General features: G+C 39.6%; 2 protein-coding genes across 4 annotated transcripts; one reads left to right on the plus strand and one right to left on the minus strand.

The window, feature by feature from the left end:
- The first annotated feature begins 20,382 nt into the window (after positions 1–20,382).
- On the plus strand, positions 20,383–71,652 carry LOC119721247 (cGMP-inhibited 3',5'-cyclic phosphodiesterase A-like). The gene is made up of 13 exons (XM_038191229.1): positions 20,383–20,794; positions 37,574–37,834; positions 41,098–41,173; positions 43,614–44,308; positions 44,696–44,851; positions 49,159–49,270; positions 54,347–54,469; positions 58,290–58,489; positions 61,709–61,912; positions 63,062–63,223; positions 64,469–64,643; positions 65,913–66,023; positions 66,962–71,652. The coding sequence occupies exons 1-13, from the start codon at positions 20,615–20,617 to the stop codon at positions 67,327–67,329; spliced, it is 2,823 nt and encodes a 940-aa protein (XP_038047157.1). The 5' UTR covers positions 20,383–20,614; the 3' UTR covers positions 67,330–71,652.
- A 2,099-nt stretch (positions 71,653–73,751) lies between these two features.
- Positions 73,752–120,966, minus strand: LOC119721248 (solute carrier family 28 member 3-like). Of its 3 annotated transcripts, none has more exons than XM_038191230.1 (11): positions 120,688–120,966; positions 109,366–109,533; positions 105,767–106,050; positions 104,836–104,977; positions 99,116–99,307; positions 97,538–97,699; positions 96,008–96,264; positions 93,330–93,498; positions 91,435–91,608; positions 79,516–79,696; positions 73,752–77,645 (listed from the first exon to the last, which is right to left on the minus strand). In XM_038191230.1, the coding sequence occupies exons 1-11, from the start codon at positions 120,817–120,819 to the stop codon at positions 77,497–77,499; spliced, it is 2,010 nt and encodes a 669-aa protein (XP_038047158.1). In that variant the 5' UTR covers positions 120,820–120,966; the 3' UTR covers positions 73,752–77,496. The 3 variants fall into 3 exon arrangements, with proteins under 3 accessions (XP_038047158.1, XP_038047160.1, XP_038047159.1); XM_038191232.1 differs by lacking the exon at positions 120,688–120,966 and adding an exon at positions 110,515–110,700; XM_038191231.1 differs by lacking the exons at positions 73,752–77,645; positions 79,516–79,696 and adding exons at positions 81,697–85,699; positions 88,938–89,118 and having other exon boundaries at positions 120,688–120,963.
- Positions 120,967–125,209: the final 4,243 nt, after the last annotated feature.

The raw sequence follows: 125,209 nt of genomic DNA on the forward strand, positions 1-125,209 counted from the left end.
CAGTGCTTGTTTCATTGTTTCCTTCTCAATGCGATGGCCTCTCCGTGTACGTAATAGTTTAGCATGGATGATTGGGGGGGGGGGGGGGGGGGGGGGGGGGAGAGAGAGATGCCTTCACCACCGGCTCCCATCAATCTGTCAATTAACTGCAGACAAATGTTACGAGTGGCTTGTAATTTCCATTTTCCTGTTTTTTTCGTCGCTTGCCATCAGTGGATGGGTTGTGTTGTGTTTTTGCCACACATCTGGCAGACCGAGGGGCTGATGCACACTCGGTGTGTCATTGTAGATTGAGGGCGCTATGTTGTACAAACTGAACCTAATCATAACCCTCCACCTCCAAGATAAAGGAAGCAAGAAAACATTACAGGGTAATTTTTCTGGGTTCATGTGATGAATTGTTCTCAGGAAAACATTTTGTGCAACTTTCTACGACTCTTGTAATAAAACTATTGGACTTCCGTTTTTGGTAACTTTTTATCGAAAAGTACACTTCTGTAAACTTTTACAATTTTCCTTGCTTTTCCGGACAACCGAGGGTGCTGTTGCTATGATGTCATTTCAGGAAGACAATCAGTTTGAAAGTTTTCTGTTCAAATTGTGAACCAACAATTTTCTCACTGAAAACATTTGTGAGAAAGGTTTGCTCATTGACTTTATTGCCATGTACTGACAGAACAACATACAGGTATTACCCAAAAAAAACTCATTTAGGACTTCATTTAGCTTTCAAGAGTACTATGTGGCATTTCTCATTTAACTTTGCGTTTCGATACATGTAATGGATTTTCAAAAGTTCACAATGACTGCATCTTACACGTAATTGTTACATTGTGTACATCAAATTGAGTGGCACCTGCACTAGACGAAAAGTAATTACATGTGTTCAGGCATGGATGAAATATGCCACTCAAAATGTGGCATCACAAAATAACATGTAGGTACCGGTACCGGTACATACATTTTCAGACAACTGGGCCCAATTTCATAGCGCTGCTTAATAGTTAGCAGAAAAGTTGTGCTTACTATAGAAGAAAATCATTCTGCCGCCTATAAGCCTCATTGCATGGCGTGGATGTGCTAATGGTTGCGCGCGCATGGAGATTTCTATTGTTACGTCACTGATTTACATGTAAGCAACTGTTTCCTCTGTGGTTAAGCGTGCTTTCACAGTGCTTACTTCTACATGTCTCTATGAAATACTGAGGCTCTGTTGGCACAAAATGGGCTGTTATAAGCAGCGCTGTGACACTGGCCCAGAACACTATTTTCTCCTTATTCGTGGTGCACACGCAAAGATGCCACAGGTTTCTTCTAAACTGAGAAAAAACTTAGCAACGCATACCCACACCGCATGTGCGCCAACCACTAATCTATACTACTGATGTGAATAGGCGGCAATTGCTGCTCGCACATTGATTGGCCCATTAGGTCCAACGCTGCTGAGTGGCCATTTCAGTTCACCCAGCATGGTGTTGTGTACTGCGTAGCATGTCGTTAAGTCGGTTCCGTGCACGTGCAGCCAATGCAGCTGGGTGACCCACTACGACAGATGCCTGGCATCAGTCACTGCGCCGTGACGACATATCCACATCAGTAATAGAGATCAGTGGCACAAACTAGCACTGGTATGAACACACAACGCCATCATCAGCCCTCTCCTTTCCCAACAGTTTCGACCTTCCCCTTCTCAGCAATCCTATGCAGCCCGAATCATCATCGATTTTTTTTTTGGAACATCTTGAAGTCAGTAACTTGATTAGTTGGAGAAATCCAAACAGTTGAGCCATATCCTGATTTGTGAATCAGATTTCCTGACCACTTTTAGACCGATATCATCCCAGAAGGCAAAGCCTGTTATCTGTAGTGCTAATTCTCCAAAAAAAAAATAAAAAATTGAACAAACAAACAAGCAAACCCCCCCCCCCCGAAAAACACAGTAACAAACAAACAACAAAACACATAAATAGCCAAGACATAGAAATCATATCAGAATGTGGCCCAATTCATTTCATGACCCTGCTTATACAACAGAATAAGCACTTTCATGGTGCTCCATCTTGTTCATGGGGCAAAAAGAACACGCATTGCTAAGGTCTACATGAGTGCATATGGGAATGTAGACATGATGACTTGGAAGTGCTTATTGAGTTTTTGATGGACGTGCAGGCTCTTATTCAATTCTTTTTGCCCCATGAATAAGATCAAGCACTTTCATGGTCATATGCGCCATCTTGTTCATGGGGCAAAAAGAACATGCATTGCTAAGACGTGAGCGCATATTGGAATGGAGACATGATGACTTGGAAGCGCAAAAGTTTTCGATGGACGTGCAGGCTCAGCAACGCGTATTCTTTTTGCCCTATTAAAACATTTCAAGATGGCGCAGATTACCATGGAAGTGCTTATTCTTTGCTTTAATGATTACCACCCTGTGCTTGCAGCACTAGCAAAGAAATCATCTGCTAATAACTGCAATTTAGGACAAGTTCACAAAAGCCAAAAAAAAACCCTGCCAGTTTGGTATTTCAACTTTACATTTGCACATCAACATTTGGGCAATTCCATGCAAACAGGGACATGGCCCCAACAATCAAATTCATTAGGCCTACTGAACATCCTTTTCATTATAAAGTTATTGCTAATAGATGTAAAGACCAGGATATAATTTTTTTAGTCAAATCTTTATCGTTTTCTATGAAATACGGTATGTCACGTTTGTTCGTTGTTATGTTTGGCTTAAAAAAAAAATTCTACTGGTACTTTATGTACATTTTCATTTGTTTGCATTTTTTCTTGGAAAAAGCAGTAGTCACAAACTTATTATGCTATTAAGTAGTATGACTTTATACCTAAAAAAATAATAAAATAAAACTCTGCCCATGACTTTTCTTGAAGACGTGTAGGTGCACAGCTGTGGACGCAGAGACATATGAAATGCGAGTGACAAAGAGATCTCTTTTTTTATCATTTTTGTTAACTGGTAGTGATTATATTGTTGACAATTGATAATTTGCTTCTACCACCAATACCAAGTATAAAAGCAACACGGATTAAAACCAAAAACCCAGCACATTATAACAGAAGGCCCCAGCCTTTGAAATTTGAAATGCGAGTGACAAATTAAATGCGACCGACGATACCACTTTCTATTATAAGAATGCAGACAGAGAAGCTCTTAGATAGTATCCATAGAGTTGTGTGCATTATTGGCTATGTTTAACCTAAAAACTGTCAAATCTTGTAATACATAATAATAATAATAAAATTGCATTTATTATGCGCATATACCATAAAATGTTCAAATGCGCAGTACAAAATTTGAACAGGAGCTAAAATATTAAAGGTACGAATTTGAATTACATGTAAACATTAGTCTTAAATGTAAAAAACACTAGATATTTTAGAAAACACTGTCAAAACAATGAAACTTAAAACTACAAAAACAAGACCTACATTTAAAAATAGATAATAGTAAAACCTTATACGAATGCCTTTGTAAAAAGAACAGTCTTAAGCTTCAAGTCTTAAAAACTGTTAGAGACTGAACAGACTGAATTTCAGGCGGTAGCTGCATGGTTAAAGCTGGGAGCGGCTTGTGCAAATGCACGATCCCCATAGTCTTTTGCATTCTCCCAGATGGATAATCTAAAAGCAACCGCCCATTGGATCGCAGGGAATACTTGGAATGGACCTTAACTTTCAACATATCTATAATGTATCTGGGAGCAAGATCATGAAGAGCCTTGAAGGTCAACAGAAGGATTTTAAAGTGTATGCGAGATAGTATAGGCAACCAATGAAACTGATAAAGTAGAGGAGTAACATGGTTCCACGATGGTTTGCCACAAACAAGCCTTGCTGCAGCATTCTGAACTCGTTGAAGCTTAACTAATGTATGTACAGGTATCATTGGAACACCAAACGGCTTATAAACTCCTGCTAATGATATGTAATGTACTTTTACTGTTAGCGCAGAATTTTTTATGGCCATTTGGTTTCTTTACTTCCAGTATGGATAAATACCGGTAGTCAGGGATGTGAAATTGCCTTGGCCATGGTAATTTCATGCATCAGAGGTCTATTAGCAGCATGCAGTTACAGAAAAGATTATTGCTACATTGTACATAAGGGCAAAAATGACGTCCCTGCACTATTACCGGTAGGCCAAAAAAAAAAGTCTCCGGTTTCTGGTATGCGCGCGTCACCGTAGCCATGTGCGTCGGCAAAATTTAAAAAAACAATTTTTTTTCAATGCAAGATGATGTCTCAAAACTGCTAAACTCACTGGTTCGACTAGAATCCTGCTGCTGCACAATTTTAACGTGTTTTTAGATGGGGTTACGATCAAGTATAAGCTTTATGTGGCCTCTCTTGGCTCCCATATATTTTGCACTGAATTTAGTCAGGTACATTTGCAGTCATCAGCCGACATTTGAAGGAAAAAAAAGTAAAAAGAAAAAAAAAGTTGCTCCAAATAACTTTTGATACGACTGTGGTGAAGATGGCACAAATAATAAAAACAGCCAAACCCCAAACTTGAATAACAAAAATAAAGCCATAAAATGTAACCTCTAACATTGCTTGCTGCGTGCGTATGGTCGGTACATGTACATTGTTGTTTGTCCCCCCCCCCCCAACCAAGTACAATGCATGCACGCAAAAATACCAGCAGAAAGTTTCCTTTGTTTAGCTCTTCATTTAATTTTGATAGTGCAACCTGTCAAATTGGCATTCAGACTTTTTAGAGAAACTCCATAACAAATACATGTAGGCCCCTATATAAAAAATGAGAAACAATTGACTTCTCCCTTTGTCAACATTGAGGGCGCTGTGACTCATGCTGCAAAGGCATTAGTGTGATCATGCGAGGGACGCATGCCGTCGCACTGTGACTCATGATCAGTTGGCACCAATTTAATTTGGGGGGACAGGGAGGGTTCGTGTGTTTTGACCATTGAATCTACAATGTACCTGCCTTTACGTTGTACTTGTCAGAATTCATTCTATGTGAACTGAAATGAATTGACTTACATGTAATGATGCTGATTTTAGACTTACGGTACATATAAATGTGTGTATTACATGTACTTCATTGTCTGTTTTGCAAAGATTTTGTTGTTGTTAACTTGTTGACATGTTTGGAATCGTTACTGTTTAAATACTAATACTGAAATGACTTGAATTTATAATTGTGGGCTGATGTTCTGTAATACTGAAATTCACTGTACTTTCAGACAAAAAAAGTGTAAATCATCTTCCAAATTTATAATACAGTACATATGATGTTCAAGCTCGTCTTAATTTTATAATACAGTACTTCACTGTTGATAGTAATTGTTTCACTGAATGTGTATGGTGGAAAAAGCTTATGAGGTTGTTTTTTGATCGGAGTTGTTTACATGTTCGTGGATTATTAGCTTAAAAATACAGCAGTTAGCGCAGGCTGCATTATCTACAGTACAAGAGACTGGTGTATAAAAGATTTAATGAAAAAATAAATGGAGAGTGAATTTTCAATACTTCTTTCCACTGAACGCTGTATGCATACGTGTAGAATTGTATGAACTGAATGCAATATTGTCTTGATCACGTCATCACGATAAGATATCTGAAAGGAAAACCTTGCCCTTTGTTAGTATGATGCATCAAAACGGAATATTATCAGAAACATATGGTTTTAGCATTTATGGGGAAGTCCATGTCTTGTTGGACACCTTGTATTGTGGACTGTTGCATATGGTTTTGAAATTGGGTGGGGAAAGATCATGGGGGGGGGGGGGCCAGGCGGACCAAAGCAAGTTTCCTTGACTGAGGGTTAGGACGTGGAATTCACTCATGCAGTTGGCTGTGGCTGCTGCCAGGAAGAAAGCCGTTTTCACTGAAATGTTGAGAAGGGTGGCCTGGCCAAGAGGTTCAAATGGGGTCTGGAGAGAGTGTGCAAGACCCGCCCAAGATCCCACGATGGTAGGAGGGTCGTGATACAAACATGCCTACGAGGAGGTGTGTGAGGGTGGTGCAATCGGAGACTGAAGAACCGTCTCGAAAACCTGGGCGAATGGCTGTAATCGCGGGTGTGAGGAAGAATGTTGACTGGAACCTCGTAATGAGTTCTTCTTGGGGTGGTAAAACTCTTGCTGCTGTTTCATCCTCGAGTCCTCTGCGCTTGTGGGGGTTGCAGGGCGATCGAGTTGGACAGGTGTGCGTGTCCAACGAAAGAAGGGGGGGGGGACACTCGTGAACTTGTGAACCAAGTGAGATGGTGGCAAGTATACCCACCGGTCGAATGTGAATTTGGTGAAATGGGCCAAACTGTCCTGTGAGTGGGGGGTGGGGGGGGGTGGGACCTGGTGCCTGCATGCATAGTCACTTCGCTAGCTGGGATGCAGGCAAGAGGCGGTGGCAGGGGATGGGCAGTTGCCCCTGGATTCGCGGAGCTTCAAGTGGTGGGGCCAAAACCACGGCTTGATGACTGAAGTGGGGGGTGACTGGGTGGCTGGGAGGCTCAAAAGGGGAGAGCCAGTAGAGGTAGCCAAGGAGCGTCCCAGGGAGCCCTGAAACCGGGCCATGAGGGGTTCTCCGTCAGGGTAGGAAAGGTGGATCGGTGGGGGGGGGGGGGGGGGGGGGGAGCCTTCGCCTTTCTTTATACAGTCAGCTTGAACCTGCATGGGGGTCTAAAACTGGCCAGCACAGAGGTTTTTCCTTTGGAAGGGAAGGGTCTCCAGGCGCTTGCGACCTGCGTCCTAGGGCTGGAAAATGGCATTGAGAATTACTGTCCGTCATGCCTCTATGCTGTGACTTGAGCAAGATTGCTGAGAACTGCCTAAGAATTGTACAGACGTCCGAAAAGCGGGCAGCAGCAAGTAGAACACTATGTGGGTAATACCCAAATAAGCAGCACTGTCGCCCCATTCGTTGTGGTTTCCGGTTGCGGAAAGAGGGACACAGTCCAGACTTGATGACCAGAGTCAGTGGCAAGTTTGTCACGCACATCGTCTGTTGAGACGTCGCGAATACTGGGTGTCTCTGTGCTGGGAACGAGTACAGACTCGGGTGATGAGGAGGAAAACACAGTTTGATTGGTCGAACATCCACTGGATTTGCTGAGAGCAAACATGATCAAAGGGGACCACTGGAGTCGGATCGGGGGGTGGCTAGTGAGTCTAAAGGCATTAGGAGCTTGAACAATCTCGGTTGTATAGTAGGCATTAGGGTCTCGTTTTCAGGGAACACTAGTACGTGGGCCATATCCGGTAGCACCAGGCGATACATTGTGGCCAAGGGGTCTGGCATGGTCGTATCCTCTTGCTCGGTATCATGCGTCTTGTTCCCAGGTTGGAGGTTCAGACGGGGGGTCCTGAGGAGGAACACCGAGAGAACTGGGCGCAAACACCAAGACAACTGGGGAGTCTGGCGGGCTGGAAACTGGGGAGATATGGAAGGGCTCAGAGCTGCCAAGGGCTGAGAGGGAGGCAAGTCCGGCTCAGCCGAGGTGGCCTGTCATATGAGCAGTAGCATAGGGAGTGAGCAGCTTGCAGCCTGTGCGAAGCCTCACTCGTTTGGTACTGCGTGAGCTACTTGCAGCCTGTGCGAAGCCTCACAAGAACGGTCAGATAAAAAGTAGCATAGGGAGTGAGTAACTTGCAGTCTGTGCAAAGCCTCACGGCAGATAGGGCCGTAAGTACCGACAACCGACCAAAATCTCACCAAGTTGTAGAAAACAAACACAAAGAGGTAGAAGTAATAATAAAACGTTGAACTTAGCAAAGGAATGGCTGGTAAAAACACGGCATAGCGCACTAAGAAAAAAAGAGGAAGTGTAATGGCAGGGGTGGGCCGCGAGGTGCTGTGGGAAATAATTTCAGTGAATGGCCAACGCCGTCATGGGAATAATTCATATGTTGTAATGCTTTTTGAGTAAGTCGAGAGCAGTAGAATTCACAATTTGTTCAGCATGTATGTTAAAGTGCCCTACTTTTAAGTGAGCTGTGTGTACATGTATGTTTTTAATAGCTCCAAGCTTGCATCCAAATTATTTACAAATACATGTACAAGGTCATTTGAAAAAAAAAGACGCATCAAGCTGTATGGGCAAATAAGGAATCACAAGGACATTTATACAGATGACCACTTAGGCTGATCAATATTGGATGCAATTAGAGCAAGGTTATCATTGCTATTTTTATTTCATGTTTTATTCATCCTTTGTTAAAGAAAAGACTTGACAAATAGGAAAGTAAAAATATGTAGACAAAGTTTAAAAAGGACAAGTGAAATTTGAACCAAATAAAAAAAAGCACTTTTCTTTTCTGGAAATGAGTGATGATGATTAAAAAACACCTTTTTTCTGTAATACAGGCGAATATTTGATACTTTGGACTGAACTTTTCCAGCAGTTTTCCAAAATTCCCCTCCAATAAATCCAGAAAGTTCAAACAATATTCCTACAATGTATACTTTTTAAACATTTCCCCTATTTTAATTTTGTTCTAAGATGTTAAATGAACATTGCATTTAGCACTACTGAAGTACCCAATACAATTGGTATTCAGTACTTCTCAAGGGCGGATCCAGAACACAATTTTGGGGGGATCCAAAAAAAATTTGGTCCCCCAAAAAGTGAGTCCAAAACATTACGGCATGGGGTTCGGGGCCCGCCAAAGGGCCCCGAAAAATTGTTGGATTCTAGATGCTCTGTGGTGCGATCTGAGGCAATTTCTGACCACTTTAACCAATGTTTTTTGAGGAAAAGATGGTGGTGTACTCATTGCCTGCCTTTATTGCGACGTCACATTAAAAAAAAAAAAAAAATAGTTTCGTTTTTGGGGGGCCATGGCTCCACCCCCCCCCCCCCGGATCCGCCCTTGGTACTTCTTCCATATTTTTTGGTTTTTATATTCTGCTCACTTTCCAAAGCAAATTAATTCCCCTCTCTATGGAATTTTCTCACCAGAAAACACGGGGTCACACTGAAGTCAAATTTTCCGCTGTTTGCAGATTTGAAGATATTAGCGCCTGCTAAATCTGCCTTAATACCTTGAAGTGATTCCCTTGGGCAGACATTTATTCCAGCAGATCATCAGATTAAGAGACAACATTTGTTACCCGAGTCATGTAAATCTCAAGTGAGATGTGATTTTAATAATTCCACACACTTTTCAGTGTCTCTGCAAAAATATCAAGTACCGGGTACATGTTTGCAGCAATCCGATTTTAAAATTACAATCTGTAAAGCTCTGCAAATGTCACTTAAGGTGAGTGCATTGCATGAAATACCAAAAACAAGCTTTGAGGTGTACCAGTATGCCACCCCAGTGATCACAAAAAGTGGGCAACTCGCATCAGTCTGTGGCTTTTCTTTTCTAAAATGAAACTGAATACATCTGTAACTATACCCAAACTGATGTTTAAAGAAAAGGAAAATTTTGCACTGGGATGTAAGCTGAAAACTGAAGTGCATAAGCTATAAAGGGATGCTATAATGTTCTACACTCACATGCTGGTTCATACTCAGCACGAGATTTGTGATGTCACGTCAAATTTTCACAATGCGTCAAAAAGTTGGACACATTTTTAGTCTTTGACACTGGCAAATTTTAATTGCGAATGTTTCACAACATCGAATTGTTTCGCTTGTGTCAGATACACCCATTCCAACTTCATTCAGCATAATTTCCTACTGCTGATGAAATGACTTAACATTTTAGAATTTTGTGCACATTTCGTCTTTCAAACCATGAAAGTACAAGTACTAGTCTTAGTTTTGTACGTTTTAATTTGGCATTACAGGCTGCCTAATGTAAAATGAAATTCACACAGGGGTGTGAAATCTCAGCTTTAAAGCTGATTTCAGCTTTTTTTGTTTTGGATTTCAGCTTTTTCCCCTCACTTGTTGTGTACAAAAGTATGGGAGATTTCCAAAAATCTGCTTTTTTACACCTTTTTCCCAGCTGTTTTCAGCTATTTTTATCAGTGGTCACTCACACCCCTGATCACATTCTTTTACAGTTTACAATAAAAACGTTAGCACTTACATACATGTGTACATACATGTATACATTCCAATTGAAAACCAAACTTGTGCAATGTAAGACACAAGCATCATCTTAAAAATAATGTGTTTCCAGTGTACAAGGCGCTGAAGGTGTTGGGAAAATCAGAGCTAATCATCACATACTGTGTGTGCATTTATGTTTAGTTTCTAGTTTTTAAAAATATGAGTATTTTTTCATTAATGTGTAATTTTGTATATTTGTCAAAGATAAATTACAATTCTCCATTCGTTCTTGTGTATGTGTATATAGTTCCAATAAAACAATTTTAGCACTGTATACACTGAAAACAGATTGTGATGTGCACACGTAATCCCTGGAGGCATTTTAAGTAACCTTTCAGTTTCTCGCCTGAAAGTGAAAGCACACGTTCCTGAGTTTAGTAATTTGTCATTTGCACGTACTTCCTGCACTCTCAAGTCATCTCGTGGACTGCAAGTTGTAAAACTTCATGAAGCGAGATCGATTGTTGGAGACAACACTTATACCGGTAGCTGTGCGCAAATGGTGGAAACATTTAAGTGCTCAGCTCTTAAAGACTTCATTGATTTTCCTCCGGAGAAGCATGCAGATGGGTTTATTGTGCTTTCATGTTGAAGTGAGAGCTTTTTTGTTAACGCAGGGCCTGTTCAAATCAAGCCGTGGAAATCTGTAAAAATGAACTTGTCAGGCTAATGTACACCTTAGCAGATTGTGTCTGTGGTACCCGGTAGGTTACAAATTATACATCATGGTGTGAGGGGAACTAGTACATATTTCAGACTTGTATTCGAGTCACCAAACATGGAGTCCAAGTCCGAGTCATCTTTTCTGAGTCCCGAGTCATGCAGGCGAGTCTGAGTCTGAGTCACGAGTCACAAAGGTCGAGTCCGAGTCACGAGTCACCTTTAATGTGTATTGAAATTAAATTTTGAGGTACTGCTAAAACCTCAGTGTAAATATTTCCTTTTTTCACAGCTTTGCTTCAATTTAATAAACTGGAAATACATGTATAACAAGTCAAAAGAAGCAAGGCACCAGTGTCTGGAAAGGATAATTTGGTACTGAAAACGATCAAGCCTTTCCATAAATGGCATACGATCAAGCTTGCATTTACGCAATGTCACGTGTGGACGCTGGGGTACATGTTTCGATGCATTGATTTTTCAAATCAATAGGCCTATCAGAAACAAGCCAGCGCTGCACCCGCTGTGTAGATATGTGTTGCTTCTGCACGGAACTGACTGTGTCGATTTCTCAGGAGAGGATCATCTTCAAAATATTAAGTAATTATATTGTTCAATAAATTAGTGGTTGTGGTAATTTTGGTCAAGTCCTGAGTCGCGCAGGTCGGGTCTGAGTCCAAGTCCGAGTTCACAGGGTCGAGTCCAAGTCCAAGTCCGAGTCATCATCCTGACCTGAGTCGGAGTCATGGAAAGTGGGACTCGAGTCGGACTTGAGTCCAAGTCATGAGTCATTAAAATCTGGCGGAATTACGAATCATACTGGTAGGCTAGCTTTATGTTGACTGATGCGTTAGAACATCAGCTAATGCAAGACGATGCATCTGGTTATGCACGAGGTGTAATAATTTTGATTATGCCTGTAGTGTTGAGTGTTTTTGTGATCCTGAGTGCAGCTCATTCCTACAGGCTACATGGGAGCCCGATACCCTTTGAACAAAACCAGCCATCATTATACACTTGTACAACAATTATTTTACGTGTTTGAGGCAATCCACTCATTGCAGTATATAGTCAATTTACCTAAGTGACAATCACATTTGGGACTAAAAAAGTCCTGCGATCACCAAAATGGCACATTCTAAGCTGAACTTAAAGTCTGGAAATTGAGACACTTGTGAAGATTTTTGGGGTATGTTTTGTGAGTTTTATCGATTGCACTCGGTACAGATGATCTCCACAAAAAATGTGCACATATGATACTTGAAATTAGACACAGTGTACCGTACATGTACAAGTGCTTAGTGTACATACATTCTCAATTGAGCAGATTATTTTCATGTTTGCTCAATATTTCCAAGTGTGCACAGAATACCAAATCTGCTCGAATCTTCCAAATGAACACAATATAAAGAAGTGAGCACATCTACATGTAAGTGTGCATGATCAAGCGGGGTTCATTTGCGACAACTCTTGGAAATCTGAAAGGTATATTCTGTCCTCAACTATCTCTTGCTTTGCTGGTTTAAGAAGAAGATACAGTGATATCAAATACACAAAAAATTTGGAGAGCATAATGCAGATGCACATTGATTCTACATGCTTTCCTTCCAACTTTCCCGTCCAGACTTTTCAATTTGGCAATAAACAAATATGAAGAGAGAACGAAATTAGACTCTCGGAACGTGCTCAGACCAGGGTGTGAAGGCACCAGGCATCCAGCGGCCTCCGGATTACGTTCCTGTCACTTGCCATCAGCAAGTCAATTTCTCAAGGCGTCTTCTTTGCCAGGGTGGTGTTTGCGCAGCCCGCTCAAGCATGGAGTTGTAATTAGATTGACAAGTTCATTTTTTTCCTGCTGGTCATCCTCATGTTCTGTATCGTAGCTCAGCTATCGTAAGAGGAGATTAAAGGCATTTAATAATTCCTACACTTCATAACGCCTGGTCAAATGCATGTTTTTCCCTTGCCTCTAATAATTTCAGGGAGGGTGGATTAGTTTTTTCTGCTGGAAATGAGATCGATGTTGTGTATGTTGTTTTTCCATCTCAAGGAGAGTCCACAGTGGGAGTGTTGTCGGACTCACATTCTAGCATTTTGTGCTTGATTACTCTATGGACCGCTGGTGTGCAAACTCGCTGACTGGAGCAAGATGGGAGGCGGATATTGACGGCTTAGTGTTATTTGCACTGCCCGGGATAAGTGCTGTTTTCGCAAAGGTTTTGTTCCCGAAGACGTGCTTGGATTTTTCTATTCCATGCTCGGTAATTGGGAGAAGAATCACAAGCATTTGTTGGTTTTGAAATCCCTCCAGAGAGAAAAAAGGAGAGATGGGTGTTCTAGATTTTGTAGTCACAATTGATGACATTTTGCTGAAATAGTAGGTAATCGGCAATATTGATCTCTGCTTTGTTTGACGCATATATGAGGTCAGGGAACCAGACTCTCCCTTGAAGTGCATGTAGGTAATTATGTTTTATCAACCAATTTACTGTGTTGTGATGACAGCATTGTGCTTTTACAAGCACTAAGAATGCACTGTTTATTTGCTTTATTTACGTCATTTGTTAGGCTTAACAATCAGTTTCAAACATAGCTGCCTACATTGTAAGACAAAGAGTTGATATGAACTCAGTTTAATTTTTTTTAAATTAAATCAAGTTCAAACAAATGCCAATAGTTAATGTACATGTAACACATGAATCAAACACATGAATCAAACCACATGAATCAAAACAAAGTTTTGGATTAATTTCCTTGGAAGGGATAAAGAAAGGACTGTCTCAACCATTTTTCATCCTGAATCACCATCCTGGGGTTGTACTTGACCTCATTGTCTTTGACCCATTGGCATTGGGGATGCACCCCCACCTTTACCCATGACCAGCACTGACCCCACCTCCTCTGGGAAGTTGATAGAGACCTTGTGATTTAGCGCCAGGGGTCATTTCTTCCGTGGATGTATCATTTTGATCACAGCTGACCAGAGGTCTTTCCACCCAAGATTGCAGCGCTGTGGTCAAGACTCCAAAGAACGTTTACCCCATGTGTCGGGCCACAGACTGAAAAACTGAACGAAATGTATAGAATTCTCCTTTTGTAACAGAATTTAGCTCCTTTTTTTGAAAAACCATGTAGTGTATGCATCAAATCGATACAAAACATTGGACATTTTTGTGAACAATTCCAATGTTTATTTGAATTTTGTAGAAATTTTTTTCACAATCATTTTTTTTTCAAGTTACATGTATTTTCTGTCAACATCCATTAGACCACACACATAATGAACCAGGAAGCAATTTTCGTGCATAGTTTTACGGTTGGACTGGAATTTGGTGTTTCCCTGAAAAAGGAAATGGACATTTTTAAAAGGGAAAATTATGAAAGTTTTGGGATATCAGACGGATGTGGGGATACATAGTTGACTTCCTTGTTCCAAAATATCTGCCCATCAAAAAAATACTCGGACACAACCAGTGTTTTCATTTTGTTAAGTAAATATTGTACAAACTAGGTGTACAGATTTCAGGGGGCAAATGACTATAAGTATTAATTGTTTTACATGTTAGTATTGGGGAGAAAGGCCTTAAGTTAAAGATGAACATAAAGTTAAAGACTATTTTTCAAATCTTTTGCTGATGGAGAGGGTTGAGCTTTTTCTCCAGGCATGGTAACTTAATCACATAGTGAAGACACGTTAATTTTCCGGTTCTACTGATTAATTGCAAAGTGTCTTGTCTTGAGAGGGAGGCATGGGGGGGGGATTAAGGGGGTGGGGAGGGAGAGAGATATACATCTGCGTCTGTCTGTCCGCCATTGACTGTTCCGAGGTCTACCGTATGCACACAGCCCAGGCATTGAACAAGCAAGGCCTCCATGACAGTCACACGCCGATGACATCATAGACAGCCCTGGCTTTCTCAACTTTGGCTGAGCCCTCCCCCTTTTTCTTGCTAAGTTATCCTGGCCTTAAATGGAGCCAAGGTATAGGATGTACCAATTTGGGGAGGGGTTGGTCCTAAAAAAACTTGTCTCTTAAAGTCTCACTGCGAAAAGTGCATTCATATGGCAGTGAGCCAAAAATCTTTTTTCGTTTTTTTGCTGCTTGCCCATGCATTCTCCTTAATCACTCATAAAATGTGTTCCCACTTCAAGCTGTGTATTAGGCTGGCGCCTAAACATTAAACAAACATACATGATTTACTACTATGGGTATTAAGTTTTGATTGATGCATTATGTGCTGCACTTTGTCGCGCAGATCAGACCTACATGTATAGGCACTGAGAGATTTGACAAGATTGTGCTTGCGGAATTATCATACAGGTGTTTGACGTCTTTGACATAACGTTTGTCCGGGTATTTGACGTCTTTTGAGTAATTATTTGACAGGTGTTTGATGAGGTCTGTTGCATAATTATTGTAAAGTGCGTGTGACATTGTTGCCTGCAATGACGTCCCATATATCTTGGAAAGTGCATTTTATCTCATTAGAAATTTGACAGGATTGTACGTGTGTCTTCCAAGCGTTTTACGTCTTTTGTGCAATTAGTATTGGCTTCCATTGCGTAATTATTTTAAATTGCGTGCGACATTCTTGCCTGCAGTGCCCCGTTATTTATCTTTGAGATTATTTTGATGCATTTTTACAGTATCATGTATTATCTCACTCTGAAATGTTAAATTATATTTTAAAAAAAGAAAGAATGGTCTGTTCTTCCTGTCAGACGATAAACAAATGACCGTCTTAAAGGTGTGCTTTGTTATGTTATTTCACTAACATAACAATGAAATCAGGGGTGAGATTTGTCAAGATGTTTTTCCTGATTTTAGGATTTTTGCAAATCCTGAGATTTTACGGTGAAGGTTTTTCACATCACCGCTAAAGAAGAAAGGGTGCATGTTTATGGTGTAAATCGAGGACACACATGTGAAGCATCATGGAGTAATTGAGGACAGGAGTCAAATCGAGGACGACCTCGGTTACAAAACGTGTACAAAACCAATGGGAGCTGTTGCAAAAAAGTTATAAACAAAAGATGAATGATGAGGAACAACAGAAAATCCTTGATTTACACCATAAACCAACCTGTAAATGTGTCCGTGGTTCTACATGTACATGTACATAACCTCCAAGGACCGACACACAAAGGGAGAACAACAGATCCTTTCAGTCCTCGGAGTTGGGTCTTTTGTTGGAAACGGTCCTCTGTAGTAAGTTTGTGTGCTTAGTCTAAGGGAGAGTGTTATATTACAGGGACAAAGGGAAACACAGTGCATTGTCCTCGAGGGTATAGTAAAACAAGAGTGTATGTATGTATGTGTGTCCACGAGTTGTTCACGCGTTGCTTGACTGCGAAGCGGGCAACAGGCGGCGAAGCCACTTGACCGTGAAGCGGGCGCCTGCCTCTCGACCCTGTATAGCGGTCAACAGGCGGCGAAGCCACCTCTAAGATCTTTATTAAAGTTTAGGACAAAAGAAAAGGGTATGCTTTGAGGCAAATACAAACATACACCGTAGACCCTATGTTGTTCTGTGGTCCACAGCGACCCTACAACCCTCTACAGATTATTTTGTGGATTTTTCATTTTCCCCCATCTCACCCCTACTCACATGTATCTCTGTTGAACAAAAGCACACACCTGAAACTAAGATGGCTGCATTGCACATGATCTATGTAGCATACACACTGTACCTGGACAAATGCAGTCAACTGCATTGTTTGCATTTTGCCATTAATGTGGAAAATTTCAAGCCTGTCCTTTAGTTGGCACGATACAAAAGTACCCATTAATATAGTTCTACTTATTATACCATTTCATTTTCTGTTAGGTTTGGCTGCTATTCATAATAATAATTGTAGTGTGTTTTAATTTCAGTTATTTGATTTTCTGGAAGTGGGGGATAGAGTTTATGTTTTGAGCAACTACATGTACATATACATGTACATGTGGAATAGGTTCTTTATGGGGGACATGGTGATGTTGTGGGAAAAGAATGTTTTGTTTATCACAACATTTCTGACCTTTATGAACAATTTTCAAGAAATAATTTCACCCTGCAGCGAATCCTGTCTAAATGCCATGCATGTACATCTACAGTGGTTTCATATCATCCTCTGTTTTGAAAGTAATGCTTCAGTTTCAGGGGAAAAAAGTAATCAAGAGGCATTAACGGCCGGCAACGCAAGCTGTCACGAGAACCACCAGGAAAGCCACACTGCCCGCAGCCCGGCGTGTAGATTAAGTGCTGCGACGATCGTATCAAATGCACGTAATCTGTAACCCTAGTGAGCTTTTGACACCTCCCCAAATTGCCGTTTTCTGCAACACTGCACAGCTACCGTACATGTATTCTCAAGGCTTTGTGGCACATACACAATTCTTTTGTGCCGGGCAAATTCGTGATTCTCTCCGTGATTATTTTGACCCTCGTGTCGTTATCTTATTTCACTGATTTCGGCCCTGACATTTGCCGGATTTACTTTGGAGCTTGCAGTGGCGCTGAGTCATCCAAGTCTGACGTATTCGTCATAATCTAGCTTAAATTTCTCCAGGGTAATCGTCGGAGTCACCGTCTTTCCCCTTGAAATCAGATTTGGGTGCATTTTTATCACGCAGTGAAATGGTTATGAACTGACCTGCAATATTCAAGCCTATATTGATTTCTTCTAGCTTTCTGATTTCTTCCTGAGCGATTTCCTTTGGGTACCCTCCAGATGTTTTCCTTGCTGAGAAGTATTTTAGCAAGGGGAAGACTGGGAGGTGTTTTCATTGGAAATTGCTCATGATAAACATATCTACTGGGATAAGATTGAAATCTGTAAAATAAGAGCCAATTTCATGAAGTTGCTAAGCACATGCAGATGTTTGCTAAACACGGACAATGTTCGCTTTTTACTTTTAGCAAAGACTTGGCAACAGGCATGACAGGCCTACCAAAAGATCTCCCTGTGTTAGTTTAAACTAAGCTTCATTCCCAAAAATAGATTTTGTATTGCAATTGATCATTTTCTAGCCATACACTTTTCGAATGAGAAATCAAGTGCAAAGATCTGCTTACGTTTTAATAGTTACTGACTAATTAGTTCACATATATTACAAATTATTTGTGGCCTGACAATAATTCAGTGTATGTTTTGTGCATTATTGGTGTAAAAGAAAACCCCCCCCTCCAAAAAAAAAAGAGCATACATGAACATGTATTTTCAGAAGTTTGCAAACTTGTCTAACTCATAAAAAAAACAAATGTGTTTTTGTTTAAATAAAACAAATAAATTGAAAATTTGTTAGGAGAAAAAAATTGAACTTTATATTGAAGAGCACAGGTACAAATGTAGATCAACTTTAAGTGATACTGGTACATGTACATGCGCTCTTCTGAGTAACTTGAGAGGCAATACATGTACTATCAGCTTATCAGCTTCATGCGATCTACAGTTCAGTTCAAAGACTGTTCTCATATAAATTGTGCAAGTGCTCTTCATTGCAAGGCCCAGTGTGGCCCCAACAGTGGCGCACAGAGCGAATTTCTCATTTCATCCCTGATTAATTTCTTTTCAGTTTACCAAAGTAATGATGACCTTAAGCACAAGTTTGCACTATAAAGACAGAAGAAGGTATTCAGAATACAGTGCATCACCAAGATAATTCTTTTGAGGAAGCCACTTTTTAACTGCACAGTCATCTTCCTTAACTTGAACTTCAAAGACAACATTTTCTTCATGACGCATTGTGAGTAAAGCAGGATTTGCTGCTACTAATGACGGCTCTTCTGTTGGTACATGTAATTGTTTGTATTCCATGTACGTTTCCCCTAGTTTCATGCTCCAAACAAATGTGAAAGCGATGCAATTTTCATGTCATCAATAGCTTTGCTGTAAAGTTGTGGATTAAGCGTGCTGTAATGAAGTTGATTCAATCTCAAATTGACGTGAAATGCAAGCCGGACTTCAGTCTAATGGAAACAAATATCAAGGATTTCCTTTCTTTATTTAAGCTTTTTTTGCAGGTAGTTTAAGTTGCCAACATCTTCTGTGTAGTTGAATTGGTCTTTGTGGTTTGTAAATTTGGCCATCTTGAAAGTTCCAGTACAAAGGACACATGATCTGAGTGACGCACAGGGCTCAACGGTATTAAATGTTCGCATATTCTCTTCATGCAACCTAACCCGGGAAACTTGTTGACCTGTGTCCAGTAGCTGTGCTACACAGCTTCATCCATGACTGCCCCGGCGGTGACAGCCCGGTTTGGGCAGACAAACGAGAGACAGTAATGGCTTCCTGGCTCTCCAGTCGTCAGGAGTGTGATTGTTTTAACGACTGAGAAGCCATCGCAGTGTCAGCTCAACAAGCTTCTTCGGTGTCTCGCTGTCACATCGATAGTTTGACTCAATGGCCATTCAGGGAATTCAGTGTCCCCCGTGCAGACTCCTAACGGAAACATCTATCAGTTAGCCTGACTTTTTTTTTCTCTTTTTTTTTTTGCTGACGAAGCTTCAAGATGTTCTTTCTTTCGAGAGAGCGAAAGAGAGAGGAGCAGCTAAAGACAAGCTTGTTGAGTTTTGTAAGGATTTGAAAAACATTTGTTTCTCCTGCTGTGAATTGATACCAATGTCTTGCTTGTTCAGCTGGTCTTTGTAGGTCAAAACATTCTGTCATTATGTATTGAGAGCAGTGGCTGCTCGAAGAATCCTAGCCTCTTTTTCTCAACTCAATTGACACTTTTTCATTTTGTACTTTGAACAATTCTGTTTGACATAAAACGTCACTCATTTGATCAGTCATTTTCAAATGTTACTTGCATTGTGGTCTAGAAGATACATTGCTATCACACCAACAAGTGCCTTGTCTGCCTGCCAGGTATCGTACTACCGCCCAAAACAACCCCAGCAATCTATGCTTTTATGGATTCATCAAGAATGCAGTGTAATACGTTAGTGTTCTAATGGGTTAACACGGTATTGTGTAGGGGCCTCAAAATGTTGATTTGCAATGCATTGTCCTTGAGCATGTTGAGCAGGACACTTTTCTCCTCTGAGGAGCTATGTCGGACTCTATTCCTTTAATCCATATGTCACTGCACCGTCCAAAACCATCCTGCCTATTACTCCCTGTAACGTCCGAAACTGCGCGGAGCACACTGTGGTTTTATGGATTTGTTAGAGACTAAACACATTGTAACACAATGTACAAACAGGCTAATGGGTTAGTGGGCATTAGGGATACATTTATGTATGTCTTCTTAGGATTATAGTCAGCGAACATATGGGGCGGAAACTGTTCGAGTTGATACCACTTGTTCTTTTTAGAGCCGGCTCTCTTGGTCTACCGCCAACTTTGATTTATTTAGATGATATTGGCCTCTAAAATTCTGACCTTTTCTCATCAAAATCACAGGAAGTCAATCTTGTATAATGGCATCTTTAAGGTCTTACGTAAAAGGTCAACCTTGTGACTGTCATTTTGGTCATCAGGTGTTATACTGGGGTTTTTTCTTGTTTTTTTTCCCTTGTTGAATCAGCGTCTCCGTGCTAATGCAAAGTTCCGCTATGACTACATTGTAGACATGCACACATGTAGATTACCCTGTTTTGTTTAAATGATGTCATCCAGCCCTGATTTTGTCCAATAAAAGGCAACCCTCAACCCCGCTTCCCCGGCACTTCACCGCAGCATACCTCGGATGTGTATATTTCCTTTCGGGATGCGTGGAATTAACCCTAGTCCTACTCTGGGGTGATTTGTGAACCCCTTGCTCAGCTACTGCATCTCCTGCCCAGACTGCTGTACGGTCCTAAACATTTCTCTCGTTCACTGGGTACAGAGACGCTTTGTTGTTTTGTTTTTTGGTGCGGGGGATTTGGAGTGGTCAGATTCTGTCGTTCGAGCTGCTCTTCAGCAATGTCGTCAGACTGGTCCCGCAGGGCCTTTCGCCGCCACAGCCGGCACACGTGGTCAAGCAGTCACCACCACAGGCACCGTCACCATCCAGCCAAAGAAGTTGTACAGGAAAACGGCGTGACAAACGGAGTGCATGATGTCGATGAGAACGAAGGGGCAACGTACGTCCCTGTTAGAGAGGTAGATGGCCAGTAGATTGTTTGTGTTGGGTTTAGTTGTCACGTTTTCAAACTGTACACTTTATAATGGGGCTTCCAAAGTTCACTTTCCAAGCCAGTTTGATATTCCAACTGTGTGCATGTGCACATCAAAATTTGAGAATTTCCTTTTCAGGATAACAATTTGTTATTTGCGTGCAAAATAATCAGGTACCAGAAAAATAAAGGAAATTGTCAATTTTTTAAGAAAAGCACATCATTTCTAAAAGTTTGCAAAGCCAAGTATTTTTTAGGTGTTTTGTATATAATGTACCTCACCTTTCGGGCAAGGAATTTTTTTACTGCATGAAAAATTACGGAGTGCAGATTCGGTTACCACATCCCTCATAGACTTGTGTGCATTTACCAGCCGTGTTTATCCCGAAAAAGAAAAAATGGTCAAATTTTGTTATGCACATGCGCAGTTGGAATACCAATTCGATATATTGGGTTTCCGTAGCTTCCATCTTAAAAGATAAACTGTACAGGATGTCCACAACAAAATAAAGATAATTTGAAAAAATGTTGTGTTACAACATGTGTAAGTTGAAGACCAGAATCCTGCAGGTAGGCTCTCTCAGAGACGGCCATCTCTGTAGGAGAACTGCAACTGCATATTTTAAGCAATCAAGTGCGTATTGTGCAGTGTTGAAAATGTTCCAAACAATGCGCGGTTGTTGCTCGAAATGTTTTCGAAATATGACGCAGCCGATGCGCGTTATCTAGTTCACGCTCAAAATGCCGAGGCACGTGGCTGGTCTGTAGGAAATGACGTCATTTGAGAGAGACCTATTGTATCAGGAATGGTTTAACAGCTATCCATAAATACAGTTCGGTACTTGCACTTTTATTAATTTCTAAACAAAAGCTACAAAGCTTGGCTGATGCACTGGTACATCTCCACACAAAGTGTGTATTTGCCTGCAATCGGGGACACCCTATTGTCCCTCTTTTGTTTGTACCTCCCATATGTTTTGTACACTCGGAAATTTGGAACCTCTTGGGAATTGGCTATTGTCCTCTATTGTTCAACGTCTCCTGTTGAATGCAGAAACAAACTCATATGAGCAGTAAATGACCAAAACAAGATATTTGCCATTAATACACAACACTCAGTTAAAATACATACATTTTTGAGGTACATGTACATGTAATTACTGTTTAGGACTAATGTTCAATGTACATGGTAAAAGCCATTGCCCTGCTAATTATTTATGTATAATATACACAACAAATGCACAGTTTGAACAATTTTGTACATACATGTACGTTTGTCCTTGTATACATGTAGATACGGTATTTACGTGTTTGGCAGAGCCTGCACATACAATTCACCTTCAAGAGAGTTTACCACAGTTCCTAGTTTTCCTACATGTGCATGATGTACATGTATTTTTTGCTTGTTCCTCTAGGTTTTCTTAGTTTGTCGTACATTTTGTTTCATTTTCTTCATTATCAGAACCTTGAAGCTTTGACAAAAATGTTAACCATGATATTTCCAGGAGGTTCAACACTGAGCAAGCATCATTTACAAAGTCAAATATCCCTTTTTTTTTCATCCGTATTGACACAGAGGACCCTTCCTGTCACGCCCATCTAATATTCAATCGGTCCCTCTCCAATTAAACGGCATTCAGAGTGTTCCCACGGCGACTGATTGATTTTTCGCTCTTGCCCCGGCCCGTTTTTTTTTTTTTGCCGTCGATTCTGGCCTGTTCTCTGCATTCCCAACTGTCTCTCCCCGCAGAAAATTAATTCAGATATCCTCTCCAGTGATCCCGAGCCTGAGACTGTCAGTCGTTTCTCACCTGTTTTTAGTTCAAATTTACCTCGGCTCCTTTGGCCGAATTAGAGGGCTCTATCTGATTAGGACGGTCGGACAGAGATTATTGAACTGTTATAACCAGTTTACATTGAGAGATGTCTCTCTAATGTTCTGGAGGCGGTGGGATGCTGAGTTGCTGTGCCATCAAATGGTGTCCATTTTACTGTATCGGGGGGAGGGGGCACTTCTTACTGTGTTTGGGTATTTTTTGTAGAGGGTTTAATATCAGTCACAATTACAGAGAAGGTAACGTTAATCAAAATGCACGTTATTGGAATAGAAGTAAAACTTTTAGAAGAATAGAAGTTAAAAAACTGGGAGAATCTGAGAATCGGACATGCATCATTGTGCCCTTTAACATGTTCACATAGTCGACTATTTTGTCAACCTTTTGTTTTGAGGTCAAAATCACGATTAGTAAGATCGAGTCTCACAGAATTAAAGTTCTTAAAATGAATTAAGTTAAGTATTATTATGGTTATTTATATTAAAGAACAACTCGAAAAATTGCAAGACTTCTGCCATTTTGGCTTGAAATATTTATGTAAATTGACCTCTGAATTTTTGTATTATTTTCTTTTTGGACAGCGAAATGAACCTCTAAAAATTCATGGGATACCCCCAGTCAAGAAAGTAGGAACCTGTCAGTTGGTTGGAATGACTTGCCTTCAAGCAAGGAAGCGTGTGCCCTGTCCAATCCTTCACACTGTCTCTCTGAAGCACCATTCCTCAAGGCATTGCTGTCCCTTTTAGAGGCTATTCCAAACACTCCCGCAGTCAAACAGGCGGGGAGGTTTTGTTATCCTTCATTTTGTTGGTGGCCCGGCACTTTTATTTTTTAGCCTGCAGATGTTTTTTTTCCGGGGACAACAAGTGTCTGTGAGGGGATGATGGCTGTTATTTTATTTACAGATGTGTTTGGCTGGAGGGGAGTGGAGGGGAAAGAGGGCTGCGGTTTTGAAGTTGAATGGATTCAAAGATTAATGCGTAAGGTAAATTTTATCTGATGGAGACTGTAGGTTGCCATAATGAAAATGGCTTCCACTGTTGGTGTAGTATCAGAAGAAATAAAGTGATGGTTAACCTTAAACTGAATCGAGACCAGGTTCAAACATTCTAGAATTGAAAGCTCTCATCGAAAGTCATGGAAATGTCATGGCGTTTTGTTATTTTGGAACGTGTCAAGGAAAGTTGATATTCTGTGCATAGAGTCATGGGAAGTCACGGAATCCTGCACAACCCATACGTGACGATGCGTAGTACTTGGCTATGGCAGTGTTTGAGTTTGCACTCTGGGAGTTTACTATATAGGGCTCGTCCAATGACGGCCATCTCTGTAGGAGAACTGCAACTGCATATTTTACGCAATCAAGCACGCATTGCGCAGTGTTGAAAATGTTTCAAACACACGCTTGTTGCTTGAAATGTGTTCGAAATACGATGCAGCCGATGCACATTATGCAAGTTGATGCTCAAAATGACGATGCACGTGGATGTCTGTAGGAAATGACGTCATTTGAACAAGACCTACATGTACATGTATACTTCCTCTTTATGATGTAAAATGTGGTGCTTAGCGGTCTTGTGTCTTACTGGCAGGCTGAGAGGGAGACGAGACCCTTGCCTCAGTGTGATGACAAGCAAGTACATTATAAACACATTTTTTAAAGGCTCCTACGGTGTTAGAACTGCAAGGAATTGGTCATGGAAAGGCCTAATTTTGTCTGGGAAATGCCATGGAAAAGTCGTGGATTTTCATATTAAGATTTCTGTGGGAGCGCTGGAGACAGCTATTCCGTTACACCTTGTTACTAACTAGACACTGCTGGAACCATAAAGAAGACCCCTAGAAAACAAAAACAACAGAATTCTTTTAAATAACTGAAAAGTTGCTTCTCTTTCCATAACCACAACCAGGGCCAAAATAATGGAGCTGTTACACAGAAATTTGCTGACACGAAAAAAATGTGAGCTCAGCAAAAATGGGTTACTGGAAAAAAAACAGCAATGTGCGTCACAGTTGTCAGCAGCATTGAAAAATTGATTGTGTACAATAACAGATGACGTTATCATTTTTTTTTTGGTCAGGATAAATGTACATGAATTCTGTCAGCAACATTTTATTCTAAACCCGTAAGTGATTGAATTGAGAGAAGCTTTGGTTTTTCAGAGTTTTATTTCAAAAAAGATGACTCACAACATTTCGGGGAAGTGCGATACATTCATCATAATTCACTGTGCATCATGTTTTTTTGGGTTTTTTTACCCTCCGGCATTATATATTTACGTGGAAATTTTTTGCTAAAGGTTGGATGTTCATCATGACATTTTCCATGACCCGCTGCATTAACAAAACATTACCTTGGAATTTAAAAAAAAAAATATGTGAACATTTGTGTAAGCTTTATCCCCGGTTTATGCCTAACATGACGGGACAAGGCCCTTGCATTTCGGGAGGGATTATTCAGCTTTAGGCAGACTACCGGCTGAAAGCAGTGAAGTCATCATTTGAAATGCAGCTTCTTTAAAGGTGTGCTTGGCAGCCTTTTGATACATTCATGTAAAGCCCGGTTCATACTCGGCGCGAAAGCGAACACGAATTTGTGACGTCATGGCAAGTATTCGCGCTGCGAATTCGTAAAAGTTGAACATATTTCAACTCCGGCGAATTTCGCAGCGAATGTTTCATGACGTCAAATTCGCATTCGTATTCGCATGAAGTATGAGCCAGGCTTAATACATTGCTTTTTATACATCATACAGTTATCTGCCGTGGTCCATGGAGTTTTGTCCAAAGTGGGCAAATGATACCAAGTACCGGTAGTGTAGCAAAATTGAAGGTTCCATTTGCACCCCCCCCCCCCTTCACATTCATGAGAGTTCAGTTTTGGTGAGAGTATATTATTAATGATAATGGAGACGTCAGTTCCAGCATAGAGAAAGGACATTTCTCTGTGGTTCCAGTGACGATGGGACCTGTTTTTCGGAGAAAGTCCATTTTAAATATCAGATCAGGATTCAGAGGGCAGTACTGTCTCGTGATCCCACAACTGTCTGAAATGAATCTGGGAAAGGCCCTGTAGACTATACAACTGTACATGTACATGTGTTATGCATTGGGAACTCAATCCCATGCTGAAAAAAGATTGGGCATATATCCTGCAGAAATACTGGTAGATATCAACTGAACTGTTCTAGGAACTTCCAATAAGCTTAGACTGTCTTGCCTTATAGACTGTTTGCACTGCTGCCATGTTTGAGGTTTGTGCTTTTGTTCAGCAGGGATATGCATGAGTAGACCTCTTGTGCTTTCATTGTGAATGAATTAACATACAACAAAACACAGCTCATAGATGGTTGCTGAATGCAATCGATATGTTGCAAGCCTACAGCCTATGATCCATATGTTACTTTTGTTTGGCACATAATGCCTGTTAAACAGGAAGTCTTGACAAATATGAAGTTTGTACTTCATATTCTACACTCTGAACGGGTGTAAGCAAGCTAATCTGGTTCCCTGGCCTGACAATTCCCTGAAGTCTATAATTTGCTCCATTTCGTCTGAAGTAGAGTCATGGAACCAGACTACAAGAACAGCATTTTTACTTTGTTTTTTTCCCCCAGCATCCATAAACACAACACTTTTAATAGGTCATCAGTGAAACAATATTTGCTGTAAAATACTAACCCCCAAATCCATTCATTTCTGAAAATTACATGAAAAGCAAACATTGCATTTCCTTTAAGTCAACTTGTCTCTTGTTTCAGTCAAATGGAGTAACTTTTCACTGGAATAAATGTTCACTCATTGGAAATAAGAGGGAATTCATCAAAAAATAATGCATACAATTGCTGACATTTAATCGCAGCCATTTGCATTCGTTATTATAGTAACAGTATGTGGGAAGTGATCAGCATATTATTCATGACACAAACTTACCTGAAGGCATTAGAATTTATGGTTGAAGTCTGTAATAAGATAAGTTTCCATTACCAAAACTTTTTTTCAGTTAAAACCAAACTTTCATCTAAAGATTGAAGCCAGTTAACTTCTCATGCACAGCATGCAAGGGAACTTTAAGTTAGGACTGTCTCTTGAAAAAAAAAAAAACTTCCCTGGTTGTTTGCAATTTTCTTTTCGTACGGAACTGAGAAGTGCTTTTTAACAAGCTGACTACGTGTTTAAAAACAAGCGCGAGTGCACAAATAGCTCTGGCCTGGTTCCGGAATGTCTCACTTCATATGCAAAATAGATGCACGTGCACATCGATCGAGACAATGGGGCGTGTTCCGAAAACTTTTCCCAAGAGTGCATTTACTGATGACGGCATTGCATTTGGTCAGTTTTTGGTCAATTGGTAGTTGTATTTTATGGGAAACTTAGGGGGCTCGTTTTTGGTCAATTTTCCGGGGACAGATCTACAGACCGACCGACCGACCGACTGACCACGAAGTGACATGTAGAAGCTCCTGCCAGAGCTTAAAAATAGTTGATCATGAAAAGTGCTTGTGCGCCAAACTTTTACCTGTAGCTGTTGCATTTTTTATTCTAAAAATCTTTCAAAGACAGCTTTGTCTGAGGAGTTCCTCCTCTGACATTTAAAAGACTAAAGGGATTTATGTGTTGTCTAAGGACAAAAAAATTATGCTATAGTCCCCACTTAAACTTTCCTTTTGAAAGAAGACAGATTGCAATGAGATATAGATTACCTGAACTTGGCTTTATAGTTAAGACCAGTTGAGCCACTAAACCGACGAGGTTAGGACACTCCTTAAAGTTTGATGGAATTGAACCAAGGATCAATCCTTGCTCTTCAAAACACATGTCGGAGAATGTGGTTAAATTAGCTCTTGAACTATTCATTCAAAATAAAAATGAACAGCAAATGACCCTTAAGTTTTTAGAATTTTTGTTTTTAACTACTACATTGTGTTTCGTTTATCATTAAGACTAACATTGTATGAAGATTGAATGGTGAATTTATTTACATCTTTCCCAGTGCTGTGGGGTAATAATTCTGTCTTTCCGTAATACGGAAACTAGTACTACTTATGTTGTAAATGCCCTTGTAAATCTGTTGTCGATTGCGCGTCTTTGATATGCCGCGGCAAAATGAGCTACATGTTCCAGTAGCTTTAACCGTTGAGAGATGCGCGTTTGTGGATTATTCTCCCAATGACATTTGTGCAATAATTGCTTTGGGGCTGGTGATCTATTTGACACCTGCTGCCAGTCGTTCTGCTTTTCTTGTCTGGCATTTCCGTCACGTACGCCAACCGTCAGAAAGAGACTTCTTCATCACCGACGTCCTTAACGTCTGAACGTTGTGCTGCATCCTTTGCAACGGGGTTATCTTCGGTGAATGACTGATTACTTCTTCTACTTTTTTTTAACGCCAGCTCCCTGTCCTGTTCCTCATTGGTTTTCCCCTCTCGTCTTTCTCTCTGCAATCCAAGGAACACTCTGAAGGCAATAAAAAAAAAAGTGGGAATGCTCAAAGACAAGAACAAGAAGCAAGAGCGTGTCAATCAAAGTCCGATTAGGTATGGGACAACTCTGCAGGGGGGGGGGGGGAGGGCATGCATCAGGCTGAGTGGCAGGAGGGTGTGGAAGGAGCTGTTTACAGTGCACTTCACGAGTTTTTAACCTTAACTGAAGGGCGTTATTCAGAATGTGATACTAAGCCAGTTGCTATGTCGCCAATGATAATGAATCTCTTCCCTTTTGCCCCCCCCCCCTTCCCTCATGAGTATGACATGCGATGCTTGACACAAGGCCAATTCTTAAAGATATATGTCCGTAAATGCACAATAAGAAGCAAACAATATGATGTGTCAGGCCAGGGAACTGAATTCTGCAAGATTTTCCACTTCGTAGCCACAGTCTGATCGATGTTGCAGACAGGTCTTTTTCACAACTCACGTGTGTTGACAATTTTAGCATAACTTCGTTTCCAGAGGCTCATGTTTTGACCACTGTATAGTGATCCCCACTATCTGTTGTTTTAAGTATTTGGAAAAGGACTACAATACATCACTGACTTCAGTTACTAAACTTAATAACTAGGACATTAACAAATGTACAAAAAACATTAACAGATGTAGGCCTGCAAAATAAAAATAAAAAATTTTGGGTCACTTTCACTACACATAGGAATGACAGTCCTATGCATCCACCTGCATTTTTGACCATTTTTTTTCCATAAAAAAAGCCAGAACACTTCTTTGTGAATAAATACATACATGTAGATAGATTTATCGACTGTACATGTATCGTACAGTACATGTACATGTGTACATTGTATTCTGAGCTTTCAACGTGGATATTTCCCAGAGCAGATGGTCTGGAAAAACAGCTGCACGACAGATCGCTTTCATTGCAAGACTTTAATATCATGTTCCTATCAAATTCGTTATTGCTTCGTGTCGGATCACGTTTCGTCATGCACGAGTAGTAAGGGGACAAAAATACTGCTTATTGCTTTTGTGGTGTGTGTATATTATATTTTGGGTGTGTACTGTATGTGGCTTGTTTTTTTAAATGCCAGTTTGACGTCAATTGTCTGCTTAGATGTTTCAATCACACAGAGGGCAAGCCACTCTGTCTGCTGCAAATTACGTACCTGATTTAGAAAACAACCACAAAGAAGCACTAATCTTGCTGTTTTGCGAGTTTCAACCCCCCCCCCCCCCCCATTTTTGTTAAAAAATTGCCCTGTTTTAAGCAATACCGGTACAAAATGTAAGACATTTAAGGCAAAATTGACGTGCATTTAGTAATTGATAAACTACAAATGTACTTTACAAATTTCATATTATTTGCAGACCAACATTAACCCAGTTAATCTGTGATAGCTTAACTTGCTATTCCAAGGGGACACTAGTGTTAAAAGTTTGTGCATGTTGCCTCCATAATCTCATCCATAATCTCATCCATAATCTCATCTGTAACTCTATATTTCATATGAAAATCTACTTTTTGAGAAAAACATTGACAACAGTTAAGGAGTTTAAAATTGCATTTGAAATTACATTCTATCTTCCAAGACATATCGCATGAAAATGCATAATTCAATTTATGATAGCTTATCTTTATATTCAAAGGCAACGCTGGTGTCCTGTTTCCAGAATTGAGTTTTCATATCCTTAAATGTCACTACTGACGCAGTTTTAATTTCTTAAAAATTTATTTTCCATTTTTCAAATTAAACTGTACTTTTTTGACAAACAAGTAATGACACAACAGGAGATAAAATTGAAATATGGGCTCATTTCGGTGGTATTTTTCCACGCCTTTACTTGAGAGTTTTGTGAATCAATATTTGCAATATGCACTTAGCTTATCTTTATATTCCAAGGGGACGCTGGTACAATATAGAATTGAGTTTTTAATATCCTCAAGTTATTGACAATGTTTGTGCATACTGCCGAAGCATGCATAATTTGTGATGCAGACCACAACATTGCAAAAATGTATGGCAGGGTTTAACTATGTAGACAGCAATTTTTTTCGCCAGGTATTTTGTCTGCAGAATATTCAAGGCTTTCCCAAGTGTAAATGGCAGAATTTCATAATGGTATCACCTCTATGCTGAAAAGCGCAAAAGGTTTGGGGGTGTGTGTGTGTTCTAAGTTGTTGACATGGTTGATCACCCACAAAGGGGGTGTTTGCCCGAGAAGTGTGCATTTGCCCGTAAAGCGGGCATTCGCCTGCAAACGGGCATTCAACAGCAAAGCGGGCATTCACCTGCAAAGCAGCCGAGGCAGCTAGCGAAGCCCGTGATGCAAGCCTCAAAGGCTCATCATGTTGTGAAGCAAGTCTGACTTAGTTAAAATGGCATTTATTCAGACCCAAAAGTAATTTACAAAATTTCTAGCCCATAACTGGAGTTTAGTTCAGAGGAACTACCATTTTTACAAACTTGGCAAACTTTTCCCTGGGCAACCCTACCAAGGCAAATCAGAAATTTAAAACCGGGTAGAATTGAAATAAAGCATCGTCTTCCAATCCTCTGTTAACAAAATTTACCCCTTCTGGATATCATCCCTTCTGGAATTCTGGCTGTAAGCTTCGGAAATTTACAAAGGTAGATTTGCATCCATTAGTCCCTGTACAACCAAGTTGCCCTGCCTATTGCTCACAGTACATGTACCACCCAAAACCTCCCATGCACTCTATTGTTTTATGGAATCTTTAGGGTATAAATACACAATGAATTAAGGGGCTAATGGGTTAAGTGGAAGCTTAACGGGAATATGCAACATTTGCAAACATCCTACCAAATTACATGTATTAGGAAATAGCTTACTGGACTGTTAGTTAATGACAGTCTAAAGCATCCTGCAAAATCATGGCACCTGATGTGCTGACATTTTCGAGAAAAGTGGTATTTTTTTTTATCAATTTCCAACGTTGGTCGGCTTACCAGCGTTGGAAAAAAAAACTGGCTTTTTTTTCATATAGTACTCCCAATTTACCATATTTAGTCAGTCTGCATTTTCTTTACAGTCGATTACACACCTGTGAACAGGTACTGGTACAAGCCAGCTACACTGATTCCCTGACCTTACAACTCCTCCACGTCTATGAAATGCTCCGTGTCATCTTAAATAGGGTCAGGGAACCAGACTACAAGAACATGATTGTTTTTCTAGGTTTTTCCAGCATCTACGAGCACAAAACCTCAAACAAGTCAGTGTAACAATAGTTGCTATACTATAACACCCTAAATCCATTCATTGCTGAAAATTACAGCAAAAGCAAATGTATATTCCCTTTAACTTAGAAAATGTTTAGAAAATTCTTTTACCCAATCCACAAGGAGACAACCGCAGAGATTACGTTCCATTCTTCTGATTTTTTTCTTCTTGTTTGTACTTGATGGGTATCCACTATTTGCACAATTGATCAGCACTCCTGCTCGTTGTGACAGGCTGGCGGGTGTAGGCCTCAAATCGAAGAGCTACCCTCGTCATCGTTGGCATTTGATTGCCTCTGTTGTGGCAAGAACGCGACAAAAATGCGTGCTCGCGAATACCAAACACCGATCAAAAGCCCAACAAGACTTGTTGCTCCATATAAACGTGAATCGTCCTACTTTATGGAAAATAAAACCTGAAACTTTCAACTAATATTTTCCTTGAAAAATTATGAAAGTGCTAATATGTTTATGTCTAAATTGCTTTCTTTTCCCGTTTGTTTTTTGAATGTCATCGAAATTATTCTACCCAACATACAGAATCTAACTATGAATTCATGATGAAGAAACGAACTAAGATCATAGGGAGTGTACATGTAGGGTATATTTACAAGTGTTAGGCCAAAAAAAAAAATATTCGGTCTCTGGTCAGACCAAAGTTCCGGAATTGACGTGGCCACGCTGCTTTTTTTTTTTTTTTGCTTTTTTTTCTTTTCTTCAAGCTTGGATTGTACAGACAAGGTGGGGTACTATTTTGCTTTTTTGGTGTCCTCATGTACATTGGTGTCCTCCATAATTTGCCTTGGTGCTTTCGATCATTTGCCTTGGTGCAATTTACCATTCCTTGGTGCTCTTTGGTAAAAAAAAGTTGAGGAGGTGCGGAAATAGAGGGCGCTGTTGGAGCTACCGCGGAAAATTTTGGGGAAAAAAAGATCGACGTGCCTGATTAAAATCGACGCGCGCGCTGACCAGAGACCAACTAATTTTTTTTTTTGGCCTTATAATCATCAATTTCTTGTTTATGAGTGCCACCTATACATGTACATGTATAGTAGTTCTTTGTGTCTTTGATGTACTGAGTCAACTTTCGTTTTAAGGCTGGTTCATTGTTCTTCACGTGAATTCGAATGCGAAGCGAATATGAGGTAGTTGAAATGTGTTCAACTTTTGCGAATTCGCAGGATGAATACTTGCTGTGACGTTGCAAGGTCATGTTTGCTTTTGCGTTCGCGCTGACTATGAACCGCCCTACATATTGCAGTGGATCTTCAACAGTCAATACATCCGTGTGCTTTAAAAAAATCTTTGTGCTGTCAACTCCCTTAATGTTGTAAAGCTTTTTTTTTAAGCTAAAACTATCGGTATGATGTCTTCTGGCTTTTGTCCCAAGGATTTCTTATAAAACTAAGATAGAATCATCTTCTGTGTTGAAAGTCTTTCCTTCATTGTCTGATGGACTGCATTATGAAGCACAGAAATTGATGAAATTCTTTTAGAGATCTAAGCAGTACTTTTTCAGAAGCACAGAGCAGCTGTGCTACAAACTGCTGCTTCTAGGCTTTATTACAAGCCTGCCAGTATCATAAAAGCCATTGGTGACGTAAACGGAGCGTTGTTTATTGCGTCCTCATCTCGCGGGCGACGTTTCAATTACTTCGGCTCCCCCGCTTTTTGAGAACTTGACCAGCATAGAAAGCGGCACGTTCAAACGTATTGCGGCAGGTCCTGTGGGGAATAATGACACGGGACGTGCTGTAAAGAAAATTGTTCCTTGTTTTGCAAATTTCTGAGGGGGGGGGGGGGGGAGAGAGAGAGGGAGAAGTGACAAAAAAGTGAAATGTATCATCGAACCCCTGAGGATAGTTTACAAAAGGAAATCGAGATGTTTTTGTAGCTGGAAATGTATGCATTGTCGTCGCTAATGGATGCCTGAGTATCAGTAATAGTAGTAATGAATGCTTCTGCATGTAACCTTTTCCCAATACCCAATGAGTATGACGTCGTTTGTTTGTCTGCATGTAAAAGTTTCCCAAGTTTGACCAAAAACTTGCAAAATTATGACATTTTAAAATTGTACCAGAGTCAATGATCCATCTCACTTACAATGTAGCATGAAATTGCTCACTGTTTAGGAAATCTAAGATTAATATTGAGAGTCAGGTTGAGTGGGGAGTCGGGTTGGCGCAGTGGTACGGCCAGTTCATACGCAACTGCGAATTTGTGACATCACATCAAGTTGTTGCGCTGCTATTGTGCAAAAATGGAATACATGCCAACTCCGGCGAAATTTCATAGCGGTTATTTCATGACGTCCAATTCATTGTTAATTCATGTTCGTGTGAAGTATGAACCATTCTGTATATGTACAAATGTACTTTGCTTGCCTTCTACATGTGCCTCAGCGACTGGCGTTTAAATTCTACCCAAGCCTGAATCCATGAGTTTCTCTAGCGTTTTCCTTCCACATCTAAAACTGAAAATTATAAATTGTCTAAATTATAAATCTACATGTTTCTTCAGGCTTGCAAGCTTTGGAGGTTTTTGGTTTCATTACACAATACGTCAAATACACATGCACATGTAGCGTGGTCCTGAAGTGTGACTTAGTTAGTTTTGCCAGTTTAAGAGTTTTTTTGAACAGTTTTGTTCAACTGTGCAAACCAAACAAACTAGGAATAAAATGTTGTTTCACAACCAAGGTGAACTAAAGGAACTAAAGGTGGAAATCTAAAGGGAATGGAAATAGAAAATGCAATGGCTTAGCTTAGCCTTGATTGGACTTGTGCAATTTTTTTTGTGATACTTATTTTGGACAAAGCTTTTCAGTTCATATTAACTATTATTTGTCCTTTATGATTGAAACATATTCATTCTGCTAGAAATGTTTTTTTTTGTATTGGAGATTTAATTAGTCTAACAGTAACCATCTGTTTGCATTTTCAGCCTCAAAAATACATACTGTAGGGTGCTCTGTAGTTAAATATATACCCAGAGACAACAATGCAGTATCTAATCAATTGTTCCAATATAATGTGTGGCTATGTAGGAAATAGACCATGGATAATACTGTAGGTATCCTTTATGGCTATTACCATGGTATTGAGTTCCAGTGACCTCCTTTTACTGCATGTAGTTTGACTTTTAAAGGGAATTTACGACATTTGCTTTTGCTGCAATTCTCAGAAATAAATGGATTTGAAGGATTAATGGCAAATATTGTTAAACTGACTTGTTTCACGTTTTTGGCTTGCACATGCTGGAATTACCAAGAAAACCAATCATGTTCTTGTAGTCTGGCTCCCAGACCCCACTTAAGATGAAATGGGGCAATTTATAGACTTTAGGGAATCGTAAGGTCAAAGAATCATTCCAGCAGGCTTGTACCCCTTCAAAGGTGTGTAATTAATTGCAAAGAAAATGCGGAATAACTAAATATGAAAAATCAGGAGCAGTTTTTGAGAAAAAAAAAGATTTCTCCATTGCTGGTCGGCCCATCAGCGTTGGAAAAATACAATATTTCTTGAAAATGTCAGCACACCAGGAGCCACGATTTTACAGGATGCTTTAGACTGTCATTCCCTAACAATCCAGTAAGGTATTTGAGCATTTCGTTATTTGATGTTTGCAAGTGTTGTATCTTCCCTTTAATAACAGAACCTTGAAGCATTCTGCTCGCTTGGCTGTCTTGTCACAACCACTCACTGTTTCAGTTTCGTAAGCTAGCACTGTGAGATATTTGTCCAGATTTTTCCCTTTAACTCCCTATCCAAATCTTGCTTGCCTTCTACCTGTAAACTCCACAAATCATAAGACACGTATCTTCTATCGCTATGACTTCTTTCATTTCTTTTCCGTTCTGTAAGTTTTAAAAATGGTTCTTGGCCTTGTTTTGGTATCCATGAAACAGTATATTTTCATAATACTATTTCTTGATTTATTTCAACATACTCATTGTTGCTCTGCCATGTGAAAGAAATAGCTGGTGTTGTACAAGTAAAAATACAACAGCGAAGGGCAAAACACAATATAAAATTTACGTCTCCCCGACGAAAATTCCATCTTTTAAAATATGTGTATATGTTGGTTGTTCTTGTGACATGTAACTCAATGAGGCTTTGCTAACCGTGTTAAGTGCTCTCAATATTTACAAGATTTCTGTGAATGTGCCGGCAACATTCATGTAACAGACAAGGATCTGGACCTGAGGGCTGTATGTTGTAGTGAAAGCACCGCCATTCTGTCACCTCTTAAGAGCATATTTTGAAGACCGCCGCGGCCCGGATGCACAATTAGATCACGAGCCATCAAAAATCCCGACGAAACCCTAACCGACGTTTCCTCGGTCGGAGAGCTCAAGCAGTTCTGACGCAGGAAATTGCCTTCATTCCTGGCGCGTGCATGAGGGAAAAAAATGTGCAAGTGTTGTAAGTCAGCTACCTGTAGTTGCTGCCCAAGTGGCGTTTGGATTGCAGGCTTGTATTATTTGTCCCTCCTTTTTTTTTCTTTTTTTTCGTTGTTTTTCGTACCGTCGGTCAGACATTGCTGTGAGGGGTTTTCAAGAGTGTTGGGGAGATTGGCTTGCATCTCTGTTAAGGGATGAGATGAGCTCCTGTTACCACCTAATGGAGGTGGGAACATGGTCCTAAGGTGTGGAGCAAGTCATCCAAGGGGTGTAATGGAGAGGGAATGGCCCCGAGATGGGCCAAATGGGTGTTTGCTGCAATCCTGACGGGGAGGGAAAAAGTAGCCGATAGCTTCATGGCAACTATGAAAAGTGATCTCTTCGCTGCTGCTTATACCATGTTGCATCATAAGTTGGAGTGTGATACATGAGACCTGGCTATACAGAGTGGCCTCAAAAAATGGAACGGCATACTTTAGCTATCTTGAGACTCGAACAACCTACCGGTATACCAATGCATGGGGAATTCTGTTAAAAGAAAGATGATTCCAGAATTCTGTCCAGCAGTTTTTGCTCTAAAGCCTGTTTTGTGAAACAAAGTCGGGAGTCATTTTGTTCCGATGAATTACTAAACAGCGCCCTCGAATTTGACTTGCATGTAATTGGATAGAGGGATTAATTGTTAATACCCACGGGAAAGATGTGTGTTTCACAAAGTAGGCTCTGCAGCATAAACTACTGGACCGAATCGGGAGATTCGCTCCAATAGTTTTTGTTCTAGAGCCTATTCTGTGAAATAAAGTTGGGAGTCATTTTGTCCCGATGAATTACTAAACCGTGCCCTCGAATTCAACTTACTTAGATAGAGGGATTAATTGTTAATACCCACATGAAAGACGTGTGATTCACAAAATAGGCCCTGCAGCAAAAACAACTGGACTGAATCGGGAGATTCGCTCCAATAGTTTTTGTTCTAGAGCCTATTCTGTGAAATAAAGTCAGGAGTCATTTTTTTCCCAATGAATTACTAAACAGTGCCCTCGAATTCAATCGAGGAATTAATTGTTAATACCCACATGAAAGACGTGTGCTTCACAAAATAGGCCCTGCAGCAAAAACTACTGGACCGAATCGGGAGATTCGCTCCAATAGTTTTTGTTCTAGAGCCTATTCTGTGAAATAAAGTCGGGAGTCATTTTTTCCCAATGAATTACTAAACCGTGCCCTCAAATTCAACTTACTTGGATAGAGGGATTAATTGTTAATACCCACATGAAAGACGTGTGCTTCACAAAATAGGCCCTGCAGCAAAAACAACTGGACTGAATCGGGAGATCTTGATATCATATTTCTTCTAAAACGATTCTCCATCTATTGGTACAGGTGGTTTGCATCTCAAGGTAGACGAAGTAATTGTTTTGTTTTGTTTTATTTTAAGTTTATTTCAGGTCTGAAGACGGTTGCGTGAAGGTTTCCACAAACCCAGAGTATCTCGGGTTATTACCCTCTGATAATCCGAGATAACCCAGAGATTTTGTTGTGTGAAGTGAATACTAATCCCAATATTTAGCTGAGAGATACAATGTACTTATAGCAATCTGCCGTCATTTCATTAAAGCAAGACAAGAACTCTTTTCTTCCCCTTTTTTTGTAAAGAATATACTAATAATGATTGCTCCTGCTGAAACTGTTTCAAATAAATTTAGGTTGTTGCTGCAAAGGGCATACCGGTACTTTCTTTGCAGTACATTGAGGTGTTTGAAATGTCCAAAACTTACCATAGAATAACAAAGTGACTTAAATTTTATTCTACTTTGTTTTGTGCCCTTGCATTAGGTATGCAACTCAGTGGTGGATATGGCAGTCATGCAGGAGGCTCACGGCCTCATCATGGACATGATGGCCGACTCCAATCTGCCGCCCAACGTGGTCAGCGGGCTCAAGACAGTCAGTTCGCTCCTCAGCCCTCCGACCAGCTACAACACGCTCCAGCGGCCCAAGATCAGCCCCTTAGTGGCGCTGAGCGAGAGCAACTATGGCGCCTCCGATATCGATGATTCGCCCTACGTTGGGGACCGGCCGCTCTCATTACCCAAGGTAAATGGGGAAGGGGGGGGGCTGTAATACAAGAGCATTTTTTTGTCTTCGTTTTTTTTTTTTTTTTCTTTGTGGACTATAATTCTCCAATGCCTGAACTTGAAACTTGCTATGAACATCGACCCTGATACCCTTTCTTCCTGTCAATCAAACAGTGGGCGTTGACCAATTATTGCATGACTTTTGGTCAGGTGACCACGATAGCTTAGTCATACTCGGTCACAACGATGTCAAACTTTGTTGAACGCTACGCTTTCTTGTTAAGAGCCTGGTGAGGACTAGAGCCACCAAGCTCCCATAAGTTAGCCCACATGTGAATAAAGCTTGATGCCATCATGTCTTGCATCTATCAAGCACTGTGCAAAAGATACACCCAAAGGTGGGTGGAGCTTTCTGCCAAAGCTGGAATGCCACAGATACTATAAGTTATTCCGAGTGGAACACGGAGTGGAACACGGAATAATGTAGTACGTCTGTGGACACAGACGCACTACATTTTCATGTTACACGAGCGCGAGCGTGATAACGAATTTATCTTCAAGCAAACTTGACGCACAGTAAAGATGGAACACGCACGCTGTACACAAACTTTTCAGCAGTTATCCTATTGCACATGCGTGTTGTAGGGAATGGCGCTCGCATCTTAGAAAAGTGCAATACCCGGAGTGCGGTATGGACGGAGGCCGTGCTACATGGTTATATGTAGCACAGCTTGTTGCCATGGATCGACCAATCAGGATCAAGGATTCAAGTTTACTTGAAGATAAAGTGCACTGCACTACAGTACAGTTTGTCTCAATTATGCCACTTGTTGACATCACGGCCGACATCCTGAATTTATCCATCAGTTATTCACAAACATGAAATCTGTTTGAAGGAAAATGAAACAAACAAAAGGAGCAGGTTTATTTGAGAAAACAAACATATACGGTAAATATAACACATTTGTACATTGCATGTACATAAGCACTCAATTGTATAACATGTGTACACATAACCATTGCACCGCCTACACGATATTCTTGATTATGTTATATGCAAGGTGCATTTTGCAAATTCCTTTTCATTTGATGTGTACAGTGAATTTATTTTAAGATCAGCTCTTGAAATGAATGTTCACGCTTTACTGCTGTGCACTGCTGTGGATGCAATGTACAGCGTACTTTATCAAGAGTTCAGTGACTCCAGTTAAGACGTTTGAGCAAGAGAACATCTGTTCAAGTTTTAAAGCAGTTACAAAAAAAGAGGCAGGCCTTGTGATACATGAATCTTGTGGATAAAACTGATATGATTGAAGTCTGCTGAACTCAAACTCAAAATAATGTTCATGTGCCATATACGTGTGAATTAAAGGCACATAGGAACATTAGTAATAACCTGGAAATGAACCTACTGATTTAAAGGGAATGTACATCATTGGCTTTTGCTGTAATTTTCAGAAATGAACTATTTGGGGGGTTAGTTTAATAGATCAAATATTGTTACACTGACATGTTTGAAGATGAAATGGATCAAAAATACCGGAAAATTGTAAGGTAAGGGAATCAGTCTAGCTTGCCTGCACCCGTTCATGAACATGGAACCAATGGCTAGCAAAACAAAATTTAGACTAAAAAAAAAATGGTAAATTTGGAGCAGTAATTGAAAAATAGTTAGGTTTTTCCAACAGTGGTCGACCGACCAGCGTTGGAAATGTATACAAATATACCATTTTCTTGAAAATGGCTTCACACCAGGTGCCATAATTTTACAGGATGCTTAAGCATGTCATTTACCAACATCCTAGTAAGGTATTTCGTAACAACTTGGTAGTTTTATATTTCGATGTTTGCAAATGTTGTATATTCCCTTTAATGGAGGGCAAAACCCTTGCTCAAAAAAGTACTGGTACCAAATGCCCTGTGAAAGTATTCTGCCTGAAATGGTATCGCTTGAATGAAAGCAACAATTGAAGGTGGTTTTAAAAAGTGTGCCTGCAGGCACACTTTTTTAAATTTGACTTCACGTAAAAAAGGGTAAAGGGGGAGAACCTGTGTTCACAGGAACGGAGTGCCCATCTCTCTTTCGAAGCGATTGGGCCAGACTCGAGTCCATGAAATGCTGCTGTGGAATATAAATAGGTACTGGCATTAGCTGGGGAGTAACCCGCGATTGACTAGCATCCCATCCAGGGAGAATAGAAATACTCTCAGTCGTTTCATGCTACTGAAACTGGAGATAAACGCCACCCTGATGGGCCACATTGGCTCATGACAGACTTTACTCTCTTTATTTGTCTCTTTTTTTCCCTTTAAAAAAAATTATTGTCCCGCTGCCATGACTGAATGCAGGTGATGCAGTATTGAGAACTCTTCCTGATAATGTTTTATTAAAATTTAATGTATTTTCCAATATTAAATTATAAGTTTTCTTTGTCATATTGACCATGGACTGTCAGGAATAAGTTATTCCAAATGCGCACAAACCCAAAGTGTTGTAGTCGAGTCACCAATGTCGAGTCCCAGTCCGAGTCTCGAGTCACAAAACATCGAGTCTGAGTCCGAGTCTCGAGTCACAAGCCTCGAGTCCGAGTCCGAGTCTCGAGTCACAAGCATCGAGTCCGAGTCCCAGTCACGAGTCACTTGTTTTTTCAAGTCAATTTATTTTTCAATCATCCATGTTTTTTAAGTAAATCCCAGTGTATAAAGTTTACCTTGTGTGTGTACATGTTGTTTGGACCAAAAATGTGTTTTCCTTTTAATACTGGACACTTTTTGGCATGACACCAGGCCCTACTCATCGTGCAGGCGCTAGGTGTGCAGGCGCTAGGTGTGCATGTGCGGCCCCTGCAGGATACGATTTTCTGCGGCGCCGTGTTTTGTCTATGGAGTAATAAAGAATGCTACATTTGTACATTCGTCGCACAAATAGGCAACGTTATATTTTTCTTTTGATGAAAATACACGACTCGAGTCACGAGTCACCAAGCTCGAGTTCGAGTCATCATGGTCAAGTCCAAGTCATTTTCCAATGTGACTCAAGTCGTGACTCGAGTCCGACTCGAGTCCGAGTCCTGGACTCGAGTCCTACAACACTGCAAACCCATGGCATCTTTGCGTGAGCATCAGGCGTGTTCGAATGTCCCTCCCAGTGGTCTCCTCCAACTCTCAGTTTTTAACCGTTGAGGGGGTACTTGTGTATGGAGTCCATTGCAGGGATAATTTGGACATGGAATCCATGGAATACAGGAGCTGATAATAGATTATTTTTGTTTTATTATCCAGAGGTTAAGACGTAGTTTGCCACCAAGTCTCATACGACGGATGTCATCAACGTGGACAACAACTACCTCAGCTACAGGTTTGTAATCTTGCCCGAGAAAAAAAAATTGTTTGAAAACATTGTGGTGCAAAATATAAGCATTTGTAGGCTGATCTGTTGATAAGCTTACAGAGCGGAAATTAAGGTTATCAGCAGAGTTGGACTGGTAGTTTATCAAGATATGTACATGTACAACTATTTTCTTTTTAAAAATTAACAGACTTTCAAACCACTTTGCAAAAACCCAGATTTATACATGTAAAATGAGCATGTACATGTACGTGAATGTGTGGTGTGCTCCAACTGCGTTTGTTCTCTTCAGTATAGATGCTAGAAAACTAAAAGAATAAAGGGCTAGCAACTCAAAAAAGCTTGCAATTTTTTACAGAGACCTGCACTACTGTGCATAACATGTTCATAAAGTGTGCTCTTGCCCACATATCTGAGGGAAAGGGAAACGACATTCTGCCGAAATTCCGGACCCTGTTTGTCACAGAACGTGCCGGTTAGAAACCTTTGCTTCAGAGCAACAAACAGGTTTTTTTGAGGCTGAGGAGGAACGTTTCTGCAAACTTAATACCCATGCGGCATTGTATTGCACGCTTCCCGGTCACCAGATGCCCGTACTTGCTTGCAGGCATTTCAGCCCGGTTCAGTGCGTCATGCGCATCGGCGTTTCGCCTCTCTTTTATTACAACGCAGGCTCTAGCAAAGTGCACTTTCCCCAGGCTGTATGCTACAGATATCATTGTCCCATCTTAATAGATTTTTCTTTTTTACTGTCGCTGCTGTCTACAAGGCCCTTTTGTTCTAAGGTTTTGGGACTTGATCATGATGCAAAGCTGCCTATATCTTTCTTCATTCATTTTGCTTGATTGCGCATAACCTTTGCTTGTTGGCACTTTTTGTTTTCGTCGTCGGCGGCACAACTGCCGTCGTTCGATATCATGCAGGGCCGTGATGGTAACCCTCGTCCAGGAATCACTCGATCCATTAGTAATTAGGTACAAACCTCAGTTGGGATGTTTTGGCCGTAAGGCATGACGCAGGAAAGATGAAAGTTCAGCTTAAAGTGTCGTGTGGGTGTTGACTCATTGGCGATTCAGACCTTGGTGTTGCAGCCCCATGAATGCGGGGCATCTTGTTGCATCAGATTTTTCCCCCATTGCAGCAGTGTGCATCAATTGTGATGCTGAATCCAAAAGGGTCCTGGGTAATCATTCTAATTAAAACAAAAAGGCAACTCACCCAAACTGTCTATAATAATAATAATAAAAATAAAAATAAAAAAAATAAAGTATTTATAAAGCGCTTTTACAAAATAGACCAAAGCGCTGTACAACTACAAGAGAGGACTAGGAAGTAATGAATAAGAAACTTTTAAGACGTTTCTTGAAAATGGTGAGAGATGGGGCGTCCCTAATGTTGATGGGAATAGTGTTCCATAATTTGGGGCCTGCTATAGAAAAAGATTTGTCTCCAAGGGATTTTGAATTCATATAAACCAAGCTTTCGTGAACATTTCAGAAACAATTATCAAGAAAAGGATATGTTGTAAAGTACTTAGAAGCTGTATAAAGATGTCTTTCAGAATGCGACAATCTTATTTTACAATATAAGTGCCTATTTTTTCCACATTTTGTTGTTATGGAGTTTCATCATTGAGTCACACCAGTATTGTTAGTGTTAATTTACAATGTCGTAATACATAAAAATAGCATCTTCCATCATTGATGTCCATGACTTTGAGTTGATATTCATATGAATATTGATGACTCTGACTCGATATTACATGATTATTTATGACTTAGACTGATATGCACATGATTATTTAAAACTTAGACTGATATGCACATGATTATTTATGACTTTGACTGATATGCACATGATTATTTATGACTTTGACTTAATATTCACATGAATATTTATGATTGTTTTGACTTGCTATTCACATTTTTGACATTCTAGCTAAGGAGAACATGCGAAATTTAACAGGCGATCACTTGAGGTTTAATGAGGTTGTACAAGGTACCTGTTATTACCACTTGTTTAATGTTGTATTTTCCTTAACACCCCTGACCACAACGTATGTCCTGTCACTCACGATTCACAGGTTATTTCATCTCAATAAATTGTAGTCTCAGTTTACGTTGGTCTGTTTTCCAGAACATTCACACAGGTTCTTTCATTGTCCTTGCGTCATAGTCAAATCAGGTTGAAAACAGGTACACGTACCTGTCCCCAAGAACATATTGAACATCAATCACCTTCAAACAACAAATTTCATAATGAAAGCATCAAATTTAAATGACAAGAAATTTAGTATCTCCAATTCCCAAATTACCTTTACAAGTCTTGAATTTTTTGTCCTACTGCAACAGACCCTATTCAAGTGATCCTCTATCAGTCAGTGGCAAACTGTTTCTTTGTTACGTCGTTACTTTTTAAATGTTTTTGTCTTTATGTGTGTTGCCTACAGGCCTTCCAACTCTTGAGCCACAACCTCTACGTACGCGGAGCTCCTCGTTCCGCCACACCCGGGAAAACAATAACTCAGCCACGCCCAGTCCGTCAGGTAGCCGATGTAGCAGTCCATCCCCAATCGCCCAACAGACCAGTGCTAGCTCGGCCAAGGGCCGTTCCTACTCAGTCGGGACTGGTGGGGTCAGCCCTAGGGGGCGCTCTCCGAGTCCGCTGCTGTCGCTGGACTCGCAGAAGTCGCTGCAGACCAAGTCGCTGGGGCCACGGCAGTCGCTGGGCTTGATCAGCCAGACGGACGATGCCGGTGCAAACTTGTTGGGGACGGTCGAGGGCGGGCTCTCGCCAAGCTCCGAGGGGGAGTATAGCGAAGAAGACGAGGCATCTAGCCATCAGGAGATCCTGCCAGGGAGCCCGTTCGTTCCTGAGTTAGAGCAACAGCACCGCGACGAAGACGGAAATCTCACGGAAGACTCTGCGTCCAGCCCTCAAGAATCCACCCCCGCTGAGCAGTTTACGGACTCTGACGGCAAGGGGGCCAGAACAAGTACACCCCCAGTTTCCACTCAGAAAAAGAGGGGTAGCGTGACAATAAGTGAACATGTGACTGTAATCGATGATGGTCACTCGAGGCTGGTACCAACTGATGAATGCGATGCACAGACTAATGGAACATGTGAAGGGAACCAGGTATTGGTAAGTGACCAAAAAAAAAAACAACAACAAAACAAAACAAATCTGACAAATAAATCAAAAGCGGTCTTTCCATTTCCTATGGTAAAGTACATGTACATCTTTGGGTGTTCTAGTTAAACCCTAAACTGTAGTAGATTATTAACTACGGTACTACTGGTGCAGCACAACAGTAAACAAAATCTTTGGTTAAGTGTTGTGTTGAAATTGTTTGTCTTATACTGACACTGCAAGATTGTGCAGCCATCACCAAACTCTGTACCCTGCTACGGCCATGAACTACCTGTATATCGCAATATACCAAATAACCCTGCCACAATTTTTTCTTCATTTGCCATTACCGTCAAGACACATCTTTCCTTATTTTTCTTCGACATTCACTCCTTGCAGCCCGAGGTACACATACAAGAAGACTCCAATAGCGTATCGTCAGAGGACTTTGATCCGACGTTACAGGAATGTCAAGAGTACCTTCAGAGGTTGGACGAGTGGGACTTTGCCATCTTTGAGATGTCCCAGACATCCCACGGCCAGATCCTTAGCCAGGTAGTCCTCGGGGGGTTCCTTCCAATCCTCGTCATCATCTTTGGTTTGGCAGATTTTTAGGCGATAGTGCAGTTCAGGGCCCTTCTTTCGTTTTAATCCTCAGAGTGTTTGTATTATTCCAAAATGACTTCTGCACTTATAAGTAATCATCTTTCAATTCAAACGACCCCATCTTTTTTAGTAATTTTGAAGAGTATCTTTTGTTAGAAAATGTGATTGCTTTATGTATTTTTCAGCTGATGCCATGCAAATCCATGTGGTTTTTGGCAGTCTGGTACAACACAATGATCGCCAACGTGTTGTCGTCTTCATCATTGTTTTGCCCCACAATTTCCCTCAAAAATGAAAGAGGTTGTGGAATGCTCGAAGACATTTCCGTCATTTTTCGGGTATATGTAGCCTAAGGTGTGATGAAATAAAAACGACTATTGTGTCTGTCATGAAATGAGTACAAAAGGTACTTTTGAGAGCTGTTTTTCAGGTCCTGTTTCGACCCGTAAAAGTCGTCGTTGGGGGCAGCAAACAAAACATAGCACATTGTGACATTATAAACAGGACTCGTTTGTACTATGCTGCATCAGGAGTCCTGTTTATTACGTCACGATTTACTATGTTTAGTTTGCTGCCCCCAACGATGACTTTCACACAAATTGCAAGTTCGGGTCGAAATAGGACCTGAAAAACAGCTCTCAAAAGTACCTTTTGTACTCATTTCATGACAGACACAATAGTCGTTTTTATTTCATCACACCTTAGGCTACATATACCCGAAAAATGACGGAAATGTCTTCGAGCATTCCACAACCTCTTTAAAAAAAGAAAAGAAAACCTTTGTCGTTTATTTGAAATTTTGATTAAAAACAATTATTGCACACTTTTGGCAATGTGCATTTCACATCAAAATGTTAAAATACAAATAACTACACAAAATGGTTAAATAACCAGGGCTGCCAACTTTGAGTAAGAGGTGAGAGTGAGAATTTGGCGATAAATCTTGACCAGAAGTAATGCGAGCGCAAAGCACGCAGCACTAAAGCGTGGGGAAAATATTTGATTATCGACACTCTGGATTGGGGCCCGCTTAAGGGCCGCGAAAAATATTAGATTATAGACTTTCTGTGGTGCAATCTGACCACTACAATTTCTGACAACTTTAACAATTTGTTTTTAGCAAAAGATCATCATTTAAACATCATTTTTCAAGTTTTATATATATATATATCTTTTTTTTAGCGTGAGAAATCCGGTGTGGGCGTGAGAGCGTGAGAATAACCTGAAATGCGTGAGTCTCACGCTCAGTGCGTGAGAGTTGGCAGCCATGTACAGCGTGTGTCAATAAAAACGCAGGATTAGAAACAAAAATATTAAGAATATAAACCACCCCTATTCATCATAATGTTACCCCTCTTTTCAAAGTACCTTTCCTTCTCTTCACTATGCTTTTTATCCCATCTCATTTGGACAATCCTGTCCAGAGATAGAGTACATTGAAGAAGGGTTATAAATTCCAAGCTGGTCTGATTTGTGAAATCACACATACCTAATGAAAGGTTTGAATTCAGTACAGGTGAAAGTATTTGTGGATCACAAAGAAGGACATGTGTGGCAGGATTAGGCTTACATAATCCTTTAGTCCACAATCAATGTTATTGGTCAATAATTCATGATGCTTTGAAACAATGATAGTCCAGTTATTAAATTTAAGTGATACTTATCATCAGTTGTTTCAAAGAAAGTTTTGTTCTGGTTTAATTGTCTTCAATGCATACCTGCATTGTACATACATGTAACTGGTCGTTGTGTTAAGGTCATTGAATCAGACCAACCCGCTTCAGAAGGGCTTCACAAAACTTGTCATAACTTTTGAACCAAAAGTCCAAATTCCACCAAACCAAAATCTTGTCAAAGACGAAATTATGGACAATCAAATCCTTATCAAATTAGGCACACCAGTAGCATAATTTTCTCAGAAAAAAAAATCGCTTTGAATCCTGCGTTTTTATTGACACACGCTGTATAACCATCTAGTTTTTCCGAGTCACATACATATCCCGTACCCGCAAGTTAAACTCCATTTTTCTTACCTCTACTCGATAACTGTGTGATATGCCTAAAGCAATGAAATGAACACTCAACATCAATAATGAAATAATGATAATGTTACACAGCGATTGAGGGATATAGCGTTCTTGTAAAATATGGCTCATAATGCTGCATAATACCGGTATGTATAGATCTCATTCTACTGGAATACTTTGAATATTGTATTGCATCCCACAGGCAATATACAGTACAGTCAAAACAAAACATGCAGATTTCTTTTCATGAATAATGAGTGTTTTCCTAAATTCGTTGTTACTGGATGTAAATGTAGGGTTGTTTTTGATGAAACACCAACGTGATGAAATAGTCGTGCCCGGTCATATGAAACTCCATAGCTTAGACCGGCAACCATACAGTGGAAACGCTTTAGGGTCAAATGTTGGCTAACCCTCAAAGCAGAAAGGATTATGTGGGTTTTTGTAAGGGGTCCTGAGCCACTTGTTCACAATTTTTTTTCACAAAAGTGAAGCATCTTTTCTTTTAAGGTTTCTGCATACGTGTACATGAACGTGTGTAATTTAGATGGCTCTTAATGCACATTCAAATACAAGATTCATACATTACAAAAACTTTCATCAACTGTACGTTATTGAACATGTAGGGGTGGATGTCAAAAATTCTGGATCAATGTCACAGTCAAACTAAAAGCAGCCCTGCAAACCTTGTTTCCCTATGGCCCCACAAATTTGACGAGATATTGAAATTTACATGTACCCCCAGACCTGAGATTTGTAATTAGTCTAAATTTCAACAAATACCTCTAAATTTCAAAACTTTTTAACCCAAAACTGAACACTTGGATGGAAAAGTAGTGGATTTTGTAATTCATATTTATGCATGCAGACATGGCAGACGGGTTTTTGATGTAAATGGCTATGCACAGTGAAGTTGGATTTAAGAAAAGTTGACTACAGGGATCGATCTTGGTCGGCATTGAGGGGGGGCACATGTTACACGATCCTGGTTGTTTTTCTGAAATTTAAGCAGTTCCAAATTACCCTCAGGCATTGAGGCTAAATCTGCATTTTTAATTCATTGGCGGACAGACCGTACTGGGATCATACATGTATAATCATATATTTACTCTTGACTAAAAGGGAAAAAATACCTGTGAAGATTTCATTTTTAACTAGATTTACTGAATGAAAGTTCGTAAATTTTTTGTACACAAGTATACAAAAAGGTTAACACACTTATCTATGAATTTTCTATGAATTTACTCCAAACGGTGCTGACTTATGTACTTATTATCTTGAAGCAAACTTGAATCCTCGATGCTGATTGGTCCATCCATGGCCATCCAAGATGCGTGCGCTATTCCTGCTGCACCCGCGTGTAATAGAGCAACTGTTGGAAAGTTCTTTTACAGCATGCAAGTTCCATCTTTACTGTGCGTCAAGTTTGCTTGAAGATAAATTCGTTATCCAACTCATGCTCGTGGAACATGGAAAATGTAGTGCGTCTGCATTCCACATACTGTACTTGGCCTTTGGCCTCGTGGCATGTGGGACACAGACGTACTACATAACATTATTCCGTGTTCCACTTGAACTTGCGGTATAACTAATAATGCATCACCTTCAACACCTGTCCACATTGTTTTAATTCTGTCTAAAAGGCCAATAATTTTGTAACAAAAGTTTCCTCCTGCATAAGAAGTATGTATCATTGGATAATTCAGTTTGCTCTTTACAGCCTTGCAGTTCTTGGTAAATAAGGATAGTCACATTGTGAAACTGCAATGCTTTTGACTTCACTATGCTTTCATATGTGATGCGATCAAGCTACATGAGTTCTTTGTCGACCCTGGTCAAAAATATTTTTATTACAGATTTCATAAGAGCACAATCTCAGTATTACTGCTGTGAAACCTGCATGCTGATACCATCTTTAGTTTAAAAATTATGGAAGTCGGAACACCAAAAGATGTGATGAAGTGATGTGATGAAGTGGCCCTACCGGTATTTTGGCCTGCATATCCACATAAAAATATCCGACAAACGACTCATTTAGCTTGATCGCATCACATATGTTGTCTTGTCTCGCTAATACAACTATTGTAAGGATCTTTACAAATTCCGCAAAGCGTCCCTCAAAATTGTTCTTCCCAATATTGCATCATGTCCTCCCATCAATCAAATTTTTTTCTAAGAGCAGTGAAGATACTCCACCTGAACTTACTTTGTTGCGTCCCTCACTCCCAGGTTGCCTACAAAGTTTTCACCGAGGCTGGCATCTTTGAGACGTTCAAGATACCGGTCCGAGAATTCATGAATTACTTCCAGTCATTAGAGAACGGCTACAGGCATTTACCATGTAAGTACCCACGGCTGTGCGAGATTCAAAGAATCCGGCTAAATCTTGTGGTTCTTCAATAGATAATGAAAGGTTTGCGGAAACACCATGTGCGAATAATTTCTCAACTAAGATAATGGTTCTGAAAAGAACCAGAGGTATAAACTCGACATTCCGGTCAGTATGCTCTGACCGTCTTCAGGAGAATGCCTAAACTCTAAGAAGGTAAACACTTATGGATTTATATGAAATGTACATGTATGTACGTACCTCTGTCACCCATTTGCAACACAAGGTACAGGTTTTCTGAGGCTAGAAACAAGGCTTCCATAATCAATATCGTACAGGCATCGTGCAGTTTGAAAAAAAAAATGTTCGTAAGTGACGTGCAGGAGATAGGGCGTGCAGTCTTTGAAATACACACGCAGCATGATCTGAAAAGCCGGTCAGCGTCGTTTTTTCATGGGTAAAGCCGAAAAACCTTCACTGGGAAGAATTCTGAATGTTTTTGGTCACAGGTTTTTCAGAGCATTTTGAAATTTTATCTCTGTTTTTTTGCCTGGACGTTGACTTCTCCTAAGAAGCATTTAAGTATGACAGTTAAAAAATTTAAAGCAACAACACACTGGATTATTCAGTGAAAGTTATTGTAGTTACAGTATGATTCTACAGTGCATCAGTTATTTTGTATAAAAACAGAAAACTTTGTAAAAATATGCCAGTGATCAGTCAATAAAAGTAACCTCGTGTCTCCTGTGCTTTGCTATCACAAAATCAAGAGAAGGGTTTTGCTGTGAATGTAAAAATAAGACCAACATTTCTTAACTATTGAGATCGTATTAGGCACACCCCTCAATAATAAATAATCCCTTTTTTCTGTACAAACTACCAATATATAATGTACATTGCAGGGATGTTTTGCCTGAAATTCATTTTTTTTAAATCAAATTTTTTAGAAAGATGTCCTTTTCTGAAACGAGTACATTCTCATTGACAGGCGTTTACAGTTGAATATAGAAGGGATAATGTATGTAAAATCGGTTGCGATGAAACTAAATGACAAGGCCACAGAAGACAAACAAGACTTTTTGACTGGAAGGCCTAAACATCCGCAGGGTGGTATATCGATAGTCCGAGTCTGGTTTCCCGTCCCGTCAAGGTGCAAACTCATTTACTGCCCCGCATCCCATCAGAGAGGGCAGACAGAGATGTTCTGCTCCAACCCCCTCCCCCCTTTACTTCATTATATCATCATAATCGGGTGCACAGTTTCAGGTGCGATAACACTGTCAATATTCTGGCAAATTAATATCTGTCTGCTCGGTGAACGTCCCTCAACGTCTCGGTTTCACACCGTGAGGGGGGAGGGGATAGTCCTATCCATCAGCCACAGTTCACTGTCTGCAGAACTTTTTAGTCAGTATATTTCTCCAATGCTGAATTCTGGGTCTCAACAACGGGCATTGACCAAGAGATGCTATCATTTTTGAGACGCTAATGGTTGAGCGTTTGTTCGGTGACCCAATTTTTTTTGGTTTTTGCTTTTGCAGAGAATTGAGAATTTAGCGGGAAAAAGGACCCAGTTTTGTACGTGACCAAGTCCGACTTTTTTTCCCCTTTGAAAGCCTTTGGGTATTGATGCTGGATATTTATGGTGACTTTCGACATTTAATCATGCATTTCCCCCTTGGCTTCAGGTTCATTATCCTCTTGAGATTCAAGAAAATATTTTATTGTTTTTTTGGGGTGCTTTTTAACCCTCCTGCTGTCTGAACAGTCACAGACAGTCAAGAAAAAATCAATCATCTTCCCCTGCCATGCCTTTTACACAGGCTAGTCACCAACAGTCAGATCATATTTCAAGCAAGCACTATGACTAGTCAAATTCAGTCTTACAGACAAAAGCAGGCAAGTGGTAGGCACACCTGGCTTATCAATCACCTACAGTCAAAGCATAGCTGTATCAAGTTACATAAACAGTCACAGCCAGTCAGTCCTGATTTATGTAGGCTGGGAGCTCTTAACTGTTAAAAACAGTCACTTGATTGATTTTGACTGAAAGGGCAACTTTTCACGGAACGTAATGTTTGCATTCGGGGTTTTAATGAACATAAATTGTATGAGTCATGGTGAATGAAACAATTGTTTCTTATGAAAAGCGCAATGGGGATAATTATTAAATGAAATTCAACAAATAAATTAACCCCGATTAGTCCCTGTTCCACCCCAAACCACCCTGCCTGTTACTCCTACTAACACCCGAAACTGCCTGAGCACTTTTATGGATTCATCAGGGAATAAATACAATGTCATACAATGTTGTGCAGTGGCTAATGGGTAAAATGCCTCAATATTATAACCTTCATTTTCATGTACATGTAAGCTACCTGGAAAGTGTAACCATTGGTTCATTTTTCTTGATTTGCACGTACGCACATCACACACAAAATCTGTTTGCAGTTTGTACCTGCCCAGCACAGGAAATGGCCCTTTACTTCAATTTGGCGTGATAGGTCGGGCGGCCTATATTGGCAGGAGGGTAATCTTCCCAGCAAAGTCCATTAGTTGATTACCAGTAAATCATTTGCTCCTTGAGTTCAAAATTGCTTTTAGTGCCTGCCGCAAAGGCGCAAACATGCCCCAAGGTTTGGGGGGGGGGGGGGGGGTTCTTTTGCGCCCCCCAAAAAGAGAAGAAAACAGAAATTGCTTAGAAGCTTTTACAAGCCTTCCCACTTTTCAATCAAGGGCAAGTCGTAAAAATCTCTCTTGATAATTAGCCATTTTTCTTTTTCCTTTTTTTGGGTTGTCTCCTGCTATCTGTTGGTACTGTGTACTCATGCAAATGAAAGTTGAATTCTGGAAGAGACAGCATTCTTGCCGCTGGCATGTTGGCACGGCAACAGTGCCATCTCGGATCAACATTAAGAAGCTGACATGGCTTGCTTTCCACTTTGCCAACGTTTGCAAATGATGCCCCATTAGATATGCAGAAAAGACAGCGAACATTCAGAATATTTGCGGGAGTGGAAGCAGCCCAGGCCCCTATGTGCTTTAACAAGTGCTGGTACCAGCAATTTGTTGGATGTGGTTCGCGCACATATTGAGCAGAGTACCAGTGATCAACTGTCGTGTGCTTGTGCACAAACCAAAAATTAGCTTTTTAATGAAGTGACGTTGCAAAAAAAAGGCAGCAACTGTGTACACGTACACCACCCACAAAACTCATACAAAAACAATACATTTGCCCCCCTCCCTTGCTTTTCATATTAAATTTGGGGCAGAAAACTTTTCGACCCACTTTTTCGAGGAAAATTTTCACAGACAATATGTATGCATGCACATGTAGACTTGTTTGAGCTGGGTCTGTTTTCATAGTCTGACATCATCGGTACCATCATCGTCAAACCGGTGTCATATGAAGTTTGGACTCCCATGAAATCTGGTCTCTTTTACCTTATAAGGATTCTAACCCTCACCTGTCACAGTCCCAATAAACTTCACTTAGGCATGTGCAATGCAACCTAGGAGTCTGTATTTCATAGCGTCAAATTTTCACACTAGACTCGGGTAATGGAAAATCAATTGCACACACAGTGTTCTGTGTGATATATTTCTGAGGTGCCTTGAGAGTCTCGTAAGTAGACCACTCAGCACTCTCAACAATTCCCAAATGGAGCCCGCGACAACTGAATGCCAAAGACGGAAATGGGTAGAAGGATAGGGAAGAAAAGAAACGAGCAAGCGAGGCATGGAGACTAGGCAGGCAAACTAACAAATGCACCAACAGACTTGCAAGCAAATCATACAGGGGAGCAATCAATCCATTGAGAAAGCAATCAAATCATTTAACAAGCAACAGAGAAAGTTCTTTACAGGTCCCGAAGGGGCTAGCCTACACAGGGCGGTCCAAAAAAAGATTACACCTTTTTCAGAGGCAGATTTCTCAAAATTGAAGAGAAATGTTGAAATTGTTTTAAGATATTCCCAAACTACAAGAACTTGGTCGTATATGGTGAAAACGGCATTGAAAATAAAGCTCAAGTTAAGAAAAAGTGGCCATTTACAGAAGAATGGTCCAAAACTTTGTCCACATCTATGGCAGTCATGTAGACCTAATTACAATTATTTCAGTGCGCGCAGTGCTATTGTGTTGACTATATCTCATAGACTTGCATGTGGACAAACTGGTTTATGTGTTGACTATATCTCATAGGCTTGCATGTGGACAAACTGGCTTTTGACCATCTTTCTTTAAACCATTGATATTTCTTAATTTTGTAAAGGCCACATCCATGAAAAGACATCCAGTGAATAGCCATTCAGAATCGTTTTGATAGCATTTTTGTGCACTCTGGGACAAGATATTACTACGCTTGCCTTGTCATATTTTAAGTAAAAACGTGTGATGAGGAAATGATCAGACTTCTATGAAAATGACCAATCCGGCAAATAGATGCATGTAGAAATTTCACTCAATTTCCAAGATGTACAACGAAAAGCAGAGTTCGACCTTAACTTTTTTTTCACTAGCCAGCCAGGCTACTGAAACAGACTCTTAACTAGCCCGCGGGCATTTTCACTAGCCTGCATGTTTTTCTTTTATAGAGTGTCTCATACACAACAATGTGCATACATGTAAAATGTGTATCCTGAGGCAATCTTGTCAGTGTCTTTAACAAACAGATCTAATAATTTAACCCTAAACAGTTAATGAAATTAGGCACAAATTGACACAGGTCTGTTTTTTGACACGACAGCCGGGCTACTTAAGGAATAGTTTGACTAGCCTGCCGCTGTTTTGACTAGCATTTGGCTAGCGGGCTACCGCTAAAGTCGAACCCTGACGTAGAGTAGGGCCTAATTTTAGGAGCTATACACAAACTTTAAAAACAAAGAAAATAGTGCTCAGCAAAAGTATTCTGCGTGTGAAAATGTGACGCGATATAAATTGCTTCCGATTGTTCTCTACTGGTTTTTGCTATGATATTTGCTGCTAAGCAGCCCAGCTCTGTCATCAAAGTTTTTGCATTGTTTGATTTTTAAAATAACTGAGAGCAATGCCTTTCTTTTCTCTCTCTCTCTCTATCGCCCCTTCAGACCATAATCGTATCCATGCTGCCGATGTGCTTCATGCAGTGTACTACATGTCCACACAGCAGATACCGGGCTTCAGGCAAGTCAACCCAGAAGACTTGGATCCCCATTCAAGAACGGGCAAAGGTTGGTCTTGCTTTTATTTTTTTGAATTGAAGTCCCCCACTACAAGGCTGAAAGCCACTCAAGCTTCAAATAAAGAACAAAGATGGACAGCCGGCTCCTGTACCCAAAACGCAGACCTGGGCAGTGCCAGTAGAGGTACATGTTAATATACATGACCTTACCTGAAAGCATCCTCAAGGGACTCTTAATAGATCATGTTCAATGAAGAACCACTTCATCAACGACAAGTGATCGGACAGATGTAACTATCATGGGTGTTGCGAGGGGGGGGGGGGCAAGGGGGGGCACTTGCCCCCCCCCCCCTGGAAAAGCAAAAAAAAAAAAAAAAGAGGCGCGAAGACAAAGTGGTGTAAATTTAATGAGTTGGGGGGGGGCAAAATGTCCCTGCCCCCCTCTAAAACTGATAAATCGAGAATGTATTGAGAAATACAAGCATTTTTTTACAAAATTTTTTTTTTGCCCCCCTCTAGAAAAAATCCTGGCGACGCCCATGGTAACTATACCTCTACTACCACAAGTATTGGGGAGTGGGGTTTCCAACTTTGGCTCCATTATCATTTTTAAGACTTTAATTTTAAAACCAAATCGAATTATCTAAATACTACCCCGGTAGCCCGACAATGTAGTATTTAATGTTCCTGAAGCTGAGAACATGAATCCAATTATGCAGTTCCCCATATTAGGAGTTTAAATCTTCTGGAGCGTAGACGAGGTTTGAAAAGCCCTCTGCGGGATTACATTTCCCACAGGCCTGGCTGGAAAGTCTTGGCCCGCTCGTCCTCAGGCCTGCCCGGTTGTCAGTTCTCCTCAAACAACAGATACAGAAGACACTTAACAGAAAACAGCTCCCGGCATTTAGTTCCGAGGGTGTAGGCTTATTCGCTTAGTCCGAGGGTACGCTTATTTACTCATGATTACTCAATTCCTGTACTGACCTGGGACGTTGAGATGATGATAATGAGCTTCATGAGCAGATCTTCCCCTTCCATGTTCAAGGACTTGAGAGTGTGATCCATTGAGTTCGACATTGAACAAGTAGGTCATGCCTGATGACTTTTGTACAGGACATGTCGGCCCAAGAAAGCTGGGGCCACATGAATGGATTTAAGGGTGGATCCTCCCAAGGAGTGCTTTGAATTTAAAACAAAATCTGAGAGAACTGACTAGACTTAAGAAATGGTGAATCTTCAGAGGTGGGAAACATGTACCTTGCCTGTCACACGAGCCCTTGCACCTGGTCACGCTGTTTGATAATCTACGCATAAATACCTAAGACAGTTTACCCATTCCTATTGGTCTTAAACGGTAGATAAAACACCAGCTGGCTGGTCTTACACACTTTTCCAGTGTCACATGAAATTGGGACTCCTATGAAATCCGGTGCCTTTTACCATTTTATTGATTGAACATTCACAGTCCTCACGTAGGCATGCGCAATACTACCAGTTAGTCAGTATTTCATAATCCTAAATTCACACTACACTGGCACAGCTACGTTCTGCGCCACATCGCGCAGTACACGCGACGCACGTGCCAATCTCCATATCAGGAGCTGTTTACGACTACTCACAAGAGGGATGGATAAGCCATAACATAGCTAGAGGGGTGCTTTAAAAAACATGAAGTAAAATAGTTGAACAAAATCGTTGTAAATTTATAATTGTTGACTTGTTGTGACCGAAAAGGTATTCATGAATTCTTTGAGGGTCATTATCAGCATCCAGACTCCAAACCGGTCTTACACATAGTGTTTAAAACTGGCCAAGCACAGATGTATTCCCTTATTAACAAGACAGGGCAAACCAAGTAAAAATGGTCCCAGAGAACACACAATTCTATTCACCTGATTTAGAATGGCTACTCACTGGAAGTCTTTTCATGCAGTTGGTGTACACCATGGGCTGGATTTAGCCCATTAAGGGTAATTCCTGTACGATATCACTGCAACATCCAGGCCAAGTCGCATGTCAGTGATGACAGTTAGTCAGGTACAATGAGGCTTGCCCCTTTTGGACTAGCAAAAACCAAATCATAGACTGTTGTTGACATTGTGGCATGCATTCAGTAAGAAGGGAGCTACCGGTACATACGTACCACGTATGTTCATAGCCTATTGCCGGTGTAGTCACTTGGGGATTACTTGCTGCACATGCGCAGTGTGAGACATCCACTAGTCTTCGCATGTTGGCGACATTTTACCAACATATTCTCGCACTATGGTGGCATAAAATGTCCAAAATTTCCATTATGTGGGTTTTCCCAAAGTTATACCCCGAAAAGATATACTCAAAATAATTTTCCAATAAAACTCACCATATAATCAACTGGGCTACATTTTTTTAAAAGGAATATATTCGTTTCTTTCTTTTTGCCATGAAAATTGACCGTGAATTATACTGATAAAGAGCAAATCAATAATTGTGTTTCCAAAAAAATTGTAGCTCCCTTTTTATCACCTGGAAGGGAACATTGACATTGCTGGCTTCACTTCCATAGACCTGTCTCCCTTATTCCTAAAAACTCAGATTTTTATGGAAAACAAAATAAACATCTTAATCAACGAAAATCACTGCTTGCGAAAAGACTACTACATCATTTGAATACGGAGCATCAATAGACCTATTGAAACAAACATTAGAGTAAGAAAAGACTGATTATGTCATGCCGCATTTAAGCCTTATTAAGGGACAAAGGCTGATAGCGTCGAGTGGGATACCTGGGCACAATGAGACAAACTAAGTGGAAGGCACAAACATACGTGTACGTTATGTATATTACGTCAATTTGCAAGTAAAGTGATTCATATTGTATTGATCGGCAAATCTGGAAGAACATTCAAAGGATATGATTAAAGCTCTTCAGATGCTCAAAAATTCAAGTCTCATACATGTATACCGGTACATGTATCAATTTTGTCCAAATTATGTTTTCAAAATCTCCAATATGGAATATTTACAATCAAATGGGATACAGTACTAAATTTACTGACTGCTACATGGTTCCATCGTCACTGATCTAAAATGCAGTATTTTTGTGTGTACACATGAATTTTGTGATTTTGTCAGGTCTTTCCTTCAAATTACTGGAACAATTTACATCGAGTGGGGTCCATGACAAGAGTAACAATTAAGATGCTGCTAAGTCATTACAAATGACTGCAGTATCTTTCAATGTACACGTAGTGGTACACATAGTGTAAGTGTTGTTGCTTTTAACTGTTTCATAAGTTAAACTTAATTCTTTAGTACCATTTAGTTTGTAGTTTGGTGGAATACCAAGCTGTAGAAATTAAAGACCTACAATGAACAGTATATGTGATGCGATCAAGCTACCGTACATGAGTGGTTTGTCGACCCTGGTAAATTTTCATTTTTTACAGATTTGAAAAGAACACAATTTCTCAGCATTACTGCTGTGAAAACCGCATGCTGATACCATCTTTAGTTCAAAAATTATGGAATTCAGAACACCAAGAGATGTGATGAAGTGATGTGATGAAGTGGCCCTATTTTGGCCTGTATCTCCAAATAAAAATTCCTGACAAACGACTCATTTAGCTTGATCGTATCACATTACAGTGTATGTACATCTAATCAGATAAGGGAAGGCAATTATTGGGTTCCTCTTCTTTCTACAAGGCCTGTGAATTTCCATTCAAGCTTTTCCGTTCCAATTTCATAACAAGCACACAGTTTTCATGTTTCATAAACAAAGCTTTACATTCCGATGTTTTAACACTCTTGGGTTAGGTTGTACACTCTTGGCTTAGTTGTACAATGTATAATTGTACAAATGTGAATCTTGTACCCTTTGTTGTCAGATGACGGGGACGGGTTCACTTCCTACCACACCCCGACGGTCACGCCGCGCGCCAGTATCTGCAGTGACTCCAGCTACGGTATTTTAGCCGGTAACCTGCCTGCCCTGGAGCTGATGGCCCTCTTCACAGCAGCGGCCATGCACGACTACGACCACCCAGGGCGAACCAACGCTTTCTTGGTTGCGACAAGTGCACCCCAGGTATGTCCTTGTCGTTTAAATATTAGCCAGTGTGATTTAACTCTTTCAGTGCCCTCCAAATTTGAAAAGTTTAACCCGAAAGTGCCCAACCTCGAGCGTTTTTTTTTTTAATTGTTCAAAATTCTGTAAAAAAAAGAAAAAGTAAACAAGTTTTACTCACTAAATTTGTTGTTGTTGCTCTCTGGTGTATCCTTGGTACATCGTGATACATCATGATACACCCTGAAACACTGTCCTGCACACAGGGGAATTCTGCAATTTTTGCAGAAAATACGAGTGTCAGTGCTGTGCCCTCTCGCAAGAACTCGAATGAAACAAATAAATACAGGTCTACCTGAATGAAAATGATATTATTAGAAAGAGCGAGAGCGCCCCCTTGTGATAACATGCTTACTCTACCTCGTACATGTACGAGGTTTGGCGATTTTAAGTACGAACATTACCTCGTACATGTACGAGGTTGGCAGTTTCGAACTAACTAATATACCTCGTACATGTACGACTTTGGCACTGAAAGAGTTAACTGCCTTGCTTGTAAGTGTATTGCCTGAAACCGTCTAAGCACTCAATGTTTGAATGGATTCATCAGAGAATTCATACAATGTAGTACAATGTAGTACAGTTAGAGTTAGAGACAAACTCCAACAAGAGAAGAACTAAGGTTTCCAACTGTGATCATTTATGGTTTCACAAGAAGCTATTCAAAATCACTGGTGATGACAATATTAAATAATGAAGACTTTTGACCCATTTTCTAAAAAAAAAGGAGAAACACAGTATAGTTTCATTGGCAATATGCCATCAAACTTTAAAATGTTGAAGTCAGAGCAAATTGTCAAATTGTAACAACTTTTGTAAATTAAATTGTTTGGATTCAATTTTAGTAATTTCTCAGTAAATGTATTTGTCAAAAAAATACACTTTTCTTTTTGACAGTTTCAATTCTTTGTTAGAATGGGATCGTCTTTTAAAAAGAAATTGATACATAGTTTTATACATTATATTGCATAGTTTTAGTGACAAAATGGGCAATAGGGTTATTTGTTTACTTAACGTATACACCGAGAACAAACAAAAGAAAGTGCATAAGAGAATAGGCCACATTTTTCAGCAACATGGGGAGTAGAAACAGACGAAGATATCAAGCTTTTGCCATAATTCAGAAATCACATTTTTAACAATATGTGATTTTGAGAAGTTGTCATTCGCTGCAATAAACTTTATAAATCCCCTGTTGGTTCCCAGAAAAGGCTACAGCGCCTTCATCTGGTTAAAAAAAAAAAAAAAAAGTCCTGGGTGCGTGCTACTAAATGCAGTTTTGCGTAGGCAAAAAAAGACATTGTGTTGACGTAAAGGAATCACCAATGCCGAAGCCAAGCAGACGTACAGCTAATGGCTAGTTGTTTCTAATTGTAAAGCCTTAATTGGTTTCTGCCACAAGGCCGATATCGAGTACAGTTAAAACCCAATTAACTGGTGTCCTTTAACGATTTCCACCATTAGGTTGGCTGCTACCATTTTCACAAGAGTTAATTATCTTGTGTAGTGCATAAGACCTTTTGTTTGGCATCCACTCAGTGAAAACAAACATGGGCAACGCTTATACTCATAAAGCTGTAATGGTCTAATGCATTTAAACTGATCAATACCGATTAAATGCATTGTAAGATGTTGTATACATGTACATAAAGGTGAATTATAATGTCAACATCGATAAACAATGTTCACAAAAGTTATACGAATTTGTATAGAAAAATCCGGCGGGAGCCATATTCTGCGGTGGCGCAAGGCTCGCGTGAGTCACGCTCAGGTAGTACGCACGCACTCCGGGCTCCTGCGACCAATAGGAATACCAAAATGCTCGTGCGCGCACCTCGTCTTTAAGAACGTGTGCACTCCATGCAGTATGCGCATGAGCGTGACACAACCGCAGTAAAAGCTTCTAATTCTGGTCCCCGGATTCCACTATAATTGTATCGTCAGATTTGGGTATATTTCAAAGGTACATGTAGCATTTGGAATATTTTTAAGAAATTAATGTGAAAATTGAATTTATTTCATTTTGAAATATTTATTTCTGAAATGAGCGAAAAGGCTGATAAAGCTGTAAAAGGCATGATACATGTATTGGCATAATAAAGGTTAATAGAGGCGGCAAAACTTGGGAAAAAAATGTAGCTTGTGTGAGGCTTGCAGAGGTAAGAACAGACATGCAGAAACAAGCAGAAACCATCCAAAATGGTTAACATTGCATCTTGTTCAATACCATCGAGATCAAAAAAGCATTTGCAAACGAGCATCTTGCATCGCACCCGTTTTAAGGGCGTGTTTCAGGAAAATGATTTTTTATTTCATGCATACATGATTCTCGTGGCTTGTTCTTTGGTACTCTCACCAGCAGACATGGGAGCATAATTAAGTGCGTACCCTCCAGCCATGTAGTGACTCATTTTGCATCTTGGTTGTCAGGTTTCAGACCAATTGAACGTCTGAGTGGCCGCAACGAGGCGGCTCGTGTGCATCTTCAGACTAGGGACCAAGTGTAAATATGGCTGTGCTAATAGCAAAGAATTTTTCATTTTTTTTTATCACCATTCTTAGCTTTACATTACCAGCAAAGAAATTATGTACTACCCTTACATGTATGTAAGCCAGAATTGGTCATACGTATTTGAAAGAAATCTTTCTTTCATTAGAAAACATTGAGCGCCATTTTATATGGGCTGGCACAAGCTAGGGCATCATGCCGTGGTTGGCAGCAGATTTTGCCAAATATTGCAAATTAATACCCTGATTATGTAAGAAAGAGGCGTTTTGATTAAGTCTTTGGTAGCGTTTGTTGGTTATTTTGTATTTTCAACAATCCAATGACAATGTTTGGAAACATTAATACCTATTCTTTATATTCACGACGTTGACCTTACGTAGTTTGCCAATCTGTGGTTTGCAAAATGTGCCAACCAATGTTATGACCTGCTCAGCACAGAAAATTACTAAACATAGAAAACAGAATACCAGCCAAAAACATGCAGCGTGTATTGCTTGCCACTGGTTCTCATGCCATTAGGCTAAGCACATAAATTTGCGTACAATTAGCATAAATTGCTATGCAATATTTACTGCTTATCGGCTTATAAAATGGGGCCCAGATACATGTACCTATAAACGCATTTTTCTGTTGGCCCCCACCCTCCACCCCTTCCCCAACCCCATCCTCAGGCAATTCTGTACAACGACCGCTCCGTCTTGGAGAACCACCACGCGGCCTCCTCCTGGAGTCTCCTCATCTCCAAGCCCGAGTACAACTTCCTGTCCTGTCTGGAGGACGCCGAGTTCCGTCGCTTCAGGTTTCTGGTGGTGGAGTTCATCCTGGCCACCGATCTCAAGAGGCATTTTGACTTCCTGGTCGAGTTTAATGCCAAGGTACAGAAAGACCTGTCAACATATGAGAGATTTCATTTCATTTGGTGTATGATGTTTTCGGAGGCTGTTGTTTGGTCGGGCCAGGGGCGTGCATCGATGAACATGTTAACAGGCGCTTTGTGTTATGATGAAATTATTCAAATTTTGCATAGTGAGGTCAGCAGTATGCGCATCTGACAATGAATCTCTTGTGTGAGTTACGTTATTTTGAAGAATCTGTTTAACCACTTAGCACCGAGATTTTTTTGGCCAAAAATTTTGATTTTAGCAAAAGGCAAATTTTTTCAGCCAACTTCTGATATACAGCCAAACTCCACAAATACTGATTCGCAGGAGTCATTTCAACAGTATTTGTACGATATTTCTTGCCGAAACCTCAATACTCGGAGCTTAAATTGTACAACAATAGGCCTTGCACAACGGCCAATTCAAGATCAACACACTTTCCGACTCCACAGACTTCACAGACTTTGTGTGTGTGTACAAAAGGCACGAGGGATTAGCGTGTGTACATGTCACTCGGAGGTGAGTCGAGGCAATCTTGACGTCTTAACCCGTCAGCCGTGCCTGTGTATAAAAACAGCCAGTTAGTGTTATCACGGCTGCCAACGCGAACTGGTTACACTAAAAAAAATTATCAGTTTGCTGTATTCAGTTGACTCTCTAATCAAAAGTCATGGATATTAGAAATGAAAAAGTCATAGTTTTTTGCCACCAAATTTTCTTGTTGATGCTTTACTCTGAAGCATGAAGTACACAGTTTGATCTACATGTATAGACAAAAAAGCCACTTACAGCCAAATTTTCATAGTCATCCCAACATGGATTTAAGTTTCAAGTAAATGTGTGTTACTGCTGTGATGAATGTTCAGTACTTCTCCAAGTGGAGAGTCATGTCTTTTATCTCTGTGGTCGGTATTTGAATCCCATGCAAGTCCACGTATGGATTGCGTTCTCAGTTTCATACTAATTCCATGAATTTTTCCTGGAATATTAGTTACAGCTTCTCTTCAATCTTTGAAACTGAACAATTCTCTTTTCAAAATTGTAAGGTTGGTTGTGCTCCCAAGCTGCAGTGCCTGTGCAGTCTTTAGGGACCCGTGATTTGTTAAAAGGAATTAAGAGGAAAATCAATGATTCACATTTCAGGTCAACGACGTGGATGCGTCGGGCATCAATTGGGCATCTGAGGGTGACCGCCTGTTGGTCAGCCAGATGTGTATCAAGCTGGCCGACATCGCAGGACCAACCAAGACCTTTGACCTTCACTTCTGCTGGACAATGGGCATCTCAGAGGAATTCTATGAACAGGTAAGGTGGATTGAAAGAGCATCCGCTCCGTTCACAAGTACCCCCCTCACCGGCAAAGAAAGTACAGTTGGGGGTGACTGACCGATGCATCTTGCCCGACTGCTATAATTTGCCGCAACGCGCGGCCGTACCACTGCATGTACATAGTACAAATCCCCTGGTGTACGTGCGGCACACACAAGGAACGGTGTGCGTCAACCAGCTAAATGTCCCGCCCATGGGACGGCCGTTGCTAGGTAAAAGGGCGCCCTCTTTCGTTGGCGCACGAAGCCCATACATGTAGTTCTCAACGTAATGAGACCACAGACCCTGTGCACAAGTACCCCCTCAACGGTTACAAAGGGAGATTTGGGGGAGACCACTGGGGGACTCTTGAACGCAATGCTGAAGGCGCCTGATGCTTATGTAGAGATTCGACCGGTTTGTGCAATTACCGTGTGAACCATTACACACATGCAATATATACCCCTCCCACTGAAATTAGATTGAACTAAGCATTAAAGCTACAGTCCATCATGTGCAACTATCCAAAAAGTAACTGACGTAATTAGTGTTGAAAAACACACTTGGTTGAACGATAGTAAGGGGACTAAACTCCCTGTGAAATTATTCTTTCTGGCAAGCTGTCATTTTGAAGAAATCAACAAAAGAAGGCCTTTCCAACGGTACGTTTTAAGATGCACCGTTGGAAATTTCTGTTAGTGTTTCATTTTTGTATTCGGCGAAGCGCGCGCAAGCGTTGACAAGATGCACACGTGCGAGCAGTTGCTACAATTCATAGGATCGGTGCGCGACTTCGCGTAACTGCAATCGGCTCAGTGAGAACATGCCTCGGGGGCTGAATTCAGGCCCAATTCAAAACAGGATTCAGCAACTTTTGATTTGAAAACGAGATCCTAGAATGCTGTTTTTCTCGAAATACAGTTGAAGCTGAAATTTCATCAAGTTAGTTGTTCAGCACCCTTCTTTAGATTTTGAGCATGTTTGTTGCTTCAAACGAACAAAATGCACAAATTACAAATGATGGGCTGTACCTTTTAAGTCTTTACCAGCTTACGAAATTTGATAACAATGAGTCATCACATTTCTGAGATAAGAAAGGGGGAACCCCAAGCTATGAGATGACCCAAATCCCAGCTGCCGTAGGGTTAAAAGTGGATCATCTTTTCCTTGAGTAATATGACTTGAGCTTGGTTTGGGATCAGTGAAAGTGATTCACATTCATCTACTGTTTTCTGTTCATAGGGTGACGATGAGAGGAAGCTTGGCCTACCAGTCTCCCCTTACATGGACCGAGGGGCTCCCCAGCTGGCTAAGCTTCAAGAAGGCTTTATCAACCACCTTGTCGCACCGCTCTGCAATGCATACGGCTCGGCCGGCCTACTGCCGGGGAGATGGCTGGATGAGGACGAAAATGAAGGTATTGATTCATGCACACTATAATTTGCAATCTCCACAGGGAGTTAAAGGGAATGTACAACATTTGCTTTTGCTGTATTTTCAGAAATAAAATGGATTAGTATGTTATGGCAAATATTGTTCAACTGACTTGTTTCACGTTTTGGGCTTGTAGATGCTGGAAAAACCAAGAAAACCAATCATGTTCTTGTAGTCTGGTTCCCTGACCCCACTTAAGATGAAACGGAGCAATTTATAGACTTTGGGGAATTAAGGTCAGAGAATCGGTCTAGCAGGCTTGTACCCCTTAAGAAAATGCGGAATAACTAAATATGAAAAATTAGGAGCAGTTTTTTTAAAAATGCCAGTTTTCTCCAACGCTGGTCGGCCGACCAGCGTTGGAAAAATACCATTTTTCTTGAAAATTTCAGCTCACCAAGAGCCACGATTTTACAGGATGCTTTAGACTGTCCTTCCCTACAATCCAGTAGGTATTTCGTGATAATTTGATCATTTCATTTTGTGATGTTTGCAAATGTTGTATCTTCCCTTTAATTCAATACTGTTTTTTCCTTCACAAACGGAATTTTATAAGCACTGTAAACTAATTAGTGCTATGAGATAAGCTTAGTTGGGTTGGACTCCAATCCACAGCCTCCTGCATAAAGGTAGGGTGAAGATCATTTGTCGTTTGTGCATTTTTTTCGTTTGAAGCAACAAAATAGCTCAAAATCTAAAAACGAAGGTTTAGCTCTGTGAATGCTGTATATTCTGCGAAAACAGTATTCAAGGATCTCGGATGGGACATAAAGCCGTAGGTCCCGTGCGTTGTGTAATACAATGCACTTAAAGAACTCAGTAACACTTATCGCTAAGTGAAGGGGTTTGCCCGCGGCTGGTGTTTCTGGCCTCCCCTGCGGAGTATTTAGGAGAAGAACCAACCAAGTACCACGTGACCATACCTCTTGATTGAATTTACTTTTACGAAAACCCTCCTACCGGTACTTGTCTGCCAAGTTGGTTTTTCATTTTAAGGCCAAGAACATTTCTATTCCGTAGATATTGTAAGCAGTTATCACCGATCATTCACGTAGCAACGGGAAAAAAAAGAGGAAATGTTGATGCTTTATTATTCCACTGGTGGCAGCTTCAAAGAAAAGTTCAAAGATTCTATATCCCCCCTTTTTTTCGAGGGAGAAAGGGGTTTAAAGTCCCCTAGGCAGCCCTCGGAATTCCGTCACTATGTATGGTGGGTTTCCTTGATGTCAAAATATGACTGGTTGATTTTCAGATGAGAAAGAAGATAAGAGTGAAGAGACTGCCCTCCCTCTGCCTCAACAAGAGATCAAGGAAGAAGAGGACGACATAGAAGAAGAAGACACATCCAGTGAAGGGGGACCAAGTAAGTATTTCACTGGTACCTGACTTCCTGAAACTTATGCTTGTCCTATCCAAAGGCACTGGTAACCGCTAATCTCATTTCACAAAATTGTGTGAAGGAAATGGAGACTTTGCAAAGCATTCTGGGTAGCTTAGCACCTTTAATCAATGGGTGTACATTTCATGTGTACATGTTGTACACATACGTGATGTTGCTGGGTCACTGGTGTAAATCTGTCCAATGAGGATTCCAAGAAATTAGAGGTCAACTTTGCCCTTGGATAGGGGGTTTAGTACAAGCAGACTGACAAAATGGGGTACTTTTAAAGTGCACTCTTCAGGCTTTTTCCGTGCAAGGTTGGAAGCCTACTTTGTGTAATAACTACTAGAGAAGTTTGCACAAGTAAAGTTTAGCCTAGCGAAAACAGCCTACCATTACAGTCCTCTTTATACCTCACTGACTGACTGACTGACTGACTCACCTTCAAACACCTTCAATCGTGGACCCCCTATTGTCCCTCTTTTGTTTGTACTTCAACTTTTTAGGAAGACCTCCCATATGTTTTATACATGATCGTCAATCGAGGACCCTCGGTCAATTCGTGGACCCTATTGTCCTCTATTGTTCAACGTCCACATTTTGTATGTGTAAACAAGTACACTATCACTTGTTAGACTTGCTGAAGTCTCTCCTTGGTCCAAAAATTTGAAAAAAACATGACCCTATTATGTCAATGAATGGGCTAAATCTGGCCCATTGTGTAGGCCACATGCATGAAAGGCTTCAAGTGAATAGCTGTTCTTAATCGATTGAATAGAATTTTGTACACTCTGGGACCAGCTTTGCTAGGCTTGTCTTGTCTTGTCTTGTTCAGGACTCATACAGGCTCCTTGAAGGAGTTAGGATAAATGCCAATTTGTTTGTGATGGTAAATGGATGCAAATTTTTGTCCGTCGCAGTGGAGTCCAAGCTAAGACTAAAGAGCGCCAAGACCAAGCAGCGCAAGATGGTCAGCATCCTGACCAAGCATCTCAAGGAGAACCACGACCACTGGATCAAAGTCCTAAAGGAGGAGGACGACACAAAGAGGCGGGAGGAGAAGAAAGACGGCAAAGATGACGGGGGCGGGATGGCCCCGATCCGGGAAGACTCAGAGGAGCGCAACTCGGACGACAAAGGAGACGAGGAGGAGCAAGAGGAGGAGCAACGGGTGAAGGAGCCGGCGGAGAGACCCAAGGGGACAACGGAACGCAGGAAGAGCCAAGAGGAACTCAGAGCCTCCAAGATCAAGCACAGGGTCAGCTCAGACGAGGAGCAGGATAGATGAGAGTAGGTTAAGAGAGGTACCGGTAAGATAGCATCTGAGACATCGCCCATTGGTGCGTAGCTACAGCCCAGGAATATCTGCTATTCGTAATTTTTGTTTTTGGCATATTCAGGATTCAACATGACGGTAGAATTTTGTAATCCGTTTGCTGCAGTGGAATAGTTTTATTGTTACATGTAAATATCAAATGTGGTGCAGCTGTGCTATCCAAGCTGTGGATGGTTCTGCCAAGAAAAGTTGCAAGCATCACTACATGAACTGCGCAACTAAACAGCAGAGGAATGTAACTGTGGACCTGCTTCCACAATTTTGGGTTTTTAAAAAGTTGCAGCAAAGTGCCAAAAAAGACACAGACGGAAAGCCCACCATTAGTCTCAGACTCTTGTCTCGGTATGAAGTTTTACTTGAGGCCGTTCAGGAACAAAACTGTCCTGAAATTAGTTGGGTGGATCTTGCACTGTTTTGATCGGATTGAAAGGTTATGAATCTGGTGTACTACTGTACCTTGGCCAATGAGGGTGGTGTAGCGGTTGTACCCCACCTTCCATATCTGATAACCTGGTTCAATTCCTGCCAGAGTCTCTTTGTGGATTGTTTTGATGTCCTTACCCGACTTTCCGGGTCAGACCTGGACATTTGTTCTCCAGGTTTTCGCTCCCACTTCAAAACTGAAATTTCTTTTTTGCCCCTTAGCTTGGACTTGAGGTGCTAAAGCGCTTATCAGGTTTAATAAGAAACATATAAGTAAACTTTGCGATGGTCTAACCATTTTTGTTTTGCGAAAAGGAGAAAACCTGAAACTTGCACGAAGCAATTGCAAGCCTGTATCAAATGGTATTGTGTAAAATAAAACAAATGTTTGTTACATGGTTAAGTGTTAACCAGGATCGACCCAAGATTTGGTCAGTGGCATGCCTAGCTTGGTGCTGGTTAAACATGTGTATATTAAAACCTGGTTAAAGTGATAATTAATGCTAGTGAGGATCTCTAACCGTTTAGTTAGCTACTTCTTACAAACTTAAAGATAACATGCAAGAAATGGTGTGGTATTGAAATGATGGTCTTTGTCACTGTGAGTGCTATAAAGGAAAAACAACATACAGTATTTGTAAAAAAAAAAAAAAAAAATGCGTGCAAGAAACAATATAACCTTGTGTGCTTATCAACGCAAAACTGCCCACTAAACAGAAAAATGGTCAACTACTAACTAAAATAGTAAGTCATTGGGCATTGTATAAAGAATGAGTTAGTGTCTATGTGAACGTATATGTATATATCTCAAGAATAACATAAAGCGAAAACATTTATTATCATAGTTTTTTAAGTTGTTATTTTAACACAAATAGTGCTGCAAAGTTTATCACTGAAGATAGTTTTTATTAAGCGGGCCTTAATTGTTTGACATTTGTATCATAATTAAACGGGAACTATGTTCAGCACGAATGCACTGTTAATATTTTAGACTTTTAGAAAGTGTTTGGAATTGCATGAAAACATTGTAGTTGAGTGGAGCTTCTAAAAGATTACAAGATTGGCCTAAATAATAAGGTACATTGTAGATGCTAACCACTATTTTCTTTTATTTAGTAAAAAAAATCAACATAATTATATAGAGATATATTTATATAGACAGTTATATAATATATCTCAAAGATGAGTCCAAACGGTTTTTAAAATATTATTGAAATTTCTTCTTTTCACAGCAGCTTGATTTTTTGTTTTTATTTCAAGAAACCGGTTTGACCTCCAACTTATAAAATATATGAAGTATATATTAAAATATATATCAATGAATATTGGAGAAAAAAAATCCATGTGAGGTCATAAGATTCAAGACAAGAAGCTATTAAGATGTTATCTTACATTCTATTAAAATTTTATTTTTTACTACAGCAGTCAGTGTGCTAAGGGAACGTCTTAAAAGTTGGAATGTTCCCGCTCCGTATGGAACGTTCCTTTAGGAACACTGTGTGTTCCCATCGGGAATGCCTTGTGTTCCCAGCGTGTTCCCAACTCAGTGGAACAGGCCATTCCCGAGTAAGTGTCCACGTGTATAGACCAATGTTCTCACGCGGGAACACCTGGCATTCCCGGGCTGTTCCCCGTGGGAACAACGCATGTTCCCAATTGGAACAGGCGATGTTCCCCGTTGGAACGTTCCAAGCATTCTGACTTTTTGAGACTTTCCCTAGTTTGGTTGCCATGGGCATTGCATGTTTTGACTTTGTTAGGCCTAAGAGTTTCGAGGGAGTCGGCAGTAAAAATGGAAGACACCGTGCACCATACCTCTGCCAACAAAGAGACAGAATATGCATGCATGAGGCGTTGGAATCACAAATATGACACCAAAAAGTATTTGGGAGTACAGGGTATATTGAGTCTTAAAAAATAAATAATAAAAGAAAGAAAATGCGCAGTGCTGACTGTAAAATGCATTTTTCACATCCGAGTCAATTTAGCCATTCTTGTTTCAGTGGTGTGCATTTATGGGTAGTAAGAGAAACTGGGTACCCTATTGAGGTAAAACATGGGTACCCAGGTACCCATAAAAGAAACACAGGTACCCGGGTACCCATAAAAGAAACATGGGTACCCGGGTACCCATAAAAGAAACATGGGTACCCATAAAAGAAACACAAGAACCCGGTAACCCATAAAAGAAACAAAGGTACCCGGATACCCATAAAAGAAACATGGGTACCCGGGTACCCATAAAAGAAACATGGGTACCCAGGTACCCATAAAAGAAACACAGGTACCAGGATACCCATAAAAGAAACACAGGTACCAGGGTACCCATTCAAGAAACTCAATCCATTAGAATGCAAATAAAAAGTTTTTTTTTGTTTTTTAGCCTGGTTTTCATTTTGAAAATTCCCCCCAAAATCGCATTCGAAACCTTTCTATTTCATTGTCGTAGAAGTAATTAAGTAATTTGTAAAGTTGGTTATGAGTACCCGATCCCATATTCTGGAACCGGTTCCTGACATCAGCGGTCGGGTACTTGGGTACCCGGTTCCGATGTACAGCCCTATCTGGTTTAGGTTACATTAGGGTGTTGGGACAACCATTTTAGTCTTTTGAGAGTGACTTTTTTGGCCTGAGAAAACCCAAAACACCCTGATTTCGATAGGGTTAAAGTGTGAATTCCCAATCTTTTAAAAAAACATTTTTGCCATACTGAGTAGGCTCTGGCAGCATAATGAAATTGGGTAAAACGCCTGTCAGTGTGTTTGACTGGTTTTATCTGTGCACCATGGATTGACTGAACAAAATCAGATGTGAACCAGTCAAAGCAATGTACATAATCAAGGCATTTTGGCTGGTGACATTTTCTTCTGCTCAAAATGATTGTCTGTAGTAGTATTTGAGTGATTTCCCCTCAACCTGCAGCTAAAATATTGAATTCCAACTCCCCCTCAGTGCACCAGATTAAAAAAAAATATTATAAATGATAACGTTTATTTGCAAATAGTGCATTTGTTGTGGTGCTATGTATACCTAGATGGTTTTTGAGTTTAAAATGCATTTTAGTACACCTGAAAAACATAGGGATTATTTAACTAAAATGTTTTGTTTACAAAGATCAGTTTTCAGATGTTTTTAATGTCATGTTAAGAAATACAAAAACACACATTTTTAATTGCAGTCCTTTGTGAAATACAAAAAAAAATCCTGGTTGTATATCATCACGAGGTTTTCGTAAGGCAATGAGTCTCAAATCAGGTTACTTCATTGAAACGTTAAAAAAGGTATTCCTTTGTCATGTTTCATTTCCTGTGATGTAATTTGGGAATGGGTACGCTTTTAAGCTTGAAACAAACTGTGACAGTCAACTGTATCAGAATTGATGGGGAACAAAATTAGCCGATATCAGAAAATAAAATATCTGGAAAGGTTTTTCATTGTTTTATCAATATTTTATGAAGTTTCCAATTGATTTGAAATTAATTCCAATTATTAAGGATTTGGAATTCTTGGAACTTAAACCAAGTGTATAACATGTTTTTTATCATTTGGAATTTTGTCCATATTAAAATCATGACAAAACTGAATGGGGTACAGACTTTTTTCCCCCAATTAAAGGCGAACAAAAATTATCATGAATTTTGTAGGTATGATAAAATTATTATAAAAAAAAAAACGTTCAGTCAAAGAAGTATTGGAAATACACTAACTTCCATTTTAAAGAAAACGTAAACGTATCTCTCTCTTAAATGATAATAATTTGAAGAGAAACAGTGCTTTCGGTTGTGTTCATAGTTTCTTTTTATATCGTTTGTTAATTTACCTGTTTTAGAAATGAAGCGAAACAAAATATATTCTTGTGCTCCCTACAAGGTAGAAATACTTTGTATTGTGACTGGAGGGTTAATTTGTTCAACCCTCGCTGGAAATTGTAAAACTGTTATTTGAACATTGTATTTTGAACAAAAATTGTTGCACGATCTGTTTAAATTAAATTATTGAGCTAACCAGATTAGGTCATAGTGTTCAAATTGCATTTAGTATGTAGTCATTCTGACAAGGAACATATTTTAATATTCGATGCGATTACTCAAAAGTAACTTATTTTTCTGTATAACCTGCTGGACAGTAAATAATTTATTACTTTTTCCCCGACTTGAATTCAGTTTTAAAAAAGGAGTGCATGGGACATTGATAGATTATACTGATATTATTAATTTTTTTGTATAAAAATATACTGATGTTAAAAAATGTTTTACAGGAAAATTCTAACTTTGCGTGCTTTCAGTTTAAAAAAAAGACCGCTTAGGCTAATGTTCTGCAAAAAATACTGTCCAACTTTGATTTCGCAAATCTGAAACAAACACACAGTCTGTGAATAGACCTTCTGCGTAGCAGCCATCTTAGAGGGCAGTGCCTTTGTTTGCTGGTATATGCATGAGTGAACCATTTGTGCATTCATTGAGTTAAAGATATAGTCCATCATTTGTAATTTGTGCATTTTGTTCGTTTGAAGCAACAAAAGTGTTCAAAATCTAATGAAGGATACTGAACAACTAACCTGATGAAGTTTCAGCTAAGCTTCAGCTGTATATTCCGAGAAAAACAGCATTCTAGGATCTCATTTTCAAATCAAAAGTTGCTGAATCAAGTTTTGAATTGGGCCTGAATTCAGCGTCCGAGACACGTTCTCACTGAGCCGATTGTAGCTATACGCGATGTCCCGCACTGATCTGACGAATTATAGCAAACCGCACGCACGTGTGCGTCGTGCCAATGCTTGTGCGCGCTTCGCCAAATAACAAAACGAACTACTAATTTAAATTTTCCTACAGTGCGTCTTAAGACGCACCGTTGGAAAGGCCTTCTTTCGTTGATAACTTCAAAATGACAGCTTGCCAGAAAGAATAATTTCACAGGGAGTTTTTCTCTCCCTTACTATCTTTCAACCAAGTATGTTTTTCAACAATAATTACACCAGTTACTTTTTGGATAGCTGCAAATGATGGACTCTGGCTTTAATGTAACAAAAGATGACCGCCTAAGATGGCTGCTATGCACAAGTTCTATTGACACAGAGAATTTGTTACATTCTTTGGTTCACAAAATTCTAATCTGTCCTGTCAAAGAATTGTAAGATTCAAGGCAGTTACGAAACTTGCTGGACATGTTGTGAACTTTTACCGCTCAAAGTATTCAGTGAAATTCTCTTCATAAAAACCGGTGGCCACTTCAGTTCTTGTGCCATATTTTGTTGTCCATGGACGTCTAAGATCATGTATATTTTACTATTTATTTATTATGTTGTACGTACCTTTGTACATTCAGGAATCTTCTGTACATAGGCATAACAATTGTGACTTCTGCAAATGTACTGTGGTTATGAGCTTTCTTTAAATGCAAAATTTGTATTACTTTTTTTTTAATTTATTCTTATTGATACACAGGCCATTGTGTTCTGTCATATTACAATATCTTTCGGAAGTCAGTGCATAGAGCCATATTCATTGATGTTAAACTGGAAATTGTTAGCTATTTGTTTATTGGAAATAATCCAAAATTTCCTTAAGTTCTACGAGAAACTTATTCATTACTTCAAATCTGTATTCCTTGTTACAGGTCTGCGGTCCATGCATTGACTCGATATATCAACATGTTTCGACTGCAAAGCCTGATCCTTTTGGGTGTGCCGTAAATCAATTGGTGTCGGACGTTTCATCCCAAATCTGTGTTTATCAGTTCATATTTCAAGTTATGTAAAACCTGTTCAAATAGGCAGCCCCTACCTATATCTGCTGTGGTTTTGTATGGGGATTTATGTCAAGTAATCTTGCTTTGTATAAATACCTTTTTCCCGTTTGTTATAGAACCCTTTGCTCTTGCAGTATTACATTGGCGCAATAGTGTACATAGTCAATCCCAATATTAACAGAAACGCCACCAAAACACCCGGGTTAACTACCACATGCACATATTTTTATGATGTAAATAAAGTCCAAGTAGTTTGTATATTACATTGTAAATTGGCTTTTTTTCTTAGGTTATGGTGATTTGTCAATAATAGTAAACAACAAAATTCAAGGGTTGCATTATCCACCCCATTTTCAACATGGGGCATCTAGGGTAACGATAAACTACATCAACTCGTGTCAAAGGTCATGATAAAGACAGTTTACGATATATCATGGACGTAGGAAAAGATGTGTAGATTATTTTCGATTCGTAAAGTTGACTTTTAATGGCAAACGGATTTAATTTCATTTGCATGACTGTGTGCGCAATATGGAGAAACTATTAAAACTAAAAACGGAATCAACAATAGAATCTGTGTGGTGAGAGTTGTTATTAAACTGTATTAAGGCGTGATCAGTAGGCACTTTTAAAGGGGTTGTGCAAAGTTTTTTTAAAATATACTCACGGTCATAAAACGAAAATAGGAGGCATCAAGTATTCCTTTCCAAAACGGCAAAGTCTTGTTGTAACCCCGCATTCAAGTCATATTATATTTGTACATACTGTCTATTAATAGAGGGAACTAGGTACTCAATATTTAGGCATTAAACCAGTATATTCCTATACAAAACAGAAAGTTGTGTTTAATGTGCAGTGAAAGTCCACTGTAAACCTGCCTGACCATGAACAAAAGCAACACACTCGTTGTGCGGATGATAACTCAAGAAATACCGGTTGTATTGATATGAAACTGCGCTATAAAAGTAGTACTCTATGTATTACCTTTAAAAAAATTCAAACTCTAGACGAACCGGACCATGATCATTTGGTTAAAACAATTTTACTAAAAAGACAGTAAGCAGCTGTGTCTATTAATATTTGATGACCTTTCATTTAATCTAACTCAACAAAGATCATAAAATGCTGTTCGTTGTGCTACGCATACATCTAACTAAGCTGTACATTGCTGTAGAAGCATTAAAAGGCAGTTTTTACCGGTATTGTATGGACTCCTGTCAAATCTGGTCTCATTTTACCTTATATGGACTCGTCACCCTCACATGTGACCAGTCATTGTCCTACTTAGCATGCGCAATGCATTGTACCACCAACGAGTCCATATTTCATAGAAGTCCACATTTCATACCACACAGGGACAGAGTGCTCATTTAGCTCTGAAATTGCAATTTGATTTCACTTGATTTGACGACCAAAATCAAATGATGATTCACCTGTATGGGACACAGAAAGAACTGCTCAATTACCGTGTATAAAGTGTACACATATTCAGCATGTATACACATAGCAAGTTTACATAAAAATGGCGACTCCTTGAACACAGACCACCCTCTTAAGGCCGAATGATTTCAAAGCGTACAAAAACAGTGGAACGTCGCTATTCTGAACACCGCTACCAAACATTCGGCTCTACCGAACATCGTCCTTGGCTCTTGATTTTTGTGTACAAAATGTGCCAAATATTGCTGTTGGGAAAAGAAAAGTGGCTATTATTTTCCCAAGGAACAGAAGGGGAAAGCCACCCATTGTTGTAGGTACCAGTAGTACGCTCGCAATCTGTGCAATTACATTATTTAATAGTCGGCATGTGTTCAAAGTCATCTTTTAGTAACTAGAAGTACTAGGGCGTGCAGGGTGAAGTTTTGAAGGGCGCTTTTCACTGAAAAGTGAGTACCGGAGCACCGGCAGCTTCATATTGCTATACCGAACGATCGCTATTACAAACAATTTCTGTGGATCCCGCGATGTTCGTTATAGCGGCGTTCCACTGTATAAGTCACACAATTTTTAAGGAAAATTTAAATTGAATGCACTTCAATTTGCTAAATACATTCCATAATATATACAAATTTAAAATTAACAGAAAGTAAATAAATGATAAAACAGCAATTAAAAAAAATTAGCCCAAAATCTTGAATGAGAAATAGTTGATTGAAACAGACATAGAACTTCACTTAATTCTACAAAAGGTGGATTTTAAGTAAACTTCTTTTGTAGTACCCAGTACTACGTTATAATCAAGGTTTTTACTAATTAATAAGGCCATATTAGAATACTTGTGTGCATTAAAAATGTACACTAAACTACATGTATATATAGTCACAAATAAAGTGATATTTTGAAATGTCTGGAGTTATTGCCTAGGCCCAGGCCTTTGACAAGTACAATTACAGCGTGTGTCAATAAAAATGTAGCAGTCAATCTATAAATATTAAAAATACTAGCACTCCATTTTTGCAAAACTTATCTATGGGTTCCGTTCACAAGTACCCCATCAACAGCCAGAAAAGGAGAGTTGGGGGTGACCTAGATTGGTTCCTGATCCATCCACTATGTATTTCGAATGTATCCAAAGTTATAGAGGTGGGAATTAGTCTCGGAGACCATCACAAGTTGTATTTGAACATATTCGCGCGTCGACAGCGCCCGACGCTCACGCGAAGATGCGATGGCTATAGCTTTTGCACGTTCAGGAAGTCGTGCAGACTTCCCGCGCGCGAACCAGTACAGTACAGTAAGCCCACGCTGTGTGTCCCGTACACTGAGCTCTCAAAAGAGGGAAAAATGCGCCCTCTTTGTTGGCGCACGGAGCCCATAGAGTCTGAAGGTGTAGTAAATACTCTACACAATGGTCTTTATCCCGTCTCATTTACACACCCCAGAACAGAGATACAGCTAGAGGACCAGCCTATAGTTCTCTTTGCACCTATCTCACAGACTGACTCACTGTCACTCATGAGCAGGGCAGTGCTATCATATAGGAGTATCTCGTAACGCCAATGAATGGGTTACGTCCGCCCATTGTGTAGAGCAGATACATGAAAAGACTTCCACTGAATAGCCATTCTGAACATAATCAAATTGATTAGAATAGAATTTGAATAGAAATCAACCAAATCAAATTTTGTGTGCTCTTGGGCCATGATTTACTTCTTGCCTTGTCTTGTTCTGCATAATGGCTGTAAAGTAAAAAGTAAAGCTTGTCACAAGCCAATGTGGCCCAATCAGGCTGGTGTTTATTTCCGGTTTCAGTAGCACAACGAATATATCTACTGGTATCTACAAGAATATTTCTACTACCCTGGATGGGATGCTAGTCCATCGCACGTTACTCCCTAGTTAATGTCAGTACCCATTTATAGTCCTGGGTGGAGAGAGGCAAGTAGAGGTGAGGTGGCTTGCCCAAGGACACAACATATGACCAGCAGTTGGATTCGAACCATATTCCTATACTGCCATGCAACATTAGCACACATGCTGAAATCTTGAAAAGAAACCACACCTATAAAAACAATTATGTATGCACCTAATAAACTGAGTACATGTATAATAACCTAAACCTACAATTAAATTCAAGTACCACACACAATCTTTAACGAAAAGGCCTGCAGACCCTGAAGATATATGTAAAAAATACATGTAGGAAGTAACACCAAGTAAGAAAATAAAATCATGAATTTCTGGAAAAGAGCTGTTGATGGTTTACAGGTAAAAGATATTAATGGATTGACAGACCATGAGGTTTTGTTTTCTTGACATACAGTGGATTATTGAGGCATTTCTTGTCCAGTACAATACTTTCTATGAATATCTCAACATATAGTTTGGCCCCACTTGGTTCCCATGGCAACCACTCAGACAATTACCCTGCTGGATCTATCAATAAATGCATTGATACTAAGTTATGATACCACTTTCAGCGCAATGGCGCCATCCATTCCATCAACATCATGTCGTCATGAAGTCAGTGACATTGGTGACATCATAGACATTTGTGACGTTGGCCATGGCAGTGGCATTGGCAACGTCCCCAATGCCCCCAGGTAGCACTGTGCTGCCTGTCATTGGCACATAATTCTCTTCCACGTACAGTATACCTGCAGGGGAAAAAGGACACAAAGACAAGGAAAAAACAGAGTCAACTTTGGCTTAGACGGTCAAGCAAAGTGGTGAAATAGTATACAAATATTGAGTGGCTCAGAGTTCGCCTCGTGAAATAGGAAAGTCCAGATTTTACCTTGCGATAATATTCCTCCCATTTCACAATTTAAAGCCACTCAACATTTATTTGTTTTATATAACTGACATATAGATCCTTGTATTTCAATACAAAATTGGTGGGAAATGTATTTCTCTCTTCCAAACCACCCCTTCATGAAATGCAACGCTCAATGCGCACACCAACATGCATTTGCACACAAATACCGCGCCACGGAACAAGGATGATCCTAACTGTTGAATAGTAAATCCCATTCACCATGGGCGAATGAGACTTTTTGAGCCCCAGCATAAATGGGAGCGATAATGAACGTCACGTGATGTGAGTGCCACCAACCAAATGACAAGGATCTGTATGACTATAATAAAGCCTGTCATGAGCAAATAATTAACCTATCGCAGTAGAATCGCATCAACGCAGCTTGTGAAGTATTGTCCAATTGACGCGGAACGCGCAACATCTGAGACAAACAAAACTTAACGTACAAAATTCCATAGGGTTGTCCAAGGGGCGTGGCTAACTCGCAAGCGGCGATAGGTCTATAGCCCACCAGGCTGGTATTTATCTACGGTTTCAGTGGCATGAGAGGCTATTTCTGTTCTGCTTGGGATGCCAGTCCATTGCTACTCCCTAGCAAATGCTGGTACTTAAATTTACAATCCTTGATGGGAAGAGGGATGCGGGGGTAGAGTGGCTTGCCCATGGACACAGCAACTGGATTTGAACCCCTGAGCTCAGGCTCTGACCAAGAATCATGGACCCTAAGCACTAGGCCACACTCCCCACTGCATGTAATTCAAAACCCCAAATTAAAAAATGTCCACATATAATAGTTGTCCGAAATTACATGCATCTGAGTTTGGCTGTAACTTTGTACTGAACATTTGATTTAACATTTTGTGTACCATTAATTTCAACACAGCCTGAAACTTGTACATTTGAGTCAGCAAAAATATCAAAGGAAAAAGGTGCCTCTTTGATTTTGAAGAGGACTATGAAAGAAAAGATGTCCTTCAATAGCACATACTGCCTCTACTGGGGAAGGCCCCCCCCCCCCCAAATGAAAAGGAAACAAAATCTTAATCCAGTCTTAAGCCAAGACTCATATATGACTGAACTAAACAAAGTGTGATTGCCCTCTTCTTGACTGTCTGATCAAGGGTGTCAATAGAGTGATCATAAGGTGTTACACCCCCCACCCGCCTCCATTAATTGTTTTTGACGAAAAATGTGTGGCCTAGCTGTCTACAATTTTGTGTATTCATCTGCAAATATGCCTCAACGAATAAAGAACCACCTGATGTCTAAAAGTGTCTCATACCGTCTGTTTGAACAGCGCCTAAATTAGTCAGATGGCGTCCAATCCCCCCCCCCCCCCCCCCCCCCCCCCCCGTATCCAATCCCATCCCCTAAAGTTCTTGATTTTGTCGTGGCCAGGTTTCCAATACAATACGCATGGCTGCACAGAGTGGTTTGTTGGCAAATTCGCTGTCATGTACACAGGCTCGTCGTCAAGGGGGGGGGGGGGGGCCCTGGTGGGGCCTGGCCCCCCTTGGCGAGCAATGGGCCCCCCCCCCAATCAAAAGCCAGACTGGTACATGTGTATTTTTGTATTTTTACAGTAGTGGGCCCACCTAGTTGGTACTTTTGCCCCCCCCCCCCCCCCTTGACGCTCAGGGCTGGCGACGGGCCTGCATGTACACCCCCCCCCCCCCATTCAAATTGGTCGAGGGTGATATTAGTTTTACCTGCAATGCAAGCCGTCATGAAGCAGGCCACAGTGCCAGCCATCAAGGCCCGTAGTACCACGGCGGACAGATCTCGGCGCCTGCTCGGTGCCATCGGAGTCAACCCTCCCAGCATGACGCCTACAGAACCAATGTTGGCAAAACCACACAAGGCATAGGTCGCTATCACCTCAGAGCGCACCTACAAAATATTCAAAAACAGCAAAATCAATACTAAATTTTAAAAAAAATCTGATCTTTAAAAAATATTGGTGTCACACAGGCCTATCGTCAAGTTTACATTTAGGCCATCAGCCTGGGGGTTTGGTCAGTATCAAATCAAGGCATAAATTATTATAGTGCGCATGCGCAAGGTATACCGCCCCTAGAGTGGTTCGATGGACATTTTGAAAAAAAGGGTGATAACACCCAAAAAGCTGCCACCGTTTCAATGCTATCACATATTTTCCAACTCTGGAGGTGTATACCTTCATTGCCAAAAATCGCTTTGACAATTATTCCCCTCATTTGATACCGGTGGCCAAAATTTCGGACCGAGGCTGATGGCCTTATTTCAGACCCGCTTTTTTTAAGATGCTGTTTGCCTAGTAATGAAGAAATTCAGGTACATACATGTATTTGTCACGTAGAGATAAATAAAAATAGTCATACAAACTGACACGTAAATATGTATAAAGTGGTATCATTTTGCTCTTTGATTACTACTTGTGCCAAACAAACAGCAAATAATTTGTCTGCTGGATGTTACAAAATATTCGGTCTCTGGTCAGACAAAAGTTCCGGAATGGACGCGGCGACACGGCTTTTTTTTTTTTTTGCTTTTTTTTTTTTTCTTCAAGCTTGGATTGTACAGACAAGGTGGGGTACTATTTTGCTTTTTTTGGTGTCCTCATGTACATTGGTGTCCTTCATAATTTGCTTTGGTGCTCTCGATCATTTGCCGTGGTGCAATTTCCCATTCCTTTGTGCTCTTTGGTAAAAAAAAATTGAGGAGGTGCTTCAATAGAGGGCGCTGTTGGAGATACCGCGGAACATTTAGGAAAAAAAAAAAAGATTGACGCGCATGATTAAAATCGACGCGCGCGCTGACCAGAGACCGATTTTTTTTTTTTCTGGCCTAAACTGTTCAGTTTCTCTATTCTTTTAACAAAGACGTATACAGCCGAGTTAGTCTGCTAGATACTGGTGTATAATAAAGACTAACTAAAATAAAAATGATGGCATAAGTTTTCGTAGCTACATTTTACTTCATCAGCTTCTTCATTGCATCCGCTGAAGTAGCTGTAGCTAAGAAGGCTCGTGTTATAAGTTCTATTCAGTATTTAACTTCAAACTTCATTGTATATCTTAGCACTGTCAGAATACATTTTGCTTCATCCACCTCCAACACAGTCGAAATTTTGTGAAGGTATGCAGATGCAAGTGATTCTAGCAAATTGCAGTTCCAAGAATAGTCTTTAGTAATTCGGGTTTTCTTAAGTCTATTTTTCCATTTTTAAATTTTTTTTTTTTATATGGCCAAAGGTGGATCCAGGGGGCCAACGCGGTCAAGCCCTCTCCAAAATAAGCCTCTTCGTTTTATTCATTTAACTAAAAGAGTGAAGACAACAGTGTTAAATTGTTGTTACTCATCGCCTTTTGTTCTACATAATTTTTAGCTCTGGTAGGAGCTTCTAAGTCACTTGGGTATCAGTCGGTCAGTCCCTGAAAATTTACCAAAACTATTTTACCAAAATTGAGCAAATGCCATGCCAACATCAGTAAATGCATGCACGCAATAAATTGTAACAATATTTGTAAAGTTGTTTTTGAAAGTTTTGTAAACAGAGGCAAGATATGTGCAGTAATGTTAAAGTCACGTGACGTGGTATTCTCTGTAGTGGTTGGACGGTACCCAGGAGAGAATGAAAATTGACAATAAGTATGGTGTTCCATATGTGCCATTGGCGTCGCATTTTTTGCCAGAGCTTATTGACAATGCACTCGCACTTGTTGGGGTATGAATAAAAAGAGAGAACATAGAAAAGTGCCCTCTCGTGTCAAATGAGGTCTAACCTACCCACTCCCTACTATGAATACTGTGTACCATTTTCAATCAATCACAGATGTTAAAATGATCAAATTTTGCAAGCAGTACATAGACTAGTCTTCACTTCAATAAAAAGAAACTGAGGCAATGTGCTCTGTTAAAATTCCACCAAATTTATTTGAAAAGGGTAGTCGGTATAGTAATTACTTTCTTAAAAAACAAGGTCACTTGTGAATTAATATGATACAAAAATGTTTTAAAAAGCCACTGGGAATTTAATATACATTAAAAAATGTATCTGGACAAAAGAGAGAATACATTTTTGTTCAGTTAGATTGTCAAAAGTTGGAATCAAACCAAGGTAACCCAAGGTGAAAGGTCACAAAAGTATCACTGGTCCCTTGTTCCAGTTGGGCAGTGTTATGTAGGTGGAAATTTACATAATTTTCTGGTAAAACTGCCTCCTTTGTCCAAACTGCTTAAAAAAATATCCAATGGAAAAAAAAAAAAAATTTAACTTTAAATTTTGATTTAACTGTACAAGGCTATATTAATTAAGTATTAAGATTGTATTTCTAAGTTTGCATTGCCGAAGTTGAGTCTTACCAACACACATTCATTATATACTATTTACATCGTTTCTGTATTAAATAGGAAAACTTGGAATGAGAAATTGATCAGTTAAGTTCTTACAAAATAAACAACCATTTCCCCTAACAAACCTCAAAAGTTCCAAATGTCCTATTTTACAGATTTAAGTAGCTCTCAAAAAAGTTATAAAAACTGCAAATATATTACCTATACAGGAATAATTAAAAAAACAACATGCAATACCTTCATAAGTATATCTCAACCGTGGAAGAACATTTAAGAATTTGATAAATAAGTTCCTCTTGTTTAAGACTATTCACAATGATAGAGATAAGCATCCACTCATTTGAATGCATATAGACTTTCAGTGTGCCGACATCTTGGTCTTGTTCCCAGAAGCCAAGACCATGTCTTTTCACTGACTCAAGAGACAGTAGCCTCACTGTAGTGTAGGCCTTACTTGGAGACACACACACAAATAACAATATATATTGCAGAATATCTTGATGCTTGAAGCCATAAAATTGCATATTACAACACTGATCACAGCAATCTATATAAACTGACAGGACAGACCCCAACACCATTATCAGTTGTGTATTTTCATGGACCTGATGCCAGAAATGATTCTGAAGTCCAGAATATATTTGTGCGGCTTAAATGAGTTACCAGCCAAAATTTCATATGAACATTACTTGCGAGTGGTTCCCAACTAACTTTTGTTTAGCAAGGAAGTTTGCTAAGGAATACATGTATACATACATGCTGAGCAATGGAACTTGCTAAGCCCAAAATGTACCAGCTTAGCCAAACTAAGTTACCAGCTAAAATGCCATTGTTGTTCATTGCTTGCAACTGGTTCCCACCCGATTTGTGTTCAGCAAGGAAACTTGCTAAATATAGACTTGTGTGTATTTTCCAGCCGTAGCCAAGTTATTCAGACACGGCGTAACTCTTCCCCCAAAGCATTTTCCACACGCACAAACCTTGGCATTACAACCTCGTATAACAATCATCTCTTATTTACAATGGAAAAACAAAAGCCACCAATGATCTTCTTGCACTCGCATGTTGCTAGGAGACTAACCAAGGCTTCATCCTTTTCCATGCAAACTTCAACATTCAACAAAATCTCAACATTCTCAAAATCTTCAACAAAATCTCAACATTCTTCCTCATAATGGACAAGCCATCCCCCAAAAAAAATTTTACACAGAAATTCCAAGCTGCTAAAGTATACCTAGTTTTCTTTCCTAATGCCATACTCTGGCAGAAGAAAAATGACAGAATCATATTCACCAAGGGGAAAGCTGTATGTCTGTCTACAAAGAAACTAATTTACTATGTTGAAAAAGAAACGTGAATCCATTTTGATTTTCCACGTTGCCTGGTTTTCATTTTGAAAAGTTCTTAAAAATGGCATACACACCCTTTCTTCTTCATTGGCAGAGAACTTACCAAGTAATTTGTAAATTTGATTACGGATGTTCCCTGGTTTTCATTTTGAAAAGTGCTTAAAAATGGCATACACACCCTTTCTTCTTCATTGGCAGAGAACTTACTAAGTGATTTGTAAATTTGATTATGGATACCTGATGCCAAAATCTGGAACCAGTTTCTGCCATCATTGGTCAGGTAGTCGGTTCTGATACCCCCCCCCCCCCATAAGAAAGTAATTTTTCAAATTCTAATAATGCTTACTGACTTGGTAGCGACAGTATGTCCCCTTTTTTTAAACATGTTGATTCATTAAAATTAAATATCACTAAGGCTGACGATTTACCACCATAAAATCTAATTCTCATTAATAAGCTTACTGCATCAACACGAAAAGCTGTACAATATTAAATCTTCAAAATCATGTTCAAGTAACTGAACAAAGGCAGTTGGTGTCCAGAAAAACCTAAATAGGAATACAGAGACCTTGAAATTGTTAAAATAAATTTCGATTTTGGCGGCTGATCTAAAAATTAGAATCAAAAGTACCATATTTAAAAGAATGTAAAGAATTTCAATATGAGACTTGATAAAAAAAAGAACATGGACACAACATGGTGTCCTTTTCCTTCAAGGTTCGGAAACTGTTTCTGGGTACACGCACACACACACACATTTGTGACATTCTTCTAACACTGGCAATTGGGCTTTTGCACTACGTTACAGATTCTAATGGTTATCTGAAGATTAAACACAAATTCCTCATTACACTGAATTACCCAACAAACTTTACAACATGAATACATGTGGATTATTCTCACGGTTGTATCTGCATTGTTTATAAGAAATATTTAATTAAAAATTGCATAAACCACCTGAATAAAAACCAACTGATCCTGTTTAAATTTAGCATGTATAGTCCTGAAAATGCTCCAATTTTATAGTACATTTACCGTATAAAAACACTGGAAGACATAATTAGCCCTACAGATTCATGGATCATTGTATAAAAGTTAGGCACTTGAAGTTTGTTAAAAACAGGGGTGTATTTAACTCATGTAAAAGTTGGAAGACTTCACAAATAATATGCACAAAAGAGAGAATTGGCAATGTTGGTATTTTTTGTGTCAATTGCGCCCCTGAGAATGAGCTTATATGACCCTTTGACCTTATCTGACCTTTGAACTTACATGTTACTAGTCCCTGGGTGCATCTCACTTGTTGCCAAATGCTGCCAACGATTTCCCATTGGTTAGACACTAAAAAGTGTTAGCAACGCTTGATTGAGCGAAAAGTACCACGTGTGTCGAGCTTGAACATGTGAGGGGCATTACTTGGGGCTTTGTGCTAAGCTATTTCGCTTCAGGCTCGGCTTTCATGAATTTAGACTCCTGGGCTGAGAGCTTTTGGCTCAGTGTTGTTGTGGCCACTTAAATATCAAATCATAGAATGTTAGGCCACAGTTTGCAGCATTGCCCAGTTTGTACAGTAACTGCTTCAACGTGTTTCCAGAGCCCAAGATGAAGTTGAACTGGTAACAAAGTCAAGATTTGAAAAAATGGCCCAAGCTCACTATACTTTCTGTTGTTGTTGAAAGGTTAGTGGTCCCAGTGTTAGGGCAGTGGCAGGCATTGTCACTGGTGAGCTGTTGCAACTACAACTTTTTCTTCATTCTTTCATTTTTTTTTTTTTTGAATTGGTGGATGGGTGGGTTTGTGAATATAATTATATGTTCTACATATCTACCTGATTGTTAATCTCTCTCAAACCAAATTTGAGCCTTTCCTATCCCCCCTCCCATACTCAAATTATTTTAAGTTAAATCTGCTAGACTTTTGACTCAGAGAGTGAAAATGCAGACTCGGTGCCACAAACTCTTACCAGCCTTTTAATAAAAACAAAACCTATTGCTCATTCTTTAAATCGAACTCATCCAATATAAGCACAAAATTGCCCAGATTGTTGTTGCGGCACAGAGGTTTTTTTTTTTTAACAGTGAAGATGGTGTAATGGATTTTGTCCTCGGCTATAATGTAGATGGCATCGTCGCGTTAATGATGGGCCCAATGCCACCAGGCAAAGCAGTCGTACTTATCATCCGTTCGTCAAAAGGCACATACAAGATACCTGCAAGAAAAGTGGAAAGAATTTTCAGTAATATTACACATTGTGAAAGCCAACCCAAGCTTGTGTTTGATACTCTTGATCAATGTAGAATTTTGAGCCCAGTAACTCTAACATTACATGGAGCTTGATTTGCTTCAACGGTTATCTAACTGCGGTTTTGGTTTTGTTGAAGAATTAGGATGGTCCTCAGCAAGACGAAGACTGGTCATTATCAGCAGTTTATAATAAGCCAGTTCGGTATTTCCACTGCGCATGCCCATGATGATGTGGGTCAGGGTCATGGGGATATGAACGCGCAGAGAGACGTGCGCATGACGCTCCCCTGTATAAAAAAAAAGCAGAATGAGCGTTCGCGTAACATTGCATGTCATCGATGTTATCCCGAATGACCTTTAACCTGGACTTCTTCATCCAGATACCGAACTGGTTTATTTCGAAAGGATCTTGTGCTACATGTAAGTGCACTGTAACTTAATGAAATGATTTTCAAGCTCAAAATTGATCTGTCCACATAATTTTGTGCAAGGGTAATAGGGTTAGTAAGAAGGCTATTTACAGCAATCATAAAATAGTGTTCGTAAAATACCCGTTTTCCAGAAAAAAAATAATACAAATAAACACAAGCTCTTAAAATGCACCGTATGCAGAGCAATTCTAGCACTACAAGTATATAACTTAATTGAGCCATTTGGTTTTATGCATTTTTTCCAGAAGATTTGTATTACAAGCAGAGAGAGAAAATATTCTACCGGGATTGTTTGTAGTTGAAGTGTGCCATGCTATTTCTACTGTTCTTTGCCTGCCTAGTTTATGTGTTTGTTGTTTGTTGCAATGTTTGTTGAAAATAAGTGACCATGTAACCATGATAGCCATATAACTGTGAATTTAGCAATGTGACAAATGAGCAATATACACGTACATTGTACATACCTTCAACTAAAGATACTTTCTTAGACTTGGTATGAAATGCATGTGGGCAATTCCACGATTACTCGAGTTACATTTTTGATGTACTTTTGAGTTTCCTTGGGCTGTAATTACCTTACTGAAAAGGTTTAATAAGTGTTATCCCCATGGTAGATAGAGTAGACCTAGACCTACCTAAGCACCAAAGATGACATCCAGAAAAATGTGTTATGTACCTGTATGATACCAAGACGCACAAAATTGGTTACACTTTTGTAACGTGAGTAACCGATTTTGTGCGTCTTGTTTATCACACATAACACATTTTTCTGGATGTCATCTTTGGTGCTTAGGTAGGTCTAGGTCTACTATCTACCATGGGGATAACAGCTATTAAACCTTTTCAGTAAGGTAATTACAGCCCAAGGAAACTCAAAAGTACATCAAAAATGTAACAAGAGTAACCGTGGAATTGCCCATGTGTGTGTTCAATGAAGCTGATAATAGATGGCTATCACAAGCTTACAGTCTTGCACATGAAGTGCATTGCTAACAACTACACAGCAACATGCAGTGATCATACATATACCGGTCGCTCCCAGAAAGTATAGCCCTTTAACCAACAGTTCTTTCAAGCAGTGAAAATGTTGTGAAGCAGGACATAACACCAGAAAATTGAAAACCCAGCAATTTCTCAAAATTGATTACATAATCTTAGGCCAAGTTCGCGCAAGGACTATAGTTGACCAATGGTTAACTAACGTTTGCCCGAACTCTGTCTAGTCAACGGTGGTTGACCACACTAGTCGACTATTTGGAACCAGCCTACTGGGGTTGGTTGCTTCGCTGGTAACCAATAGCCGCGCGCATTCATAACGCTAGCAGAGAGCCAGGATCCAGAAGTTTTGCGATGACATTTTGACCAGCGTTTGACTAGAGACGTTCACACGTTGCTATCAGTGCGCAGGCGTAAGGTACGTCACAAATCAACCACTAGTCGACTAATGGTCCTTGCCCGAACTTGGCCTTAATTTTACTGTTTTCATGACATGGATCTATGTTTCTTGAATGACAGAAAATGAAATGAATGAGAGAAAACTTATGAGAGAACCTTATGAGAGTTTTGAGAATACATGTAACCGACATATGAGTGAAATAGTTCAGTCCAGGGCCAGGTTTCATTGTGCTGCTAATCGCATGCTTTGATGCTAACACAGCCTCTATCCATTTAATGAGATTGTGTGCGGCAAGCACACCATGCAGAATGTAATTGCAGACACAGATTTAGCTCACAATAAGCCAAGTTCGGTATTGCAACTGCGCATGCGCACAATGATATGGGTCACAGGTCATTCCGGATAATCGAACACTCATCGAAGGCGCATGAATGCGTACGGAGACGGGCGCACGACGCTTGCGTGTTAATTACAAGCAGAATGGGCGTCCGCGTAACGTCACGTATCATCACGTCAGCGAGTTTATCCCAAATGACCTTTTGACATGGACTACTTCGAGATACCGAACTAGCTTACTGTGACAAAATAAATCTCGGGTCAGGTGGACGAGGCTGTGCAAATTGCGATGATAAGCACTATTTTCAATGCTAACTATCATAAAGCAGTACTATAAAATTGGCCCATACTGAGGTGCTAAAGCAAAACAGCGAAATGTAAGTAATGTAGAAATGTAGAAGTAAGAGTCCACTGCAGTCCAAATCTGTTAATGGCTTTTAAGTCCCAACTTCACTTATGTCATGGCTGGAAAAGTTGAATGAATATGATTCAGACTCAAAACCACTATTTTTTTGTTGAAGTTTTTAAATTGTAAATGAATTGCCAAGCCTGTTCTTGCCACCTACTCATAGTACAACTCATCACGAGTGCATTACTGTACAATCTCAAGCTGAGCCAGTACTCAAGTCAAGTCTGGACTGATTTACTCAAGAAGTAGAGTTTAAGCCTGTTTTATAATACTATTAGCCTCAGACCCACACTCAGCCAAAACCAATAGACAATGCCTGAACCAAGCTTTTAAGCAGGCAGAAAGATGTTCATGAAAATGTGGCTCTCCCTGTCCGCAACCTACATGGCATGAAATCTTGAAATGATTGGCAGATTGTAAAAGCAATTTATCAATTTCGGGTGGAAGAAATGAATATAGCTACGCTCTTTAAGCCTCCATGAATTATAGAACAAGCACCTACATGTACATGTACGCAAATTGAAGCAAACACATTCTACATGTGTCCTTACTATTTGCATAGTACATGTGTATCTAAAACTAGGCTTTTAAGAACACTCTAGGCCTTACGTATATAATGACACCGACTTACCGGCTATGCAGGCTGTCATGAAGCACGCCACCGTGCCGGCGATGAGGGCGCGAATGGACACCGATGCCAAATCGCCCTTCCTAGAGGGAGCCATGGGCGTCATTCCGCCCAGCTGAATGCCGATGGAGCCTAGATTCGCAAAGCCGCAGAGAGCGTAGGTTGCGATGACTTGGGACCGCAGCTGCAGACAGACGGTGTACCGAGAAGAGGGCCAGATGGTGGGAGGGATAGAGAGTGCAATTTCTTTTTTAAACAAAAGGAGCAGCATGCATGGTATAATTGAGCAAAAATGTGAATATTTTGAGGGGAAAAAATATATATAACACCAAACTTTGGACTTTCAGCAGGGCAGTTTGCCATTAAATATAAAGAAAATGGGTAATTTTATGTAAGCAGGTGCAGCATGCGACGATACTTTTTGTTCATTTTGAACAATATCACAATGAAAAGTAAAACTGTCCTTATATTTTAACATGCAAAAAAAAACTGAGCAAAAATAATGTATTTCTCTTTTGTTTTTACTTCACTGTAAAAAAAAAATATTAAGAAGTACAGGTAGTCCCATAGTGGGAAACTATTGTGAATATTTCGAGCATGCGCCAGTGGCTCAAGAATGCTTTCTGACTTTTTGCCAATTTTTTTTTCAGTCCTTTTCCTTTCACGACCAAAACTTTGGCTTAACAAACGCAAATTTACTTTGTAACTTGCAGAAAAGTATGCAAAGGGTAGTTAGATATGCATGACGGTTCCTCAAATATATGAATGCCATTTCAGATAAAAAAGGAACTAGCACCTGTCATTAGTATGATTGATCATGTTTACAGACGTCCTGATTCCAACTCAAAAAAAATATGCGAGGGTGAAAAAGTTCAGCTTTCACGGTCTGGCGGTTCAACAGAAAAGCTGTAAAAGTATGGACGTGGCCGTGCTTTTTTCTTCATACCAAAGAGTCTATGTTTGTGGTGATCAGGTTTAGTATGTCGGCCATGGAATGGCACAATCGCGGCACTGATTGGCTGAACTTTGACAGGAGATCAAGCAGAAAAGAACTAGGTCCCATTTAGGGGTGAACATCAACTGCACTGGAATTCCAGTGACAAAAAAATTTAGTAGGCTGAATGGGTTTTGCCTAATGCTTCAACTGTACTAGTATTTGCAAGAACGGCTTTTCAATTCAACTTGTTTTCAGATTTTCAAAATTGCGGGCAACCTGCTAAAAGTCCACAAAATCAACAAAAATCTGTCATGCGTTATAATAATGGAGTTATGTGTACATTTCAAAGGGCTCATGTGTCAGGCACAGCAAACTATTTTAAATTAAACTCAAGCGGAAGAATTTACAAACGTTTTACATGCAGAGAAAGACCATTTAAGATACAGCATAGCATGAACTAAGAAGAACGGAAACATCAAATGTATCTTCGTTTTTTAATTCTATTTCCTTAATGCATTAGGTTGATAGAATGTTTCAGCAAAAGTTTGCATCCCCAAGCACCAGTTAGAACATGCAAGTCTTGCGGAGAAAAAAAAAACGTGTCCGTCATGCAATGAGGTACAGAGGAAATAATATTTCATGGCAATACTGAAGCCGGTGAAGGGAAGTTTAATAAAGAATTGTGAAAGTCATGCTGTTGAAATTGGGAAAATGTTTGGTTACGCGTCGGACAAAAGAAGGAAGCCATTTTATTCCAAGTTCGCAGATTCGTGGCACTTCAGCTGTGACGCGACGCGCACATGGCAGTCCATGCGTATTTGACAAGTTTGCAGTTTCTACGGAAACACGCTCCCTATTTCTTATCACGCAAAATGAGAGTGCCGAATTGATGTAAGTGGATCGTATGGTTGTCACATAAAGAGCAGAAGACAGGAGGTATGGAAATACAGATCAACTCATAATTGAGCCCATTCAATTCAGCTTTTGTTTCTGAGCTGACCGAAATACACCCTAATTGCAAAGCTCGGAACAAATTAATCATGTTTGTTTTCTCACAATTTGTTTTTTTTTTAAATTGAAACAGGAAAATGTTATCACGGATTTCCACAAATAATAGTCCAATTATTTTTCTACTTTTATGATTACATTGGGAAATTATTATTGCGGTTATGCCCCAATAAATTCAATTACTAAAAAAATCCTTTCAGTAAATGCTTTCAACCTCCTGGTCCCAGTTTCCACGGACTTTGTGTTAGATCTATTGAAACCATGAACGAAATCGGCATAGAAGTCTGAGGAAAAGGGTTAAAGTAACAATACTACAGAGGGGCAATGCACTTCGTTGGTAACACGCTATAGATTTTTCCCATGTCACAGAACATCTATGCCCATATTGAAACTGCAATTTACTCACTGCCCCTTTTTTGGGGAATCATGGGAGATTTTCTTTGGTGCTACTTCCGTGTACATAAGCCAGTAATGGAGCTTTACGTCATGATTTTTTTATTACAGAAAGTTAATTGCCCACTTTTTACACCAATTCACCAACTCAGACAGGCTTACCGATATCGTGGCTCTCTCGCTATCTCTGTTGTTGATGTAAACGGCCAGGCGTTCATATGCCACAAACTCATTGATGAACGTCTTTGTGCCGATGAGCTCGGCCACGATACGGCAATCGTCCCATTCCACACCCATTAGGAAGGCGACGGGAATGAAGACATAAGAGCAGATCAGCTGCAGAGAAAAACAGTATTCACAATCTCTTTTAGTCAGCAACTTTTAATGGAATTTTGCGTTGGGAAGAAGTAAATTGTCTTTTCTTTTGTTAGTCAATGTAAGTTTATAAAGAAGTACTGTAAGTTAAGTGCTGTCCAAAAGTTTATTGGAAAATAATTTCCCCCTGAAAGGGTTCCCTAAATAATCTTAAAAGAAATTTCCATGACTTTACCAGGACATAATAAAGGCATTCCAATTCCTATGCTGTTTTGGCACCTTAGGAGCCTATGTGTACAATACACTGGCCGGTCATCACACGGAAAATAAAGGTCTATGCTGTATGTATGCATTACCATCAACAAGATGGGCTCCACCTCCCCTCGCAACCATCTGATCCGCCCACATTTTAAAGTTAATTTGGAAACCAAATGCACAGTACAAGGCATCCTGTCACCATCTTCCCAGCATAAATTTGGAATGCAAACTGAAGACTGACCTAACCAAATACAGGGTGAGTAAAAAAAACGAAACTCAAATGTTTGGACCATTGTTTTAGGGAAGTTCTGCGTGTAGCACTTTCAAAATCTAGGATATGAAAACCTGATTCATAAGCTTTCTTTTAGTACAAGAATCATTCAAATCACTCATGTACTTTTCAAGTTACAGGGTTTTAAACACAACCACCGTTTTAAGATTCTGTCCACGGATCGCAAAAAAAGTTCAGTGTTCTTTCAGAAAAACGAAAACAAATCACATAGGGATGTGTGTGAATTAATTTCATTTTGCTGAAAGAATGCACACCTTTTTGGTGATCCGTGGACAGAACCTTAAAACGGTGGTTGTGTTTAATATTCCGTAACTTGAAAAGTACATGAGTGATTTGAATGATTCTTGTACTAAAAGAAAGCTTGTGAATTGGGCTTTCATATCCTAGATAATGAAAGTGCTACATGCAGAATTTCCCTAAAAAAATATGGTCCCAACATTTGGGTTTCGGGGTTTTTTTTTACTCACCCTGTATAATACTACCCATCATCACGTATGGGTTGTGCAGGATTCTATGACTTTTCAAAAATCCCATGACTTTCCAAATACCGGGGAACTTTAAATTCCAGGAGTTCCCATGACTGTGGGAACCCCTAATACTGAACAGCAGCATACTTTAGCCAGCAAAGTTCAGATTCACAGGTTGAAGTTAAAGGGAAAATACAACATTTGCAAACATCAAAAAATAAAACTACCAAATCATTTTGAAATACCTTGCTGGACTGTTAGTGAATGACAGTGTGAAGCATCCTATAAAATCATGGCACCTGGTATACTGTCATTTTCAAGAAAAGTGGTATTTTTGTATCAATTTCCAACGCTGATCGGCCGATCAGCGTTGGAAAAAAACTGGCTTTTTTTTCAAATACTGGCCCCAACTGACCATCGCACTTGATTGCAATCGATTACAAACCTATGAACGGGTACGAGCCAGCTAGACTGGTTCCCTGACCTTACAATTCCCCAATGTATGTAAACTGCTCTGTTTCTTCTTATATGGAGTCAGGGAACCAGACTACAGGAAAATGATTGTTTTTCTTGGTTTTTATAGCATTTTCGAACCCAAAACCTCAAAAAAGTCAGTGTAACTATATTTGCTATATATTCCCAACCCCCCAATTCCATCCATATCTGAAAATTACAGCCAAAGCAAATGATGTATATTCCCTTTAAACCCAAAATGTTAGTCTTACCTCAAAGCTGAGCCCGTCGATGCCCACTTTATCCCCCAGGTATCCCAGTAGGCCATTCACGAGGGCTAGAAGGGCCAGAAAGGCGATCAAATTGGCACCGATGTTCAACGCCAACATGACGGCTGTCGACGCACCGGTTGATGCAGCCTCTATGATATTCCTCTCCTCCCTGGTCAGAACAAAGTCAAAAACATCCAAATTAAAGGGAATATACAACATTTGTAAACATTGAAAAATAAAACTACCAAGTTTTTACGAAATACCTTACTAGAATGTTGGTACCGGTAAATGACAGTCTCAAGCATCTTGTAAAATTATGGCGCCTGGTGTGAAGTCATTTTCAAGAAAATGGTATTTTTGTATACATTTCCAATGGTGGTCGGCCGACCAGGGTTGGAAAAACCTAACTATTTTTCAACTACTGCTCCAAATTTACCATTTATCAGTCCAAATTTTGTTTGCTATGGGTGCACACCGGTAAATCGATCCGCCAAGCTCATGAATAAAAGTTATACCCTCAAAATATTCTATATTAGAGAGTTCTGAGCGCCGTAAAATTGGGGAATTGAAGAGATATGGTAGTGAACCTCTGGCCCGGACTTGGGGCTTCCAATTCTGAGCATTTTGGATGCTATTGGGCTCGAAAGTGGCGCTATTTTGCCATGTTGTGGAGGGATCGTTTTTCAAGATGGCTACTTTTCCGCTTTGGGGAAAATAGGGGTTGTCTTCTTTGCGTGAAAATATCTCGAAAAGTCAATGGTCAACCCACCATAAATTGAAAAAAAAATGAAAGATGACACATTGATCATCATTTTTCTGTGCAGCTTGAATACCTGTGAGAGTTTTGAGTATTTTTAAAAGAATTTTGAAGTATGGGCATTTAGCACTAGTGTCTATGGGAGTTTATTTGCAGGTATGCACCCCTATTGGTCACATGTTCATGAACGGGTGCAGGCCAGCTAGACTGGTTCCCTTGCCTTACAATTTTCCATCATCTATAAATTGATTCATTTTATCTTTTGTGGAGTCAGGGAACCAGACTACTTGAACATTTTTGTTTTTCTTGGTTTTTCCAACCTTTTCGAACCCAAACTTCAAAAAAGTCAGTGTAACAATATTTGATCTATTATACTATCCCCTCAAATAGTTCATTTCTGAAAATTACAGCAAAAGCCAATGATGTACATTCCCTTTAACTCCAATTTTTTTTCTCGAGACCTTCCTGAATCTTCAAAAATATGCAGAACCAAGCAAAGTTCTTTTTACTTCACTCTTCTTTCTGCAGATACGCAGAGCTACCAACAGTTGCATCTTGCAATCAGGGAGATTGTGTACGACAATCAGGGAGATATTTAGAATTACATTCAACACAATAGGAACAAAAGTTTCCATAATCAGGGAGACTTTCACATTTGTTCATCAGAACATGGACAGATTGGTTTATTTTCAGGGAACTTTCTGCAGAATCAGGGAGAGTTGGCAGCTCTGGATACGTCTCTGTGCAGAAACCCAATGTTTTTTTTTTTACTGCGAACTCTCCAAAATCTCCAGGCTGGTTTTGAATCAGCAAGGGTTGGGGTTAGGGTTAGCGTTTATATCCCACTTTGCTTTTTTTTTTCTTCTTTCTTTTTACCCTGCTGCAATTTTATGGGTTTGGAAGGAATGCTTGCCCCTGGCTACTTTATGCATGCTTTTCAAAATAAAATGAACCCTAACCCCCTTCAATGACAAACTAGGATCCTTCCTTGCAAACTCGCAACACCATACTCAATACCCAAACTGCTGGACTCTGATTATGGCAGTTTTCCAGACCCAATGCAAAGCATAATCAGTTCACTAGTGCAGTGTATTCTGTAGTCCCAGATACCGGTAGCAGTAAATGGGTTATAAAAAGGGGAATAAAACCTTATCGTAAGCACAGGGCAAAGTACACTGTTGCAATCCTACAAACTGTATGTATACTCAACTGACCGACAATACGGTTAGAAGGTTTGCGTGGTTGGGTCACTATAAGAGGCCGTTTGCCGCGACACCATGTGACAACAAATCTCTTTTGCGAAAAGCTGTTAAAGCATTTTTTGTACAGAGGTTCTTCTCAGAACCACACATATAAAAACGGATTTGAAGTAACAAAACTTCCTGTTTAACCTTTACTCCTTAAGCATTTTGGCTGGAAATGTACTGGAACCCTAAAAATAATCCTCCACTATGCAGGAAAACCAATAATACAATCTTTGTCATCTTAATTTCAAGGAGGCATGAAACCCCGTGTACCATAATGATTACTAAACCACATTTTTCGCTGTGATGTACATCCAGAGCCTCTCTAATTTAGACAAATGTTGTTTGTTAATATTGTTTACTCACATTTCATAAAAACAACAAATAGAAACTAGAATCTGTAAGGTCTTAACCTTATCTGTATATCATACATGTATGGTCGAGGTTTAAAAACGGTCAGCTTTCCACATTGCTTACACATGTAGAAACAGACAGGTGAAAACATTGGGCACCTGTGGGCACTATGGTTTCCAGACGAGGCCTTTCTGGGCTCAATGGTTTCGTAAGGGTTTCAAATGAATCCTCTGGGAGGGTTAGGGTTCACAGTTGCAACAAAATTGACAACAAATTTGGGGGAGGGGTGTCAGATTATACAGTTGTTTTTTTGTGTGGCTCACCCTTTGGGCAGCCTGACTTGCGCGGCCGTTTTCGTCTGAGACTTTTCCGTCTCCGGGTAGAACAGCTTGGAGATGGCCAGCGCTGCCGGGGCCGACATGACAGAGGCGGAGAGTAGATGGGATGCGCTGATACCGAAGGAGATGTAGGCACCCAGGACGCTGCCGGCGATTGTGGCAAAGCCACCGGTCATGACGGCGTGGAGCTCAGAGCGGGTCATCCTGGGTAGATAGGGACGGATGAGAAGAGGAGCTTCAGTCTGCTCAAAAGAAAAGAAAACAAGGGGAAAAAACTGAATAAGAAACACTCCATCAACCTATGGTATCTACTCCATACATGTAAAGTAGATGGCATTGGTGACCACTTTTGAGAGCCCAGTGGGACACACCGTGTGCACGTACTGGCTCAAAGTACACAAGACTTATTAACCCTAACCGCCCTGAATCCTTCAAAATCCTCTTTGCCAAAGTGGAGGAATTTGGAGGATTGAGGTTACATGGCAAAAGTGCGTTAATACTGATTGCGTAGGATGCACTTTGACAAGGTCTTGGGCCAGACCTTGTGTTGTTTTTGCTCAGCCATGCATAAATATAGGCCTGGATTATGCTTGAAATCCTCCTTACTGCTCCAGGATGTCACTGGCCAAGCCTCAACATATTGACAGTCACTGTTGCAGGATTTTGCAGGACTCAGGCAGTTGTCACCCCTCCACAGACCATATTCAAGAAATAATGGAGGAATTTGCAGGATTGAGGCTATATGCTATTTTTCCACGAGGCCAATTGGAGGATTTTGCAGGATTGAGGCTACATCCTAGCAAAAAGGCCTAGGGAGTTAGGGTAAAACATCTTCTCATGAGCATCAGGTGTCATCAGCAATGTAATCAAATGCACCCCAGTGGTCTTTCCCAAGTCTCCCTTTCTAACCATGGAGGGGGTACCTGTGCACGGAGTCAAATTGATACAACAAATTGATATTTCCTGTATAGTTGCAGGGATGAGATTGTCAATTTAAAAAAAAAAGTCTGAAACTTGATGAAATGTCAGAAAGACGCATCTTTCTCTAAGATTCAAAAAGTCTGATTTCAGACAAAAGTCTAAAAAAATCTCATGACTGATAGTTGTCGTACCACAAACTGAGGAACCGGTATATCATGTATTAAGTGTACAAAGACATCCAAATTACCCTGTACGTACTGTAATTCAACAAAAAAATGTTCAAAATTTAAATGTATCCAGTAAAACTTTTGCCTATCTCAAGCATTCTCTACTTATGATAAATTTGTTTAAGAAACTTCGTGTTCAACCTGACTGACACAAAATTAAGTTGATTCCAATTCCACATCTGCTAATATGCATACAAACAGCTAAATTGTTTGAAAAAAGTCAACATTGAATTAATTATTCTTTACGCAAGCCTTTAAAAAGCTGATCGAATCTGTATTTAAATATGAACAAAATTACCATGCATACATGTAGATATTTCACATTTTTCCTGGCACACTATCAGAAGCAAGACACCATATTTTTTACCTGGCCAACGAAGATATTTCCGGCAGCATTGAGGGATTCTGACGCCGAGGTGTGCATAGTCTTCTGCATGAGCCAGGCCAGCTTGGCTATGACAACCTGCATCACGCCCAGGTAGTAGAAGATGGAAATGCAAGCGCTAAAGTAGATCACTACTGGAAGAACCTGAAAGGTTAAAAAGACAAATAATGAAATTCAAGCGATTGGTTAATCAGTCACATATAGGAACCTGTGGTCCAGTGGTAAGGGTGTGTGACTCGCGTGCCATGGTGCGGTACGTGGGTTTTGCACCCTGACGGGAACATGGTGCTTACGTTCTTAGGCAAGACACTCCACTACAATTGCCCCTCTCCACCTAGGAGTATATATGGGTACCAGGGCGGGTAGAGACCAGATAATGACATTGCACTGATCTTGAGCGGCAGTCAAGTTAAACGTAAGTCTGTCACAAATATAATCACGAGTCAATCACAAGTTAAACAAGGCAAGAAAAGCCTCGTAAAGCTTGTCCCATAGCGCGCAAAATTCTATTCAACTGATTCAAAACGGCTACACACTGGTGCAGATTGAGAGCATTCACTGGCATTTTGGTGTAATCCTTTGAATGATGAAGAGACATGGTTTGTGTTTCAAAATCAGTGTACAAGTGCTGTAGCGACAATTGTTGACCCACCTATAGGTACATGTACATATATTTGTCAAATGCCTAGTTCAATTTGCTCAAAGAGGCATGAGATTTGTGAATGGAGGTCAAATCTTTACAAAACGATATATGCAGCTTTGTAAAGAGAGAGGCTTTATAAGGCAAAAGTACAATGTATGTGAACGGACTAGAAATTGTTGTGCTTAAACTGCAACACCCAAAGATTATCAACCAGGGGGTCAATCTGAAAATTCTGTATTTTGTTGAGTGTGTTGGTCAAATTTTGTCTACTAATCTTGTCATCAAATGGCCGCGAAGTAAAATTCAGCTATATAAAGGAATATTGCATTGAAATGAATGCCCCAGCGGGTAATCTGTATTTTGTGCACTTTATTTACAGAAGTAAAATCATTATCTTTGTTTAAAACTTCCAGAGCATAAACTGAAATAGATGTTCACCCATACTGGAATTTGTATCCTTGTGGAGACATTTCTTTGTTCTCGTGTGGTAAAGTTTTCGAGTTTGAAAGTGTAGTTTCATAATGCTCTTATTTTAACCAGAATTAACTTCCTTGGCTGAAATTTGTACTTAATATCCCTTTTCTAAAACTCTTCCATTTGCGACAGATCAACCCACCTTGGAAATTCATAGTTTTTGAGTAAAGTCCATATATCTATTTCGTGATAACCTTGTGGAGATGTATTCATCTATGATAGAAATTGCCCTGTGGAGATGTTTACAATCTTTTGTTCCCTAATGTGTGCATGTCTCCAGAGGGCACGGTGTATCAGATCAAGCTACTTACATGTATGGGACCAAACCTCTTTTTTTTTTAAACCATAATTTATCAAAACTGGAATATGAAAACTATTTTTTATAAAAAGGGAAATATAAAAAACAGCTAAACGATATGCAGATAGAAAAACGAAGCACTTGCCTTAAAAGCAAAGAAGTGTTCTTGGAAACCTGCGCCGAATACAAATTCAGATCCGGCATCGGTGAACTCAAGGAAAGTCTGCACCACGACGCCCAAGAAATCAAAGATCTGGAATCCGATGGACGTGCGCAAAATGAACAGACCCAGGATGAACTGCAAGGCAAGTCCCCAAATGACGGGCCGCCACTTGACCTGCACCAAAACAAACCAAAATCAGGGATACAATTTTCATCGGTAGTGGCAAAAACAAGATGAAACGATAAATCTCATTACCTCTGGAGTCTAATATGGCTTTCCATTGACCCTGCCCCTTTTTTGGTCTTGATGTAGGAAAATTTGGAAGATTTTACAGGATTGAGGAAGGTAGACCTCACACACTTTTTAAAATATATCGAGATCCTAGAATATTGTTTTCTCAGAATGTACAGCATTCACAGAGCTAAAAGTTCATCAGGTTAGTTCAGGGGTGTGAGTGACCACTGATAAAAATAGCTGAAAATAGCTGGAAAGGTGTAAAAAAGCTGAAATTTGGAAATCTCCTATATTTTTATACACAGCAAGTGAGAGAAAAAAGCTGAAATCCAAAACAAAAAAAGCTGACATCAGCTTTAAAGCTGAGATTTCACACCCCTGTTAGTTGTTAAGCACCAGTCTTTAGATTTTGAGCACTTTTGTTGCTTCAAATGAAACAAATGCACAAATGACAAATGATCTACTTCACCTGTAAGTTTGCCTGTCGGACTTTTACACTTACTTTGCTTACTTTATTATACCTTTAGCAGTATTCTGTTTAATAGTTTAATTAACTTATGACACACAAAAAGTGATATAGGGAACAGCCATTCCATGGTGACTCGCGTGACATTTGAACAAAATGTAAAGTTTTAATGCATTACTGTTGTTAACCTGGCATTTATTCAACTCAAATTAGCATGTATTTGAGTCAGGGCACTGTGAATTTATGGTTTAGTCTTTATATGATTACTTTAAAATCGCTATTTTTTCATGTATCACAGTTTCTTTGACGTGACTCGCATGACAGGATAGAAAACGGGATTTTTGACATCCCTTGATTCAAATAGCTTTTCCTATGGATCTACCAGTGTTCTAAAAATTATTCTTACAGAACTTAGAACTTAATACCCTCACCCAATACATGCATAAGTTGTATTGTGCCAAATATCCCTTGTTGTAAGAAATGGCCTGAAGAAAATGTGACTCGCGTGACACAAATGCGTGACTCCCGTGACACAGTAGCTTTTCACTTTCACATTATAACTGTAATATTAGTATAACGAATCAAATCATAATATTATATTAATAAAAATGATTTAACTGTGAATACCTTATGAAAGAGTGTGAAAACTGCTTTTTATCCCTTTACTTTGGCAAATGTTGGGGGTGGAAATCTGGTTTAAACACAATATCCTTAACAATGACATAGAGAGAAAAAAATGTTTTGGAATTTTAGTTAGGAAGTGATGTCATCAATCCACGGGTGATTATTTCAGGAAAACAGTTGTAATTCTTGGTCATGTAGAGTCACAGTTTCCTTAAATGGTAAGATCGAGCTGCAATTAATGATGCAGTTGTATCGGAATGTATACAGTACATGTATATACATTTGTAAAAAACTGATTCAATTTCTTGTTACATAACTAATGGGCAATTCCACACCAAAGTGGACATGACACCAAAAAATTCAAATACATGTGACTTAAACAAATTTGGCATCAAATGAAAGCTAAAAGTCTGTATTTTCAAGATTTGAAGTCAGAATTTTATTTTTTATACATTTCGGTACCAAAAAATAGGATTATGTAATAATCCTGTTTTAATCCTAAAAATGTGATAAATAGTGATATGAAAGTATTCTACCAAAACACACACAAAAATATGTACTAATGCCTTCAGTTTCTATCATGAGAAAGTATTGGTCTTGAAAAACCGACTAAAACTTGTTTTTACCATTTTGCGTAATTTGCTTCGCTTCAGTGACTTCTAATATTTCAGCCTTCGAAAATGTCCTTCCGTTACCGAAAAAATACATATTTTTAATTTATTTTTAAAACTTGCAGTATGAATGCATTGAAAGTTATTGTGCAAAGCAAGTTTAGGTAGGCCTTCAATATGACATTATAACTGACACTGCTGTACTTCTCGTTTTTTAATTATAATTAATTAAATCACGTCCTTCCGTTACCAAATTGATAACGGAAGGACGGTAACGGAAGGACGGTAACGGAAGGACAAATCGTATTTTTATCAAATGTTACAACATTCGCGCTCATGTTTGAAAAATGAAAATCACTGCAAATACATGCATGTATAATGAGCATTGAAAGGACATTCATGTGACCCACCTTCACAAAGGCGGGATAAGCAGGGCAAGGTGTTTATTACAAAGGAAGGCACAGGCATGTACAACATGTACAATGTACATGTACATGCTGATGTACCAGTACTTGTACATGTATGGAGTTGTTGCAGAAAATCAAATCATAAAGTTGCTGCCATCAGCATTCATGGACAATAAAGAAAGATATGAATTCTGTGAAGCCATTCCAGAAGCAAATTAAGTCAAAAATGAGATGGCAGAAAGTACCGGTACTTTGGGGCACTTTCATTCAATTTACTTGTGTAAGACATGTGAGGTGCAATCTTTGACAAATTATGCCCAAGTTAACAATTGCAGTTTGGATGTTTATAAATTAATTGTTACTACTCCAAATCATTGTAATTTGATTTCAAACATTGATTTTAGAGTTCAATTAAAAGCAACACCTAACTGAAGCCATCAGTTCTACCGGTAGATGTTTTTACCTTAAATGTACATGTAGGCTGGTCGCCCCCCCCCCCCCCTTTAGGTAAACCACTGAACCTACCGGTATTATTATTAAAAGTAGTTGGTAAACATGTAACAAATATACTCAAGTGCTCAAAACTGTGTATTTAAACTTTTAAGGATTGAGGTGATGGGTTTGAAGTCCATTTCTGTAGTTGTCTTGTGTTCGTGAATTATGTGTTTTGGGTAGTTTTCGTTTTTCTTTTGTTATCATTAATTAGCAGGCTTCTATCTTTATCTCAATAGTTTCTTGGGTATAATTATTTATGCCAGGTCTGCATATTGTTGATTTCACATTCAGTTACACATTTCAGCCATTTGTTTCACTTGTATAATTAGTGTAAATTCACATTTTGTTCATGCTATAATTGAGTAAACCTTTTGTCCTTCCGTTACCGTCCTTCCGTTACCAAATCATAATCTGCTTAAAACGTTGTAATTATATTACCGAAACACTTAAAGTCAAATGAAAGGCGGTATAGTATAGATAAAGCTTCAGGGATTCCATTTCTTACCTTTAAAATATAATTGCCCCATAAAATTCACAGAGTTTACGCAAAACGCGAGTAAGTTGGAAAACCCTTGTCCGTTTTATCGTCCTTCCGTTACCGACCTCATTAATATTCATAATTTATAAACGGGAGGCATTCATGCCTCCCAAAAGTGTGGAAAATGAAAGTAGCATTATAGCAATACAATTTTGACATTTGTTTGCTGTAACTATGATCAGTGTCTGTGATACACACATTTGAAATTTTGTTTAATGAGTGAAAACGTCCTTCCGTTACCATGGAATTGCCCTAATGCTTTTAAAGACTTAATTCGAATTCTATAATTTAATAGGGCCTATGGCATTGTTTCTTTGTATTACATGTAAATGAAACATTCCTGGCTTGTGACCAGGCATGGATCCAGAGGGTTTTTTGGGGGGGTCACCCCCCCCCCCCCCCCCCCCCGCTCTGTCAAAAAAAAAATTCTCATACAAATTCCTGAAGAATAAGTCGACCCCCCCCCCCCCCCCCCCGCGTGACACCCCCAAAACATGATACTGGTCTAATGTCCGCCTGTTCAAAATACGGTACACCATTCTGTAATGTGTTAATAATCGTCGAATTTGAACAGCGCCCCCGATTGAAATTGGTACCAGCCCCCCCCCCCCCCCCAGTTTTTTATTTTACGGAAGCGAGTGTCCAGAGAAAAAAACGTGGGTACATTTCCAAATTTTTTGGCTGATGAACCCCCCCCCCCCCCCCCCCGCGAAAATTCCTGGATCCACCCCTGGTGACTCGCGTGACATACATCATGTGTGACTCGCGTGACATTCTTGAGATAGTTTTTTCTACAAGGAATGTAGAGCAAATAAGAATATTCATACTTTTATTGATAGACCACCACTATTTCATTTATAAATATCAAACACTAGCTGAATCCCTCTCTAGTTATTAAGTAATCTGAAAAAAAGTCCTTTTTTGTGACTCGCGTGACATATTTTTGAGGGTGTTTTCACGATGAAATAGTGGGAAAATACTGAAGACATTTCGAAAAATTCTCAATGTTTTATCAAATAGACTGGAATAGCTACCAAATGTATGCAGATAAAGCACAATCTTATGAATGAGCTTCAATTACTTCCTCAGTTTGTGATTTATACCCCTGACCCTCCGTTTCGCCCACAAAATTCATCCATGTTCAGGAGGCTGAAATTTTAATTCAAATGATTTATTTTTAAAAATCTTTTGAGATTTAGATGGTTTCAATATTCCTCTTATCAAATATAACTGACAAAAATGTATTCCTTTCACTTCAATTTTTGAGTTTGGTGATGACCCTTACATGGAATGGCTGGGAAGACTTTTTTAGTTTCAAAATTTACATTTACTGGGGTATATAATCTATTGTGAAAAAAAATTGCCATATGTGGCAATAGAAAGTTTGAGGTCGGCAATTTGGCCACAAAATAATCCAGGTACGTCGGGTTACCGTAGACTATTAAACACACAATTTTGTTGCCAACCCTACCGAATCCCAATGTCTAGACAATAAAACCGTTAGTGATGTACTTAAATAGAAAAAAAAGGCTTAAAGTTAATTAAGGTTGAGATTATCAAACTGTTGTGGAGGTTCTCATGTGGAAATGATAAAAAATAGTTATACATTTTTGAATGGATTTCGTTAAACCGCAACCTTATTGTTTCAATAATGAGTACAACGCAATACTATAGGTCAAACTATAACTAACGCAAACTATAGGTCAAACAGAGGACGAATATGACAAACACATTCTGACTGTGCACAATATTTTTCCTAACAAAAAGGGCCTTGAGCTCAGTCTCAAACTGTTAAAACACATTGTAAATTACTGGAGCAAATCGACAGATCAAAAATAGCTACATATGACTCCACTGTATTGCACCTTACACAATACACAATATCTTCATTATAATTTTCGCTCACAAACATATGGCAAGCATCAGATTGGAAACAGTAAACACAAATGCAGTTCTCAACATAAAGGGCTGAAGACGAAGCTTGCTGCAAGCTGGATTGCAGAGAATTTAAGAAATGTATGGAATATCACTGAAGGCATGTGAGGGTCAACTTACATTTTGGGCCAGGTCAAATTCAAAAATGGAATATCCAAATGTCCATCTTATCATAGTGTTCGTTATTACTGGAAGGAGGATTGGGAAGAAGGATTTCGGAAAAGCAGAACAAAACCGCATATTACAATTAACAAAATACATGTAGCTTCTCATTTTTATGTACAATGAACTACAACAAAAGTTTCAGCAATTAAAAAATGAAACAATGACAAATATTTGTACCATTATGTAATATTGAAATATGCGGCTATTTCGACATAGCCTCAACTTACGTGTCTTGGGTGCTTGGAGAAGATGTAACAAAACAGGATGAACGCGACGAGACCAGCGGCAGAAATGAGCTGGACGGGGTTATCCTTGGTGAGAAAGACTAACGCCACAGCAACAGCGGCCAAAATCAGCAAATATAACGGCCTGTGATTTGAGGTAAAGAGTGGTCAGTTGATGGTGGCTTAAACAAGACTTGGGCAAGCCAATAGTAAAGCTGGTCCCAGTGCACACAATTCTATTCAATTGATTCGGAGAATCAGGTTGGCGTAGTGGTTACTGTTCTGGCCTTCCACCGCTGAGGCCCAGGTTCGATTCCTGTCCTGGTCCATATTGTGGTTTTCCAGAATATTCTTCTGGGGTTTTCCTCTAAGATTGAAATTTCTCCTCACTGTCTTCTCTTTACAGGTTTCTTAAAGCTCTTGAGCTACAGAGCCTAGGGTACTTTTGAGGAGTTGTTCGTTTCATTACCAAAAAAGAAAGAAATACAGATATATTTTCAGAATGGCTAAAACTTTTGTCGAATAAGGTACAGCACTTGATGGAATATATATAGTCCACTTTTACCATTCACATTGAGAATCTAGTTATTGCCTACACGTTCATCATGTACTGACGATTTGCCGTATTTTCTGACAAGGTTACCTGAACCAATAACTGGATTCTATTCAAATTAGGTTTTGCCCTTCACCAACGTTTTTTAAACACTGTATACTCAGTGTGTTACCTCCCGAGTGAAAGTTGGAAAAAATCACTCGGTTGGCACTCGAACCCACGGCCTCCTGCTTTCTAGTGCAGATGTCTTACCACTCGACCACCGAGCTAACGGGATCGGTTGGCCGGTTCGAATCTGATGTACATAGCAGCGGGTACCGCATAAACTGGATTCTAAATGCATGTGACAACATTGTCTCATTTTAGCCTGTGCATACTCACCATCTGATATATCGCCAGTGCTTGTCAACGAAGTTGCCGGCAGGTTTACAGGTTAGGCTGTATATCTCTTTGCCGTAGTAGTCCCTAATGATCGAGTACATGTACAGGCACAGTCCTATGCCAGTTATAATCACCAAAACCATTGCCTCTTCAAAGTCATAGTAGCAGGCCCAGACCAGATAGCCCAGGTAAACCAGCAGCAGCACCAAGTAAAAGACGTTCCATAGCATGGTGTTGTTTTCGGTGTAGACTTCCTTGACAGTGCCAAGATAGCCGTCCAGCCACTGGAAAAATGATAGGGGGGAAAAAATTCTTTCAAAAGTCTTCTTTTACGTGTAAGTACATGTACTGCATCTGTAACCATACATAATGCAACAAGTATGCAATGTAACCCCACCAGGCTTGTGAAAGTAAAAAATTATCCCAATCATGCAAAACAAAACACCAGGCAATTTCCCCCATTGGTTGTTGACAACAGCAGAAACTGTTGGATTCTGTTAGATTCAGCACGTTTCACGCTTTGCTTCTGTTGGAATCTAGATTAAGATTCAGCAAGTTTCGCACTTTGCTGCTGTTGGATTCTGTAAGATTCAGAAAATTCCACTCTTTGTTACTGTTGGATTTCGTTAGATATAGCAAGTATCAAACTTTGCTCCTGGTTGGATTCTGTAAGATTCAGTAAGTTTTGTACTTTGCTATGTTGAATTCTGCAAGATTCAGCAAATTTTACACTTTGCCACTGTTCACCAAGTTTCGCACTTTGCTACTTTGGAATTTTGTAACATTTAGCAAGTTTCGCATTTTTGAAACTTTGAATTCTGAAAGATTTACCAACTTCAACTCTTTGATTGATTTGACTTTTTTTCTGATTATTGTCAAGATAGTTTTGAGAAATTACAAGACAAAAATACTTCAGTACTGAAACCTGTGACCTCTTCCAATTGTTGTCGACAATAAATTGTACATGTACCGTATGTATACCCAAAAGGAAAAATGACAAATTTGTATCAAAAGTTGGAATCGATATAATTACAATTTATAGCGCAAAGCATTCTAGTAGGATCTCAATATCTGCTACAAAAAAATAAAACAATTGTCTGAGGGCTTAAACTAATAGAAGAGGGCTTAAAAAAATTGTTTTGAACTGCTGTAAACAAATCCGAAAGATCTTGTCTGGCTTACTGCTTTAATTTGTTTAAGCTGGGCGTAAACATTATTCAATAGGCAAAAAGTACAAAGTACAACACTTGATCATCAGCAAGCTATCCTAATCTTACACCACTGTTTGTCGAAAGTATTGACAAAGTAAACACAGAACCTCCTAAAAAAAAATGAAGGACCAATCATTTCAGAGGGCCTGGACTGTTTGAACAGAACATTGTTTGAACAGATCTTGGGATCGACTTTGGTACCAATAGGGGATGTCATTTCGGGCTTCCTGGCACGAACTCTTACAAATCGTTTGATTGATTTCCACTGTCAGCTGTGTAAATTTTTCAGCTGTTTTTTTTTTTTTAAATTGGAAATTGGAGAAGTTAATTTTCTGGCATCAGATGAGTTTAAAAATACAAACTTTTTTAAAGAGGTTGTGGAATGCTCGAAGACATTTCCGTCATTTTTTTGGTATATGTAGCCTAAGGTGTGATGAAATAAAAACGACTAATGCGTCTGTCATGAAATGAGTACAAAAGGTACTTTTGAGGCTGTTTTTCGGGTCCTGTTTCGACCCGAACGTGCAATTTGAGTAAATGTCGTCGACTCGTCGTTGGGAGCAGCAAACAAAACGTGATGTAATAAACAGGACTCCTGATGCAGCGTAGTATAAACGAGTCCTGTTTATTACGTCACGATTTACTATGTTTTGTTTGCTACCCCCAACGACGACTTTTACACAATTTGCACGTTCGGGTCGAAACAGGACCTGAAAAACAGCTCTCAAAAGTACCTTTTGTATTCATTTCATGACAGACGCAATAGTCGTTTTTTATTTCATCACACCTTAGGCTACATATACATACATGTACCCGAAAAATGACGGAAATGTCTTCGAACATTCCACAACCTCTTTAATGAGAGTAATGTCAAACAGAAGTAACGGTGAATAATTATTAGAAATGATATTAGACATTCACCATAGAAATACAACTGGTAACTTATGGGTGCAACCCTGCAATAAAAGACACTAGTGCTAAATGCGCATACTTCAAAATTCTTTTAAAAATACTCAGAACTCTCACAGGTATTCAAAGCTGCACAGAAAAATGATGATCAATGTGTCATCTTTCATTTTCTTTTCATTTTTTTGGTGGGTTGACCATTGACTTTTCGAGATATTCTCACCCAAAGAAGACGACCCCTATTTTCCCCAGAGCGGAAAAGTAGCCATCTCGAAAAACGATCCCTCCACAACATGGCAAATGGCGCCACTTTCGAGCCCAATAGCATCCAAAATGCTCAGAATTGGAAGCCCCAAGTCCGGGCCAGAGGTTCATTACCATATCTCTTCAATTCCGCAATTTTATGGCTCTCAAAACTCTGTAATATATTTTGAGGGTATAACTTTTATTCACGAGCTGGGCGGACGGATTTCTGGCCTATTTACAGGCGTGCACCCTTATGGGGCTTATTCTCATCAGCCAGGGTAGTCTTACTCACACAGGTTGTAAGACAGTACCAATGGCAAACCAAGTCTCCATCTTTTCTGTCCTGAATTTGCAATATTTATTATTCATAAAAACACTTCCAAAGATGGACTGACATAATTTCTGACCAGTCAGATCTTTCTTTACAAAAGCTGTGCAATCCTGCAAAGCACTCTCCTATTGGCCAACAAACTTGACCCTGTAATTCCAGACCTAAATGCTCAGTGCGTAAAACAAAAGTCACAAAGTTTACGCAAAGAATGTTACTGGCTGACGATGAGTGTCAACATAGTAAACATTCGGACTTGGTTTTGCCAGAGATTTTTTTTTGCCTGAGCCATCATTCTCTATGAATAATACTATCGGAACACTACGGTAAGTTGTTTTTCTGAACACCGACATTCACAACAAAAAGCTATTGGAAAATGTCCAGGGTATTGAAAAATCCTGGGGAATTCACACCCACAATTAAGGCCAGAACCACAAAGGGGTTTTTCACAAAAGATGCACAGTAGAGTCAAAATGGACGTGTAATCCCCAAATAAATGCAGCTGTTGTTGATATCCCTAACATGGCGTGGCCCCGCGGTGCACTTTGATTTTTCGCCTCTAGCGCTTTATGTCAAAGCAGGTTTTCACGCAGCAAATTTGCAAAACTACTTTGCAAACGGATGACATCATGTGGAAAAAAGTGTGGTTCTGAAAAGAACCGGTTGGTTGTGAAAACACCCTGCACTCTTTTCAGAACCGCACTTCTTCTCAAAAGAGATTTTCCACATGGTGTCATCGCAAACCTAATTCACTAGTGTACACTACCACCATGCAAAGTTTCAAAACTTACTTCAATTTGTAAAAATTGAATACATTTCAATGTCACAATATTTTGCGACATCTAATTTGCTTTGCATTTGCACAATGAACCGGCCGGGAGAAGTATTTTATCCAAAAGTTTTTTTACCCTCCAGAGCTTGCTTTCGCTGTTTTGGTCCTCATCTCCATCTGTTTCGTCCGCGGCTCGTTCTGGGTCGTAACGGCCACCGTTTGTGCGTCCTGTATTTCCAGGTGTTTGGGAGGAGTCAAAGGCGGGGTTGTCAACTTCTTCCAAGGGGATACCATATTCTGTGTCCTGAAAAATTAAAAAACATCAATTGGACGTTCAGATGGATGTACACATGAAATTTTTAACACATTTCCACTGACCTAATTTCTCTATTAACTTTTGGATTGCTTAACTAACCACAAGGAAATACAGTACCCCCGGTACATACAGTCTTTCTGATTTGAAAATCACAGGTGTGTGGAAAAACGCACACCTGGTTTTTTCTAGGTGAGTGATTTTTCTAGGTGTGTGATTTTTCTAGGCGTGTGATTTTTCTAGGTGTGTGATTCTGTGGTCCAAGCTGGGACTGAATAATCTGGTATTTTTTTTCCATAATATTCATCTTGGTTTACAATAAAGCCGTTTTCTCTTCACCGACGTACTTATTTTTCACAAATTATGAAGTGTAACTATGCTGTAAATGTTTGCCGAGGTGTGCAGTACTGAGGGATTCAGGCGTGCGATTATTTGCACTTTTCAGGAAGCATTTAGGCGTGTGATGGCGTGGGGGTGTGATCGCGCGCCTCAAAACAGAAGGACTGAGAGAGTACAACATAACGTTAAACCATCTGCGTTGGAGTGTTTTTATCATTCAAAATGACTTCTGCAACCCAATAGGCAGTCTTTATTTAATTCTAATAACTTTGCTTTTGTACAGTACATGTATCTGCGGTACAAAATAAGATTTGCTTGTAAACGTATAGTCAGGCGAATCAACACGGTTTTGCAGAATGATAATCACGGTGTATTGCAGTGATTTGTTTGCTGGTCCTCATCTTTAATTTCATGTTTTGTCGTCTTCGTCATCGTTGTACCCCAAAATTTCCTTTAAAAAAAAAATCAAAACCCTGTCCCCCACCCACAATGCTTGGGAGTCAAAAAACCCAAGAAGTGGATAGATCTTCGTTAAATCATGCACATGTAGGAATGAGGCCCATTTAAACTACATGAACACAATCACCAAACCACACTTATCATGAAGAAAAAAAACACTTAAAGAGAGCTTACAATTGGTAGAATATCTGCATTCAGATCCGTTTTATTCGAAGCCATCTTTTAACTATCCCTATCGGGAGGTACACAGTAGTTTACAGTCACTTTATGTAATTATCTCGATCAAACCAACTCCGCAGGCATGTGTAAAAAACGGGTCCTCGTGATATCTGTGACCGATCTGGACGCACCCCGTACCAGGTGTATTTTTGCACTATGGGCTTTAACTTTCAGGGCCAGGCCTCCTCCAATCAGTTGAAGTGTATTAGCATATCAATGGGACAAACAAATGTGGGCCCTGGCCGAGATGTGCCCTCATCCCGGCTACGGCTAAGTCTATTGTCAGCATATGCTCACACAGTGGTACCGGTAATTGTTGAAGATCTGGATAGTAGCCGTAGACAAGAAATTGGGATGCGGTCTAACTACCTGTACTATCGTAGTACCCACTGCCCAACCCTTCAACCCATTGGTTGAACAGTTATGACTTTGGAACTGCCAAACCACTTTTTCAAGGGGTGTAAAACAAAACTGAAATTGAGAAGTTTTACTGGCACTGAAAATTATAACAGGTCATCATCTTTATTACTTTAGAACAAAAACAAATCAAGGGGTTTTCATCCCCTCTTCAAAAAAGGCTTCTTTTCGAAAAGAATGCACTATTAATAATGAGACTGACTCAAACGTTTGCAGTTGGAAACCCCGTTCCTAAGATGGTACAGTCCATCAACTTCCATTGGTCCATTTTCTCTATTTACACAAGGACTGACCTCCTACAAGTTATCTAGGTTGTATGAATAACAATAGGCAAGAGTACAAAGTACACAAAGGTACCTCATACCTTTGGTTTCCAAACGACAATACATAGACCTGCACTGTAGATGTTAGATGTCTGAATACACACATCCTTACATAAATGCAGGGCATGCAACCTTTTCACTTCAGCCTTGAAATAGTATCCAGGGCCTACTCTTATTTCAGTTATATGCAAAATTTTGGGCCCCTGTATATAATTTACACCCTACAAAATGTCTTAACGAAATAAGCCGAAAGCGCGTGGGATTTTCCCAGGCTTTTCCATTTTTATATGGTGGTGGGAAACTGTCGGCCATTGGCATCATGCTCAAATTCCAAGTTGATTTGGGTGTGTCTTGCAACTCCTCAAAATGTGTCAAATCTCGATTAATTAAGCTGCTTAAACAGGGAAAAAATTACTTATGAGCATAATGCATTGTGTGAACAACTGGCACAAACATTTTCTTGTGATCTCTCACCAGACCCAAGAATTGATATTGGATCCAAAAGTTTACTCTATGCATCAATGGAATAGAATGACTATTTTCAAGGCAGAGCTAGATTCGTATCAGTTGTCGCTTTCATTGAGGACAATTCAGGGGTGCGTTTTGGCAGTCATAACCAAGAATTACTCACAATGCAATACTCAAACCCCAAAAACAATTAACCAAAGAGAAACAACAGAACCAGTTTTTGGTTATGACCGCCAAAACGCACCCCAGTTTGGGTCTTCTGGGAAAAAAATCTCCCACAAACTAAATGTACCGGTATTACATACATACCCTGCCCCACACAAAAATATGAATGAAACATTAGAGATGTTATAATAACCTCAAATTTGGTGTGTCTAAAAGTAAACCTGAGTTTTTTTGTGTTTGATCGAGTCTAAGGAGATAAAGAACATGCAGAACTTTATTGTTGACCAGAAACACTTAAGTTATGCAACAGCGCCCTCTGTAGACCAGAACAGCACATGTAAAGTTGTAAACAAATTGTACTGTTGCAGAGTGTACATCAGTACATCCCAGGCCAGTACACAGATAAATGCGAGAAAAGAAAGTCACACAGTGGATCGTATCTTTTCAAAAGAAATCATTATTGGTGGTAATTTATGACATGATTGATTAAAGGCCAAGGTTTATTATTAAGGATTACAATTTTTCAAAGTTTTCAAACACTCAGGAAATTCTTTTGTACCTTATTTCTGATACCTCTCCAGTATCAACTTGATCATTTGGGAGAAATCAGAGATTTCAAAAAACAGTTATCCTAATTGTTTTTTGTTTGTTTTAAATTGAATAACGATCATAGTACCCAATTTCACCGGAGGTTTCGTTTCAGCTCACAGTCATGCCTACAAAAAGTAATGAATGCAGGTGCGGCATGCAATGACCTCCACAAAAATTGGGTATTGTTTGCAGGATTCAGTGACCACCTTTACCAAAAAAAACACTCCAAAGCTGTAGTAAATGGTGAAAAAAAAATGGGTGGGAACTCTGATCAATCAAATGGGCAGGGCTATTCATGAACCAGGAAGGCCATTAGCAAGTGCATGCAGAGTCCGTCAGAGACCATGGAGCAAATTGGTGGACGTTTCAGATATTTACTTTCAGCTCGTGTCACAAAAAATATAGAAGGCTTAACCCTAAAGGGGCCAGGGGCGGATAGCCTCTAAAAAAATTTTTTTTGCGACCTGAGCTGTTATGACTTTTTAGCCTCGAGCTTTGTGCATCTTTTGATACCAAAAACATAAAAATCGGACCACGGGTTGCCGAGAAGCGAAAAATTTTCCAGCGCATAGTGAAAACTGAATTTTCGCATACGTGAGTGGCATGAGTGTGAAATGAAAAACGAGGAAATCAGCTGATCCGAGGAAAAGTTGCATGCCTGATAAAAATTTCTACTACCTATACATAATTTGAGTTACCCAACACCAATATTGTCAAATTTAGAGGTTCATGTACCATTCTCACTTCTCAGTGAATATATCAAATTTTTGAATGGCAGTTTGGCAGAAAATGTTGATTCTTCTTATGAAAATGCACAGAAAAAGGACCCACTCGCCAACCAGTTTTATGAATGGACTTGTGAAACTAGGACTGTGCTGAAATCTTACAATTGTTTTTAAATATTCAATCATTCATCGCATACCAAACCTATTTATAACACATTTAAAAAGCATTTGAATAGTTGGAAAAATATGAACAGTCTTGAGAAGACAAAGGAAAATGTCGGCGAAGTTAATTTAATCAGAGATGGTGCACATCAAGCAATAGGTTTCTGACCACTACTCTTATGGGAAATTGCAAATCTGAAATCTCTCTTTACATTGTTTCTGCATGACATGTATACAGATCATTTTAATTGACAGGTTTAACTTGAACAATATTGTAACGTACACTGTGCTTACATGACATTTTTAACTATTCACTTTGTTCGTCAATATTCTAAATTTCGAAGGTCAAACGGATAATTTGTAATTGTTGTCAAACAAAACTAATTTATATTTTTAATTTTTATGCATTTGAAAATGTCTGTACAATAAAGAAGCTTAATTGTAACTGTCAATTCAAGTCATAACCATAATGCTAAATTGAGTGGCATTTTTAGTGGACTTTTAAGTTGAAAGTAAAATAACCCTTTAAATCCGGGTGTGTTTAGTACGTGTGACATTTGGAGGTTCCAAAAATTAGAGCGACCTAATATTTCATCCTTTAGCAAGGACCTCTTCAGAGGACTTCCTTCTTCCGAGGCACGGACTTCTCCAGGCATTTGGAGGTTAACAAGTCCATGACAAGTCCCTTTAAAATATTGATTCCCTTAAACTGTTTGAAAAGAATGAGACACCCGTTTTGTAAACAGCAAACTTTATAGAGTTTTTAACATGTCCTTTTGCCGTTCCTCACTAATGAGGCTGCTGTTTTTGTGAAGTTAATACAGGGGTGTGAATAATTAACCACTGAAAAAAATAGCTGGAAACAGCTGGAAAAGGTGTAAAAAAAAAGCTGAACTTTGGAAATCTCCCATACTTTTGTACACAGCAAAGCTGAAATCCAAAACAAAAAAAGCTGTAATCAGCTTTAAAGCTGAGATTTCACACCTCTGTGGATTTTTCTTTAAAATATAAACCAAGAATTTGGTTTTATTGTTTATTGAAAACATGTGTATGTTATGATTTGCTAAATTATTGATTGTCATCATGGTCATGTTTTGAATTCACAATGGAACACCAGTAACAGAGAGTTGAATCATTGCCCCAAAACAAAAGACAAATATGGTCCAAGACCAATTACTTTGGTCTAAGGGTTCTAGATAGTCATTCGCGTCAATGTTTTTGGTCAATTAGGCAAGTCTAATTCACAATGTGATAGACAGTGAGTCAGATTATTGCTCCATGGTCAGATGAGTCTTGTGCAAGACGTTCATAGCAGGGTAGTTCACGATAGACGGTACAGCCTTTGTACCGTGCAGCAGCATCATTTTCCCATGAACCCGACTCGGTCCATGAACCGCAAGCAAAGAATCTCTTGGAAATTTCGCAATGCAACATAGTCTGACTTATTACATTTTTGTAATCGTGCAAAATAGCAGCATATATGAGCATTGGTGGAAACAAAAGAGCTGTTCCGAAAAACCATTAGTCAGGTGACAAATCGTACATATGCAATCGATGGCACCGAGTCGCCATTCCCCTTGACCCGTGGTTGACCGTACGTTTCGGTAGAATCATGACCACGTTCAAATTGATGAAGAGCCCTGATTTTAAGCCTTCCAAGGCCTAGTTTCTTTGCTGCACACACAAAAGTTCCTACTTAGCATTTCCTGAGCAGGCTAAATACAAAGTTCCCAAGACATCCTTTGCAATATTGCAGACCTTTGGTGTGTGTTTATTAGGGAGATGGTTGGAATTTTTTTAAATTCTGTTTAAATTCCACTATTCAGTTTGGATTTTGGGAATTCGAAACCAACGTTACAAAATTAGGCCTTCCATTTTTTTTGTGGCACAAGCCAAACAGGCACGCAACTGGGAATATAGGAAATTCCAAACCACACAAAACTTTGTACAGTATTGTTCAATTTGTAACATTTGGCATTCATGAGAAGTAAGAAACAAGGAAATCATTGGATCTGAGGAAAAGTTGCATGCCTGGCCAAAGAAAACAACTGGAAAGTCTGGAATATCCCCCAATTGACTTCATGGTCCCCAATTGTTCTGCATTCACTCGCTAACAGCTAGTCTTCTTTGTACATGCATAGCCTGCCCATTGATTCATCTAATCCGAGAGTTCCCACCCATTTTGTCAACATACACTTTGTATGTATACAGCTCTCAAGTTTTTTTTTAAGGCCCAGACCAAAAAAAATAATAGTTCTGCTTTAGGTTACCCCACCTACCCTATTTTGACAGCCCTACCCTTATTTCTTTTGGGAAAAATGAGGAGAAAACCCTGAAAATCATCAATTACTACGTTTTACCCTTGACTACACGCAGCAGTCCTTCTGATTGGAAAATCACAGGTGTGTGGAAAACACACACCTGGATTTTTCTAGGCGTGTGATTTTTCTAGGCGTGTGATTTTTCTAGGCGTGTGATTTTTCTAGGCGTGTGATTTTTCTAGGCGTGTGATTTTTCTAGGCGTGTGATTTTTCTAGGCGTGTGATTTTTCTAGGCGTGTGATTTTTCTAGGCGTGTGATTTTCTAGGCATGTGATTTTTCTAGGCGTGTGATTTTTCTAGGTGTGTGATTTTTCTAGGCGTGTGATTTTTCTAGGCGTGTGATTCTGTGGTCCAAGCTGGGACTGAACAATCTGGTATTGTTTTTCAAAATATTCATCTTGGTTTACAATAAAGCCATATTCTCTTCACCGACGTACTTTATTTTTCAAAAATTATGAAGTATAATTATGCCGTAAATGTATGCCGAGGTGTGCGGTACTGAGGGATTCAGGCGTGCGATTATTCGCACTTCTCAGGAAGCATTTAATAGGCATGTGATGGCGTTGGGGTGTGATTGCACACCTCAAAACAGAAGGACTGACAGAGACACCTCCAAATGATCGAACACAAACAAAATTGCCAAAAAAAGAAAAGAAAAGTCCCTGCCTACCCTTTTTTCAAATGCCATGTAATTGGAAGCAAATGTTTATATTGATTTTGCCCCAGTGGTCTTTCAAACCCGCAAACTACAAGTATACATGTAAATATATTATCATCGTGTACGGCATTCCATGCGGCATCTCACTCGTAACTTTTTGTGGGCATGACTGTGAGCTGAATAGGAACTTCCGGTGAAATCGGATAAACATTCTTCGGTTTGAAACAAAATTAGAACAACCAGATTTTAAAATCTATGATTTCTCCCAACACTGGTGTCCGGGCGCCTACTTTGGTGAATCGGTGCACACACAGTAACCCATGCACACTGAAGCATCGCACTGCAAGGGACGTCTTGGAACCAAGACTGCAGTCCTTCTGATTCGAGGCGTGCGATCACACCCCCACGCCATCGCACGCCTAAAAGCTTCCCGAGAAGTGCTAATAATCACATGCCTGAATCCCTCTGTACTGGACTGCACATCTCGCCATAGATTTACGGCATAATTAAACTTAAATACCGGTATGTATACATAATTTGTGAAAAAAAGTACGTTGGTGAAGAGAAAATGACTTAACTGTAAAACAAGATGAATATGATTAATAAAACCTGATTGTTAAGTCCCCGCTTGGACCACAAAATCACACGCTAGAAAAATCAGTCTAGAAAAACCACATGCCTACAAAAATCCAGGTGTGCCTTTTTCCACACGCCTGTGATTTTCAAATCAGGACGGACTGAGAGTGTGGTATACAGTACAAAGAGGACTGTAGGCTGGCTCTCTGGGACCAGCACAGATGCAGAATAGAGAGGCTTTATGTTGTATACTAACTGAATGTCATATTCACCATTAGTACAACATCCGCAGTTTAATACCAGACACAGGTGTGTGACATTTGTGTTTGGCATGGAGCAGTGATCAATTTCTCAATCATTGTACTGCATACAAACTCCTTGCTTTGCAGTATTCAGGGGTGTGAGCGACCACTGATAAAAATAGCTGAAAACAGCTGAAACAAGGTGTAAAAAAGCTGAACTTTGGAAATCTCCTATATATACTTTTGTACACAGCAAGTGAGGGAAAAAAGTTGAAATCCAAATCAAAAAAAGCTAAAATCAGCTTTAAAGCTGAGATTTCACACCCCTGAGTATTAGAACCAAAAGAAAAGAAAAGAAAAGAAAGAGGAATAGCCAGCTGACCCTAACATTTTGGGTCAATCGTACTACATAAATAGCTCATGTAGGGTTGCCCGTTGGTTTTATATTAATATACATGTATTTACTTAAATTGTTTTTTACACATAACTTTTAACATGTTATTCATACATGTACCGGTACACGTATGCTAGCTTGTCTTTTGCAAGGGAAAAAATACCCCAAGTACAAGTCTAGAATAGTTGTATAAAGTATGCAATGTTTTTTCTTAGAAGTGTATCTACCGGTAGTTCAATGTCAAGTTGTCCTCCAATTCATGTGATTGTAGTAATATATGTGTACCGTATGTGACCAGACATGTGTATAAACATACATAAAGTATGTAATGTACAGTATGAACAGTGTACATGTATGTACCAGTACAATGTACAAAAATGTATGTAGACAAAAATGTAGAAAACATTACAGTGTTAGGCAAAATAAAAAAAAAAACATGTTTAGCGTCCTGCCTCTTTGACAAAAAGGAAGGAGGAGGCCCTTTTTTTTTCTTTTTTCTTTTCAAAATGGCCGCCCGACACATTTTTCAAGACAACGCGGCCGGGCTATTTTTCAAGATGGTTACCAGCTTTTTTCAAAATGGCCGCCACTTGGACTTAGGAAATGACATATTGGCTTCTTATGGGCAAGATGCAACAGAAAATGAGACCAAAATGATGTAACTATGCAGAAACGAACATCTCTTCTGCGCAGAGATCGTTAAAATTTATCAATTTTTGTCTTTAAAAAAAAAAAAAAAAAAAAAAAAAAGGAGGCGGCCTCTAAAAAGGAAGCGGGCGGGGACGCTAAACGTTTTTTTTTTTACTTCGCCTTACAGTTGTTAGGCCTAACGGGCAAATTTTGAAATTTTATAACCCAAGGTAACGACAGACATAAATGTACCGGTACTGTATGAAAATATTCAAACAGAATTCACAAATACACGTACATGTAATAAAAAATAGCTTTTGTACAACTTAAAATATGCAGGCCGAGCATATGTTATGTTATCAAATATCGAAATAGCGATTACATATCCAGCTAAACAGGTGGAAAGAAAATCAATTAGTGTTTAAATTAACTCCAATTCTTATAATTAAAATGGTTTCCAGATGATTGAAACTGCACTTCACGCATATACAGGCCATTCCATATATATCTGTGGCCTGATCTTGTTTGTGTATTCTTTTTGATCTGGTACACGGTACCTTGTGGAGACATGTGCATAATAGGGAACAAAGGATTGTATACATCTCCACAGAGTATTTTCTATAGGTGAATACATGTACGTCTCCACAAGGTTTTCACAAAATATATGAATTTTACTCAAAAACTAGTAATTTCCAAGGTGTGTTGATCGTCGCAAATGGAAATATTTTATGTAAAGGATATTAAGTCTGAATTTTAGCCAAGGATTATTCTACTAGTCGTATATGAATAATTTCTTCATGGTGATTCATTTATATTTTCAATACAGACGTGTTGTCATCCTCACCCTGCATACTAGATTTCATATTATTCATAAGATGGAATTTGGGTCGGGTCATGTAAATTCAATATTGGGTTTTGCCCTTCACCGACATAATAAACACTGTATACTCAGTGCCCCCCCCCCCCCCCCCCACCACTGAAATTGAGTAAGGCCCCCCAAAAAAACTTCTGCCTCCGATTACATGGTATTTGAAAATATTATTTGAATTTATTATAGGCCTACTATTCATAAGATGGAATTTGCGTCGGGGTGATGTAAATTCAATATTGGGTTTTGCCCTTCACCGACATATTAAATGACGGTTGTCTGTATCTCAGCTGTGTAGCATTTACTTGGTAAATACATTTGAGACTGCTGTTGCTGATTAAAAAAAAACAAATTAATTTCAAATAATTGAAAAAAAAGGCTTACAAAGACGAACCCTAGTTTGTATCACAAGTGATTAACACTACACATGCTATTAGGCGTCAAGCACAATGTACCCGATGCCGGTGTAGCATGAATTTAGGTTTTATGAAATACGGACTCCTTGGTGGTACTACGCATGCTCATGCATAGATAATTAATTAGGAGAGGGACCGGTAACGTGAGAGATCTCTAACCAACAAAAAGGGAAAAGAGTCCGATTTTCATACAAGTCCGATTTTCATATGACACCGTATTCGGAAATACAAATACTCGTACTCATACTCGGAATACAAGTACTCGTACTCGGACTTCGGTACTCGGCAGTACTCGGTACTCGGCAAAAAGTACTCGACTACAACACTGTGGCCTTGTACGGAAAACTTTCAAAATTTTTCTTCTTTGCTTTGCAGAATCTGACAAAGTTTTTAATTAGGCCTAAAAAATGTTTATGACTTCCTGTACAAAACCACTAAACACATTTTTGAGAACATAAATTGAAGAATGTAGGCTAACATGTGTAACTAGCCTAAAAATACTCAAAAATTCAAAAATCTGAGAAAACAAGCTTCCAAAACCTTCTACAACCTGTTTTCAAGACTTTTTCATGAAGGAATTCGTGTAAAAAGAGGGAAAAATTGTGGTAGACGTCCTCCAATTGATTACCGTTCATTCATCCTGTTCATCATCATGTCCACATAGGTCATGATATGTACACACACAACAAACCATTTTTGGACTTATTTTTCACTGATTTTTACTGCCCTAGATATTGAAATAAAAGTATGCTCCATTGATAAAGATACTTGTGATCAAAGATTGTTTCGTTATTTTTTCAAATATTTCTGATCACGTATGTTGGGAGTACAATAAACCTTTTCGCCAAGTCCGCCGCGCCAGCTATGCAACTTTTGTTGTGGTTTTGTTTCGGTTTGGCGCGTTTGAATTTGGCGCCAAATCTCGCTCTCTTGCATGTCGTTGGGCACACATAATTCATTGAAAATACACCATTCCCTTATGTTATTTTGATGGTATTTTACATTAGAGGTAATTGCTGTGTATGTAATAACCATTTCGAATACATTTTTAAGTGTAATTTCAATGAAAAGTGAGATCAATGAACCACGGGCTTCAAGCTTGCCAAAGGAATGCGTATAAAAATGGCCTACCCGGCCTCGTGGGAAGAGAAAGGGCAAACATCTTCACTCACCAGTGTCCTGGAGACGGGTTTTTTACTCTTCGTGGGCGAAAATTTTCCCCAGGATGTGGAGTCCTCGGGAGGGAAATCTATCGTTGTCGAGAAGTTGCCGGAGTCGGGGTTGTACGTTGTCGAATACTCCATTGCGGACGGAAGACTGGGGAGCTTTTCTGGGATGTTTTGGGAAGACGAGAGCAACACGCTCGCCGGTTTCCGTGTGTGCAGCTTGGTGTGTGTAATTCGTAGTAATAGCGTGACGTCATCCGGCGCCCAATTTTCATGAATGGGAATGCAGTTTGCTGTGTGCGCGCGATCGCGAGCACACAGTACAGGGCCAAGGGAACCGTTACATACATTGCGCCAACCTTGTCATTTTCACAGGAGGGGTGTCAAAAAGTTTGAGGGACAGAGACTGAGAGATCCAGCAGACAACGTAGTACAGGTGCATAGCGTGCAAAAGGGGCCGTATCATAAGTCCGACGCCTCATAGGTCAAACGCCTCAGAAGTCTGAAATTTAGGGCTTATGAGGTGTCGGACTTATGAGGCATAAATTCCGCCTCATAGGTCTGACGCCTCATAAGTCCGACGCCTCATAAGTCCGACAATGGACAAACGCTGTTTCGGACTTATGAATCGTCGGAGCTATGAGCCATCGGACTTATGAAGCGTCGGACCTATGAGGCGGAATAAATCAATTGTATGCCTCATAAGTCCGACGCCTCATAAGTTCGACGCCCGAGGCTCAGACCTATGAGGCGTCGGACTTCTAAGCAGACCCCGTGCAAAATTATCTACACGCTGGGTGATTTTTTTTCTTGTAAAAGTCAAAATAAGTTTTTAAACATCAGTATATCGAAAATAATTACAGTATCATGATTCATTAATTCATACATGTCCATTTGATATTAAAACACACTCACACACACAGTCATGACAGTGCAGTGTCTGAGCTGTCTGCAGCCTTAAATATCTGTATAAACACTGTCAACCCTTCCTTGGCAGTTTCCACTTTCAAGTATTAAACAAATTGTGTTCAACTGAATCACTTTACTAGCCACGCAGATGATTTTATGGAAACCCTGTATGCTTCCTTATTTATTTGTAAATTTATATATTTTTTGTTTCGAATTTGTTTACGTTATTCAATATTCGTCTTATTAATAGCGCGCCGATGGTTAGCCCGGTTAACTTAAGGTATACGTATACACGTACATAGGCCGCGCCGTGGGGGAAAAATCTAAATCTAAACACCCCCATATCACAATGGAGTCAACCTACCAACCAACCAATTATCCACGCAAACCACAACACACCCACGTCTGCTGATAAATAAACATGATGCACGTGATCTCTTGTGTGTACGTCACATGGTCAAAATTATATGCTGCTGCGCATACATAATCAAAAAGCCTAGGCGCAATTTGCGTTCTGGCTGAGCGAGTGCAGGCCCAACTAACTCTTTGGAACTTTGCCAAACACAGTTTTATTTATATGGACGTGCAACTCCAAGGCCGATGTTGTTTCCACACAAAAAGTACAGGAAAAGAAGAAATACTCTACAAAAAGGCACAATCTCCCCTAGCCATCCGTGACCGGTGGGCCGCTTTCCCTGCCGTGTACGGTGTCAATTACCCGCGCTAGAGCTAGTGTGTGTACTGTATAGTATGTCACCAAAAGTGTTCGTCTGACTATTTTTTGAAATAACTACAAAACCATAGAGTCAATTTTGATTATTTTTGTCGTGCAGACACTCCTGATCATTGGCAGGCCTGAAGCCCTATTGGTTTCATTTAATTTTAGTGATGCACTGCACAAATTGTCAATTGATCACAACAACATTTTTGGACATTTTATTACATAGTTCCTTGCCTTAAATTCAGCGCTATTATTGTAAGCTGTTGAGTCCTTCATGTTGTGAAATGGGCTGTGGTTGTGATTGAAATAATAATTGTCCTGGTTATCAGTCACCATATGGCAAAACCTCAGTTTAATGCTCAAGGGCAAAATGATTCCAATCCCAAACCACATCGGCTTTTTAATTTTCACAACGTGCGGGATTTTACACAGCTTTCGTAATACTGAAATTGATTAAGGCAAGGAAATTGGTCAGTGTCCACAAATGTTGATGTGATCAATGGACAATTGTATATAAATTTGATGCGTGACTGAAATTAAATGAAACTCTTAGGGGTTAAGGCATATGGTAAGGAGTAGCTATATTGAAACTAAAAACTTGTGACTTGTGACCCCGAGGAATGTTATAAAACTCGGTAAATAATATATATAGTCATTAGTGAAAAGCCAACTGAAAATATTATAAACGATCTTTTTTTTTATTAAAGTATTCAGCGTGCAATGGTTCATCGTCCATAACGACAATATTGCTTTGCAAACTGAAAATAATTTCATGTGTGGCAAGCATTTTCTTCAAGATCAAAATATGCGATAAGATTGAGAAATGCAATATGCTGTATCCATGCACGATATTTGTTTGGTTATAAAACTAAAAGTTAAGTTTGTTTTGGACCCTCAGTTTCTTTAACTGCATAAATTATTGAAAAGTCTGGTCATCAACCTATCGCCCATACTGGGAATTGCCATGTATGGCTTTTCAATCGGGTCACAGCAAATCCGTCCAAGGTTACGTTTTATTATTGACCCCGTGAGGCTATGACAATCAATAATATTGACTATACTGGGATAGGACCACAGACGCCGGTCAAGCACTCTTCTTTCTTGTATACAATGTATAAGGCCAATAAAAAAAAAACATGTTTCTCGTTCGGGTTTTTGAAAAAAAGGAGGAAGAGGGGCTTTTTATTTTAAAAAATTTTTCAAGATGGTCGCCATTTTAAAATTTCCTGCAACCGTTGGTGTTTCCACTGTTCAAATACACTTTTAAATGAAAGACAAGTTGGACAAGAAAACTGAACATAATTATTTACAGTGTCATTTAGAGTTGAATTGGTCACATTATTTCGCAAGTATTTATTTTCCGATGAGTGTGTTCTTTGCTATTTTAATAGTAGAGTTTGCCTATGCCTACCCATTTCCCTCTTATTCCGCCACAAGGTATGTTCCTCCACGATCAACCGCGTGCGCGCGTAGCGAAAGAAGTTTCATTGAGTGGGGTGGCGAGATCCGCTAGTGGTGGAAAAGGGTGCGGGGCGGGGAATCCCGGGACATATACCGTTATTTCGTTTTACCGTTTTGCATTTCCTCAAAACAAAAACAGTAAACAAACCATTGACCGTTTTGTCGTTGTACAGTTTTGTAAAACGGTCAAACGGTATCAAGATAAATACAGTTTCTCTGTTTTATAAGTTTAATAAAATTCATTACAGCATAACGATCAATGATTTTTGTTTTATAGTTTTACACAAATAACTTTGAAAAACAGCAAAACGGTCAGTATTGAATACAGACTGGTTTTTTTTTTATTTCAGTGTCATAGTGAAAAGTCCGTGGTGCATTTTTTGGTGCTGGGCAAGGGGGATGGAGGGGGACCATGCTTTACATGAAAAAGTGTTACCTCGGCATAATGCGTGGTGTGATGATTCCTGGCGTGACCCTGACCCCCTTCTCACGCGATTCAGTTGGTGGGGTTTAAGAGTTGCAAGCAAAAATGGCGCTGGAAAACTTCAAAGGAGGACATTACTTTTTACAATGGATACAGGATGGTAATACGTTTGAAGAAGTTGCAGATATTTGAAGGAAATTGGAGTTCGGCGCGGCTCTTCAATAGCCAGTTCGAAAACTATGTCGTGAGAACGAAATGTGAGGAGGGTAATTTGGGTCCCAGGCAATGACTCGATCCCATGAGGACGCATTAACATTCCTAGGTGCATTGCTTAATTGCCGAACCTAAATCAAAAAATGGTCGACAGGACTATTGACCGTTTTTCATTGTCATGTTCTTTTAAAACAACACTCTGAAACGAAGCAACTAACCGTTTATCGCTTTCAACAATTAAGAAAAACAACAAAAAGGTCATTGTTTTTTGTGACCTAAATCCTAATACCGTTTGACCGTTTTACAAAACTGTAAAACGAAAAAAGGGTCAACGGTGCGTTTACTGTTTTTGTTTTTGAGGAAATCCAAAACGGTAAAACGAAATAACGGTATGTCCCGGGATTACTGGAATCCCGGGACATACCGTTATTTCGTTTTACCGTTTTGGATTTCTTCAAAAACAAAAACAGTAAACAAACCATTGACCGTTTTGTCGTTTTACAGTTTTGTAAAACGGTCAAACGGTATTAAGATAAATACGGTTTCTCTGTTTTATAAGTTTAATAAAATTCATTACAGCATAACGATCAACTATTTTTGTTTTACAGTTTTACACAAATAACTTTGAAAAACAGCAAAACGGTCAGTATTGAATACAGACTGTTTTTTTTTATTTCAGTGTCATAGTGAACAGTCCCTGGTGCATTTTGTGGTGCTGGGCAAGGGGGATGGAGGGGGACCATGCTAAACATGAAAAAGTGTTACCTCGGCATAATGCGTGGTGTGATTCCTGGCGTGAC

The sequence above is a fragment of the Patiria miniata genome, unplaced genomic scaffold, assembly GCF_015706575.1.
Source record: "Patiria miniata isolate m_02_andy unplaced genomic scaffold, ASM1570657v1 HiC_scaffold_13, whole genome shotgun sequence".
Lineage (NCBI taxonomy): Eukaryota > Metazoa > Echinodermata > Asteroidea > Valvatida > Asterinidae > Patiria > Patiria miniata.

Bases quoted from the DNA above. Each gene is read 5' to 3' on its own strand.
- LOC119721247 (XM_038191229.1), top strand. From the start codon at position 20,615: ATGTCGTCAGACTGGTCCCGCAGGGCCTTTCGCCGCCACAGCCGGCAC. The intron at 37,835-41,097 runs GTAAATGGGGAA...TTTATTATCCAG, and splicing joins GGCCGCTCTCATTACCCAAG to AGGTTAAGACGTAGTTTGCC. The intron at 49,271-54,346 runs GTAAGTACCCAC...TCGCCCCTTCAG, and splicing joins CGGCTACAGGCATTTACCAT to ACCATAATCGTATCCATGCT.
- LOC119721248 (XM_038191230.1), bottom strand. From the start codon at position 120,819: ATGGAGTATTCGACAACGTACAACCCCGACTCCGGCAACTTCTCGACA. The intron at 104,978-105,766 runs GTGAGTATGCAC...CTCAAATCACAG, and splicing joins CACTGGCGATATATCAGATG to GCCGTTATATTTGCTGATTT. The intron at 97,700-99,115 runs GCAAGTGCTTCG...TTAACCTTTCAG, and splicing joins AACACTTCTTTGCTTTTAAG to GTTCTTCCAGTAGTGATCTA.